This window comes from Myotis yumanensis, unplaced genomic scaffold (genome assembly GCF_028538775.1).
Source record: "Myotis yumanensis isolate MYYU_CA2020_CCGP unplaced genomic scaffold, mMyoYum1.0.hap1 SCAF_5, whole genome shotgun sequence".
Lineage (NCBI taxonomy): Eukaryota > Metazoa > Chordata > Mammalia > Chiroptera > Vespertilionidae > Myotis > Myotis yumanensis.
This window is the reverse complement of record NW_027223756.1, coordinates 31,009,766-31,153,944: the sequence shown is the minus strand read 5'-3', so window position 1 is coordinate 31,153,944 and position 144,179 is coordinate 31,009,766. Positions and strand designations below refer to the sequence as shown.

The following is a 144,179-nucleotide window of genomic DNA, read 5'->3' as shown; positions in this document are numbered from 1 at the left end:
TAGAGCCATAACCTCCCCATCGGCCCTGTCCTGAGTGTGACAGTGGCGGCGCCCCAGCCCCCTGATCAGCCCTGCTCTGTGGGTGATAGAGGGTGGCGTCCCAACACCCCCCCCCCCCCCACGTGCCCTGCTCTGTGTGTGACGGGGTAGAGCCATAACCTCCCCATCAGCCCTGCCCTGAGTGTGACAGGGTGCGGCGCCCCAACTCCCCTATCGGTCCTACTCTGTGAGTGACGGGGGGAGCTCCCCAACCCCCCTGATGGGCCCTGCTCTGTGCGTGACAGGGGGTGGCGCCGCAACCTCCCCATCAACCCTGCCTTGAGTGTGACAGGGGGCGGGGCCCCAACCCCCCAATCGGCCCTACCTTGAGTGTGACTAGGGGTGGCATCGCAACCTCCCGATCCGCCCTGCACTGTACATGACAGGGGGCGGCGCCCTAACTCCCCAATCGGCCCTGCTCTGAGTCCAACCAGGGGCTGTACCTAGGGATTGGGCCTGCCCTCTGCCACCCGGGAGCAGGCCTAAGCCAGCAGGTCGTTATCTCCCAAGGGGTCCCAGACTGCAAGAGGGCACAGGCCAGGCTGAGGGCCTCCCCCTCCCCCCGTGCACAAATTTTTGTGCACCGAGCCTCTAGTAATAAAATGAATAAGCATTTCTTTTGTCCTCCTACTACATGCCAGGTACCACAGGGATGAACACCAGTGGTTTACGGCTTTAGATAATGTAGCATTTCATGTTTATGCTACTCAAGAGTGACCCTGAAGGTCTGTGGTTTGTTGTTTTGCTGAGGCACAAATTTGAATTACTTGCTTGAAGCCTGGTATGTAAGAAAAAGGCACTTCCCTGGTGATTGGGCCCCAGTGACTACTCAGAATACACACCTTGATTCAACTTCATTTTTCTCTCCTTTTCTTTCAAGTGGTATTTTGCAAGGGTGGGATAGGGGTATTAGATATTTCAGGGTCCACAAAGGTCTTCCTCCTGAAAGTCAATAACCTATTGTAAGATGCGGTCTCTACCTTCTTCAGGCTCATAGTCCAGTGCGGAAACACAGAGTATAACAAAATGTGTTATAATAAGGTTAAAATATAGCAGAGAGACAAACAGGATATTTTAACATCTGAAAATCAATGAATGTAATAAACCATATCAACAGAATAAAAAAAAACACATTCTCTCAACATATACCAAAAAAGGCACTTTTATCATGAAAGACAGTCTTTCATGTAAAAGCTTCAACAAACTAGGAATAGAAGGTAATTTCCTCAACATTGTAAAGGACATTTATAAAATATCCACAGTTAACATCATACTTTGGATAGGAACACTGGATGGCTTGGAGACAGGAAAAAGAGAGAGAGACTTACTTGAAATTTTCATAACATTTAAAAAGACAAAACTATAAAAAAATCACTTGACACCTAGCCAGCATGGCTCAGTGGTTGAGCATCCACCTATGAACCAGGAGGTCACTGTTCAATTCCAGGTCAGGGCACATGCCCAGTTTATAGGCTCAATCCCCAGTGAAGGGTGTGCAGGAGGCAGCTGATCAATGATTCTCTCTCATCATTGATGTTTCTATCTCTCTCTCCCACTTCCTTCCTCTCTGAAATCAGTGAACTTATATTTTTTAAAAATCACTTGACAAAATATACAGCCATATTTTTATAATTTTAAAATTTTTATAATCTTAAAGCCAAAAATTATGACATAAAACCCAGATACCATTAAATAACATATTGACAAAGTCAAATATCCAAAAGTTAAATGATCCTGCATGACAATGAAAACATCACATCATCTTCTGCATTTACCACCTATTCAAAATATCAGTAAAATAATCAATAACTGTTTTTTAATCTATGCTATCCCATGGTCCTCATAATACCCCTGTGTCTCTCACTACTTTACCATCCATGCTAGGACGAGTTCCTCTGGGCAGCAAAGCATCTCAGCCTTTGCCCCTCAACAGAGGACCTCCCCTAATCTTGGCTACTTGGAAAAAGGTTCTCCACCCAACTGGATTCCGCCTTACTTCTGGGTGAGGCTCCTGATACTTAGATTATTGCTCTCCTAGCTCCGTGACACTCTGTAAACTACATGGGTTAATGGGAACAATAGAATGGCAGCCAATTTACATGTCATTTGCATATCATTTGATGCTCAGTTCCTATGAGAACAAAATGTATACCAGTTTCCTACCCATTACTACTATAAATGCTCACTTGTCTCCTAGGCAGGCTGACCAAGACCCACAGACAAACCACTGGCTGCTCTCCACTAAGGAATACACGGCCCCAACTCCAGTCTCATAACCTCGGATCAAAGTCAACTCTGGCTTTTTCTTCTTTTTCAATCTCACCAGGCATTACATCCTCCCTCCTTGCTCAAAGCTAGCAATATATTTTGGCTATGGCCAAAATAAGAACGTTATATTTCCCAGGACAACAGGAGACAGAGTAGTCCACTTTTAGCTCTGTGGTTTCTAAATGAATATATATTTTTTTCTACATATTCCAATACTGCCCTAAGATGATACTGTTTTGTTTTGTTTTTGCTTGTTTGGTTGGTTGGTAAGTTGTTGTTGTTTTTTAAAAAAAAGAAAGAAAGAAAGAAAGAAAGAAAGAAAGAAAGAAAGAAAGAGGGAGGGAGGGAGGGAGGGAGGGAGGGAGGGAGGGAGGGAGGGAGGAAGGGAGGAAGGAAGGAAGGAAGGAAGGAAGGAAGGAAGGAAGGAAGGAAGGAAGGAAGGAAGGAAAGAAGGAATTCTGGAGAAGCCTGTGCTGGGCAGGTGCTGTCCATGGTTCTGATCCCACTTGCCAAGATAAAGTGTTTTCACCTAACCTGGGACCGTGGTAGTCACTGAACAATCTCTTCCAAAATTTCTTTTATATATAAGGGAAGGTAAAAGGCAGTGGTGAGAGAGACAGGAAGAGAGGAAGAAAAAGAGAGGGGGAAACAAAGACAATTGTCAAAGCAGACACCACTGTGAAAGATTAATTAACCAATAGAAAAAGGGAGGTTTTGTTTTACAAAGAATTGTAGCTACCAAAAAGCCATGAACAGTCATAACTGAAATATGAATTTCTAAATTATTGAAACAAAGTGGTAAATTTATCAAGTGCCAAGTGATGCTGAGATTTGCTGGTGTAGATGCAAGTAAATAAGATCTTGGGCTGGATGAGATAGAGACAGTGTGATTGAGTTGTGTTGTACCAAAGTTTTCATGGTTTCCTTTGTTTTTATTTTGCATCTTGATGTAAACTAAGACCTCTGTGTCACAATTTACATAGCTTTCTTCAAGTTCTTGTGAAAATCCTTTTGCAAATCCAAAACTAAATTACTTTTCTCTCTGAGAGGCTGGGGGGCACTCCTCACTGGGTCCCTCCCCCCCCCTGCCCGTTCCTCTCTGAGACCAGTGCTGACAGCCCACACCACACAGAGTACATTCAGCCACTCAGCTGCTGAAAGTTGACAAACTGCCAGCTCTTTCTACAGATAATAATTCTTCATAGCTTATTTTCAAAACACTTGAACTCTATAATGTATGCTCACTCTGCAACAAGGAATTACAGAAAACTGATACACTCCTCAATATCAAGAAGCGGAATTAATGTTCTGGGTCTGGTTTTTACATGCCGTCTGGGCTTCAGGATGCATGAGGAGAAACTGAAAAATTGAGGGCAGTGTTTAAGGGGCTTGGGGTGTGAGATGGCTGAGAACTGCTCAGAGCCTGGTAAGGACTTTCCTGCACAGAGGGGTCATGGAGAGAAATCAAGGCCAGTGGGAGCATTCCGCATGAGAGATCCTTCTTTTCAGTCCTTTTTATTTTAAATATAATTTCTCAGTATTCCAGAATGTTAGAGATAAGAGAGGAATTAAGTAATCCATGTTTTCCAAACAAACAACAATAAAACCCTGAAACCCAGAGAGGTTGGATGACTTCCAAGGTCACAGAATTGGTGCATAATCGTGGCTGGCATCCATGGCTCCAAGGCCAATGCAGAGCCTGTCCTATTACGATACGACCACTCTGGCTCACCACTCACTATCCATGTGTCCATGGGTAAGCTAGTTACCCTCTCTGCACCCCAATGTTCTCATCTGCGGAGCAGGGACAGAATTCACACCTCTCTCTTTGAGTTCATATGAGGATCAAATGAGATAATTCATGGGAAATGCTGAGCTCAGACTCTAGTTCATAGTAAATATTTAATAAATGAGAACTCTCATTATAATTACTAATGTTATTATTAACATTTCCATTTTACATGTGAAGAAACTAAGCATTAGAATCTCAAGAAGGCTTGATGAGATAACCAGATTTTTAAATACATAATTGCTTTTGAATTCTAGACCCTAACGTGGACCCTGAGATGATTACTCTCAGAAACATGTATCCTAAGACAAACATGTTTGAAGCCAGCAAAAATGTACCACCAATACCACCGTTGCCCCAGGGGCTGGCCGAGAGCTCCAATAGCCAGCAAGAAAACGGAACTCGAGTTGCCCTTCACTCCCAGCTTCTTCATTTTCAAAACTCAGACTGGGCAATGAAGCCATCAGCAGACTGAAATTCTATAGTTCATGATTCTGACCTGCCTGTAACTCTAATTGCTCAAAATCCCAACTCTTGTTAATTCTCTAACCTGATGAATAAAGCACAATAAATGTTTGAGGATTAATGAACATGTTAATAGGAAAGGAGAGATAGATTTACCAAGGATGTCTAGAAGGCATAAGAACAAAATCCATTACAGGAAAAAATATTAAAAGATGTGATTAACTGTACATGAGAAAGATGCAATTACCATGGCTGTATTTAAAAAGAACCTCCTCACCTGCATCAGATTAAATTCCTCTTTTTTCTGCAAATAAACCAGAGGCTCATCTCCAGTGTGAGGGGATTCAACCCTTGGTTCTCATGAACCAGGATCAGATTCTTACACAATAAGTCTGAAATTATCTCCAGCCAATTCAGAAGCTTCTCACTCTTAGTTATATGGATCATTGCCAGAACTAAAAAATAGGAGAGCAGGACCAGCTTTCACACAAATCAAGGGAGAGGGAAGAGGAGGGGTGAGAAAACCTGCAGCTAGGAATCCATTAGGCCAATGCATGGCCTTTGCATATTGAGATTCCCTCAAAGGACCAGATTGAATTCCAATTCACACTCCCACTCATCACTCATTCCCTAGGAACTCATTCCTCTTGCAGAAAATCCACTGTGGGGCATACTGGAGACAACACAGAGAAGAGGGAGGGATGGTGCCTGCCACTTGTTGGGCATTTTGTACACATTTAGTGTAACGATTCTACTTAAACTTTGTACCAGTCCTAGGAGAACAGAATGTCTAGTCAGAGAACAGACATTCCCGGGTTACAGATGAGGAGGCTGAGTTCCCAAGAAGTCCTGTGACTTGCCTAAGTTTGGGTTTTTATTCCCAATAGTAACGGCAACGATTCAAATTTGGGTTTTCTGTTTCTAGTACTAGAGCTCTTTATTACACATTTACACATGTGCGGGCACACACACACAAGTTATATTAGAAATCCCCCCAGAAGACTCCCTATCACCTCTATTCAGTAAGAGAAATCTAGCAGAAATCTAGCAGGGGGGTGTGCACAGAGTTAAGGGAATTAAATTTGCTGAGCACCTGATTGGCTTGTAAGCAAGTCCTATGCTGGGCCCACTGCATACAGCAAGTCCTCACACCAGCTCTGCAAAGGAGTTGTTACTGTCCCCATTTTACAGATGCGGAAACGGTCACAGAGAAGCAAAATGACTTGCATAAGCTTCTGTTTCCTCATCCGTGAAGTTGTAGGATTGCACCTGACCATCTCTAAGGTCTCTTCCACCTTCAGAACCTGTGATTTCGAGATCAGCAAAGCAGCTGCCTCCACCATGCAGCGGAGGAACACCGAGTCTTGTCCTCCATAATCACCTCCACCACCATTATCACCAGCTCTCTCCTCGGGGTGCAAGTCCAACCCCATCATCTGAAGCCCTCCCATGCCAAGGAGGGAAAAGTGTCCTCTGAGAAGCAAGAAACCAAGCAGAAGTTTCTTCTGTCCCAGGTGAAATATCCCTGCAGTTCTCCGCACAGCCCGGGCCCACTAGCCTGCAGATTCCCATGAAAATGTGGCACCCGGCCAGGAAGCCCCATATGCTGAGTGGGAGGCCCCATACACACAACCAGAAGAAACTTCCCAAGAGTCCCCGGAGTCACCAGCTTTCTGCAGGCCACCTGCCTCGGCTCTCCACGCCTCCCAGCAGGAACCCAGTGTACTGGAGACCAGCCACTCTGTGGAGGGGATTTAGGGAAATGTCGGCCCAACCAAGGTTAACCTCCTGTTCCTGATATTAATGACAGCGGCAGCCACTGCCATCTGCACACCCTCACCTCGTGCCATGCACAGCCCCAGTGCTTTCATGGCCCTCCACATCCAGTCCTTCCCATCTCTGCTGCGGGCCTCGCCGTGACCGCTGTTTTACAGGTGAGAAACCCAAGGCTCAGAGGTGAGGTAACTGGCCTGAAGTCGCAGCGCTGGGAAGTGAGGGACTGTGGAGTCAAGTCTCGCCTCTCTGACCTGACAGCTTGCACTCTCAGTGGCTTCCCACAGGGCCTGGCCTAGAGCCTGTGCTCACCAAGTGCCTGCTGTAAAGTGAGCATGTCCATCTGGTGGAAGGACAGGGAGCCCTTCAGGGAAGAGAGCCTGGGCTCTGAGAGGAAGCTGCGCTCAGTCAGCAGGAGGACCGCATGCAGCTCTGGGAACCAGCGTGGCCCAGACAGAGGCTGGAAGTGAACAGAGACGTAAGGTGAGCAGTACCTGGTTTACATTTATGTTACCTCTTTTCCTGAGTGTCCATTCACTGTACAGTCAAAATACAAGGAGATCATCTCCAGAGACAGTCTTGTGGGGCGAGGGCGGGGGGGCAGGGGAAGGGATGGAGTCAGTCCAATGTAGAGAAATTCCTATTCGTTCGCTCAGCAAATACTTTTGAGTACCTACTGTGCACCACACTATACCCAAGTCTATCCTTGCAGTGCCCACAGTGAGAGAGACTCTGAATAAAGCAGGGGTCCTCAAACTACGGCCCGCGGGCCACATGCAAATACAAATATTGTATTTGTTCCCGTTTTGTTTTTTTACTTCAAAGTAAGATATGTGCAGTGTGCACAGGAATTTGTTCATAGTTTGTTTGTTTTTAAACTATAGTCCGGCCCTCCAATGGTCTGAGGGACAGTGAACTGGCCCCCTGTTTAAAAAGTTTGAGGACCCCTGGAATAGAGCAACTTCAAAAGATACGGGATTAATGGCTGCGATGAGGTACCATGAAGGAAACATGAATTGAGAATATTTAATAGAGCAATTTGATTTGGTTTGACAGGGTTGTGGCATGCTTAACTGAAGACATTTAAGCAGAAGCATGAAAGACAAACAGAAAGTTGTCAAACCAAGGAAGGGTAGGAGTGGGGCAAGCATTATAGGTTGAAAGAAGAGCATATGCAAAACCCTGGAGTCTGAGGAGCTGCAGGGAAGCTAGTGTGGAAAACTGTGAGGAAGTGAGTAAGGAGAGAGGGACCTGAGTAGGGGAAGGGGGTGCGGGGTGGGACGCAGGGCCAGCAGGCCTCACACAGAGCTCTGGGGCTGTGTGCACAGTGTTGTTACACTGCAAGCACCGTGGGACGTCACTAAGTTGGTAAGAGACAGGAGCGATGATAAGGGCTTGGGGAAGCTGGAAGCAGGGAGACTAGTTATGTATAAGACTAAGGTTTCCATCCAGGCAAGAGCGAAATGTGGCTCAGAGAGAGGGCACTGAGGTGCTGAGATGTGTAGTGAGTCAGGTGACATTTTGGCGGGGATTGGGATGGTGGAGTTACAAATAAGACTAGGAAGAGCTGGAACCCAATACCTTCCCACCAAGATCTTGCAGCGGCTCCAAGGGCGGTGGCCCAACAGTGAGTCCTAGGAATGGGGGTACCTGAGGTCCCAGCCTCTCCAAAATCCACTTCCCCACATTTGGAGAAAGCTCTATGTACCTGCTCCCTGAGCTGTCTCCCTTATGTAGGATCCCTCCCCACCGACAGCTAAGTGTCCATCCCTAACCAAGGCTCCTGAGGAAGGGGAAAGAGAAGGGAGAAGAGATGAAAAGCAAGCTCCCCCACCTCTGCAGAAGGGAGGAGAAGCCTGTTTCCAATATGCCTCACCAAAGGGAGAAAACTAAGTTATCAAGAGGCAGGAAATCCAACCCAAACCCAGCCCAAGCTCCACAGAAATACTTTCTAATTCAAGAAAAATCCTGATACTGCTAGAAACATACCCAGTCATTTCAAAATGCCATCCTTTATCTCATCTCAACTTTTCTAGGGAGGATCAGCAGACATATTTGCTTGAATCCAGGAAGAGGAGAGAGGGTGATGACTGCGTCCCGGGAGGCACCATGCCTGGTGGAGACTACAGCAGGGGCCCGGGCACTCCCCTCTTTAGGACCAGCCCCCAGCACCCCACAAGCCCACCCCCACTGATAGCTCACAGAGTAGCTCCCTGTTCTCTCCCTCCTCACCCACCCCAGGGCTGCTGGTTCTGGCATAACCTGCTAGTGATGACAACAGCTATAATCTATGGAGCATCTATTGGGAACCCGGGTACGTAGTGGTACCCCAGTCATATACACACTGGATGTGAGATGCAGAAAGTTTAACAACGCAAAGTGACTTAACTAGAACTCAAACCCCAGGTCTATTGGACTTCTGAGCCAGCCTAACTACCTTGCTAAACCTCCACTGGCCCTCTTGCCCACCCCACCACTGGAGGAACCCTTGCCTGAGTCAGCCAGGGCCAGAGGAATGGAGGAAGGGCTGGCAGTGTCCTCTTCTGCAGTGAGAATGAGCATGAGAGTCCTTACTCTGTCATCTGCCAGACAGCAAGCCCCCTGCTGCCTGCTGGGCTAAAACAAGGAGGCAACCTCTGAGCTGAAAGCCAAGGGCCCGGGCAGTGGGCAGTGAGAGGCCCCGGGAGTTCAGATCTCAGGAAGGAACAGCCCTGCAACCCAAACCCAGGGCTGAGGCTGATGGCGCTCCCTGCCCCCTCTCTACCTGCCTCCTGAGCAGACCCCATTGGGTCTTTGGCAGGGAGGTCTAACCTGGCATCCTCCCACTGCCTTCAAGGCATAGAGGGACAGTGGAGTATGGTGGTTAAGAGTAAGGCCCTGGATTCCAATCTTAGGAACCTTGAGAAAATCACTGACCTCCTGAGCCAGTTTCCCCATCTGCACAATGGAAACGACAATAATACTAGTGGTACTCACTGCACGGGGTTGCTGCCCTAACTGGGTGAGACAACGCGGTAACACCTGGCACACACCTCCTATGCCGGGAAAGGCTCATCCATCTGGCGAGAAGGACGTGACTGTGTCAGCCCTGCCAAGATGCCTTTCTGGATGTGGGTGTGTCCACATCCACCTGGAGGAGGACAGGTCTAAGCGCCAGCCCTCCGCTGACCAGCACAATTATGACCCCGTTGCAGCTCACCAAGCTGTTTGCAATCACCCTTTTTATGCAGCCCCTGTGGGAACGGAGACTCAGAGAGGCAACGTGACTTCCACAAGGCTACACAGCCAGTGAACGCTGCTCCGGGAAGAGCAGAACCCCAGCCCAGTGCCTGCTCCCTCGTTTCACACCCCCTCTGTATCTTTCTGTATACAGAGGGCCAATGAGTATCTCTCGTTCACTTACAGAGACCACATTCTGAGCCAGACACCGTGCTTGGCTCTGCCCGAAAGATGAACATGCAGTGCAAACAGATGATTGCAACTCCAGGTGAGGGTGTCCAGCCAGGCGTCTGCACACAGTCCCTTAGGGACACACAGGAGGTGGCAATCAACCCTGCTTGGAGGGAGGACAGAAAGCACAGGCTGCTGGGAGGAGAGATGCCACAGCCGGGTAGACAAGTAGGGTTGGGGAGGACAATCCGGACCCCGAATTGGAGAGCTACTTCAAGGGCCTGAGCGTGACATGGCTACCTACACTTTGTGTTCCTGCCTCCTGTGTCTGGGTGGTGCCCTGGTACAGTCTCCTACGCTTCCCCAGCAGCTGCCTCAGCTCTCTCCACAGGCCATTAATACTCTCCAACCAGGAGGAATGGCACCCACAAGGTGCTGTCCTCCAGGAGGCCACAGTGGTCCTTGCCTGCTCAGCTCCTAATTCTGGCTGGAGAAGCCATTGAAGCTCAGGCTGCCTTGGTCTCAGGTCCATGTGGAACCCTTGTATCTTCCTCCAGGGCTACTCCTGAGGGGGATCTGGGGCCCAGGGGCCACCTGTGTAGCAAGGCCAGTCTGAGTCCTAACACCTGCCCCTGAGGAGCCCTCTCCTGCCCCAGAGCCTCCCAGCTTCACTGAGCCTGCTTACTCAGCTTTGTTCCCAGCACCAACAGCCACTACTATTTCTAGTGCTTATTACATTCCAGGACAAAAGAGAAAACTTTCTTTTTAATTGAAATGAATACTCTGCCCAGGACCTGCAGCTCGTGCTAATGCGTGCTATGCCAAGAAGACAATTGAGTCTGTCTCCTTTAGTACCTTCCCCGACAGGAACCTGCAGCTCCTTGAGGCTGGTGATATTTTCCTTTGGAGAGAGAAAGGAACCAAGTGCTTCTACTCCAGAAAGCACAGATATTCTAGGATGATTTCAGGGAACAATCATCTCTGTGGTAACGAGCTCCCTTCTCCCTCTCCAAACGTGGGTCTGTGGTGATGATAAAATGATAGGCCGCTACTTCCCAGCAATCTTTAAAGACTGCGGCCATATACCCAAGTATCCCCAGAGATAAAAGAGGAAGATTAAATAATTTGAAGATAATTTCTTCCGTGAAAAGAATAATGTTGCCATCAAAATGAAAACCCATGTAATAAAACCAAATTATGCTGAGACCTTGGGAGCATTCTTCCTATCTCCTGTCATGTAGAGACAGTGTTTCTGGAGGAAGAGAGAAAGAAGGAAAGAAGGAAAGAAGGAAAGAAGGAAAGAAAGAAAGAAAGAAAGAAAGAAAGAAAGAAAGAAAGAAAGAAAGGGAGGGAGGGAGGGAGGAAGGAAGGAAGGAAGGAAGGAAGGAAGGAAGGAAGGAAGGAAGGAAGGAAGGAAGGAAGAAAGAAAGAAAGAAAGAAAGAAAGAAAGAAAGAAAGAAAGAAAGAAAGAAAGAAAGAAAGAAAGAAAGAAAGGAGGGAGGGAGGGAGGGAGGGAGGGAGGGAGGGAGGGAGGGAGGGAGGGAGGGAGGAAGGAAGAACCTGCTGGAATTGTCAGCACAGGTTTACATGGGAGGCGGCGGCTGGGGGAACGCAGACGCCCACACTGCCAGTCCTGCCATCCGTCTTCTCTGCGGGATAACACTGGGACCAGGTCTGTCATTAGTGCCAAGTGAGTGAGCACATGGGGACAGCGAGAGCCTGACCAACACCAAGGGAGTCAAACCAGGCTGTGTCAGCCCTGGAGGAATGCAGAGCAACCAGTGTCACCAGGAATGGCAGCCACTGCTCTCTCCTTTCCAGCCAGTTCTGTTCGATGGGTCGAAGCTTTCCATTTGATTTGAGGTCTGTACATAGAGTGCGCCCAGAGGCAAAGCTTCGTTTGATTGGACCCCAATGGGCTGAAAGCAGAAAAAGGCAGGAGATGGGGAATGGGAAGGCAGCACACAAGGGGCCTCCAGAACTGAATTCCGCTGGGACCAGACATGTGAGTGAACCATTTGCACATCTCCCCCACAAGCTAGAGTCAAAGAAACTGGGCAGAGAATGTCTTTCCGTGTGGACACACGGCCATACCTGCAATGTGGGTTCCGCTCAGACCACAATAGAGCTGTAATCTTTATGCTGGTGGAGGTTCTTGCCTTCAATTTGTAAAAAAAAAAAAAAAAAAAAAAAGTAAAATCTGTGAAGCGCCAATAAAGCAAAGCACAGAAAGAAAGATGAGGTCTGCCTGTAAAGGAAATTCTCTGTCTCAGCTCAGCAAAAGGCTGCAGTTGTTTTCATGGTTGAGGTCTGTGTGAGACAGCATTCCTCTAAACACAGGGACATGCTGGTCACTCTGACAGCACCAAGGGGATATTTTCAGACTCTCTCCTCCTCCCCCAAAGCAGCTGAGACCAAAGTGCAGCTATTGACACACAAGCCCTGGGGTGAACATGTACATGCATGTGAGGACACTGCAGGCCTAGGAAACCAACAGGAGTGTTCAATGTGGGTCCTAAACCAAGTCTCCAGCATGGACTGCCTGGCCTGCAGGATTTGTCTGTGATGGGCAATTTCGTACCAGTCAGTGACTAGCACCAGAAGTCACTTATTTCATGGTGTTTAATGATTCATTTGAGCCTCAAAAGGGAGGCTGGTTGGCCTTCACAACTCACCAGAGAGCAGAGAGGAAAGAGTGAATGAGCCTGAAGCTCGGGCACAGTCTGGTGCCAACAGGCTCTGGCCACAGGAGAGGTTCCTTTCTCCTGTGCCCGGCCTGCCCGGCCTCCCCACACCTGTCCAGCAGCAGGCCTCCGTGTGCACTCTGAATGCAACTTCCTGGAGTCAGGGCTTAGTCACCTGGTGTGTCCAGAGTTCAGCGGGAGGTAGCACACAGTCAGTGCTCTAGGGAGAGCCTAGTGCAGTGATGGCGAACCTTTTGAGCTCGGCGTGTCAGCATTTTGAAAAACCCTAACTTAACTCTGGTGCCGTGTCACATATAGAAATTTTTTGATATTTGCAACCATAGTAAAACAAAGACTTATATTTTTGATATTTATTTTACATATTTAAGTGCCATTTAACAAAGAAAAATCAACCAAAAAAATGAGTTCGCGTGTCACCTCTGACACGTGTGTCATAGGTTCGCCATCACTGGCCTAGTGACTGGATACACAATGAGTGAATCTCTAGTTGAAGGCCTGACGTCCATGAGGTCAGCAGAAAGAGGCAAGCTTGACATTGCCGCTCCACCTCCTCCATTCCCACTCCTCCCCGCCCTCCTGCCTTTCCTCCTGCCTCTCAGTTCTGCTCTCCCCACAGGACCTGATGCCTCACTTACTTAGCTCTCAGCCATTTTCTCGGCCCTGAGACTCCTGCATTTTAAGCTGGGTCCCTGGGATGAAAGGTACTGTCCCTATTTGAGGCAAGTCCAGCCTTTGCAGCCTAACAGGAGAAGGAGGGAGGGAGGGAGGGAGGAAGGGAGGGAAAGAAGGAAGGAGGTTGATTAAGAAACATATGACTTAGCTTGAGCAACAGAAGGTAGGTGAAAAGCAAGAAGAATGGCAGAGGGACCTATACGCCCCCAAAACCAAGAGGCCAATGTTCCCTAAGAGGGAGGCCAGAGAACGTGTTAGTTAAGGCTTTGGTGTCGGACAGACCTGGATTAGAATCCAAATTCTGCCATTTCCTAGAGGTGAATTTTGGACAAATTACGTGGCCACTCTGGGCCATTTCATCACCAGTAAGATGGGGATGCTAATACTAGGCTCTGGGGACGGTCGTGAGGAGTAAAGGAGCTGGTGGAGATAAATCATTCAGGGAGTGCCTGCCACGCAGAAGAAATTCAACAGCTGGTAGCTATTATACTATTTGTATTTCTAAATCAAAGAGGGGCCTCTGGTGTGCAAGCAAGGTATTTTCTTAAGTTATGGGACAGAAGTGACTTTTAAAATCTTTGAAATTCCTTTCACAGGCAAAGGGAAAGCTTCTGGGGTCTAAGATGTGGCAATAGGCTGGAAGACAGCTTTGTACGTGGGAAAAATGCTTTGGGGAAGGCACAGGCAGTTTGATATTGAGTCTCCCCCAATAACACTGCTTATGGTAATTTTAAAAAATTCTTCCAACTTGAGAAACATTGTAAATTGCACACTACTGCGGGGAGGACCCAGGTCTTGTTCTTGTTATGCTCTTTTGACAATTACAGTATCTTTCTAAGACAGGATTTTCTGCCCTGCACCTCTTACCTGGAGTATCAGAACAATATATTGGGGTTGCCCCAGGCAGAGGAACACAGGGCATAGGCTTAGGAGTGTGATGAAAAATCGGGTTCATCACTGGTGCCAACTCAGAGTGATTAGCAGGGGCAAGTGAGCAGCGTCATGATTGATCAGTGCTGCCTGCCTTGGGCTCAGAATAGGATACCTAAGGGCTCTCGTGATATGCTTTTGATATCACTAGATTCTGTGCTCATTTTCCAGCTCCTTAGGAAGACCAAGAATAATGAGCAGATTCTGCTCAACGTTGCTGAAGCAAGAAGGGGTGGCCTGAGAACAGACACCGCTCAGGAGAAGGAGGCCCTGCTCAGGGGGAGGGAGGCCCTGCTCAGGGGGAGGAGGCCCTGCTCAGGGGGAGGAGGCCCTGCTCAGGGGGAGGAGGCCCTGCTCAGGGGAAGGAGGTCCCCATGCGTAGTGCTTGGTGAAAAGGCACAGTTTGGGAGGAAGTGGAGGAACCAAGCTTGGACAATCGGGACATGATGAGAGGCCTCTGTGATGGTTAATTTTGTGCTAACTTGACTGGGCTAAGGGATGCCCAGACAGCTGAACGCAGCAAAGGAGGTCACTCTCAACAATGTGGGTGGGTGGGTGTCATCCAATCCATTGAGGGCCTGAATAGAACAAAAAGGCCGGGGGTGGGGTAGTTCCTTCTCTGTTTGAGCTGAGACATCCATCTTCTCCTGCCTCTGACTTTGGCATTCCAGGTTTTCAACTTTTGGGCTCAGGCTGGGACTTACTAGTATACCATAGGCCCTCCTAATTCTCATACCTCGGGACTAGGACTAAGTAACATCAGCAAATTGTTGGATTTCTCAGCTTCCACAGCCACATAAGCCAATTTCTATGAGATACATATATCCTTTTCATTCTGTTTCTCTGGGGAATGCTAATACAACATCTTAACAAATAGCTGATTTGATCACAGTCATCCTTAGAAATCTGGAGGCAGAAGGGGTCTGCAAATGTACCTGAAGAAAAGTGAAGACAGGCTCCTGTCAGCCTCCTCTAAGCCCCATAAGGACCTTGATTTAATTTCCACATATTTGTTCCCCACCCTCTAGGTATGCTATTGTTATTGATTTCTGACTTACTTCTGTGGCAGTCAGAGAATGTACTCTATGATTTCAATGCTTTTAAATTTATTGAGGCTTGTTTTATGGCCTGCAGAGGGTCTGTCTTGGTGAACATATATATTGAAATACATGGCAAACATGCCCCAACAAAGGGTGGAGTCTATTTCTCTATTCCTTGAGTCACAAAGCATGTGACTTGCGTTGGCCAATGGGACATTAGCAAACGTGATATAAACAAAGAATTGAGAGTGTTTGCCACTTGGGCTTGACCTCTTACTGTGCCTGAAACTCTGAGAATACCATGGGACCAAGGAGGCAGTAACCTGCTGGATATGAGACATCCCCCCAACAACCCGCCAGCCACCAGCAATTTGAGTGATGCCATCCTAGCTCACCCGGCCACCAGCTGGCCTGCCAGGTGACTGAGCATCCCCGCAGAGACCAGCCAAACCCACCAGACTAGAACTGCCAAGGAACCCACAGAATGGTGAAAAAAACCCAAATGCTGATTGTTTTAAGCCACTAAGTTTTGAAGTACTTAGTTATGCAGAAAAAACTAACATATATGTGTGTGTATATGAATATTACATAACATACACTACATATATACATACATATATGCATAAAAGCAAGCACATACACCCCAATTATCCTTTCTCTCTCCTTTTTACCATTTCATATAGCCTTTACTACAAACTGTGGTTAACTGTTTAGGCTTCAGTTTATATGATATCAAGGCAGAACTGTCACTGAACTAGAAGAGGAATACCATCACCTAGAAAGGCAATGACTGATGAAATTTGGGGCTTCCCCTTTAGGGACAAAAGGTAGGCACATTTTCATTTTTGCAGGTTAAAAAAGAGCCCGTTGTTTCTGTAGTTGTTTAAACATTATGGAAAGAAGGGTACATGTGGATGTCGAGTAGACAAATAAAAATAATGCCACAAATAATGAGGACTGGTAACTCAACAGGCATTCTAACACCCCTTCCGTAGTGCAGGAGCTGAAAGGCTAAAAACTACATTTCCCAAACCTATTTGCAATTAGGGATTTTGGCTGTGGTTTAGGTTCTGCTAATGAGATGCACCAAAGCAACACAGGGATTGGGTTCTAAGGGTCTGGGGCGAGAGGTGGTGCCCGTGTTCCTGGTGTGGACATGGCAGAGCGGGCACTGGCCAGGACCTGGGACCGCTATTTCTGATTCTGCAGCTTCCTGCCTGGGGCGGAGACAGCACTGCCCTGGCAGCCGAGCTCCACAGCACAGCTTTGAGAGCCACAGCAGCTTGGAGTCTGTTTCTCTACCTCTCCCCAACAATTGCACAAGCCACTAAACATCCTGTTGTATGTCCCTCTCTCTGCAGCTGAACGCTGGCTGGTCAAGGACCACATCTCCAGTGCCACGGGGACCCTTACATCCTTAGATGCCTTCCTGGGTAGGAGTAAAGGAAACCAGAGGTGAGAGGTTGGGAACTCACTAAAAGAATTGTTTAAATTTTTAGGTAAGACTAAATGTACCAGATTAATTAAAATTGAAGGGTTTTCCCTCCATTTTAGGCAGCAAGTGGGAGACTCGCAAGAAAAATCAGAGCCGTTAGAGATACCGAGGCTGCATTGTCTGTGTTCAAATGACTGTGCTTCCATGTACGCCTGCCATAAAGTACCACCTCGTTTATTCCTCCCAACAATGTGTGATTGAGAATCATTATTCCCCCATTTCAAGGAAGAGGTAACAGACTCGGAGAGATGGTGCCCAGGTCCCATGGCCTACAAGCAGCAGAGCCAGGATTGTTCCCCAGACAGCGTGTCCCTGGAGCCTCACCCTTCAACACTCCGCTATTCAGCCCCTCCCTGAGGTCCCCAGTGCCCTTTGTTCGGTCATTCTCCCTCAGACAGGCACAACCACCGAGGCTGCTGACTCTGACAGGCAGGGGTGCTACCGCTTTAACAGCATCAAAAGCCTCTGAGGATGGAACTTCAGACTGAAGTAAGCAGAGTGACATGTGCACCCAGGGTACTCTTGGGTTCTGGAAAATCACCCACAGCCACCCAGTCTGAAAAGTGCCTTTCAGGGGCTCACTTTGTCTCCCAGCTCGCTGCCCCCACCCATGACCCTCCTCCCAGTCTCCCCATAGGGAGGAAAGTCTACCAAAGGTAACCAGTCACCTATCAACACCCCTTCCACCCCCAGCCAGGGTGCACGCAAGAGGCAGCCACTTGAGGCCTTGAAATAGCACTGACGGGAGGTGTGGGTGGCATACATGTCAAGGATAATGTCCCTGATCCTCCATCAGCCTCGAGGAGGCAGCTTCATGGGGAAGCCTGGGTGGGGGTGCGGGTGGGGTGGGGATGGGGGTGAAACAGCAGTCAAACTGCATCTCCATCAGCTCTGACTTCAATTTTCTTGAAATCCATAACTCCCCATGCGTCAAGGGAATGTGTTTAGTAGGTATGGGAGCATCTGACAGAAAACTGAAATATTAGTGAAGATAAGTCTTCAAATTTTTGGTAAATAAGATGCCTTCTGATACACAATTTTAGTACAAACAAGTTGTCAAATTATAAGCAAAAATTTGTATTAAGAAAAAACAAACAGGTTTAAAAAGGAGGACATTCTGTTCATTCCATTAATTCTTTTCCGTGACTTGGAGAAAAATGCCCTTGCTGAATGTGAGCAGGGGCACGGTGTCTTTGGGAACTAGAAAGGGAACTTGTTAGAAAAAAAGGGAAATTTTTAACAAACATTTCTGAACACCTTCTTTACACCGTGTACTGGGTACTAAGGATCCACTCAGACATGGTCCCTACTTTCAAACCAATTAATTTTTCAGGGGAAACAAATCTGTAAGTGAATGAGCACAAAAGAGCACAGAATCAGCAAAGATCATGGCCGCCCACCTCTGATAGATATGAGCTCATGCTCCTGTTCAAATTTCCACTGGCTACCAAGACCCTGACAAGTTGTTGAACCCCCTCTGAGCTTCAGTTCACTCGTCTGGAAAGGGGGACAATAGTGCCTGCCTCAGGGTTGTCATGAAGGTTGCACTCCAGGGTAAAACTCTGCACCACCTCCACCCTTAAAATCCTCTGTAACGGAGGCTGTGGTATGTCACCCGGATCCCTGGAGGCCCCCCTCCCCCAGCCTCCTGGGGGCCTTCTGCTAACGGCTCACAGCTGAGCGCCTCCCCAGAAATTGCTGTCTACCAAAGGGAGCTATTGCACCCAAGGTTATATGACCCGTAGGGGCGGGGGTGAGGGCGTGATATAAAATGACCTTTTTTCTTGAGTTATAATTCACATTCCATAAAAGCTCACCTTTTGAAGTATAATTCTATGGGGTTTAATATATTCACAAAGATGTACAGCCATCATCACTATCCAATTCCAGAACATTTCATCACCCCAAAATATACTCCAGACACCTCATCCCCTTAGCAGTCACTCCCTGTTCCCCCTCTCCCCCTAGCTCTTACAAACACTAATCTACTGTATGTCCCTATGTATGTTGCCTATAAATGAATTTCATATAAATGAAACCATACATAATGTGGCCTTTGTGCCTAGCTTCTTTCCCTCACCATAATGTTTTCAATGTTCATTCATGTTGTAGCATGTATCAGAACTTCATTTTTTAAATGGTTATCCATTCGTCAGCTAATGAACATTGAGGTTTCTGCTTTGGGGATAGTAGGAATAATGCTGCATCCATGTACAAGTATTTGTTCAGACATATGTTTTCAATTTTGGGGGGTATATACCAAGAAGTGAGATTACTGGAACATATGGTAGCTCTGTGGTTGTTTAACTTTTTGAAGAACTACCAAAGAAGTTATACATTTCACAAACAATGTATGAGGGTCCTAATTTCTCCACACCCTGGCCAATACTTGTTACTGTCTTTTTTAATATAGCCATGCTCATGGGTGTGAAGTGATATCTCATTATGGTTTTTATTTGCATTTCCCTGATGGCTAAGGATGGTGAGCATCTTTTCATGTGCTATTTGTCATTTGTATAACTTTTTGAAGAACTATCTATTCAAATCCTGTGCTCATTTTTAAATTGGGTTATTTATCTTTTTATTGTTCAGTTGTAAAAATTCTTTATATATTCTGAATGCTAGATCTTTATCAGATATATAATTTGCAAATATGTTCTCCTATTCTGTGGGTTGTCTTTCACTTGATGGTATCATTTGAAGCACACAAGTTTTTAATTTTGATGAAGTTCAATTTACCTTTTTTTTTCTTGCAGATACAAAAGTTAGTACTCCTTTGTGTCAACTCAGGACAGTATGAAAAGCCATCCCAGCTCCAGAGCTCCCCAGCAATTGGCCGAGGCCTCTGCTGCAACTGCATTGTAGGTCAACATCTCCCTCTCCTCCCTCTGTTTCCATCTCTCCTCCATGGGTATTATTGCTAAGAGCACTCACCAGTAACGAGCAGCATAGCTTCTCAGAGTTTTTGGGATGTGGGGGGCTGGAGAATCCAACACAAGGCACTTCCAATGCTCTCCCATTGACCTCAAAAAAAAGAGAATGACTATCCCCCATGGTTCCAAGTCCTTTGGTGACATGGCTCCTGCACACCTCTCCAGCCTCATCTCTGTACATTCATTCCCCTTATAGTTTACCACCCAGCCTCCTAAACTTTCTCAAAAAGGCCATACCTGTAGCCTCTGGGCCTCTGCACTTGTTATTCTTCCTCCTCAATACCTCCTTCTACCTCTTCACCCAGCTCACATCCATCATTCATCAAAGTAGGGTCTTAGCTTATCATCACTTCCACCAGGGCACCTTCCCTGACCTTTCTGTGTGCATCCATATGCCCCTTTACTTTCCCATGCTTATGGTGACCATACTATATTAGAATTCCTTCATTACTTTGCACAACTCAGCATGAACCCCATGAGGATTTGATGCAGAGCCTGACATCCAGAAAGAGCTCAATAAATATGTGTGGAATAAGTTGATATGCATTGAATATATGCAAAGTACAGAAGCAGCCCAGAGAAGCCAGCGACTAACTAGGGACTGCCTCAGGAGAGTGAGCTCCTGCACAGGGCTTCCTGTGTATAGGAACCCCCAGGCCAGCAGGGAGGGCTCCACTGATGCCACCCCAGAGTCTGGAGCCCACTTTGGCACCCCATGTTGTGTTGTTGGCACCACAGCAAAGCCCAATCCTCTCATTCACCCCACCATCTCCACCTGGGCTCCCTGAACACACCAGGGCTAATCCTCATGCACTCACATGATCCTGGTGCCCAGCAGTTTCCCAGGTCCCAGCAGAAAATTTCTTCTAGAAGCTTCTGGAAATCAAACCACCCTTTCTGGGACATGCATAAGCCTCCTCTGGCTTCCTGGAGATGGTTTTATGGGCTTCCTTATGAGGGCTCTGCAGAAGTCACAGGCATAAAGTCAAATCATTCCTTAGCTAATCATTCAAATATGAGGTCAGGCTACATTAAAATGATGGATCTGTGGCTGAAAAATACATTTGGAGTGCCCTCTGTAGCCTCGCCTTTCCCCCATGGGTCCCCTCACCTCAGAGCTGGGCTGTAGCAGGAAGGTGGAGGTCAGGCCCAGAGCCAGAGCAGGCCCTCAAGAGGACTGTTAGCTCCCTGGGTGAGCAGATGCCTGTGGAGAGCAGCTACAGTGTTTGGACAGGTTCAAGCCTTGGACTAATGAGAGGTCATGGTCCTCTCGTGGCAAAGCCATGTGCAAGTCCCAGCTTGGAGGGCAAAGCCCGCCCAGCACAATGATAGCCAAAGACTACAGTTGTAAGCTTGACCTTATGGTCCAAACCTGTGGTCCACGTGGCTGAGTGACGTGGGCTTGATAGAGTTCAGGTGCATGTGATTGAGTAGATTTGAAACCCACGAGAACATTGTAAACATCTTGACCACACCCTTACTTTGCCTCGTGGAATCTGGCTATAAAATAAAGACTCCGCTTGCAGGCCGTGGCACTGTCTCTCAATCAGAGAAGCAGCGTCCCACCTAGCCCCAGCTTTATTCTCTTGTCTGTCTTTTCTAAATCTTTCACCACCACCCCCCTCAGGTTCACCCATGGCAGTGCCGGCTTGGCACAGATACCCTCCCTGTGCAGTGCCATGCTGACTGGGGGAGGGCCTGGCTTTATTGCCAGGGTCACACTGGTAGCAACTGATGGGCAGGGCTTTAAACCCACACTGTCCAACTCAGAGCCTGAGTCTTGATCGTTATGCAATATTGTCACACCATACTTTGGGACTAGATCTTCTGGGTGGTTCTCCCCTGACCCTCTCCACGCTGCTGCACTCCTCCTCACCCAGGGCAGGAACACCCAGACCTCCCAGCTCAGACATTCTCCCTCCTGCTCCACGGCCAGGGCTGGAGTCCGAGCTTCACCTAGGACAGCCCTGTGGCAACCAGACTGCCTATATCCCTTTCATGACCTTCTCCAGCTCAGCACAGCACAGATGCTCCTCTGTGGGCCACCATGAAATGTGAGGATGTCCTGGAGGACAAGAGGACAAGGGGGTTGGGGAAATTGCCTTCAAAAGGCCAACACCAAATCTCATCCGCCTCCACCTCCCAGTTTGCAGCTCGGGAAGATTTATGGTGCTGCACACATGGGTCATTCTTGAGATAAGGTTATAGATCTTGCAGCTGACAGGCCTCCTCAATCAGCGCTTCAAGAAAACTTCCACAGCTGATAAATGAGCTGTCCCTAAAGCCTCAAAGACAGGCTCCGAAAGGTCTCCATTGCTTAGGATTTCTCACTTATCCTGCAAGAGGGACAGCCACCCTGGATGCCAATACAGGAAGAAATATGGCTGAGTGAAGCCCTGTCCCACGCCCCCCACTCAGTGTCCCCTCAGCAGATGCCAAGCACACAAGGAGCATCATTAGCCGTCAAGGACAAGGAGCCCTACATACAGTCACTGTCCAGCCAAGATAACTGCAGGGTCATATGCTGGATGATGGACCAAAAGGATGTGGACTTTGGATCCAAGAAGGCAAAGTCCAAGCTGACTGGGAAAGAGGGAGCCACATGGCAATGGAGGTAGGAGGCTAATAGGAGCCGTGATTGGCCAGCATCACTAGTTACCACCCAAAGTCCATTCTCCCCTCCCCTCCCCTCCCCCAGGCCGAACTCCTTCTGGAGCAGCAATGTGCCCAGTAAAAAGTATTCGCCCCTCCCAACTCCCTTGCAGCTGGGGATGCTGTAAGACATGTCAGTGGTATTCTCCTAGGGATTTCTGGGAGGGTTTTACCTTCCTGCTTCAGGCCCTGCCTCTTCTACCTCCCCCTCCTTCTCTTTCATACCTTTTTGAAGATGTGAAGAGCTGTGGAGCATCTATCCTGCAACATGCTAAGGATGGAAGAGGAGCAAGACCGGAGGACCTGGGATCCCAATGACATCAGGGAACTGCTTTGCCAACGTGAAATGTCCACCTCTGGACTCGTGTTTAGGTGGGCAAAATAGCCCACTCTTTGGTTAAAGCCACTACTGTCGTGTTGCCATCATAAGAAGCCAAACACAGCCCTGGGAGATAGAGTCCAAGCTCTTACTGACTCTGGGGATCTAAGTGAGTTGCTTAACCTGTTTCTAGCCTCAGTCTCCCCATCTGTATGAAGGGATGATGAGAGAGTAATACTCACTACCATTAGTAAATCACCCACTATGTGCAGGCACCATGCCAAGTGCTTTGCATGCACTACCCACTGCATTGAGAAAGTGACCATCACACATAATAGGTCTATAGAGACCCACTGCACAAAATAATACGTGCCTTGGCCACCTCACTGGGCTTTTTTGAGAACCAAATAAAGTTGTTTGAGTAAGAGTTACCCAGATGCCTACTGAATCCCACACTCCCTGGAGTCAATGGGGTTGAAGCCAGGAAGATGTCCTCATCCCACACAGAGGGAAGGAGAAAACAAAAGTGATTTGAACACAGTTGTGCCAAATAGAAAGAAGGCAAGTGGCTGCTGGGGAAACCAGGCCCTTCCGCGTTGGTCCGCTTAGGGGCCTCCTTCAGAAATTAAACCCTCGGTGTATCCCCAGTCCAGACAAGATGCTGGGACAGAGGGTTCATCTCCTATCTGTTTCTTTCTTCCCTCACTCACACTCCTGGATCCGGGAGACCTGCATGCAGTCAGGATGTCCTCAGGGCTGACTGTCCCTGCAAGAGACCAGGTCTCTCACTCTAGAGCAGCGGTTCTCAACCTGTGGGTCGCGACCATCGGAAAACACATATAGCATATCAGATATTTACATTACGATTCACAACAGTAGCAAAATTACAGTTATGAAGTAGCAACAAAAATAATTTTATGGTTGGGGGTCACCACAACATGAGGAACTGTATTAAAGGGTCACGGCATTAGGAAGGTTGAGAACCACTGCTCTAGAGGCTGCTCTGCCCCTCCCAGCATCCCTGGGGTCTAGGGTGGCTGCCTTCTTTGTCTGAGGGCCTTCTCATGTCATCTCCACAAGCTCACCAGACTGGTGTTATCATCCAGAGTTTACCGTTGAGGACACTGACCCTGAGAGGTGAAGAGACCGGCTCAAAGCCACACGATCACCTTTCAGGAGCTCAGCCATGAACCTGCCTCTGGACCTGAACCTCTGGCCAGAAGCCCTAGGCTGACCTGTTTCCTGCCACCCTAAGAAATGATTCTGGCTCTGGCTCTCTGGTCTCACCTCTGTATTTCTGCATGAGTGGTATCTCCTCCCTAGCTGTGTGTGTGCACAAGTGTGTATATGTATGTCTTTCTCATTATGTTTATGTCTCCCTCTGTTTCTCTCTGTGTCTCAGTTGCTTTCTCTTGGTCTCTCTCTCTCTTGCTTTGTTTGAAGCTCACTCCCTTTTCCCAGGTCTCTGACAGGTTGTCCTCCTTTCTCTCTGGGTGGGTGTTGCCCTCTCCTCCCCCACCCCAGGCACACTAGCACACCTAGTGCACCCGCTATTTGCCAACTGTGTCCCTTACAACACTCTAACTTCCAGGTCCTCAGGGACCATCTGCTTTGCTGAAAGTTACATCTTGAGTACCTCGCACAATGTACAGTGTAGAAGCAGAATGTGTTCTTGTTGGATGAATAACTTCTTGTTGAACATACTGTGAAGGGAAATGAATGCTCTCCAACACTGGGAGACAGTGGGGTCGCTCTTAGAGGCAGCTGGGAACTGGGAATGGAAAGGGAAGGAAAGCAAGGGACGGAAGAGGCAATTTTCCAATCCTCATAGAGCATACGATTAGAGGATTCATCATATCATCTATATCATGCATGTTTACTGACAGGGCCCAGTGGCCTAAGAGCTTAAACATGTGTGGCATAGTCATCAAAAACTACCTCCAGGGGCGACGTGGGTTCAGACCCTGCTCCCACTGTCGCTTGGCCTCTCTGAGCCTCATCTTCTCACCAGTCAAGTGGAAGCAAGAATAGGTCCTGGAAATACTGGCTTGTAGTTCCCTTTCTTTGACCTGTCTTTATCTGGTTTTGGAATTAGGGTAATGCTGGCCTCATAGAAAGGTTTGGAAGTATTCCTTCCTCTTATATTTTTTTGAATAGTTTGAGAAGAATAGGTGTTAGTTCTTCTTTAAATATTTGGTAAAACTCGCCTGTAAACCCGGCTGGACCAGGGCTTTTGTTTGCTGGGAGTTTTTATTATTACTGCTTCAATTTCATCAATAGTTATTGGCCTAATCAGGTTTTCTGGTTCTTCCTGACTGAGTTTTAGAAGGTTGTATTTTTCTAGGAATATGTCAATTTCATCCAGGTTGTCCTGTTTGTCAGAATAAAGTCATTCATTGTATTTTTTTAAGATTCTTTGTATTTCTGTGGGGTCAGTTGTTACTTCACCTCTTTCATTCCTGATTTGCAACAGCATGGATAGACCTAGAGAGTATTATGCTGAGCGAAATTAGCCAGTCAGAGAAAGATAAGTATCACATGATCTCACTCATATATGGAATCTAATGAACCAAATAAACTGATGATCAAAAATAGACCCAGAGACATAGAAGCATGAACAGACTGTTGAACCTCAGAGGGAAGGCAGGGGAAGGTGGGTGGGAACAGATCAACCAATGAACTTGTATGCACATATGCATAACCTGTGGACACAGACAACAGGGTGGTGAGGACCTGCGGGAGGAGGGCATGGGATTGAGCTGGAAGAGGTTAATGGTGGGGGGCGGGGGGGGGCGGAGGAGGACCTATGTAATACTTTCAACAATAAAATAGTGAGTTAGGGTCAAAAGACTCTATTTGTAAACTGTAGAAAAATAAGTTGGTAGAACAACTGCCAAATATGATTTCACTCTGGAACTTTTCCTGGGTAAAGGGACACCAGGATCAAGGAGAAGGAAAGGTGTGTGTGCTGACGACATTCCCCAGGGCCCTCTGGGAGGCAGTGGCAGAGCCCAGAACGGTGGGCCCACAGCAGAGCATGACTCTAGCCTGGCTCTGGGCTCTGCCTCACTGCTTGCCCCTGAGAGACAGACATGAGCAACCTCCTCCCTCCAGGATGCACCCTCTGGGATGTGAGGGTGGCACACTCAGCCAGCAGCCTCAACAGAGAATGGGGGAGCATCTTTCTCAAGGCTCTACAGGACCTTGGGCCAATTAACCCCTGTGATGCTGTGAAGTGGGCATCCTCTGCCTCGCTGAGGCGCTGTGAGGATTAGCTGGAATGAAAGTGTCCAGCACAGGGCCTGGCACACAGTAAGTGCACAATAAGTGCTCATTAAAACAGTTGCAGCCTGAGCCCTCTTCTCAGGCTGAGTCTCATCTGGGTCTGCTCCACTTTCACTTATAGCACACGCTGAGATAAGTGGATTCATTTTGGGCTTCCCCTCTCCCCAGAGCATGCAAATTCCTACCTGTCTGTCATCTGTGGGGCTGTTGTGGGGCTCAGAGTCCTAAAAGGCTGTGTTCTGCGGATGCAAAGGGTAAGCGGCACTAGGCCTCTCGCTCCCCATTCAGTGCGTGGAGTGAAAGACCAGAGGCTATTGCAGGAGGCTGGCCCAGGGGAGCAGGAAGGAGGTGGAGGAGCTGGGAGGTGAAGGCATCAGCACCTGACCCCTCCTCATAAGCCTTTCTGCCTTCTCTGTGAATATTTTGAGAGGGTCCAAGTGCTGGGCACCATGGATGCAGAGTAGTTCAGGCGGCCCATGCCCTTCAGGAGCTCACAATGTACTTTTCCAAGTGTCGGGAGGGATCTGGCCAAGCAACTCCTTTCTTCCCTTGGGTCTCTCCAGCTTAAAGCTGTGCCTAACCCCTCTGTGCCGTCCACCTGTCACCTGGAACAGGGCAGAGCCACTGACACCTGGACAGGGCCTGGAACTGTCCAGTCTGTTCATCAGAGTGGGAGCCCAGGATCTAAGCAGGCAGATTTGAGAAGCTGCCTCGGAGCCAAGCCTCCTTCACAAGAGGCTCACCTCCCGCGGTGAGGCCCAACCTGACTCCCAGGAACCACAGGTAATGGGGGGGGGGGGGGGGCGGGAGGACGGAGTCTGGAAAGGGGCGAGGCAGGGCAGCCAACAGGGAACATCCAGGCTCCAAAGGGGCCAGGCCACCTCCCCAGGAGGCTGTGGATTAAAGGCCAAGGTACTGCATTAGCAGGATGTCTGGCACAAATAAGTACATCATCAATGTACTGATGATAGTGGCTACTGCTACCATTATCACAGTAACAAACGGCTATTTACCAGCAACAGAAGATGGAGACATTTGGGGTCTGAAAACTTGGGCTTCAGTGGGTTTTTTTCAACCATGTTTGCACTTCCCCGGGGCCCTTCGTGCCTTCCTCTCCTGGGTGCTCCTCAGCACACCCTTCTCCCCTCACCTCAAGGCTGAGTGACAGGATTAGGGACACAGACTCTGGAGTGGCTCCATCCTTTTGCAGCCATTGCTACCTTAGGCAAGTTGATTAACCTCTCCGCATTTCATATCTTCATCTGTAAAAAGATAATAGTAACTCAGTAGACTGTGCTGGGAACTAAATGCATCGATAATAAGTAAAGCACTTGGAAAAATGCCTGGCACATAATAAGTACTCAATAAATGTTAGCTATTATTATTATTTCACATGTTGATATCTTATGAACCAACATAGTTAATAGCTGTATATTTTAATAAAATATATCTGTATATTTAATAATATTTGTATATTTAATAAAACATAATACTTATAAAATCCTCTAGGTCTAATAACAAACTTTTAAAAATCAATGCTTGTAGCTGAATCTCTGTCTCCTCCTCCCTGTGCCTGAGACCAGCACACCACATCACAATGATCAGCGGGCAGTTGCCCACACCACCAAACACCTACTGGAGGGACGGGCCTCACTGGGCCTGATTAAAGAAGGTCTTTGTGGGTCTGGCCCTGTTCTTGGGCCAGAGAACAGAGACCAAGGGAACCCGGACCCTATCCAGGAGATCTTACAGAGAAAACACTTTTAATCTGAAGACATGTAGGAATTAATCTATCTTTCCCACGATTGAGACACAGAGGAGAGTCTGGACTACAGAAATGAAATACCAAGACGGAAAAAGGTTCTCACAGTTCAGCTTTTATTAAAATGAAAGTAACAAAGTGTGGGAAACTAGAACATGATTCCTGTTAAAATAATACATCCGAGGAACTGTTCCTTCAGAGAGCATGTGATGAGTGTTCTTTTACAACATAGACAGCCCCTAATGTCCGAGCAGCAAACACCAGACAAGGGCCTTTCCTATGCAATGTATTGGATGGGTGTCAGTGGTCAAGTCTGCCTGCCTATGGACAATCACAGACAGAGTGTATCCACACAGACATACACATTCAGTGTCTTGAGTCTCCTTTCAAAGGAAGTATTTTACACGTCATATACAAATTAAGTCCAACGAGGGTCCTTTATTGCCGGTGAAAAGGGAGGGAAAGAATTTTAAAGTCATAACCAAAGGCAAGAACATAGCACTAGAGCGATTTGTTTCTCCAAATGCCACAGTCCCGGGTGCTCTTGCCGTGGCTGATCCATGAGTCACTGAGTCCCATGACGAGGCTGCACAGGCTGCGAGGTGTGATCATCTGTCACAGGAGAAGCCTCTCCATCCCCAATGCTGGCAGTGCTGCCAGCTCCCCTGCTTGGTCAGTAGGTACCCAGCACAGCTGGGCATGAGGGCTTAGAACTCTGAATAGTGCAAACACTTAAAGAATATACATTCCAACCGCCTTGCTTCTCCAGGCAAGCACTTGAAAACTCCAGCTGGCTGGAATGAGTTTGTTCAGCCTCCCAACTAGACCCAACAAGGAGCAAATGGGGAGCATGGAGGCAATTCAAATGGCACCTGTCCCAATAGTAATAAAAATAAAGTATTTTTAATGAGGCTAATGGCAGATAAACACACAAAAGAGACCTAGAATGTAGACACAGCCCCAAAACAAGTACTTTATAAGTGTAGTGTGAGCAGCCGGGAAGCACATGCTTGACACATTCTTCCTGGGGTCATGAGAGTGACCCTCCTGTAAAGTTCACAGGCAACAGGCTTCCAAAGGGGCATCACCCGGCAGCAAGGGCCTTAAGCTGCTGGAAGCTTCAGAAGAATAAGGAGATGGAAGAGAATGAGGATGGGTCTACTGGACCTAGGACACTGCTGGGAGCAGGTGCTGGGGGGCAGGCCTGTTTCTGGGGCTTTCCCATACCACAGTGACCAGGCTGTGCCAGGCAGGGAGAGCCCACCAGCCTCACCACTGCAGGAAGCAAACTCCAAAAGAGCAGACGCAGATGGCTGAGTGCTGAGGAGGCTTAACGTTAGTCCCAAGGGTTTCAAGAAACACCGGTGGTGATGGTGTTTTCTACCTGGAGCCACTGAAAATCCGTTTTGGGAACACGAGAAATGAAGGGAAGATAGCTATAGGCATGGACTATGTTTCTTAAACCTAGGGAATGACAGACAGAACATAACATTTCATTATCATGGACAACAAAAAGCAATTCAAATATCCTGAAAAATTATCTTATAAAAATACCTACATTAAATTTTTGCCTGAATGCTATAGCTTCGATTTTATAAAAAGGCAGTCTCTGAAAGGATCTGGCTCAGGAATATATGAACATCACACAACAGATATCAAAAGTAAGACAGCTCAAAAAGCATCTTAAGGGATGTTGCAACTGGTGTGCCATGAAACAAAATGAAGTATTCTTATTGCATAGAGAAAATGAGGTCACTTTCATTTGCATAATACTGCAACTTTTAGATGAAGAGATGCCATTGGGTACGTATGAGAAATTACTTTGGAATTCAGTCTGACTTCTATGTAGTCCAAATCAGTATCCAAGTGGCATCTAAGCTGCTTGTAACCTTGGGCCGCAATTCCATTTCATGACTGTGATCGGATTTCAGACACACCACAGGCAAGGCTGCATTCACAAGTAGTTGTGGCCACCTGAACGGGGGTTGGGGGTTCATCTACCACGTGACCAGCATAGACTTGAAATAAGTCTGCTGTGTCCACAGTGGAGAGAGAATAGTACCTGGTGACAAAGAGGCATCTAGTTTTTATGGCATCTGTGGGCAGTTAGAGCAGTTTGGCTTTTTAGTGATGACACACCAGTGTCCCAGTCCCCAGGAGAAAGGGCACGAGGAGAAAATGAACATGGCTTCAGCGGCACCACCAGTAGGGGCAGTGCTTCCCTGGAAGGGAGGAGGGAGGGGGAACCAATAGCAAAAGCCCAAAAGCAGGAAACATGGCTAGCTTTCAGGGAAGGGACCCTCTGGGAAGATGACACACAAACAGCAGCCTCTCCCACACAGAGTGGAAGTCCAGCTGCTACATGAAGGGGAGGGGATGGGATCTCAAACCAGCTGTGGGAACAGCACACATCAGACCCAACCTCACCCTCATCCCCACCACACACACACACACACACACACACACACACACACACACGAAAACTAAGTCCCAAACCTTCCTCAGAGAGGGAGGAAGAACATTTGGAACAAAAAGCTCATTCCATCAGCTTCCAACCCAGAGCCAGGAAGAGCTCTAGAACTAGCCATCTCCGTGTCTCCGTGCCTCTGTATCCCCGTGTCTCCGTGTCTCCATGTCTCCATGCCTCCGTGCCGGTGAGAGCCGAGCACCGACTCGAAGTGCGCCCCAACTCCCCTGGAGGCATTTCTCCCGGCCCCACCAAAGCTGGTATTTCTGGCCTCTTCCCCAGAAATTCTGGGTGCCTTGGTCCTCTCCAAATGTCTCATTGAAATGACATCTGCTCAACATCAGAAGTTTCATCTTCAAGAGAGTTCAGTGTTTAGTGTACAATATCCTGTAAATACACAAAGTGGCCAACTAGCGGGGAAGATCCTGCATTTCCAATTGTGAGCATGAGGTGGAGGGAATGCTGGTCTCCTACAACATCTGCTTGGAAGGAGCCCAGATATATCAGAAGTCCAGTATCAGGCTCATAAGTCCCTTTGCTCCCTCTGGGCAGACCCTAACATCATGGAAGGTTAAACTCCAGACACAAGACCTCCCCTCCTTATGCCAGAAATCCCAACATAAGCAACTTGCTAATTTAGGAGCAGCACAGCTTTAAGATTATTTTTAATGCAAATGACTCTGTGCCCCCTCAAATACCTCCCTGCAGATTCTTGAAGTTCTGTCTTTAATCACTTTTACCTGTGGACTAGCAAAATTCTCTTTAGCTCCTCTCTTAAAATGCAGGTCCCCCTGAGAGAGATCACATATCCAGAGCCTACCATCTCCTTCCCCACAGGGGAAGCAAGGAGGAGGGGAGTGTTCTGAGGGCTGGAGAGAGGGTACAGAGCACAAGGAAAGGAAGACAAGGACCTGAGACAGACTTGACCACCATCACGAAGTGCCAACGAGCAGCCCAGCTGGTACACTCCTTCCATCCATGACCGTCTGAAGCACATGCGACCCCATCCGATGCAGGACAAACCAGGCTGCGGGTTGGAGGTAGGGTGACCTTTTACTTATCCTCCATATCAGAACACTTTCGATGGTAAAAAGGATGTTGGGAATAATTGCTTCTGGATAATAAATACAATGGGGACTTGCATATCCTGGAAAAATCCAGAAGTAGGATTCTCTCTGAGACCTTTGTGGGCAGGGACTGAAGCCTTCCCACTTTGGTTTTTGTTTTTCGTATATTTTTTTCTAGTGTGTTACTTGGGGCTTCTCTGAAGAGCTAGCTGAAGAGACACAAACTTCCCAAACCTGGAATTCATGACATCAAAAACCAGTGGTCCAAAGACTGAGCAGCTCTTGTGTGCTTCCTGTAGGAGAGACCAAGGGAGAGCCGGCTGAGGGGCAGGGCACCCGCTTGCTCCTAGTTCTAACACAGAGAGGTCACAGTGCAGCTTCGAGAATGCTCATCTCTGCTGCCGACAGTGCCAGAGTCAAGGCCAGCATGTGGGCATGGCCAGAGCACTGTCTCTCCTGCCAGTCATTTCCTGGCATCCCTGCCCTCCAGGAGGCAGAGGCGGCAGTAGTCTCAGGTGCCCACAGGAAGAGAGTGTCTGTGATTTGATTTTTAGCACAGCGCAAGGATCAGTAGTACAGAAATCCAGTAGACTGTCACACCTCGCCCCCAACTTAGTGAGATATCATGTTCTAAACACACATATACACAACACTCTCTCTGACGCACACACACATACATCCACATTCTCAGACACACGTTCTCCCTGTAGCCCAAAGCTATCCGAACCCACTGCTCGGGGCAGAGGCCAAACACCCTTGAGATGCAGGAGGTGGGGCCCCGTCTTCACTCCAGATTCCACTCTGCCAAGTCAGAGGAGGGCGGTTCTCACTGCGCTGCAGACTCTCCCAGCGAGTGGGATCCAGCCGTCATGACCCCTCTCTTTTGAGTCCCAGGCAGCACCCCTCCCTGACCCCACGTCCTGGAAGTGGGAGTTGGGGGTCACAAGGGCTTGTGAATCACAGCAACACCTAAGACAAAAGGGGGAGAACGTTATCAACTCAGTCTCTCCAAAGAGTCCATGAATATAAGACATCCTAAGCCGCAGCAAGGGAAAACTAAATTGCAATCCTACCTCTGTCACCAGGTCAAGCTACACTGTAGCCTCTTGACCCCTTCAGACTCCATTCCAATATTATTCAGTGTCATCTAAGTGAACCCCCCACTCCCCAGTGCTAAGTTCTATCCTCGAATAAACCAGACATGTCTGTATGTGGTGCAGTTTTAGCCAAGTTGAACCACACTCAACAGCCAACTTTGTAAATCCATGTATGACCCTGCACCCCTCTGCAATGGATGAAGCCACATAGCAGATACTGGGGAGGTTGATTCCGTCAACATCCCCCCTAGTTTCTGACCTCCATACAGAGACCAGCAAGTTAGGAGCCCAGCTTCCCAGACTCTCTTTCAGCTGGAAGGGCCATGTGACCCAGTCCTGGCCAACACGATTGTGATGCAAGTCTGCCAGTGCTACAACCTTGGCTTCATCCCTTGTCCTGCCTGGAGTTTTCAGACAAGGCCCAAGGGGCAGCAGAAGCTACTGATGAAGCTGGTGGGACAGAAAAGAGGAAAACCTGGCTCTTCAATCACAGTCTGAGCCTCCAGACCTGCCCTTAACTTCCTTCTGCCCGAGACAAACACAGTCCTTTCATACTTGAACAGGTAACTGTGAACTTTTCTGGTACTTGCAGCTGAATAAAACCCTAACTTATGTGTAGGGTCTACAGGAATGATGGTACCTGGAGCCTTATTTTAATATATTCCCATGACTATAAAACCTCCTGGTTGAAGGTAAAATTAAGAGAGCATTGCTAAAAGAAACCGCAGTGTACCCCAGTAGTGAGATTCTGCTAAGTAATCCATTTCATGGTCACTTCTAGACAAAGGTACAGACATAAAAGCTTAGCTATATAGTCCAGAGACCCGATGTGCTGCCTGACCTTGAGGACATCTCACAGCACCTGAGGCTTCCCATTCATAAGGTAGCTTCTTTTTTTAAAGCAGGTTCCTGTATTGTTTTTTTAATATAAACTTCCCTTTTTATTATAAAAGTAAAATATTCCCATTATTGAAAATTTGGAAAGTAGAGAAGAATACAAAGTAACAGAACTTTAGTCCCTTCATACAAAGAGAATCACCATTACCTTTTTGGAATATTTGGCTTCTTATATAATCACAATAATTTTCTGAGTGGTTTCCATGTGCTAAGCACTTTCCAACTATAATCGCATTTCATTCTCACAACAGCCCTAAGAGGCTTGGTATAATTTCATTCTCATTTTACAAATGAGGAAACAGAGGTTCAGCCAGATGGATTGCCTTGCCCAGAGTCCCAGGGCAAGGTAATTCTAAGCATCACACCTGAGCCTTCCCCTCTGGTTCAGGCATGCATGGAGCCAAGGAGTGTCCCTCGCTGGCCGCACTGCCTCCTACTAGAAAATGCCCAGCCTGTCCCACTACGACTTCGAGAAGAAAATGACAGTCCTGGTTTTAATAATTAACCTTGAGAACAGAATCACTCTAGGACAAAAATACCTCTAACATCTCTTATATTTTTCTCTAAAAATCCTAAATGAGCGGATGAAAGTAAAATAAGTTCACTGCAATTCAAGCCCTGTGTTGACAGAATGTGGGAGGTGAGCCTACAAGGCCCAATCTTCCTTTGCCCTGAAATCCAAACAAGGAGGAGGGACTGACCTTTCTGACACAGAAAGGGAATGGGAATGCCGTCAGCGTCATCCTTACATGGACTAAATGAGATAAGGGTCTTCAAATACTTAGGATAATGCCTGGCACACTGTATGTGCTCAATAAGCACGTTAGCTCTAATTATTCCAGTTTCTGGAGAACCAGATACAAGGCGCGGGGCTACATGATGGAAATATGTTTGCTTGTCTCCCTATTGACCCCTGACCTCAGCAACACCAACTCTGATCCTGCCCCTGCACCAAACCCATCACTCACTCTCCCCAGGAATAAGCCTCACATATTCCTTCCCCAAGTCTCTTGCGTGGAATGCTTTTTGCCCCCAACTCGGAGCTGGGGTCGTACAAAGGGCATGGTTTGAGTCAGGCCTGGTTTGAATTCTGACTTTGCCATTTTTTAGCTGCGTGGTCTTGAGCAGGTTACTCAAACCCTCTAAGTCTTAGTTTCATCAGACCCAACCGTTGTACCTCAACGTCATAACATGGAAGAAAACAGTCCCATTTGACCAGAGGGCTGTTGAAAACATCTACACTGTACTAACACACTGCCCGGGGGCACAGGGAGGAGGCACAGCAAAGGGCAGCTTCCCGTGTGACTGTGATCTGCCCTCAAAGTTTAATCAGCCCCATCTCCTCAGCAGGTATTCCCTGATTCTGCCAGCTCTCACCTGCTGTGTCCTAAAGCCTGTATAGTGCATTCCACTTGGAATTTATGTGTGCATCATCTTGTATGTCCTGTTTTGTGTAGGCAGATCTTAACTTCCAATTTCTGGAAAGCAAGAACTGCACCTTATTCCACCTAGACCAGCACAAAACAAACCAGGAATGGCAATAAAATTCCAAAGCCTCTTATAATGACTTCAATCAATTGGAAGAGGCTCCTTGGAGGGTTATGTAAAGATTTCTGCGCAGCCGTGTGAAATTCAGTGCCTGCCTACTCATGGCAGGTACTGGCCCAGGAGGCTGCCATAGAAACACTGACTCATGGGCCCTGATCACCTCTGCTGGGCCCAGGGATAAGTTTGGTTACAGATACAAAGGGGGGGGGGGGGGGGGGAGAAAGAAAGAAAAAGAAAAGACTTCCGAGGATACATTCAGGTTTGCTGGGGAAACAAGTGCTAACTATGAGTATCTGTAATGAGCACAGAATGATGGATGGCCATCCCTGGAGGAGGCTCTCAGTTCCAAGTCAGCAAGCTTACCCCCTGCCCCCCTGAACCACCATGGGGTGGGGTTGGGTGGGGCGCACTGACCTGCGTAGCTCCGCCCCGTGCTCATGTTGGTTGGCAGCAGCGTCCATTTGTCAGTGGCAGGATTGTAGTACTCCACCGAAGCCAGGTTGCAGGATCCATCATCCCCTCCAACCACATACAGGAGCCCATTCACTGCACAGACCCCTGGGCATCAAACAGAAGCCATGGGAAATATGATAGCAGGAGCACCAAGGAATCGACATGGACAAGCGGCCAATAAATCTGGATTGCCTTCAAGGCTCTTCTTCTTCGCTTCATGGGAGCAAAAAAGAGAGCTGGCTCCACAGGTCTAAGTTTGTTCGACAAAAGTACATACTGAAAACAGCCACTGGCTCTGTCGTCCCCTTTCTGACAGGTCACTTCTCTGACCAGGGAGCTTTCATACTACATGGTCTTGCAATTGCTCCCTGTTCCCAACTCTATAAATAGGTAGAGCCCTAAGGGGACAGGCCCGTCCACTGGAGTGTTGGCCACACACCTCCCATGCCAAGACTGAGCTGCAGGATGAGACAACGGGGGATTTCACGCACCCTGCTCCCACTCTACTTGAAAGCTTTTCCCTGATCAACCCTATTATATTCATATCGTGTGCAGCTAGTGGTGGTGTCTCTGACTCCTTCACATTCCTGGGGTCTAAGTCTGCACACTGCTCCCAGGGATGTGGCACTTCACCCACCCTCCTCTCAGAGGGAGCTGGTCTGGGGGCAGGGTGTCATGAGTGGGAACTCAACACAGGGAAATATAATTCTTGCTCATCAAGTCTGTAAAAGGCCATAGTCTAATATACTGTGTATTTTTGTGTGTATTTTTTAAAAATTATAATAAGAGATTGATAATACTCAAAAAGTAGTAACTATCAGTATTGGTGAAGATCCTCTCAAATACTGCACCTTCTTCCCAGGTGGTGTTGAAAGCACATGTGCCTCCCCTGATTCAAAAATGCACTTCTGGCCTTTTATTCTAAAAAATAATTTTAGATGTATGCATTGATCAACTATAAGGACAATTTATAATAACCAAAGCATTACTTATAGAAAGGGTGAAAATAATCTAAAATGTCCCATCGTAAATTAGTTAAATTATGATATAGGCATTTAAATAATATCATGTAAATCCTATATAATAAAGAGGTAATATGCAAAATGACCATCACTCCAACACATAAGATGGCCACCCCCATGTGGACACAAGATGGCCGGCAGGGGAGGGCAGTTGGGGGCAACCAGGCTGGCAAGGGAGGGCAGTTAGGGGCAAATGGGCCAACAAAGGAGCAGTTAGGCATCGATCAGACTGGCAGGCAGAATCGGTTAGGGGCAATCATGCAGGCAGGCGACTGGTTGGGAGCCAGCAGTCCTGGATTGTGAGAGGGATGTTCATTAAACGGGCATTCGGACATCCCTCGAGGGGTCCCAGATTAGAGTGGGTGCAGGCTGGGCTGAGGGACACCCCCCTTCCCCCATGCATGGATTTCATGCACCGGGCCTCTAGTATATTTATAATAAGATATTCATGAAAGATTGTAAAGTGAATTAAAAAGGCAGGTTATCAAACACTATTACAGAGTGATTTGATTTCTGTTATAAAAAACAGAAATATCTATATGTGAATGTGTGTACATATACACATTTACATCTAAATTTAATTCTCAGACTGCAGATAGACTAGCTGTCTTGCAGGTTCTGTAATTCCTCACTCAGGTGGCTTAAAGGGCAAGTTATATCACAGCAGGCTTAGACAATGAGCAAATTAATAAGCTCTCTGTTTACAGTTTCCACAAGTAAGCTACAAATGGGTTTAACAAACAGGTAATTTGAGTTAAAGGAAATAACCTGCCTGGAAGTCACCTGTTTGTCTTTCTAACCTGGGAAGCTGGGCTAAGCCAACCTTTCATAGAGTAAGGAGGCTTGAAGCAGAATCACCAACACAGGACATGGCCCAAAGGGCAAAGTTCTAAAATAAAACAGTTTAATAGGGCTATTGAGCTCCAGGAAGAAAAACCTAAACACTCTAAGGAAAATCATTTCTGTAAGAAAGGAAAAGGGTAGGGAAGGAAAGACAGGAAATACAAAGAAGGGAGTAAGGGAAGTGGTTCTATTGGAGAATGAATCATAAATCCCTTCACAGGTTCCCCTGAAAGGAAGCAGACTGGTTTCAGGCGGGAAGTGGGAGGTTCTCAGAGCCAGGTCCTGGCAAAGAAAAGATAAAACCAAGTGCCATTGTCCGGTCAGGTCCTCAAAGCATCGATGGCAACCAGAGGGTTGTTCTATGTCCATCTCTGTGCACTGAGAGTCATCACCCTTCCCTCTCAGTGCATCTCAGTGGGGACCCTGTGGCTAGCTTTTGGGGTTCCAAGCTCTCCCTCCCCTAGCCCAGAGCCCACCAGCAAATGGGCACTCCTTGTTCATGAGACAGCTCAGCCCCAGCCTGGGAGTCTTTAGGGCCAGGGTTTACAGGGAGAAAAAGACCACAACTCCCGAGGGAGACAGAGAGAGAGCAGTCACATTACCTGCATTGCGTCGGCACATGTTCATGTCTGCCACCTGCTTCCAGGTGTTTGTTCCAGGATCATAAACCTCAACACTCTTCCTCACCAAGGGCCCATCGTGCCCACCTGTGGCATACAGCTGTCCGCTGAGAACCCCAACCCCTGAAAGGCAGAACACAGTGTCCCCACCTCAGGCTGGCTGCAGTGACCAGAAACCAGGAGGCCTGGCGTCCAGTCCCAGCAGCTGCCACCAGCAGGGTGACATGGGAGTGCTGTTTTGTTCCCTTGTACCTCAGTGTCCTCATCTGGAAAACAAATATGATAACCTGCCGCCTCATATGATTGTCAGCCTTTAAACATCAAAATAAAAAGCAAATATGACCCCATTTCTACTTAAAAAAACAAAAACATATTTTATATGTGCATATACATAATATGTGTATGTAAGTGTAAATAAGTGGGGGTTTATATACAAAAAAGGGGGGGGAGGCACTGAAAGAACTCCACAACATTAAAAGGAGTTATTTCTGAGTGGTAAAATCGTATTTCTTCTCCTTTCGCCTAGTTTTCCTTCACTGCTGTATTACTTTTATTACTCAGCCTTTTATCAGCCGTTGGACAGAAAGAGTTAAAGAGGAACCCAGCCACACAGCGGGTGTGCTGAGGTCTTTATTGCGACCTCCCAGCTAGTCTGGAAGCAGAAGCCCTTCTTCACTCCCCCACCCCCGTTCTCCTCTAGATGGCAGGGAAGGGCATCAAATCACTCAGTGTTGATAGGCCTCAGCTGAGTGCTAGAATTGCATCATTCACAAGTTTTAGTATAACCCTTAAAAATCCTTTAATATAGCCCTGGCAAGTTTGGCTCAGTGGCTAGAGCAGTGGCCTGAAGACTGAAGGGTCCTGGGTTCAGTTCCGGTCAGGGGCACGTACCTTGGTTGCAGACTTAACCCCCAGCCCTGGTCTGGGCACGTGGGCATGTGGCGAGGCAACCAATCCATGTGTCTCTCTCACATTGATGTTTCTGTTTCTCCTCCTTCCACTCTCTCTAAAAACCAATGGGGGAAAAAATCCTCAGGTGAGGATTAACAAATTAAAACAAAAATCCTTTAATACAAGTCAAGAAAATCAAAGCCAGAGCAGAGGAGGGTGGCACAGTACCCTAAGAAGAACAACCTGGTGGCTGGGACACCGGGTCCTGGTTGGGTCTCTAACATCCCATTGTAAGGGGGCTGGACTAGATCAGTGGTCTAGTGCCCCATGGACTCCTCCGGACACGCTGCAGCTGAACCAGTGGACTGCAGGGCTTCACTCCCAGAGACCCTGGTCGGGAATCAGAAAAAGTACCTCACGTGATGGGGAGGTGCAGCCAGGTTTTAAACCCACAGACCCAGGTCTTACCACATGTTTCCCTGTGCCTAAAGGTAGGTTCTTAACAAATATTGTTTGAATGACAAAATACATAAAATCTCCTTCAGCAAGGACTTGTATGCATCTATATAAGCATAACTAATGGACATAAGACACTGGGGGGTAAGGGAGGGCAGGGGTTTGTCAAGGGCGGGGGGGGGGGAAAGGACACTTATGTAATACCCTTTGTAATACTTTTAGCAAAAAATAAAAAAATAAAAAATAAATAAAAATCTCCTTCAGCAATTATGCTGGTTGGCTAGTGGCTCCTTGCAGTTGCCCTAAACCAACAGCAGATGGTACTGTTATATCAGCAATGACTATCTAACGGGCTTAGAACAGGGATTTTCAACCGGTGTGCCACAATAATTTTAAAACAGGAATTATTTGACTATTTAGTCAGGGGTACTGACCTCTTTCCCCATAGATTGTCAAATGAAAAATGACAAGAGTCAACACAACAATAGCCATCTCGTGTGAATGAATCAAAATTATACCTATTTTTTTGCTAATCAGCAAAAAATATATTTTTTGGTGTGCCACAGAATTTTAGTAATTAGTGTGTGGTGAGATGAAACGGGTAAAACTGGCTTAGGATCATAAAACGCAGTGTTCCAGAGCTACCTCACCTTCCCCTCCACACGCAGCAGGAACTGGCACACGTTAGGACCAAAAATGGCCTTTTCCCCACAGCCATCTGCTGGCGTTGCCCGTGCCTGCTGAGGAGGCAGGCACCTTCCAGGCTCAGGGCACACTGCCCTTTTGGCACCGCCTCTGTAAACCTCAGGCAGAGGCTTCCTGGACCTATAGCCACAGGAGCTCCTGGCACCACAAAGGGCCTCAGGCAACCAGAGGGAAGGGCCTCCGGGTCCTCAGCCACCAAAGACTACCCACAACCACATGGTGGGCTCCCAACTCAGAGGTGAAAGCAGTGCCTAAATCAAGGTCACTGCTTCCCCAGAACACAGGCAGCAGTGTTGTAACCATCCAGGGCTCCCAACCAGGTGAGAGGCAGGAGCAGCCCAAGTGATCGCCACTCAGCAACAGCCCTGAGCAGCCTGGCAGACAGAGCAGTGTGGCCTCCAAGGCAGCTCTGTCCACAACTGAGCCTGCACTCCTAAGGCAAGTCTGTGCTCACTGCTCCACACAGGGTGGAGCGACCAGAGGGCAGGGCCTCCAGGTGCTCAGCCACCAAAGACTACCCACAAAGGCTTCTCCACTTTCTGCTTGGGACGTTTCTAAAAGCAGCCACACGTTTCAGTGGGAGCTGCTCACCCCTGCTGAGCTGTCCCTACTTCCTTGGGCTTAAACACTTGCTCTCACCCTCAAATCACTTCGAGGATTTTTAGGAAGAACAAAGAAGACTCTATCAAGACTCTATAAACCAAAATCACTAGAAGAACTCTATAAGGCAGAAGAACCATGGGACTGGTGAACTGAATTGGCCCCAAGGGAACATTTACGACAACCCACTCATTTCACATGTCAGGAACCGGAGGCCAGAAGGGAAAGGACCTGCCCGAGGCCCACAGCAGCGGGAGCAGACCGGGCAGACCCAGCCCAGCCTCCTGACTTGCACCATTGCTGCATGTTCAGGAAGTGCCAGCCCGTGGGGATCAGCAGAGACAAGCTCCCTGAAAACTGCATGCCAACCACAGCACTTCCTGAGTGGAATCATACAGCTTTTCTTTGCTGACCAGCGAACACACAAAGATTCTTTAAAATGTTAGCATGGCATAATTTTTAACAAATGCTGAGGAAGTGGTCATATGTTTAGTACTTTAAAATGAGATCACAAATCAATCTTCTTAAATTCACAAAAGAGAAAGGCTTAACATTGTGGGGGAAATGCCTGATCGTTGCTTGCCTTCCCAGAAGTCACACCACCTTCCCGCCAGGCCCCGGTTGGTCATCGGTCCCCACTCCCCACAGGAACTGGGACAGAAATCCAGTGCCCACGATCCAGGCCTCTCAGGTCCTCTCCTTTGAGCCTCTAAGATGATGAGGTAGACAAAACAGGAAGAAGGGAATGTTGCTCCACTTCCTGAAAAATCCCGAAGGGCCACACAGCTCCTAGTCTTCCCACAGGAAGTGAAAGTGGGAAGTCCTTCTCTTCCCATGTAGGGGAGGCATGAAGAAGGGAATGTGAGCTGGGGCGACCTAAGTTTATCTCCAAGTATGAACTCTAACAGGTTGGCTTTCAACCCTCAAGACAGACACTAGACAGGCAAGCTTTAGCTTTTCCACTGAAGACAGGATCGCTGTGCTTGTCCTACTACTTTGTAAGAATGAGATGTTAATAATTTGGAGGTCAAAAAGCTTAACTTTGAAATAAGATAGGTCTGAGTGGGAATCCTGACTCTGCCAGTTCCTAAGGATATAACCTTGAGCAAATTACTCAGTCCCCGGCTGACTTACTGTTAAGTGAAACTGATCTTGTGTCTACCTCATAGGGCTGTGGTGAGGATTAAATAAACCGAGTCACAGAAAGTCATTAGGACAGAGCCTGGCACATACCAAGCCTTACTTTCATGAGATGCAGGCATCCCAACAGCAATGGAAGGGATGAAGGGATGTTGATGAAGAGAATATTATCTCATCCATTTTCTAGCAAAGTAATCCCCAGGGAAAGGATAACTGGGGTTATGTACACTGAAAGGAAAGAAGAGGGAGATTAAAAGATAGGATGTTAAGTTGCTGGTCTCCAGACCCACCTGTGAGCAGATCAGACAGAGCCTGCGCCCTGAGGCTCCCCCCGTACCTGCGCCACTGCGGCGGGTGCTCATGTCCGCCACGTATGTCCACTCATTGGTCGCTGGGTTGTACTGCTCCACGGTGCTCAGGCACTGGCGGGAAGCCCCATCGTAACCCCCAACAGCATAGAGCTTTCCTGGAACAGACAAAGTAGCTGAGGATGGTGCTTGGGACGCTGGCATGAAACCAGAGGGTGACTGCAACTCCACCCTCACCTGCATCAGAGCTCAGGACCCCTTTCCTCCGTGGGACCAACTTACTCCCCAGCCAGGATAAGCATCCTTCACATCTCAGACTTCTACTTCCCATACATACTGAGCTCCTCACAGCTCAAAGCTATGGCCCAGCACTGCAGAAGCCCAGCATATTCTTACTGGTGAACCATGTTAAGTATTCTCCAGAATGAGGTACTGAGAGATGGAAAACTAGAGGGCCGCAGCTACAGGCGGACAGAACAAATATGGGAAATTATTCTTTGGTGAGAACCCAAACTCTTTCTTAGCCATGGTTTGTGCTCTGTCCACAACTCTCACAGGTGGAGCACGTGAATAGAGGGCTCAGTGTGCATGCTGGGCTGACATGGCTAGAATGAGTCTGCACACTCCCTTGTGATCTCTGAGCCCTGAAGCAAAATCACCTACTGGTAAAATAAAAATATCATAAGCTGTTACCTAAGAACATCATTTCTGCCTGGGTTGGGATTGAGGTTGGGAAAAGTAAATTATTTGACTTCTCCCAGAGCAGGGGTTGAAACATTTTGGGCTGAACATGTAGTCTTAGAATGAAGTAGGAGGGTCGTGTGTGTGTGTGTGTGTGTGTGTGTGAGAGAGAGAGATGGGTTCGGAGTTATAACAAAGATCTTAAACACTAACTAGCCTATCTAATAAAGAGGTAATATGCAGATTGACCATCATGCCCTCACACAAGATGGCCGCCCCATGTGGTCATAAGATGGCTGCACCCATGTGGTCACAAGATGGCCGGCAGGGGAGGGCAGTTGTGGGCAATCAGGCCAGCATGGGAGGGCAGATAAGGATGACCAGGCCAGCAGGGGAGGGCAGTTGGGGGCGACCAAGCTGGCAGAGGAGGGCAGTTGGGGGTGACCAGGCTGGCAGGGGAGGGCAGCTGGGGGTGACCAGGCTGGCAGGGGAGGGCAGTTGGGGGCAACTGGGCTGGCAGGGGAGCAGTTAGGCGTCGATCAGGCTGGCAGGGGAATGGTTAGGGGGTGATCAGGATGGCAGGCAGAAGCGGTTAGGGGCAATCAGGCAGGCAGGCAGGCGAGTGGTTGGGAGCCAGCAGTCCCAGATTGTGAGAGGGATCCCAGATTGGAGAGGGTGCAGGCTGGGCTGAGGGACACCCCCTCCCCTCCAGTGCACGAATTTCATGCATGGGGCCTCTAGTAGACTAAATAAACACCACCAGATGAAAATCTACTTAACAGAGTTACTTAAAATATTTTTGTCAGCATGTGCTTTCTTAATAGAGAAATACCAAAAGTACAACTAGTATGTGAAAATCTGCCATTATTTTATGTTAGAAAGAGATTCTCAGGCTCAAAACGATGCTCTAGCATCAGGACTCTTGCTGTATCAGGATTCTACCACCAACTACCTTGCAGGGACTCAAATATGTTCAATTGTTTTTTTCTTCTATCCTTGAGCCTGGTTTTGTTTCTGCCCTACAGTCCTCTCAACTGGCCCTTCTATAAAAAGGAACACCTCCTCCCCAGTTCTGCCCAAGAGAGAAAACTGACTCAGCAGCTCCTCCAGGGTCCAGGCCACTCTCTCAGTGTGTGCTGGCTCGGACACAACCACCTGCTCACCCAGCTGCCCGCCACTCGTCAAAGCCTAATCTCAGGGAGGAGACAAGGAGCTCTGGAGGGCAACCCCAGGTAAGAGGCAGGAGCAGCCCAAGTGATCTCCTAGAAACCTATTTCTCCAAAACACTCGATCTCCGCTCTGTTGGGAACTTTTGCCTAATCTCCGAGCCTCACTGTCCCTTTTCCCAAGTAGGAATTCTTCTAAGCAGCCAGTAGCAAATGATCCTGATCTCCATTCTTTGTTTTTTTTCTGGTGTCATTCAGCCTGCATAGCCATGATTAGGAGATAATGAGAGGGAGGAGCTACGTGGAGACCATGTGGAGAGCTGCATCGACAAGGCCAGAGTGAAGCCAAGTCCACTATAGATCCTCCCTTTAAGGACTCTGCTGCCCAGAATGACTCACAGCCAAAAGAGCTTCTGACTCAGGATGGACAAGGTGAACAACTGCCCATAGGGCATGCGACAAGACAGCCTTCTTCCACATAATAGAACATGCTCACGAAAGCCTTTGTCAAAGTGAGTATTTGAAATTACAACCATGAAGGTACCTCCTCTCTAATCCCCATCAACCAGTCCAACCCTGTGTCAGCTGAAAAATACCCACTGAAAGTTTCTCCTTGAATCTATTAACAGGGATATGCTATTTAAACCCCTACTTGATTGTTTGATACTCCTGGCTAAGAAACAAGGGGTGAAATGGGAAGGTGGCTAGACAAAGCACTTAGACTTGGCAGACAAATCAATTTCTGTTCTACTAGGAGAATGAGATTGCAAGAAATAATTTACCTTTGCAGAGGATAAAATCCTTGCGCTCACTAAGATGACTTGTCCAGGACTTAGAATAAAATGAAAATTTAAACTACACAATACTGTACAGACTGAGAAATGCAATGAGAAAATAGAATCCTTCCATTGATGTCTAATTCACTGCAAATTACACTCTCCCCAGAGCGCTCTGTGGTCTTGTGTGTGCCCGTGAGAGAGAGAGAAAATGCAGATATCTGAATGCACAGATATTACAGCTCAATCCACCTCGGGACAGCTAATAAACCAGTGTTGTTCTGCAAAGTATAACGTTTTAGCCCAAATAATATGCTAGGCTTTAATTCACACAGATTTGTAAAAACCGCCATTAGCATTTTCTAATGGTCTGCAGGAGTTGCACAGTGGAAAGAGCTCTGGGTTAGGAGTTAGACCTGAGTTCAAGGACTCACTGTGCTATTTACTCACAAGAGGCAAATCACTTACCCCTCTGGGACTCAGTTGGCCAGAATGGAGGAAATCTAAATCTTACCTTCTCCTTCAAAAAGGTTTGGGGTGGGGGTGAGTAATTGGATGTGAAAGCCATTTACAAATTTCAATGTACTGTCTAACTAGGCTCCACACCTCCCCACTCCCTCCCACATCATCCCACATACCTTTCCTGACTAGAGCAGGACTCTACAACCAACCTGCCCTGCAGGGCCTAATCAGACCTGGGAAGAGGTGCCCACCTCACTCAGGCTCTGTTAATGTTCAACTTGAGGACAAAATTAAAGAGTTAACTCTCACCCCCTCTACATATTGACTCTGGATCCCCCACCCTTCTCCCCTTCCCAGCATGTAACAAAGCTATTAACAAGTGGCCAAAGTGATAAGTAGGCATTTCCCTTCTAGGTTCCTCCTAGTTCACTTGCTTATTTTTTTGTGCCAGTAGCTTCACTTCTGAGTTTCACTTTCCTCATCTGTTAAATTAGGATACCAGTACCTGACTCAGAGCAGTAGTGAAAGGAATAGAGCCAGAGAACCAGGAGAAGGTCCAGGCTGGGCCATACCCACTGTTGCTCCTTACCCTCCACGACACCCACACCCACACTGCTCCGCCGGGTATTCATTGGGGCCACGAAGAACCACTCGTTGGTCTTGTAGCTGTAGGCTTCCACCGATGCTAGGCCTGGGAGATAAGAGATTTGTGAGATTTCTATGGCACCAAGCCTCACCCTGCTGTGCTGAGAAACTGATGTGGGAAAGAGTGCAGACCTGGGTGTATGGCTCAGCACCACCTCTGCCGCACTCTGCAGCCCATGGCACCTGCCCGAAACACATCTGCAAGGTCAGGGGTTATAACTGAACTGCTTTGCAAACATAAATTGTTAAATCTACAGAACGGAATAAATACCTGAGGCTGCTTCACTGAACACCTACCTATTCCCACACTCCTATCCCTTTTCATCTACCTTAGAGGCTGAAAAGCTGAACACTTGCCTTCCCAGACTCCCTTGCAACTAGGGGTAACCAAATCAATGTGACCTACCCAGAAGTCTGATGGGGATTTCTGAAATAGCCCTCCTGCTTTCTTGTACCTGGAACACAAACATATTGGCTGGAACTGTAATGGCCATCTTGTGACCATGAGGATGAGGCCAAGAGACTCTTACAGAACTTGGCCCTAATATCTTTGAGCAACTGGACCAAGTCAGCAACTGCCAACCTCTAGACTTCTTGTTTCATGAGTAATACAAAATCTCTTATTTTTTAAGCCACAATTTACTCAGTTTTTCTAAATACGACCAAAAGAAAATCCTAAAAGAATTCTAAAAAAACACACACCACAATGTTCTACACCCGTTTGTTCTCTTTATTCCCAGGTCCTGTTACTACCGGCAGCCCCGGAGGCAAATACTGGAGTTACATGAGTGAGGCAGAGAGAAGGCTGGTAAAGGTCACCAACTTGTAAAGACATACATGAAAATTCAGAGAAGTGAAAAATATTTGTTTTCACATCCCTGGGGGCCAAAGGATATCATTTTATTTTAACAGAGGTATTGCCTACAGAGACTCCACCTGGAGATATGCGGAGAAATGAGATAACTTCTCCAAGTCCGTGTCCACTAATAGTTTCTGATTCTAACTTTGAAGCTATTTAACAACCAGGAGCAAGGGGACGTTCCTGCAGTGGCATAACTTGCAAAGATTCAGTGGGGCTTCAGACTGTGTCCTGAGCCAGGTCTCTTCCTATGGCTGAACCTTAGCTCCCTCATCTGTCCAACACAGGGTTCAGACTACAGAGAGATGCCTTCCAGGTAAGCACACTCTCTTGCTAAGTCTCATCTTCTGAATGAATAGTTCCCAGTCACTGGAAAGGAGAAAGGGCCCTCTTCTGACTATGGAGTCCTTCCTAGAGCCCTAGAAATAACAGCATGTGGGCAGTTACATGTTCTTTGTGTAGGAAAGCCTGCTACTGGCACCCAAGCTGGGAGAAAGGACGGGTATGTTCTTGGGCAAGTAAGTATGGATGGACAGAAGGGTTGGCCCAAGAACTGGCTGAGCAAACCAGGGTTATATGGAGGGTGTGTCCTAGGCTGGGACAGGTGGGGACTGTGTCCAGGACCTACCAGTACTGCCATCAAAGCCTCCCACGGCGTACAGCAGGTCATTGAGCACGGCTGCCCCCAGCGTGCTCCGGCGTTCCTGCATGCTGGCAATGGACGTCCACTGGTCCTTCACACCGTCATACACATCCACTGTCCGCACACGCAGTGAGCCGTTAAACCCACCCACAGCATACACGTGGCCAGCCATGAACACCACACCTGAGGCACAGGAAACCAAGACACACTGAGATCGTCTCAGGCATGTGAATAACTCACCACAGAAGGTGATCTCCAACCTTAGATATTTGGAAGTCATTATGGGACTCATTGGATTTTTTTCATATTTGCTTTTCTAATTTTGTTTGATTCAAGCAAATACTTAAATTTTAGCTGAAGTCCCTAAACACATAAGAACTGACCCCAGGAGGAATAGCTAGAAATTGGGCAGGTGGGAAGGAAAAGAAAGAGAGTCTGTAATGCACAGATGTTTGGGGAAACAAGGAGAAAAGCAGGACTCAGGCACCAGGCAGAGGCACGCGGCGAAGGCAGCTGCGCACGGGGCGGCAGCGCTGCTCACCTGCTCTGCACCTCCTGGAAGGAAGCTCAGCGATCTGGTCCCATCGGTCCTCCTCGAAATCATAGCACTCCACACTGCGGATCGCCTTGGGTGCCTGGCCACCGACCACAATCATGACCTCCAGAAAGACAAGTGAACATTAGCTGGGTCTCCCCAACATTGGATTCATGGGTGATCAATCCCTGGTGCTTCCACATTTGCTAACTGCCTAGGGTCCATGGGTGACCTGAGATGCCAGTTTACAGAGCCACATATATAAAGATGCTGCCTCTAAACACCAACAGGCAGACTATTCAAAAAAAGTCTAATGAGCATCTTCCCACAGAAACACAACCATAAGGTCTATCTATGTTTAGAGTACATGTGGTCAGTGGCATCTTCTGCAGTTTCAGTACCCTCCAGGATTTGGGGCAGGGAGACGAAATTTTATATTAAAACAAAATATTCTAAAATATGTATCAAAATTTGGGTATATTTTAGACTAGAGTGTAGAACTCGGATGCATTTTTAAAATAAAATTATTTTAAAAATATTTCTGAATGCATAGACTACAGGGAGTACTTATTCATTGCAGTATGGAAAATATTTGTGAAACACTGCTTTAGGTGGTTACCACAAAAATGTATGTAACTGATGATGATCTGAAAAAGAGTGCTAACAGTACCATTTCAAAGTAAGGTGGTAGCTACCACTGCCAGCCATTGTATGAAATATGTTGTCATTCCCTTGTCACAACTCTGTGAGGTAGATAGTATCAACTCCATTGACAGGTAAGAAAAGTAAAGCTCAGAAAACTAAACTGTCCAAGGTCACACAGCTCAGAGTGGCAGAACAGGGACTAAAAGTCAAGTCTACCTGATACAGAGGTGAGGCCAGACCATCCCTCTCCTGGTCTAGAGACAGGGTCCATGCAAAGACAGCTCACCACATCCATGTTTTTCCAAATGCTGGTCATGTTTCAATAGTGGGTCATGGGATCAATTTAATGGATTGCAACAAGCATACTTTTAACAAACAGCACATAACATATAGTAAGGGTATTATTGCATGAAATATTTGTCCTGGTCATACACACATATGTGTCTCTTGGAGAGCAATTCAAGCATATTTCTTAGTGTAGGGCAGGGGTGGGGAACCTTTTTTCTGCCAAGGGCCATTTGGATATTTATAACATCATTTGCAGGTCATTCAAAATTATCAACTTAAAAATTAGCCTGCTATATTTGGTCAAACATTTCATTAACACATCCCTAATGCCTTGGCAGGGCCAGACCAAATTATTTCTCTGGCCTTATACAGCCCCTGGGCCAGAGATTCCCCACCTCTGGTATAAGGTATAATATAAATAAATAAAAGCCATTTTTCTGACCACAGTAATAGAACTGCAGTACTTAACTGTGGTATCCCTGTTGTGACTTTTGTTATGTGTTATTAACAAAGAAAAATTAAGGTATCAAAGTTAACAATATGTTAAATATTTTAATAAATTTGTGCAAATTCATGGCTGTCCTCATAATGACATCACTTTCACTCACAAGATACTTTCTTTTTTAAAAAAAAACAAACAAACATTTTTGTTGATTTTACAGAAAGAGGAAGAGAGATAGAAACATCAATTGACTGCCTCCTGCACGCCCCCACTGGGGATCGAGCCCACAATCCAGGCAGTTACCCTGATCTTAACAAACCAATAACCTCCTGGTTCATGGGTCGATGTTCAACCACTGACCCACACCAGCTGGGCTCCAAGATACTTTCTTAAGAGGAGAGAATGGGGTGGTAGTCACAAGCAACTAATCAATATGTCACAGGATTTTCTCATTGCCTGTAGCCTGTCTTATTTATTCCAGTGGTTCTCAAACTTCAACATCCATCAGAATCACCTTGAGGGTTTGCTGAAACACAAATTGCTGGGTCCTGCCCAGAGTTTCTAACGCAGTAGGTCTGGAGTGAGACTGAGAATCTGCATTTCTAACAAGTTCCCCGTTGATGCTGCTGCTGTTCCAAGATTCATACTTTGATAACAATTGTTTTAACCCATAAACCACAGGCATTTCCTGGTGATTTTCCAGTGACAATTTTTGCCATTATGAATTATTGTAGTGCTCTTTACCTCTCCACAATTTATTTTTGGGGAGAGAAGTAATCACAAAATCTGTGTGAGTCCACAGAAGTGCCTCCCTAGGTGAACATTATCTGCACTATGAGGAGAGGACAACCATCGCTCAAAATATCAAGCCTGTTTGCCCCAAGTCTCCAGATTCAGGCTCACCCACTGCCCGTGGAGGCCGTCACTGGTCATCAGAGTTAGTCCACAGCTGTCTGGGGCCAAAGGGGTGACCCATGTTCAACAACTCGGAATTTAGTTCTGACTTCTGGAACATCCCGAAGGAACCCAGGACACAGTTCAGGCTTAGATCTGCGGCTGCTTCTGGAAATAAACATTCTCCACTTGACTTTCCTTTGTGCCTAGGCACAGAGGGCCCATGCTCTGTGTCAAGAGAAGCCCTTTTTCAGAGGGAAGCTGAATTCTACACTGCTTCCCACCTGTAATTATTCTCTTAGAAAGGTATGCATGAACAGTTTAAGGGGGGTGTTAATGAACACAGCCTCTCCATAAACTTCAGACAATGCCCAAGCCACCCAGGGCCAAATGACTTGCCCTGCATTCATAAACATACCTAGAACTTGCATTGTCCTTCTAGTTTTGAGTTGGTAAAGCTAAAATGAAGTCAAATTATTGCAAAGATTTTCTTTGAAATATAATTTGGGGAGCTCAGTGAGAATCAGACCAGTATTAAGATTCCCCCCCCGCCATTCCAGTGACCTCAGGCATCCAACACCCTCACATATGCTGTTCCCTCTCTTTGAAACAGTCCTCCCCCTTCTGATCCCTCTGCTTTCACACGCTTTTTCCAGGTCTCAGTACATGTCACTTCTTCCAAAAGGGTCTCTCTGACCTCCAAATCTGAGTTACATGTTCCTTCTTTGAGATCACACATGCCCTGTGTTCTTCCATTAAAACTGACCATCATTGTACTTCAACTGTCTGGAGGACCCTTTCTCCCCTCCTAGGCAGTGAGTCCTGCCAAGACAGGAAATTTATCTACCTCAGTCACCAAGATAATCCTAGGGTCTTATGGTGCTATGTCAAAGCGAGAACTCAAATATTTATTTAGAATAGAGAATGAATGGATAGCAAATAGCACATTCAAAGAGTTTAATGAAAGGAATACACAGTTAAAGGGGGAAAATACACAGGCCAAAAAGTCATTTTCTTGGGTTAAGACATATTAGACACCAGATTACAATTTTGGGAATGCTGAGGAAAAACAAAATAAAAAGAGAAAGAGAGCTTTTTCCATCTTTTGACTCAATTATCAGAAGAAAGGTTTTATTCTTTATACAAGCTGTAAATTAAAAAGGCAAAGCTTTCAGGAAAGCTGACCATCCCCAGAAACCACCTTCCACCAGGGATACATTCACACTGAAGAAAATCCAGCACCCATCTCTGAGAGTTTTCATAGTACACAGAAACAGAATTATAGAAATACAAAAATTTCAATGTGCCAATCAAACATGAGTAGAAAGACAAAAATAATACAGGACAAGGTTTTCAAAATAAACTTGCCTTTGAACTCATAAAACCACTGGCGAGAGAAGACTTTTAATATCCAAAACTTGTGCAATGAACTGGGAAGAGTAATTATGAGGTTTTGTGGACTAGGCCATCAGTTTCTGAAAATATGGAGGTAGCCCAAAGCAGAGAGAAGTATCTTTCTGCTTGTCTCCTAAGTATAAAAAATCCAGGTTCTATGACAGCTCTTGCAAAAAGCCATCATACAAGGAACACTACACTCATCATCATGTAATTGTGCACAATAAAAAGAAAAAAATTCCTGTCTCGAATATTAATGAATGATTGTTTCCATAGATACCTGATCTTAGCAACCGATTAGACAAAAAGGAGTACTCGCCAAGGTCTATATGCATTACATCTCTGAAACTATAAACCTCTAGTTATTTAAGACCACAAGATAGCAGGGCAAGAAGAGCCCTGAACCATTCTCTAATTGCAAGCCCTCATTTTACATTTTCAGAAAAACTCGGTCCCAAGGAGTTCAATAGACATGTTTGTTTCTTTCCCCAACACCCCTAAATCCCAATTTAATAAATAGTTGTAATGCCTTTAATAGCAATTACTGAATCAAATCAGCCTATTTAATGATCCCTACTTTTAACATTTATCCTTCAAGGTAACCCTGAGTTAAGACATACCAGTGGTCATATGGGAATCACAATACATTAAAGAACCAGTTCCAGGCTAACAATTATGATTTAATCATGCTCAAGAATTGCAATGCACTTGGGCGTCTCTCAGGGCACCCCACCCCAGTCCCCAGGTCTCAGCTGACACTGTGTTGAAGGCTGCAGAAGTTTTGGTGAATGGAGAGTTCTGGTTGACAGAATATGGGTAAGCAGACTCAACTGTGCGTGGGGGGGATGGTTACTGAACAATTCTCAAGGAAAACAAGCTCATTTTGGAAAGTCAAATGGCCATTTACTTTATGGAGATTAGTGAGTGAGACCATGGAAAGACTACCTGATTCCTTAGGAAGGATATTTCACTCCCAGCATAACAATGGTTTTTAAATAAATATAAAATGCTTCCTTTCACATAGATGATTCTGACTTTACCAGTAAGACTCTGGGAGTGAAGGCATGTTGGTCCCTCCTCATGATATGACAGCGGCGCTGTGTCTGAGAGCCATTAGGTACCAGAGACCAGCCAGGGAAAGGAGCAGTAGGTAAACAGCAGAGCTTTCCAGCACATTGTGGACCAAGACCCTAACCCTAATCCCATAGTCATTAAATACTCCACTAAGATGAGCGTAATAACCTGGGCTCTGCACACTTTTTTCATCAGGCAAGAGTAGAGTGTGTGTCCAAACTCTCTTCCATGACCGGTGAGCTGGGCAGAAGGCAGGCCCAGCCAGTCGGTCCCTCGGGCCAGGGCAGGAAATGAGACTCTCTCTTACCCTGGTGCGTGGGGCCGCAGGGCTAACACCAAAAATTCATCCGAAGGAGCATGTCGAGGTGGAGACAGAAGACTTGTCCCAGCAGGTTCCTGAGCAACAGGTGCTCCAGGCAAGGACTGACAGCCAAGGTGCAGAGATAGTGGGGGAGAGAACCAGCAATGGGAAAGAACAAGACTGGGGAAGAGAGGATGGGAAATGGGCTTTGGAGTCAGGCACACCTGGCGTCAAATATCATCGCCAAATAGCTGTGTGACCATGGGCAAGGCACTTACCCTTGCCGTGTCTCACTTTCATTACCTATAATATCAGGATAATAGAATGTCTCTCCTGTGAGTGTCAAAAGGCTTAAATGATATTAAGTACTTAGCACAGTGCTTGCTAAATAGCACATACTAAGTGTGGGCTTTATTACATCAACACCAACAGCATTACTGTTGCCACTACTATTAAAGCAATTGCTAAAAAACAGACTCCCAATAAATGGTAGAAAAGGACACATGATCTATGAATGGGAGAGTGAGCACCACCACTGATTCCAGGGGTGATGATGGGGCTTTTTCAAGACCTCAGTGTGCTTTCCAGGTGTGGCCTGAGTCCATTTAAAGGGTCAATATGGAAGAGGAGCAGGGCCAACCCAGGGGCCGGGCCCAGGTGACACGTCATCCTACCCACCATGCCAACAGCCTTGTTTCCAATACCACTTACTGAAAGCAACACAGCCCACACCCACTTTCAGCCCAAATGGCTTTTTGGTGTCTTTTTGTTTTTTAATCCTCACCAGAAGATGTTTATTGATTTTTTTTCTTTTTTCTTTGTGTGTGTGTGTGTTTTTTGTTTGTTTTTTTTTTTTTTTTGAGAGGGAGGGAGGGAGGGAGAGAGAGAGAGAGAGAGAGAAAGGGGGGGGGGGAAGGGGTAGGAAGGGAGGGAGAGGAAAGAGAGAGACAGGGAGAGGGAGATAGAAACATCAATTGGTTGTCTCTCATACATGCCCCAGTCAGGGACCAAACCCACAACCTAAGTATGTGCCCTGACCAGGAAGTGACCTCACAGCCTTTCGGTGTACCAGACGATGCTCCAACTGAGCCACTGGCCAGGGCATGGTGTCATTTTTAAACAGAGATGTCAGCTGAACTGAAATTACAGTGAAAAGTGCCAGGCGCAGTACATCTCCAAAGGGTACATTTGCATCTTCCTGGAACTTCATTTCTCCACTGCAATCTGAACAAGACAGAGTAGGAGTGTTTCCAGCAGCTGGGAGACAGCCTCTGGTTGTCCATAGCAACCTAGCCTCAGGGAAAGTGCTGGGCAGCGAATGTGTGGGAGCCCAGATGATGCCATTAGCTGTTCCAGCTTGAATGTGTCAGTATGATGGGGCATTTATGGCTCAGAAAAAAACTTCCTTATTAGCCTCTGCAGCTATCTCAAGGCAGAATCCTACTTCTTGAAGGGAGAGGGCTTGGCTGGCGAACAGGTTCACTGCTGAGAATTGCTGAGGACAATGCAATCTCTCTCCACCACCTTGTTTCTCAGTCAGCTCTGTCAGCAAGCCTATCTGGACTAAATTCAGGAAAGCCCAACCTAGGCTGCCCTTGGAATTCCTGTGGTTGCTCTGCCAACTAGCCCAATTATCTCCTAACTCCTCCTCTTTCTCCACTTATTTGGCTACTTATATATTTCTATCTTATTCTCTCAGAGGGACCTCCTAAAATTAAGTCCCCAGAAGGCAGGAATTGGGTTTCTTTCCACACAGCATCCAGCTAAAATGCTTTTGTGAAATTTTGAGATAATATAATAGTACAGTTAAAAAGCACAGGGTCTATAGTCTGTCATCGTTGGCTTAAATCTCAGCTCAGCTATTTACTATCTGTGCTTTAAAGATACATCACAAATTCTTTGATATTCCTCCATTCAAGTCATATAATTTAATTCCCCTCCCTGTGAGTGTGAGCTAGACTTAGTGACTCATATCTAGCAAATAAAATACAGCAGAAGCGATGGGACATCCCTTTGAGAGTAGGTTACAAAAATACTACAGCTGCTGTCTCAGGCGTGCTCTCTCAACCTCTTTCTGTAGTAGAATCACTTCCTATGGGGGAAGCCAGCTGCCATGTCAGGAGGGCATGCAAGCAGCTTATTGAGAGGCCACAGGGTGAGGAACTAAGGCCTACAAGTAACCACAAGGGTGAGCTTGTTCCTCCCCAAGCAAGCCTGGAGGTAACTGCAGAGCTAACCAACAGCTCACTGCATTTATGAGGCCTTTGTCCAGGACAACCCAGCTAAGCCACTCTGGGATTCCTGCCCACAGACACTGTGAGGTAACAAACATTTGCTGTGTTAAGCCACCAAGGTTAGGGTAATTTGTGATGCAGAAATTGGTAACTAAAACATAATGAATAGGTGACATAACCCAAGATCCAATTTCCTCATGTGTAAATGAGGATAATTACAATTTTGAAAATCCTATGAGATAATAAATGTAAATCACTTAGCCCAATGCTTGGCACATGCTAAGTGCTCAGCAACTGGGATCTGCTATTTATTATCATCACTGAGCTCAAAAGCATAAGCTTTGAGTCCGCCAGACCTCAATCCAAGCCCTCATGCTACCACTTAGCTGGGTAAGCCATTCAATCTCACTGAATCTCACTTTTCTCCAACATTAGAACTTCCAGAGTTGTTATCAAGATAAGATAATATAGCCCTAGCTGGTTTGGCTCAGTGGATAGAGCATCGGGCCTGTGGACTGAAGGGTCCTGGGTTCAATTCCAGTCAAGGGCACATGCCCAGGTTGTGGGCTTGATCCCCAGTAGATGTGTAGGAGGCAGCTAATCAATGATTCTTTCTCATCGTTGATGTTTCTCTCTCCCTATCCCTTCCTCTCTGAAATCAATAAAAATATATTAAAATTTTTTAAAAATTTAAAAAGACAAGACAATGTATATAAAGTGCTTTGTCTAAAACACAAGGAAGCTGGATTTAGACAATCCTGCTTATATCATCGTTAATGCCTTTGGTGATGACCCAGGGAAGCACAGTACAAATTACTCTAAGGGCCATCAGATGGTGTGAGCCAGTTCTCTCCTGCAGTCATCTAAACCAGTTTCTGGATGTTCACTCCCATGGACAACTTGCGTTTGACCTTGGAGATAGCTCAGGCCTCAGCTCCTGCAAAAAAGCTTTCCGCAGCCCCTTGCCCCTTTCCGTGTTCATAAAGTGTCTTGCCCATACCTCCATGCTCCGCCTAGTCTGGAGCACCTTGGGGAAGAGACCGGCTCATATTAGTCTTTGTGGCTCTAACACCTAACCTAGTGGCTGGCAATTAGTAACTCAATGGAAGTGTGTTGGATGAGTAGATTAATAAATTAATGAGTTAATGCATGCATGATAGTTTATGGTTTAATACCAGGGTTGTTTTTTTAATCTAAGTGGTTTACCACCCGTCTAACTCCCTAGAATGACAACGGGATTCATTCAATATTGGACTTGTGGGCTAAACTAAATGTTCTAGGGTCGATCTACATTAGTGATCAAAACAGGATATGATGTAAGACATATCCTCACAACAACCATGCAAAACCACATGTATGAATGCTGAAAGCATTGGAAAACAACTATGGATAATAGAAATGGTCAGTATTAAATCTCCACAAGGTTATTTCTTCTTTAAAAATATCTCTCATTCATGAAAACTTTTACTCTCACCTACTCTGTGTCACATACAGGCTCTGTGCCAAGGACACAGATGGATAATGCCTGAGATCATGGAGCCAGTTTAGTGGAGGAGATAACACCCTAGAAGGGAACCCTAAATACCTCCCTGAAGTGTCAGCCTGGGGCCTTGAGTCATCTTCTGCACATGTTTTCCAGAAAAGAATGAAGCCATCATTAACCTGACCTCTCTTTCTCCATTAAATAAGGTTTCTCACCAATTATATTTTACATATTAACAGTAAACAATCAGAAATTTGAATTTTAAAAGAAAACATTTACAACAGCATCAAAAAGCTATGAAATACCTAGGGTTAAACCTAGCAAACGACATGCAAGACCTATACACTGAAAACTATAAAACACTGCTAAGAAATTAAAGAAGGCCTAAATAAATGGAGCTATATAGTGTGTTCATGAATCAGAAGATTTAGTATTGCTAATGTATCAATTCCCCCTAATTGATCTAAAAATTCAACACAATCCCTACCAGTCCCCATAAGCTTTTCTGTAGAAATAGGCAAGCTGATTCTAAAACTTATATGGGCATGCAAATAACTTACAACAGCCAAAACAACATTGAAGAACAAAATTGGAGGACTCACACTACCTGATTTCAAGACTTACAGTAAAGTTAGTAATTCAGGCAACATGGTATTACTATAAAGATAGACAAATAGATACAAGGAACAGAATAGAGTACATAAATAGACCAACACATAGATTGTCAATTATTTACAACAAAGGTGTCAATGTAATTCAGTGGAGAAAAAAGAATGTTTCCAGTAAATGCTGTGGGGAGAAAATGGACATTCAAATGCAAAATAAATGAACCTTGACCCCTTCACAAACCATTTTTTTTATCTCAAAATAGATCATAGACCTAAATGTAAAACTTAAAACTTTGAAATTTCTAGGATAAAGTATAGAAGAAAATCATGTGATCTTAGATTATGCAACGATTTTTTAGATAGAACACAAAATACATAAATTGTAACATAAAAAAACTTCATAAAATTCAAAACTTCAGCTCTCCCAAAGATACAGCTAAGAAAATGAAAAGACAAGACATATATTTGCAATATATATATATATACATATATATATATACACACATATATATATACATATATATAAAAGACTTGTATCTATAATATATAAAGAATTCTTACAAATCAATAAGGATAACCCAATTTTTTAAATGGGGAGAGATCTGAACAGAGACTTTACCAAAGAAGATATACAGATGGCAAATAAGCACATGAAAAGATGCTCAACCTCATTAGTCATTAAAGAAATGCAAATTAAAACCACAGTGTGATATCACTACATATCTACTAGAATGTTTAAAAATAGATAATACAAGTAGTGGGGAAACTGTAAAGTAACTGGAACTCTTGTCCATTGCTGATGGAAATACATAATAGTACAGCCATCTTTTAAAAAATGTTTAGCAATTTCTTATAAAGCTAAGCATATACTTACCATACAACCTGGGCAATCCTACTCCTGGGTATTTTCCCAAGAGAAATTAAAATATATGTCCATACAAAGATCTATAAATGAATCTGGAAGTATGAGTTCAAAGCAGCTTTATTTGTAATAGCCAAAAACTGACCACCCAAATGTCCATCAACTGGTGAATGGATAAATAAATTATAGTACATCCATATAATGGAATATTACTTGCAATAAAAAGGAATGAACTCCTGATAAATGCAACAACACGGATGCATCTCAAAGCATTATGCTAAGAGAAAGAAGGCAAGCTCAAGAGGCTACCTACAGCATAATTCCATTTATATGACATTCTAGAAAAGACAAAAGTACAAGGATAGAAATCAGAAATAGTTGCCAGGGGTTGGGAGTGGAAGAAAGGGCTTGACTACAAAATAGCACAAGGGAACTTTTTGGAGTGATTAAAATACTCTATATTTTTATTAGAATGGTGATTACATGACACTATGCATTTGTCAAAATTCATCAAATTGCACCCTTAAAAAGAGTGACTTTAAACATGTATAAAATTATTATTCCTCATAAGTCTGAATTTAAGAGAATAATCTGGGATGTTGAGAATAAGGGTAAGATATGCATGTATCAGGGCAGAGGTACATGGGAAATCTCTGTACCTTCCCCTTAACCTTGCAGTGAACCTAAAACTGCTCAAAAAATAGTCTTAATTTTTAAAAAGAAGCATATGTATTGGCAATGCATCTATTAATTAGATGAATGAAATGTTTTAATTAAAGGAGATTTTTATAACTAAAGAGAAAGAATAGAAAGAATCCTTTTCATCTGCCACCAAAACCTGAAAACTTGTCCCTATTAGGCAGTTTGGTACAAGGAAAAGCACACAGACTTTGGAGTGGAACAGACATTGGTTCAGCCCCCAGTACTGCAATTACGAGTACGTAACTGGGCAAATAACTTCACCTGGATATGCACAGTACTGACCTATTATTGTGATGATTTAATGACAATCTGAGAGTTTCCCTCGCATACTCCATTCCTCAAACGCACAGTGGGGATCCCCCTCATTAATTTAAGAGCTCAAACAATGGTGACAGGAATAGAGTTTGAGAAGCAGGTTGAACAGTCTAACCTTAAATCATTCACGGATTAAAGTCAGGGAACAATGGGGCAAAGAGCAGCAATGCTTTTTTTTTAAATTCCTTCAACAGATTCAAAGGAAGTCCTGGTTCCAGTTGCTTGCAGAAGGCTGTGCGCCCAGGAACCTAAACATTTTCATTCTGAAAATAAATGGTTCCTAAGGAGCACAGGCCACAGGGGGGAACGTTGGCCTCATGAAACAAGGGCAGACTCTTCTCAACTACAGACTCAATGTCTGTCTGGGAAGGTGGGGAGTTGGGGAGGTGGGGGCTCAACTCACTTAGTCCAGGTTCAGACACAAAACTGGCTTTGATTTTTTTTTTTAATACATCTTCTTATGGGTATTGTGGCCAAAGTTAGAAGTTGGGTCTAGGAAAGGAGAGGTCACTGGGTATGGCCTCCACAAAAACAAACTGGGCCAGCTCTGCAGCATTTCCTTGGCTCCAGAATACACTACCCAGGAAAAGATGCCGTTACCCTGATAACATAGTATGAGAACCTAAGTTTTCAAAGAGAAACATCACAAACAAGATATATCGCAACAAGACCTGCTGAAAACTCAGGATGGAAAAACCCTCCTCCATGTAAAACAACAGTGCACCTTTGAATCAATAATCTCAAAACACAAAGCTTGTGGAAATTTAGATCAAAATGAAGGTGGTATTCAAATCAATGGGAGGGAGGGAAATTGGTTAATTAAAATAACTTGGAGCATCTGGCTCATTATTTGCAATATAAAGAAAGCTGTATTCCTACCCTCACTCCTTAACACAAATAAACTATAAGTGCATTAAAGATTCAAATATAAAACAAAAATCATAAAAGTACTTAAAGAAAACATGGGACTATTCATGTTAATCTCAGAGGAGGGAAAACATTCGTAAGCATGATACAAAACCCTAGCTATAAAGTAAAGATCAGATCAATTTGACTACTTAAAAACTGTTTTGGCCCTAGCTGGTTTGGCTCAATGGATAGAGCATCAGCCTGTGGACTGAAGGGTCCCAGGTTCGATTCTGGTCAAGGGCACATGCCTGGGTTGCGGGCTTGGTCCAACATGCAGGAGGCAGCCAATCAATGATTGCCTCTCATCACTGATGTTTCTCTCTCTCTCTCTCTTCCTCTCACTTCCCCTCTGAAATCAATAAAAATATATTTATTTTTTAAAAACTGTTTTGGAGGATTCAAAAATATTATAAATAAGTTTAGAGGCAAACTCTATACTAAGAAAATATGTTTTAAATATATACAAAGGCCTAACCTCTTTAACAAAAAAAGAGCCCTTAAATCCCTTGATAAAAAACATACAGTCTAATAGGAATATGGGCAAAGGACATGAATAGAGGACTTAAAAAAAGAAAAGAAATACAAATGCCAATAATCATATGAAACCAAGATTAATCTTACAATTAAAGAAATGCAAACCAAAACAAGATGCCAGCTTTTAAAAGATGTTTGATACAGAAATGTTTATAATATTTAATAACAGAAATATCTGCAAATCCATCAATACAGGACAGTTAAACAAATAATGGTACATAAATATAATTAAATACCATATACCTATCACAATTTATATGCTGATTTTACCTCTACTGATGACACATTTAAAGTAGTCTGTAGAATATGGTTGAGTCGGAGGAAAAAAAGATTTTAATCTATGTAGCAAGATTCCATTTATCTGAAAGTGTACATTTTTATCTATTTGTGAATAAGTGCACAGAGATATGTCTGAAAGAAAATTCACCAAAATGATCACAGTGATTGCCTCTGAGTGGAGGGATTTCAGGAGATTTTAAAATTTTATTTCAAAATTGCAGTATCCTTTTAATAATCTAAAATGAGCACATATTCCTATCATTAAAGAAAACTAAGTTATTTTCCTTTTGAAAAATATGTAGAAGCCTGAGTGAGATATTTCAACAAAATAAAACAAAAGATGGTCAATATGCAGTCAGGCAAGCGGCCACTCAGACCAAGGCCCTTGCCCTGTGGCTGCCCCTTGTAACCAGCAGTAGACAGCAGGAGGTAGACAGGTACATACATAATCTCAGGTTTACAATGGTGAACCAAGGTGCAGGTTGTCATGGGTTCAGAGAACAGGTTTGGAGGGTGAGAAAGACTCAAGTCAAACACTGGTTCCACCATATTAGCTGGTTTGCGACAGGCCAGTGGGCCAGACAAGTGGAATAGGGAAGCTGAGACAGAGCTGAACAAGCTGGCAGAGCACTTTACAGCAGATACAGGTCACCTCCCTAGAGATAACATCTAGGCCTCAGTTGTAGTTCAGTTCCAGACCCAGAAAAGCTGCAAAACCTGGTGGGCGACACCAGGACCAGCTGCAATGACTAAAGACCCCTGTCCTGACTCTGACCAATCAGTGGAGACCATGGCCATAAGGGAGCACACCTAAAAAACTGGTGAATATTCTGCTGAAGCCCTCCCCTGAGACCTCCCCTAATATTCCTGCCTACAGGAGAGAGAGAAAAGCCTCAAGACAAAGGACCCAGCTCCTGCTCTCCCTCTGGGGAGTAGCCCACACCATTCTCCTTCCCCTCTTCTTCCCCCACAGCACACATCTCCTAAGCTCTAAGGGACCTCCTGGGCTGGCTGGAACCTTCCCACACTCAGCCGTACGTTAGGATCCTAGGAAGGCTACTCGATGCCAAGCCTGAAGGGATGTTAGAGACCATCTAGTGCAGCATCTTTCATTTGGCAAATGAGGAACCTGAGGACCAGAGAAAGGAGAAGACTTGCAGGGAGGCAAAGCATTCAGTACCTTGCACAGACTCTTGATCATGGGGTCCCCTCCTATGCTCACCCTTTCCTTCCCCTGGCTGCCCCCTCCTACCCACACAAGGTCTCATTTCTATTCCCTGCTTCATTACCTATCAGACTTCTTAAGTCCCTTCTCCCCTCTGGCAACCCTAACTGTCCTTTATGACTCTGTAGGAACCAGACTAGAATTGTTCTGACTCAAGGAAGGGCCTAGAAAGAGGATTGTTGTGGCCATCACTAAGTCAAAATCCATACAGCCATTCTTCTGCTTTCAAAAGCAATGCAGCCCAAACCATGGTGTGAAACAAGAGAAGGGGAGAGGGAAGGGCTTTGAGGTATTCTCAATCTGCCCTGGTGACATTGGAGATTACCTTGAAACTCTTAAGAAAGGAAGAGCCCAGAAGAGAGAGGTACCAGCAGATTCAAGAGGAACCAGCAGACTCCATCTCTTTGATCCTAATGCAACCAAGGTGCAGGGCAGCCATGGATGAGGAAAGACTTGGAGGCAGGAACAGAAGGCCACTTTCCCTGGACGCAGTCCCAACTCTTGGCAGTGACTGGGCTGGGGCTTACCTTGGGTAAACTGACTGGAGTCCTGGGCTTGGTCCTGGGGTTCTTAATCAAGAGTCTCTGATCCAGAGGGAGCAGATGATATTTCATGGCTTCAATGAGGAAGTCCTTACAGGTATTATTATTCTTTATCAAAGCTTCTTCTTCAACTGTCTAGAGGTAATAAACCACAGGTGATCCAGGAGCAGAGCCTGGCCAAATCTGCCATGCTGTCACCCCAGGCTGAGTCATTCCGTACTCCCACACTCATTCATTCTCACAGCACCTCATCTCAGACCTCAAGAGAAAGGTCTACAGAGTTACAACTTGGTGGTCACCTCCTGCATTTTAAGAGTACTGTGGAATAAGTGATTAAACTCAGGCATCAAACCAACAAGGATAAAAATTCCAGCTCTACCACTTAATTCTTCTTATCCTCAGTTTTCTCATCTGTAAAATTGGCATATTAAAATGACCCACAACCTAATTGTGTCTTCATTTGTTTGTTTTGAAGCTTAAAATGAGATTATGTAAAACAAAGACAATTAGTTGTCCTAAAAGCCTTTTCCCACATTCTACCTGATTTGAATGTATCACAATGTTTATGGCAAATGGTCAAACATTTGAGAGGAGGAAAGTGAGGTAGAGGAAGAGGGTGGGATCCACCAGCCAATCTTTGGAAGCATGAAATAAAACAACATGACTATCAAGAAGAAGAATTCATATCCATATTCTTAAGTGAAATCCTCAGGATAAAACTGGCCAGTGAGGCACCCTCTAATGGAGCAGAGATATAAGAGTAGAAAAAAATGTCCTGCACAAAAGTCCCACCTACTGATCTCACCTTGGACCCCAATAGCTTCCTCGCCTCTTATTCCAGAGTTACGGGCCTAAGCAGGTACTCAGCAAAAATTAGCCTAAATGTTTCCTGAGGAAAGCCAAGGATGAAATCAGTCTGGTGCTCTCTCAAATCTCTACCGTTAGGTCCAGATCAGACTGCTATGTGGCATGTCTAAAAGGGGCAGTGTGGTCTCCAGAGGCCACTTCATGTTTCCTTTGCTTGGAATCTGTTGGGAAAGGTCAATTCCATTCAACAGCTAACTGACTGAGAATGATTCTAGTTGGGCAGCCTAGCACTAGACCCCAGGATGAACAACATAAGGGTTCTAACCCTGAGGTGCTCAAGTCCAGTTGGAGAATGAGAAGGGCCTCCCCACCTCAGTTATCTCCACCTCAAGCTGATCATGCCCAAGGCCTGACTGAGCCTCTCCTAGGTCCCCACCTGTAACGAGGAGTGGAAATGTGGCCAGCGCCATCAACTGCTGGGCAGCATTGGATCTGGCAGGGAAAGAAGGATTGGTAAGACAGGGCCTCTGTCACCTCTGGGAACTTCCTTCCCCACAGATGAATCCCAAGAATACTTTCAAAAACACTCTGTCTTCTGGGAAGGTTTTTTCACCCTCCCACTGAGGGACTGAACCAGGTTGAGACAGATCATAAACTTTTAGGGTCAGTTAAAAAAAGTAAAAGGTTGCGAGAGGAGCTCTAAAAAAACCTTGGGAGGAAAGAGAAATGCATAAATAGCATTTCTCCCAAAGAACTCTTTCAGCTTGCATGAAAAACTCCCCTAGAGGATTCGTGCTTCATGGGTACAGACTTTCAATTTTGGATGATGAAAAAGTTGTAGAAATGGATATGGTGATGGTTGTACGGCATGGTGAACGAAATTTATACCACTAAATTATCTACTTAAAATGGTTAAAATGATGAATTTTATGTCATATATTTTATCACAATAAAAGCTTATTTTAGAGATATAGCATGTTACATACTTAGGACAATATTTTTAGAGGTTTAATGAAAGCCTAATAAATGTTACCTATTAAAAACAAACAAATAAGGAAACACCTCCCCGAGAAGTCAGGCTGTGGGGGTGCAGGTCTTCCCAGGGCTTTCCCTTTCTCCTCCTCCTCCTTAACCATCAGCCATCCCCAGTGGGAAACACCAGTTTGAAGTTTCAAGGTCAAATGAGTGTTCCTGAAATGTCCTCTTCCTCCAGAGGTGTTCTGAAAAGAGCCCTTTTAAAAGGAGGTCTTACACAACAGTTCTCATGCCCATTGCCTCTGACCCTTTCTTCTCCAGATCTGAACCCTACTCTGCCATACTAACCCGGGAACTATGTCCTAATGTCTTTGTTAAGTTTAGGTTGTGGACACCTGCTGGAGGATGTGACTAGGGGTCTCTAAGGCCCCTTGAGCTTCCTCTGGAACTCAGGGCCACAGGCTGTCCTTCCTCCCTGTGGAAGCAAGACTGTGCTGGAGGCCAAACGTCCACTTCTACCTTTGATAAGTTTCCCACAGGACAGTGGGAGGTTTGATTGACACTGGGAGCTCTGGCAGGTTCAGTCCCTCTGCTTAGGGGACCTTTCCTCAGGAAGGATATGCTGCCACCAGGTGGCAGTGGTACCATTCAAAGTGCAAAATGCAGGGCTCAGTACCTGAGAAGAGGGCTGAGGTTAAGAGTTCAGATGGCATTTCCCTGACATGAGGCCTATGGACTACAGTGTCATGAGCTGAGGACTTTACAAGTGTTTGTGAGGACATATTTCAGCTGGATTCACTGAGAATGGCCGCAGGCTTCACACGGATGGTCTCATTCTATCCCCAAATAATCCTGTGCAGGCAGGTGCCATTTTTACCAGAGGAGAACAATGACTGAGGTTGAGAAAGGTTGAGTATTTATCCGGTGTGAAACTGCTGAGAAGTGACAGAGCTAGGTTCCTGGGCTGCTGAGCATCCTCTTATCTTTCCTTCACTCTTTCCATTCCTTCCAGAGACTTGTCAGGGATAGCTGAGGGCTGGCTTACTGCCGTGGAGTTTCGTTTCATTCATATATTTAAGTTCTAAACTCTCCTACTTGTAAGAGTATGTAATGTCATTTGCTGTACAAAATAAGTCATGTAATAGATAAACAGAATAGAGAGCATTAAAGGTGGTGGCCTGCTTAGTGCAAGGTGTGTGAGGTAGAGCCAGACAGGCTTGGATTTGAATCCTACCCTGTCTCCCACCAGCTGGTGACTCCAGATAAATCCAACCTCTTAAGCCTCAAGGTCAAAATTTGTAACAAAGGGGGTTATAATCTCTGCTCAGGGGTTATTATAAGGATTAAATGAGAAATCATATGGCACCCTGTTTTCAGAGGAGGTAGATGCAATATGCATTCCAGGCATCTGTGAGAGTTGGTTTATCAATCCCAAATATGGCCCCAAGTGGCCTAAAGCTAAGGCAAAAGGGAACAAAGCAACATTATGGAAATGACCCTTCTGATTGGTCCTCTACAATATTGAACTAACTTATTGAACATTTGTTTGACCCTGATCCATGCTAAACTCCTAACTTACATATTTACAACTCCTTTGGTCCCCCAACAACCCTGTTGGGCTCTGTTATAATTTCCCTTCTATGGAAGAAGAAATCAAGACTTTAAGAGGTTAAATAAATACTCCTAGCTAACAAATAGTAGAGCAGGGACTGAAACCTAAATGTCTTATTTTCAAACCAATGCTCTTATGCTACCACACCTCACACTTAACTCAATGGGTTGATGCCCTCAATCTGTACAGAAGACCCAGAAAACTCCTCAACCACTCCAGACAACCAGCGTAACCCATACTAACCCTAGAGGCTTGTTCTTCACACAGGACTCACCTGGACTAGGTAATCCCTAGGTAGAAGAGGGAGACGGACATGTTCCATCAGCTTTGCCATGTGCTCTAAACGAGTTTCTTTCTCATAATTGATCCACGAAATCACAGCTTCAAATACCTATAAAGAAAGTCAACATAGATAACTTTACCAAAGAGACAATAGCTTTCAAACAACTTCCTCAACCTGAAAAAAGAAAAAAAAGTTAAAAGTCATCCACAAATGTATTTAACTTAAAGTTCAACATAAAACAAAAATATAAAGTCTTTGTTTACTAGCTGATGTAAGGGAGTGATCTCTCACACACACATAAATTACGATAAGCCTGTTATCTCAAATGTAGAATCATCAAATTCACTGCAAAATAAAAATCAGTTCCAATCATTATTTAAGAGTAGGCATACAGAGCAGTCACTCTGAACCAAGTTTTATAAAGACTGCTCAAGAGGACTGGAAGCCCTGGAGGCAATGTCATCCATCATCCCATTCACACACACCCTCCCCTCATTAATCTCTCCTGTCCGTTAAAACAGAATAAAAACAATAAGAAGACCCTCTGCCAAAAGGTGGTGGTAATGGTGAATGTGACATTGAATGACAGCGAATTTCTGACACTGAATAGCAAACACTTCTCCTTTGGTTTAACCTCTCCTTTGAAGAGAGATTTCATTTCTACACAAATCAAACTGCTCTTGGAACCAAAAAAGGAGACTCTATGGTTTGGGTGTTTGCCTTACTCAAGGAGAAGTCCAAATCCAAACTCTGCACCACCATAAACACACAGACAGATAAAAATCAATGTTGGTAAGGCTGTGGGGAAAACCAGAACTGTTTGTGGAAACTTAATTAACATGGCTTTTTAAGGGAAGGGAAGAATTTGGCAATATCAACAAAAAATTTAAATGTTCATACTCTTTGCCCCCAAAAAAGAAAGCTCTAGCCTACAAAAACACAAAAGTGGTGCAAGAATGTGTCCCAAGATGTTTGCTGCACATTTTCTTAACAGGATAAAGAAGGGAATAACCCAAAGTTTACTAGTGGAGAAATGATTAAACTAGTAACCATGCCATGGGGTATTTTCAGCTGTTAGAAAGAATAAAACAAAACACCGTGTTGAAAGTGCCTGAAGGTTAAGGGGGACATGATAGATGGACACAGACAACACCTACTAGATGTGGTTTTCATTGCCAACATTTGGGGCAATTTAAACATAAAAGAGAATAATGAAGAAATCAGATCAGTGCTACTTGGGCAAGAAGGGGGTGAAGGTGATGACTGGGAAGAGGCCAAAGGAAACTTTTTGTAGTGATAGATATGTTCTAAACTTGACAGGGTGGCAGTTACATGAGCATGTGCATTTGTGAAAACTAATCAATTGTACACTTAATAGCTACACATTTCACTATGTGTAAATCATGCCTCAATTTAAAATATTCTTAGTTCAAATGATAGTAATGGATGATAATGAATAAAGAAAGAATTCATGAGTCCATAAGAATGCTAAAACAAAAAAATGTGGGAAGGGCTCTTCTTCACCGAAAAATGCCAGCTAATAAAAGTAGACGGAATGATAGAATTAGAAAAATATCATCTTGCAACCACCAATGTCATATTTGATTCAGCAAAGATCATCCATGGATGCTGAAATCATTGGGTGAAGAGTTGTTGGGGAACAAGACATATTCACAGTTCTCAAAGTAGCACCTTGAAGATTATTTATCAGTTACATGGGGTGGAGGAGGAGAGCCTCAGATGAGAAGATCTGACCAATACCACCTTTAACAAGAGATCAAAGTTACCATACCAATAGTAGGACAAACAAATTCTATTCCTGATTGTGATTTAATGGGAAGGACACAGTATCCCGTAAGTTGTATTCTCCCTAAAATGTTTAACCTGAATCTTATAGCAATGAAACAATTGGACAACTCTGTATTTGGAACATTCTACAAGACATCTGGCCTGGATTCTTCAAAACTGTTAATATTATGAAAGGGGGGAGAAAAAGAGTTCTAGGCTAAGGGGTTTAGAGACAGGAGAACTAAATGCAGTGCATGATCCTTGAATGGATTTAAAAGAAACAGTCATAAAGGACTTTTTTGAGACTATTAGGAAATTCAAATACTTACTACATATTAGATATTATTATTGTATCAGTGTTAAGTTTCTTTAGTATGGTAATGGTTTTATGGCTAGAAAAGAAAGCTTCTATTTAGCATATTCTAGGAGGTGCATGCTAAAATATTTAGGGGTGAAGTGTCATGATGTCGGCAATTTATTGTCAAATGGTTCAGCAAAATAAAAAATTAAATATGTAGAGAGAGAAAAAGAAAGCAAATGAAACAATGTTAACAACTGGTGAATCCAGGTAAAGAGCATATGAATGTTCATTCTTTCAAACTTTACAAGAGATTTTAAATGCTTTTTTTAAAGTGGATGGAAGAAGAAAAGAAATCCTAAGGGAAAGGGAAAAATACTGCAACAAAATTTACAATGTGACATGAAGTTGAAATGAAAACTATATTTCCCTGGGTTGGTCGGGGGGAGCAGGAGGGAACTCTAGTTTTTCTTAACCTAACTGTATTTTTTATGTATACTGATATGTTGATATTTCCCACATAATTACTTAAGTCATAATTACTTGAACTGATGAAGGAATCAGAATGGACAGGGAAGAGAATGGAACAGAAGGAGCAGTATGTATGTACATTTTGCTCCCAGATATGTATAAAATAACCCATATATGCACAAACATACACAGATATGCCCATTGAAATCCTCCTTGTCTGGTTCTTTTTTAAAAAATTATTAACCGTCATAGAGCAATATTGCTCACTCCCATAGCATTATTTTATGAAAAATTGTATTTCTTTAACTAGCCCTTAAGATCTGTGAGAACAGGGACCTTGTCTTATTTGCTGGCACATAATACACACACAAATACTTTGTTAATGAATGAATGGACAAATGAGTTCAGAATGTAAAGAGGCCGTGGAACCTGCCCAGGCCGGAGCAAAGGGCAGGACTGGGAGGTGGGGGCGGGAACCTTGGTGGAGAGGGCAGAGCCAGGACACAGACCAGAGAAAGCTGGAGAAATCTGGCGTTGCTGGGTTAGGTAGTGAGCAGCCACAGTCCCCCTCTGCCTGTGTTGGGATTATCCTTCTACTCCCTTTTACTAGACTGTATGCTCTTGCGGGATGAGAGTGAGCCTAGCACCCTGCCAGGCACAGAGCAGGTGGCTGTTTGGGAAAGCTTTGCTAAAGAATGAACTGCAAGTCCTTGCGTAGGTGGCATTTACTGGTCACGCCCTTCCCCATCAACCAGCTTAGTCTTTGTTATAAAAGCTGAAAAGCAAGCTGAGTCTAATGAAGTCGATATTTAACCTTATCTTTATTTTTGGCTTGACTTGTCCAACTGGTTCCACTTAGCTGCACTGTTTACCTACTCAGCTGTGAAAGCTACAGCACTGGGCAACACCAATGACCTTCTCAGCAGCTAGAGAAGGCCACATATTTTTTTTTTTCATTTAGACCTCATGCTAGAAAAATAAACAAGCAAATAAACTTCCAAGTAGCATTAGCCTTCAATGTGCCTAAAATCATTCCCAACAGTCCCCCCCCCCCACATACACACACACCCCAAATCAGGGGACTAGCCAAGTCAAGGGGGAACAAGTAATAGCAGCTGATATTCACCAAGTGCCAGCCCTGCGCCCCATTCTTCAGAGATTCCGTCTCCCTGGATTCTCATGAAAGCCCAATGAGCCGATACTCCTGCCCCTTATTAAGGGACTCACCCGAGTGCAAAGCCGAAATTAGCAGGGCTGGGGTCCGCACGTACCCGGCTCCACTGCGCATGCTCTCGCCATTGTTCTTGCTGCCTCTCTAACGTCTGCAACAGTGGTTGGCAGACAAAAGCCAACAGGCCCATTGAGCCTGCCAGCCTGCCACCTGTTTGCGTAAATAAGATTTTGCTGGAGCACAGCCACACGCATTCGTTTGTGTTCTGTCTGTGGCTGCTTTCGCACTACCACAGCAGAGCTAAATTGAGACTCTATGGCCCACAAAGACTAAAATATTTACTCTCTGGCTCTTTATATAAAAATCTGTGGCTTCAGTCATGGAACAGGGTGATGTGTGCTCAGATGAAAATACTTTCCATGGTCCCATGATGAAATAATCAGCTGCCACAAGGCAAGCTTAGGGTTTCACTTTTAAACAAAGAATAGCATCATTTCCTCCCTGCTTCGTATTCAAAACCAATTAAGTGTTACAAGACTGCATTGTGGGAGGAGATGGAGAAAATCGGATTTTATCATCCCCTGCTCACTACACCTCTGAGTAAGCACCAGCTTGGCCAGAGAGCACCAGACAGACTGATCTTCCTACAACCCCTCCTCCAGGCACACCGGACAGGACCTGCACCCCACAAGTACTGCAGGGAGCCTGGGGCACTTACCCCTGCTTTCAAAATGGTTCTGAGGATCAAGAAAGGCAACTCAAGTTAAAACAGGCAGGGGAGTGACTTGGCAAAACACAAAACAGGGGAAAAGAAGCTAATTTTGACAACATCAGAGAAAAAACTTGGTTCCACACATGCACCTAATTTGTTACTCAAGATTTGAGAAGGACTAACTTGATCATTAACAGGCACAGTGCTAGGCATTTTCCATGCGTGATCACATTTAATCCACCAAAACCCAGTGATGTAGGTATCATCGTTCACTTTTTATTGATGAAAAAATAGCCTCACAGAGGTTGGCAACTCGTCCAAGGTCACACTGCCAGGAAGCAGTGAATCTGGGATATGAATTCACCTTTAGCTCCAAAATCCAAATTCTAACATTATGCAGTATTGCATCTCAAAGGCACAATTCATTGAAAAACCTAGGCAGGCTGTTTGTTGAGTTGGGAAACTACATTCTTAAACCCATAATCCTAACTAATCACACCCTCTACGCCCTCCCGGGACACCCCCTCTAGGTAATCTTTCTTTCCTAGGCATTGAGCCAGTAGCATCTGCCACACCCACTGACATGATTTTCAATCAAGAAGACAGCACTTCTAGACACAAGAATGGTTCTGTCAGATTTCTGTTGTTGTTTCTTTTTTTTAATTTTTATTAAATCTTTATTGTTCAGATTATTACTGTTGTTCCTCTTTTTTCCCCCCATAGCTTCCCTCCACTCGGTTCCCACCCCACCCTCTGTCCTTACCCCCCTGCCCACTGTCCTCATCCATAGGTGTACGATTTTTGTCCAGTCTCTTCCCACACCCCCACACCCCTTTCCCCACCGAGAATAGTCAGTCCACTCCCTTTCTATGCCCCTGATTCTATTATATTCACAAGTTTATTCTGTTCATTCGCTTATTTATTCACTTGATTTTTAGATTCTCTTGTTGACAGATATGTATTTGTTGTTCATAATTTGTATCTTTACCTTTTTCTTCTTCTTCCTCTTCTTAAAGGATACCTTTCAGCATTTCATATAATACTGGTTTGGTGATGATAAACTCCTTTAGCCTTTTTTTTTATCTGTGAAGCTCTTTATCTGACCTTCAATTCTGAATGATAGCTTTGCTGGGTAAAGTAATCTTGGTTGTAGGTTCTTGCTATTCATCACTTTGAATATTTCTTGCCACTCCCTTCTGGCCTGCATAGGTTCTGTTGAGAAATCAGCTGACAGTCATATGAGTATTCCCTTGTAGGTAACTGACTGTTTTTCTCTTGCTGCTTTTAAGATTCTCTCTTTGTCTTTTGCTCTTGGCATTTTAATTATGATGTGTCTTGGTGTGGTCCTCTTTGGATTCCTTTTGTTTGGGGTTCTCTGCGCTTCCTGGACTTGTAAGTCTATTTCTTTCACCAGGTAGGGGAAGTTTTCTGTCATTATTTCTTCAAATAGATTTTCAATCTCTTGCTCTCTCTCTTCTTCTGGCACCCCTATAATTCGGATGTTGGTACGCTTGAAGTTGTCCCAGAGGCTCCTTGCACTATCTTCATATTTTTGTACTCTTTTTTCCTTTTGTTTTTCTGGTTGGGTGTTTTTCACTTCTTCATATTTCAAATCTTTGACTTGATTCTTGTGATCCTCTAGTCTGCTGTTGGAACTCTGTATAATATTCTTTATTTCAGTCAGTGTATGCTTAATTTCTAGTTGGTCCTTTTTCATAACCTCGAGGGTCTCACTAGATTTATTGAGGGTCTCACTAAATTTATCGGCAGTTTCTAGAAATTCTTGAAAAACCTTATAACCGTGGTTTTAAACTCTATATCCAGTAGTTTGCTTTCCTCCATTTCTGTCATTTGTGACCTGTTTCTTTGTCTCTGCATTTTTTATGCTTCCCTGTGTTGATAGAGTGGCTTTCTGTGCTAGGTGTCCTATAGGGCCCAGTGGCTCAGTCTTCCCAATTACCTGAGGTGGACACTTTTGGTGCACCCCTTTGTGGGCTTTGTGCACAGTCTTATTGTAGTTAAGCCTTGATTGTTGTAAGTATCACTGGGAGGAATTTACCTCTAGGCCAATTGGCTGTGAGAATCAGCTGTGTCTACAGTGGGAGAAATTCTGTGCTGGAGACACCCCTCTGGGGCAAGACTTGCTTCAGTGGGGCTTTGGTGCTCACTGAGTCTGCCCCCTGAATGTCTCCCTTATGGATCTGAGGAGTTGTAATCTGGATGGTCCCACTCTGACCACTGGGTACACTGGCTCTTGGATCTCTAAGGAAGTGCTAATTTAGCCTCTGCCTGAGGCTACCCAGCAAGAGCTATGGAGAGATCTGAAGATTCCTCTTCTTTGTTTGGGGTTTGAATGTGCCCAGATGAGGCCCAGCTGTGAAGCAATGCAAGCTGCTGTGAGGCCTTGGGCCTTCTTTTGGATGTTCTGGGTCTCTTTGACCCAGCTGCAGTTTGTTAGGTAATTTTAGATTGCAAAGGGCCAGGCCATTCATATGCAAAAGCCTCTGCTCACAGCTTGGGTGGGGCGGGGTCTCAGGGAATCAACAGGGTGGAGCAAACAGCTATGGCTGATCCTCAGCCCAGCCCTAAGAGGCCCTGGGTCTCAGTGTCCCTTGGTAATCGCTGCAAGCACCTCTGAGAGAAAGCTGCCCTCGAGTTCCAACCGATGCCAGACAGTCCAGTTTCTCCCTGTATGTCTCCAGAGACTCGCCCGGAACTGGAGTTCAGAGCAGTCGGGAGCTTGTGCCTCCCTCCAGATTGAAAAAGACAACTGTGTCCTCAGTTGCCAGCCCTTTCCACGTGCACTTCCGTACCTCTGCACTTTACTTCCACACCTCCTCTGAGTCTCAGTGTGCTTTTCTCTTTCCTTCTAGTTGTAGAATTTCCACTAAGCCAGCCTTCCTGTGGTTCTGGGTGATGTCCATTTTGTCTTTTAGTTGTATTTTTGAAGTGATTGTGCGAGGCAGCAATTTCCGGTGTTTACCTCTGCCGCCATCTTGGTTCTCTGTTGTTGTTTCTTAAACTAAAGCTTAACAAGAATTATGTTAACTACACTCCCACCCCATCACACACAACACAGGGACAGCTGGCAGCAAGGATGTGCTGCGGCTGGAGCTCGTCCTGTCTGTGTCTTTCCAGCCCAGCATTTAGTGGCATCACACTCGTCGTTTGGAACCAGTCTTGGTGGAAATATTTACAACATGGAAATTAGCAAATGAATCCGCAAACAAATCAGTGCTTTTAGAATTTTTCTGCAGAGGCAGTTGCTAAATATTTACCAGCCCACCATTGGCTAGATTTCCTGATCTGAAGGCTCCCGGATTCTAGAAAACCTAGCTAGTTGCACTCTTGGTTCTGACAGCATCAGCATCTTGAGGTTTTATAGGGCACTGAAGAGCTCTTTCTTATAGTTGCTTCATTTCAGGCTCACAAGGACCCAGTGAAGCAGCCAGAGGCACTCACAAAGGGGCAAAGTGAGGTGGAGAGTGAGAAAGTGGTCTGCCCAGTGTTACCCAGCAAATGGGTGACAGGGCAGCAATTAGAACCACTGGCTTTCAGTCCACATTTTCACAGCACCCTGTACGCTTCCTCCATAGTGCAATTCCCAGTTTGTAGCTATTATTTATTTGTGTACATAGTTGATGAAATCTGTCTCCCTCATGAGATTATGAGTTCCACAAAGACAGGGACCTCGTGTTTATCTGTGTACCAATGTCTCTCCTCTGACTAACACACTATCTGCCACATAGAAAGCACTCAATAAATATTTACTGAGAGAATGAGTAAGTTAACCAAAGCAGGAATGTGCACGGTTCTCTTCCTACAATAGCGCGCTGCCAAATATCTGACTTCACAGAAACAACAAAAATGATGACAAAACAAAAACAGCAGCATTGCCTTGCCTGGAGATTGCCCTTCAGGTTTCCACTGCTGCCTATATCCAGCACATGACCCTGAAGCGCATGGTTTGACAGAAATGCCCACAAGCTGAGAGATTACTTCAGGGCCACTAATCCAATAATGGCTGGAGCATGACACAGGGATGGAGAATGCCTTCCAGTCAATCTGACAGAGTGAGCTGATTTGGAAGGAATCTTCCCCAAAGCTCCAAACACATGAAACTGGACTTCTTACCAAAAAAATGAAGATTTGAGCCACACTCAAAAGCAAAAGAGAAATGCCCAAGTGTTTTAAATAAAAAGGAATTCAAGTCTGGGAGCTGAGTGGAAGCTGAGACCAAAATGGCTCACAGGCCCGTACAATGCAGATATGGCTTTGATGTCTGGAACTGGTGTGCCGTCAGATTGCGAGTTGCCCCAGCTGTACCACTGGAACTGAATTTCCATCCATCTGCTATGGGAAGGGCCATCTCCTGTGGCCTTGGAGGTAAGAAATTTCATCTTCAAGAGATCAGAATCCCAGGCTCAAGCCACATACAGATGTGGGATTTGAACTAACATTATCTGGTGGAAAAGGGGATACTCAAGATGAAAAATAGTACCAAAAATACCCCCTATTTCTAAACCAGTAAACACGCCCTATAGGTGCACTTCCACAGCCCATAGCAACCCAGACTCCCGTGGTTATAACTGAAAGTGGCCTCGCAATAAAAAATTATGAATCAGTTAATGAAACAAACTGTCAAAAGGAAAATCAACAGATGCAGTACATTGTGGAGTGTTTGGACAACCAAAGAAAGGCGACCTCAAGACTGTTCTTCATAACGTGCTCCTGGGATACTAGGGACAGGAGACATTCTGCAGTAAAGAGGTCCTTAGACCAAAAGAGTCTGGGGAACACTTCATATACATACATACACACTCCCAAATCCTCTCTAGAGATTACAAAGTTTGTTAACATATAAAAGTTCTGACAAGTCCTGCAGTTTCTTAACCTGGTTCCTTTGTTTAGCCACTGTCTGATGTATCTAACTGAGAACTTTTTTTAGCCTCAACACCTGTAAACATCTCACAGCAGTGTAGTTTTGCAGCACACAGTTCAGTAAACATTTACCTAGAGAATAAAGTCCTCACTCCTAACCCTCTCCACAGACCCCTACTTCATTCTCAGCTTCATCTTCCAACAGCCTCCCTCTAAGACCCTTGATTCTCATCACACAGGTTACTTTACCCAAAAGTACAATGTTCTTCCAAACTTCCTACAATCCTTCAACCTGAATAGCTTTCCAAAATCCTACTCTCATTCTCCAAGGTTTAGCTCAAAACAAACAAAGTTTAGGACTTTTTTATAAGTCCTTCCCCACACAATCATCTGGAATAACATACTCCAGGTGCTTTCCTAGAACCCTGATTACAGGCAAGTACTTCTCTTAGCCACATATTATGGATATATGTCTTGGGTCTGTCTGACCACCAGACTCTTAAATAGTAATGACTAAGTGTCACTCACCTCTGCCTCCCCATCGGGGTTGGTGTGCATTAATAAAGAGCTGGTACCTGGGAAGCAGACACAATCAGCTTTAATCCATGAAGTTATCTATTATTAACATGCCTTAGTTTCCTCCTCTGCCTTGTGAGTTCTTGTAAGAATTAGAAATGATGTGTGAAACAGTATGCTGGGCAAAAGAAGTCAGCACAAAAACATATACTAATAATATACACCAGTGTTCCATTTGTATAAAGTTAAAAACTGCAAAACTAACCTATGAGAAGTCAAAATAGTAGTTATGCTTCTTGGGGTGGGCAGTGACTGGAAGTTCTGAGGTTCTGTTTCTTGATCTGGGTGCTAGTTATGTAGTTTTGTAAAAGTTGAGCTGTGCACTTTTTATGTGCTCATGTATATGTACTTACTTCAATACAAACACCACATTTTTTTAATGATGTGTGAAATGTACCTGGAGAACAGTGAGCAGTGAAGGTAGCTTTTCGATCATAATGTTGTGGTATTCTACTCTTCAGTGCTTATTGAATTTCTCTCCCGAAAGGAGAAAAGGAAAGAGTATTGCTGAGCCAGGCCGGTGTCGCTCAGTGGTTGAGCATTGACCCATGAACCAGGAGGCCACTGCTTGATTCCCAGTCAGGGCAAACACATATTTTTGTGTGTGTATACTATGAACCTAATACCACTCTAGCAGTGACCTTAAGACAGACCAAATCCATGACTATATTTGGTGCATACATTCTGGTGGGAGATAAAAAGTTTGCCCAAGGTCACTCAGCTTGTCAAAGCAGTGGAGCCAGGACTCCAATCCAGCCACTGTGACTGTAGAACCTATACTTCCAAAATCCCAAACTGCCTGGGCCCAGCGATTATCATCAATAACACTAAAATACCACATTTCCTCTATTTTAAGATATACAGTTTCTTCACATTTTAATATCTGAAATCTGGCTGTATTTTATAATATATGTTGAAAGAAATCTGTCTGCTGTAGACAAAAAGGAAAGTCATGGTACAGCTAATATTGCTGTTCGAGTGTGGATTTCGCTGAATACTGGTTATTTGATTAATGACTCAGCTGGGTTTTGCACAAACGTTAACATTAAATGCAGTTGAATTTTAGCTTAAATTAAGATCCCTGATATTACTTCAAATGCATTCCAATAGGTTCCCTATAATGCAATATTGGAAGAAAAAGCTACTGTGCATGCCAGAGATTGCCTATTGTATGTAATATAATGAAAGGGAGTAGAAATCATCAAATCTCCTGGAACAGATGACAGAATTTTCAAAGCCTAAAAGGCTAGCATCCAAATGACGAACATCTAATTGTTAAAGGCTTCCAGTCTTTTAACTTCCAGCAACATGTGCTCAATTCAGGAGAAATAAAACTATGGGTTTACCAAAGAGAAAATGCAAGCCAAATCCCATTATACTTTCATAAGCCTCAAAATTATACTGCCAGCCTTAAAGGTATCAATGGAATAAAGATCAGAGTAACCTACTTTCTGAAAAGCAGCACATAACTCTCGAGTTACACAAAACTTCAGAGAACCCAGTAATGATACACAACATCATTAATATGAACAATTCCTACTCTCCAAACTCTGATTCTACAGAATGAGAAACTCATATGTAAGCATATGAATCAGTAAGAGCTGCTACTGACAATTTTTAAGTGTGTAGATTAGATGTCATTCTTCTTTGTTTCTGGAAATATGCAATTAACTTCATGGCTTATTTTACCATTCTCAATGGTGCCTCAAAATTATGGTAATCACAATGACAAATGCCACTTTTTGAGCACCTGCCAAACACTGTATTTGCTATTTTATACCCATTATATCTAATCCTCATGACAACTTTATAAGGGAGGTACTCTTACAGTCCCATTTTACATGTAAGGAGACTAAGGTTCAAAGAGACCAGTGACTTCTCAAGGTCAAAACCAGTGAGCATCAAGCTGAGCACGGAACCAGTTGCCTTTCCCTGCTAGCAACCCTGCTCCACCCCTGCCCTGGCACAGCAAGCAGATAAGTCCTCACCTGAAAAAAATTTACTATGATCCCAGGGCAGGAGGAGCCAGCTTGAATTCAAAGTAGCAGGGTCACCCCTCTCAGCCCAAACAACCCCCAAGTTGATCCAAATCCTGCTGTTTTATGACTGCTTCCATTTTTTTCAAACTACGCTTGAGAACATGCTCAAGCAGGCCACAAACTGACCAACTGCCCCAACATTCACATAGCAAATCAATTAAGTAGTTCATTCCTTTGAATTATGACAATTTGGTAGCACAATCCAGAGAAGACATTAAACAGGCAAGAAGAGAGGGAGTCAACTCTGTAGCTGAGGCCTGGGCAAGAAGGAGCCTTTGGCCTAGCAGGAGGCATTCTTTTTCTCCAAAGGTGCTATTTCACACCAGTTAATGGAAGCAGAGGGCTCCTTGAACCTAAGGAAGAGTCTAGATTGCTGTGCCAGCCATCTTCTCTGAAGTCCTGAACTCCTTTTCTTCTTGATCAAACTTCTGCAAGATGACAGGCAGGAGCTTGTGGACTTCACCCCATTCTCTGGACATATGCTTTTGGACTCATTCTAATCTCCAATGTAAAATCCATTTCGGGGGCTTTTCCTGAAATATTCCCTCGGGAAAGGACCTCAAGTTTGGACACTAAGAGTGGACTAGGACAATTCGAGAAACATGTATTGCATATCTCTGAGGATACAGAGATGAATAAAATGTGACCCCTACCATCAAAAAACTCACAGTTGAGGGAAGGAGGAAAGACTAGATCAGAACTAAGTACAATGAAAAGCAGAACAAGGTGAATGTTATCTTGGAACATAGAATAGAAAGGACTTAATTCCAGATACAAGATCAGTAATCAACTCAGCTAACACTGATGGGACACCTACTAGGTACCAGATATGATACCTGGCATTTTACAAACCTTATCCCATTTCTACACCCACCCTATGGAATACATTTTATTAGTATCTTCACTTTATAAATGAGAAAACAGATATAGAAACAACATATTTTACCCAAAGGTAACACAAGTAATTTGTAAATACTAGAGATGAGATTTGAACCCAGCTGGCCAACACCAAAGCTTATGTTCCTTTCAGTGCAAAAGATTACATCTCCTGGAATAAAGAAATTCTTCCTGGTAATAGCAGAATCTGAACTGGTTTGAAATTTAACCAGGTGAAGATGGATGGGGAGAATACTTTAATCAGAGGGTCAGTGAGGGGCAAGGCCTGGAAGTAGGAAAGATGAGCAGTCACAGGTGAGCTAGAGCAGTGGGCAGAAGTCAAGCTTCCAGCACAAAGGAAGTATGTGGTCAATGAATTAGGGGATGGGGTGTCAAGAGCCCTGGGTTCTAGTCATTGCATGGCCACTGACTAACTGTGTGACCTTCAGCAGTTCCTATCCCTTATCTGGGCTTCAGTTTCATCATCAGAGAGAATTCCAAACCCCTATTGGAATAGATATTCCCAAAAGGTCTGCTCTGGTATAAATGCTCAATGATACTCCCAAGAGGCCATGTGGAACAGTGATTAAGACCAGGTGACAGGTAGATGCTAGCTCTGCAGTGACCTTGGATAAGCTAATTAATTCCAGAGTCTCACTCTTCCTCATCTGTAATGTGGGGACAACAGCAAAGCCTGCTTCACAGGGCTGTGATGAAGGATGAGTGGAAAGAAGAACATAAAGCACTTAGCAAAGTGCTTGGCAAACTGAAAATGTTTGGCTAATGAAGGCAGCTTTGTCACCACCATCACCACCACCACTTTCTTCTTCAAAGAGTCCAGAAAGTGACGTTAGTGGTCAATGATCAGAAGGCCTTTTTTTAAAAAGAGACAAAAAATAAACTCTCAGAAAAGGTCTCACTAAACCATAAGTCCCTCCCATGACTACCTCACACATGAAACTCCTATTTCACCAAGGGGCCACATCATACCTTCTCTTCTGAAGAAACAGTCAGCTTGTCACTGGATATCAAGCTGCACACCTGGTCCAGACTTAGGCTAAGAAATTCTTCCCCCAGCATCACCTCTGGAAAGTGCTGCTCTGTTCCAAAATAAAAAAAAAAAAGAAGAAGAAGAAAAAGAAGAGAAGAAGAAGAAAGATAGCAGAAGTTCAAAAAACAAAGTTATAAAATGCTCCTGCCCATCCATGAACCAAGGCCATAACAATATGTAGGATTCAGAGTGGAGTCCTAGGGGCTCTAAGGGGAGGGTGGAAGCAGAGGGTGAGACAGAGAGGCAGAGAGAAACACAGCACATCCTGGCTGGAGGGAAACTAGCCTTTTAACTCAGCAGCAAAAGCGTCCCCCTGTGTGATCCTCTGTCCAGAACACCGACAGAGATGAAAATGGGGCAGAGAGATATGAGGCTATATTTTTTCCATGCTCCATGAGATTAATCCTGGTGTTGCGAAAAGCCTCAATGGGACCTGCCTACTTAACTGAGCTCATTTCCCCTCAAGGCTCATGCTGGCAGAGTTGCAGACAGTGCCCCCTGCAGCTCAGCCAAACAAAAGTGGGTCAGAACTGCTGTGTGGCTGGAAGTCTCGGGGGTTCTGGTACAAAGTCAACATTAGAAGGCTAGCTGGAGGAGTCATCCTTTGCTGCCCAAAGTCAAGTCTATTATAGTGAGCCTCTGGTTCACAGGGAGGCCCAACTAAGAATCCATTCCAGGGTGGTGGCAACACAGTTGGTCCCACTGCCATTGAGAACAATCCAAAATCCAGGACAGCCAGTCGGTGGAGGCCATTAAAATGGAGGGAAATTTGGGGACAGCTAGAACAAGTCAGGCCTAAGGTCCACACAAAGGAAATGCCAAATGCAACTCCTACCCTGACACTTGCTGGGCCACCATCCTATTACAGAGACGGTGAAATGTCAGTGAAAGAGCATGTATTTCAGAAAGAAGGAAGCTAGACTCAAATCCTGGCCTTGCCATTTACAAACTATTTTCTTGAGCCAATGGCATCACCTCCCTGGGCCTCACTATCCTCATCTGTGAAATGGGGATAAGACCACTTGTCTTACCTCCCTCCCATGCTCTGGTGGGAAAGGAACTATGAAAGTGGTTTTGCAATCTATGACAAGGTGAACCAGCCTAAGGGTTGACAGTTTCTGGTGCAGCAGGTCCTGGAGGTGGCAGGATCCTTTGTCATTTGGCTCAGTCTTTGCTCCTTTTTCAGTTCTCTCACCACCCTGCACCATCACCTTAAGGAGCATCTATGCCCCTTAACCTCCAGGCTTCCCTATTTCCTTCTTTGGTGGTCTCTTTCTGGCCTGATAGCCTCTGGAGGGCTACATCTCCCAGTTCCCACTCAGGCCTACCCACACTTGGTCTGGCCAGCCCCTCAAGTCAGATTCAGAGACCCTCTACCCTTGAGAGATGCTGAAATATCAAGACTGCTGTAGCTGCATAATGAAAAGGAACATCAGACCATGTTAAGACCCTTTCTCACATTCATTGGCCTCTTAAAAACCAAATATTTAAATCATTTCTTGCAAAAATCTTCTAAATTTTATGTTGGAAATAATTCAGACCCAAAGAACTCCCATATAGCCTTTCTTCGGATTCCCTACATCTTAATATTGTACTCTCAAAGATCAGGTTATAAACAACCTTTTCCATCTTTCACTGGACAAAAGGGTTCCCCACTTGCTCCCCACCAGCCTAATGATATCACTGAGCCCACAGTTAAAGCTTGTCCATCCTGAGGTTGAAAAGTCAGATCCTTTATGAAGGGAAGCAACTGTCATAAAGGAAGAAGCTGGTCTTGCTTCTCTATATGTCAACAGGAAAAGGCCTTTAGTGTAAAGCTTAGATTTTAGGTGAGACATGCAAAAGACCTCCCTAACTATGGGAATTTTTAAGACTACAGAGTATTACTTTTAAAGTGCCCATTCCTAAAGATTTTAAAACAAAAGCAAATGAACAATCTTCTTTGGGTGATAGGAATCCATTCTTGGCCTGGAGGCTTGGAAAGGTACAAGATTCTCCCACATGCCTTTCTGGTCCAAGTCTTTAAGTAGAGTCCTTCATTTGTCAACAACACCCAAGAAATAGCAAAGAGAAAAGGCCCTCAGCACACCACAGCAAAGTGCAGGGCATCAAGGCTCAGCTCAGCAGGAGTGTCAGGTGAACCAGCACCAACACCTCTGTGGCCCAGAGCCGTACCCAACCTCTCCACCATTATCTTTGGTTGACCCAAATCCTAACATTTGGAAGAGAGAAGAGGAAAGAGAACAGGAGGTGAGAGTAAAATTCTGGGTTGTGAAAAATTCTTCCTTACAACTCATAAAGCTGAAACTAGATGGGCTGGATTATGAAAAGAAAAAAAATGGAAGTGCAGTGATGCATAGTCCAGGTGGCATAGTGAACAAACCAAAAATTCTCAAAGATAAGTCAAGGCAGAAAGCAGTCAGCCCCCACACCTTCCCATCTCTCGCCCTCAGACACTGCAGGATTTGAATCCAGGTCCCTCTTTCTGACTCAGGCTGCTGCTTTGCCCATCTGGACCCTTCCACTGAAAACCCTACAGAAAGCCTCCCAGGAAGCAGTTTTCAGTGGGTAGGGGCAACAGGGGAGTTAATAAGCAGCAGCTGCTGGCTCCCAGAACCCAAGAGATTTGCAGGGCATGAGCAGGAAGAGAGGGAGCAAGGAGGGAATCTTCCTCCCCCACCCCTCAGTCTGAGGAGACAGGGCTAAGCCCCCAGAGTTGGGGAACTAGAGTCCTCTTTCTGTTAGCAACACTCAAGAAATAACAAAATATAAAAAAACAACAATAACAACAACAACAACAAAAAACAGGACAAGGATGCTCTGACCAACTCCCTCTCCTGGGAAACAGGAACTCCCCAGAAGACTTGGCACTCAAGTCAGCCCTCTTCCCAGCTGCTTCCCAGAAAGAACCCCCTCTGCTCCCAGAATATACACCTCCCTGAGAATCAGCTTCTACCTTTCACACTGGTTCGTTGGGTGGTTTGTTGGTTTGTTGGTTTGGGGATTTTTATTTGTTTGTTTTGCTTTGTTGTTAATGTATTAAAGGAGGATGTAGTGAAGAGCTTTGGCTAAGAGTCAGAAGACCTGAGCTCAAGTCCTAGCTCCACCTCTTACAGTCACGTCTTTCCAGGCTTTGGCTTCATCGTCGATAAAATGGGACCATACACCTGACCTAGGTCTCATGGTTGTTTTGAAGTCCAAAGGCATTAGTCCATTTTAAAATCTTTAAGAAACTCTTAGAAATTAAGGATGAGTATGATCAACCCTGTCCCTGCTTCACACAGTCAGTCCTTGGGCAGCACTGCTAACAGAGAAGCAGTTCCTTTGGATCCTGTGGACAAGTCTGTGGACTTCAAAGGTCTTAGAAACTCACTTTAATTCCACTGAGTTCAGAAAACTCTCTAGGGATATAAGTTATGTAATTTCTTAAGGCTGCAGTTTTCTCATCTATTAAGTGAAGCTAACAATAGTACCTATCTCATAAAGGTGTGTGGTCATTAAGTAAGCAAATACAGGAAAGTCACATTTACTGAGACCACTGCAAGTGCTCCTTAACTGTTAGTGTATGATGTGCCAAATGCAGTGTTTCTTCAAAAATGAAGAAATCAGAGCTGATGCCTACATGAACCTTATAAGAGGGGTAAGACAAGGTCCTAATAATTCCACCTCAAGTCCACAGGGCTGGGACTGAAAGAGGCACTCCAAATACAAATAACAGCATGGAAGCAGGAAAATTCAGGGCATGTCTAGAGAATAGCAATAGCACAGTCCAGCTATAGCCTAGGCCAGGGGTGGGCAATCCCCGGCACGCGTGCCAAACATGGCACACCAGTAACTTCTGCTGGCACTCGAAACCCTCTCTTATAATCTTCCATTTACAATTTTTTTCTTAATATCGACTTTTTTATTTTTCAGATAAATTCAGTGTAGGTGCATCTTAGATAAATAAATAGTTTTACATAACAAGTTATCTTAAAGACCATAGACATGGATTGACGAGAGAGGGGAAGAGCAATTTCTATGCCTCTGCCTTAGCTCTCCCTGCCTTCCTAGATCTGACCAGTGTTTTGGTTTCATCCACATACATTTGTGAATCTTTGTTCTCAGTGATGAATTTTGTTAAGTCTTGTAATAGGAGTAGCCTGACGGATGAAAGTAGTAGCTCGTGCATATCTCTGAAGGTCACGAAATATAAACCTGATGTAAAATCTCTGTCATCAGTGATGCAGCAGCAAAAGTCCCACTGATAATATCAAACGGAGTCACAAAGTTTTCTGTCGGACTATCAGTGTACATGTATACATTAAAAAATAAATGTATTTTTCATCATCACATACTGTTTTTGTCGCTCGAATGAATTTTATTATTTCTTCAAGGTTCTTCACATATGTACACCTTAAGAGATATCAAGTAGGTGTAACATGTTCTCAAAAAATTAGGGTTGGCACGCAGAAGAATTTTGAGTCAGAGATTTTGCTGGTTTTGGCACGCACTCACAAAATGTTGCCCACCCCTGGCCTAGGCAATGTCTTTATTCATTTAACAAATGTTTACTGAACATCCACTAAGTATGGGGAGCTATGCCAGGCTTCCAGGAGATGCAATAGAGAGGCAGATGTGGCTAGATCTTGGCGGATAGGTGGGGTGTGTAGGGGGCATAGTATCTTCTAACCATGGGCCAGCCCCTTGAAGGGGAACTCTCCAGTAATAACTCTAACTTTTCTGGTCTTTTTGCTTCTTTTTCCTTAAAGAGAAATGGAAACAGAGGAAAAAAAACAAGGGTTCTGGTTAAGAGTCCTAATTAACCAGGCTTTACTATAAATAACAAATACTGTTTAAGTTTCAAGTTTTGATTAATGAAACACAATGTGTCTGTTCCTGTCCATTTGGATGAGAAATTACAGAGAAGCGGAGAGGCACCAGATAACTTCAAGCAATACACATCTTGCTAATGTTGAAAGGATGACAAAACTTGGATGGTGCGTTCCCATGAAAGGACTTGCTCTAGGAGCAGAGTTGGGTCTTTTCAGGAAAGCAAGCCTGGAAAAAGTTGAGAGCTTTACCTAATACGGCGTAGCTAATGTTGTGCTATGCATCTCACATGTACTATATCACTTCTCCCAAAAGCCCTGGTGAAGTGAAATCACTACCCCCATTTTACAGATGGAGAAATGGAAGCTCAAAAAGTTATTTAGTCATGTGCTTAGAATCACACAGTATAAATGGTCAATCCAGGTTTTGAAACCAAGGCTATCTGATTACAATAACAAACATTTAATGACTATCTGAGGCCCCAAGATAATATGAGCTTGTCCTAAGCAGGCCATTGGGGTAAAATTCAATATACATATCCGAATACCCTAAGAATCCCTCTTAGGGGGGTGTGTCAGAGAGACAAAAAGAATAAATCTAATAACTATCTTTAAAAAAAAAAAACTTAGAATAGTGGTGTTCTAAACGTTTAGCATTGGTCCTACATTCAAATCTCCAACATACCCCTGAATTGAGATCTTTCCCTAATCTCTCTGTCTACCAGGCTAGGTGAAGTGATACAGTTCTATGTTCTCAAAGCCCCTGAAACAGGAAATAAAAATTATCATAGCCCTAATCCACCTGTTTTATCTTCTGAGGTCTTTCTCTCACACTGGGACGGTAGCCCCAGGAGGGCGGGGTCTGCCTTGTTTGAACCTCAATCCTCAGTGTCCAGCACATCTACAAATACTGAGCTCTCAGATTTTTACTGTGCTTCCTTTCATTCTTCAGGACTGCCTAGGGCTCAGGCAACCTCCTAAATTAATCCCAAGTTTCTCCTGATGGGAGGAAATAAGCCTAAGCTTTTGATCAGGTTCATCTAAACTACAAGTCTTAAACAAATGGAACTGAAAACCCACCTATGACTTCCTTGACCTTCAGAAATAAAACAAACCTCATTATCCCTGTGGCCCCAGGGAACAGGTCCGAGGGCTCTGAATTAAACCACTGGTTATATGTCTAAGGAAAGATTGGCTGACACAGGTGAACACACAAACATAATCAAAACATTTTAGCAAGGTAAAAAATAAAACAGAAATGCTTTAAATCTCTCTCTCCTGCCCCCTATTGCCCTATTTGTGGAGAACAGAGGTAAGCTTTCGTAAGTCAGTATTTGGCTCTCAGGGCCCACAGTTTCCCTGCCCCAGGGAGAAGGCTCAGCTCCCACAGGGAAGTAACAGAGACCTACCTTGACGTCTTCCCACATGGGTCATGACCACCGACCCTCAGACTCTAAATGTTACTACCTCCACCTTCCCTGGGGATGATGGGATATGAGCTCTTTACCATACTGACTTAATTCCAGAAAGATATATATATGGTCCCTCCTCCTTTCTCTATAACTGTGGCGGGGCAGGGGCGGGGGGGGGGGGGGGGGGCAGTGGAGTGGAGGGAGCAACAGGCTGTATCAAAACTGCCTAGTCATCATTGTTATTGATTCAACATCAGAGTTCCCTGTTACCCAGAGAATGGGAGGACTAAGGGAAGCTTCCTAAAATCCCAATAAGGAGACCATCTAACAACACAGACTGCCTGTGTTTGCTCTAAGGCTTCATTTGCCACCTTCAAGTTAGAAGCAGAAAATCAGGCGGAGCAGGAATGAGGCGACCACCATGCAGAGAGAGGCTGAACTGGCCTGGTGGGTGTGAAAATAACTAGTGGGCTCGGAGCACAGGCCCTGGTTCAGACAGCCTCATCATGAATCTTGCCATTGCCACTTACAAACTAGGTGATCTTGGACAAGTTACTAAACATTCTGAAGTTCCTGTTTCTTCATCTATAAATTGGGAAAAGAATAACTACCTCTCATAGTTACGTGCCTATTAACTGCACAGCACCCGGCCTGGAACCTAGCCAAGTGTTCAGAAATGGCAGAAACTCCTACCATCATCATCATATCATCATCATCATCTTATGATGCCAAGTTGAAGGCAGCAATTTCATTAAGACAACCCTCACTGAGTCAGAGGTTGGTGTTTTTTAAATGATTTGTCAAAGTTTTTTGCTGCCCTTAGTTTAATCACTTCATTCCATGATCTCAAAAGACTCAATCAATCAAAAAAAGGCCATTTCTCTCCACAAACGCATTCAATCCCATGGCTTTTCCATCCCATGGCTGGAGGGTTTCAGCTCAGCTTTGGCAGACTGATGTAAACAACATGCCCAAGGAATTTTTATTGCCATTTCATTAATGGGGTCTCATTAACATCCCTCCCAACCAGCTCTGCTGATGGCCCAGTGCATGGCCGTCCAATTACCAAACAACAAAATCCCCATAAACCTGTCCTGGCCTCTGAGGTTAAAGATTAAACTGTCCCTAGAAACAATAATGAGTTATAAGAAACAAGCTGTGCAAAATACGCAGGTCCCTTTCCCAGCTACTAGCTACCCAGGAGAACTCTGATACCATCAACTGGGGACAAGAGTATGGGCGGTCAGTTTCTAAATACAGGATACCCTCCCCACCCCAGAATAATGTATCACAGCAAACACCTGGGGGCATAACCTTGAGGGGAAAACCAGACCCAGGAAAAGACAAGGCCATTCTAAACAGGAAAGCAAACAGGCAACTGGGTGGAGAGGTGGTGCTCCCGCCCTCAGAGTCCCACTGTTGTCTGCCTCTCGGTGCCTTCATCAAGGAACTAAGGACTAACATCAGAAGGCAAGAGCTGGCTTTAAAAATGGTTACATTTTTTTAGAGTGCAATTTGTCAATATCTATAAAAAATTTTTAATGCATACTCCCGTTTAGCTACTTAATGCCACTAAGATGGCAAACTACAGGTATAATCTTAACTTACATATTAGCAAGTGTACTCCAGAATATTACGTAGAAAATTTCTCACTCAACATTTTATATAAAAGAAAAAACAGTGAACATTAGTACCCATTAATTAAGGACTGGGGTTAAAAAATTATAGTGCATCCATATGATACAACAGATAAAAAAGACAGAAAGCTCTATGCTAGGTGCCGCCCATGGTTCTCTCTGGGTAGGATTGTGGTGTTTTTCCTGCTCTTTCTGCCTGTCTGCTTTTTCTGTAATAAGTATGGGTGATTTTTTATTAGATAGCAATAACAATAGCAATAATAATTATAACAGCAAAAGAAAATTTGTCTTGGATAAGGACTAGGAACAGAATTCACAGGCAAAGCTGGGACCATGAACAAGTGAGAGCAGAGGCCAGCTAACCAGAGACTAGGCAAGGTGGGAAAGCAGGATATACCTGTGCACCTGATACAGAGAAACCAAAATCAGAAGCTCTGGAAATGGTCCTCTCCCCAAAGTGCATGATGTCCGCAGCAACAGCAGCGGTGATGTCCCAGGGAGTCCCTCTCTCTGCCAGGACCCAGCTCTGAGGCTCTCTCACTGCGGATGGTGAGGCTGGAAGGGACGCTCCAAAGCATGGCCATGGGTGGTGACTACTTCTGCAGGAGGCTCTCCTCCCTGTCCTGCCCAATCCCCAAACCATCCTGAAAATGGGGCAGGATATATTTCCCCCATCATAGAGAGGAGAAAACAGGCCTAGGGGTTGCTCCAGTGTTGGCTGGTCTGACCCCTACTTCTGATCTGGAGGGTCTCCTTGTAGTGGGTTGGCTTAAACCCCCACTAATGTGAGGCAGGGAGCCAGAGAAGCTGGTGAATACAAGGGCCGGCACTGCCCCTTTTATGTGACCCTAGTGGGTGCCCACACCTCCACACTTACAGTGGGCGAGGCGGCAGCTCTCAAGAGGCAGTGAGGGCAGAGAGTGCCAGATTCCACCTCAAGTGAGGAAGTGCAAGACCAAAGAAACACAGCAGCCCACATCAGTGGGTGGATGCAAACCACTGAGGGAGTAAGCAAAGATAATCCTTATACACTTCCTTCGCTAACACTGTACAATTTACCTTCACACTGCTGCTTCTAACGTCTTTTCATCATGGTCTTACCACCTCTGCATTTCCGTGACTTCCCTGTGGGCTGCAAAGAAACCTGTACCGGGACATGGTCGCAGGCTCCAGGGAAGGCCTGTACAACAGGGAGAGGCTCTCAGCCTGAAGTCACACCGACAGAGCAGGGAAAACAGGAGGGCTCACACGTGCAGTGAGGGGGCCGGCCGCCTCCCAACATGGAAGAGAAGACATCCACGTCTCACTTCCCCACACGAAGATGACTAAACAGCCTGTGTCTAGCAGAGACAGCTGGTCGTCTGTCTACACTGTCTGGTTGTTGGCATCTGACTATGTGGCACACAGGCTTCCAGGCTCACACTTCTAATGGAAAATGCCAGCTCTAGCCACCAACACTCCTCAATTAGCAATCCACAGGGCTGCCTTATGTGCAAATAGGGCCTGCAAGCATAGTATGCAGTAGTTATAATCACTGGCTCTGGACTCAAACTGTCTGGGTTTGAAACCTGCCTCTGTCCTTACCAGCTGCGTGACTCCAACAAATACCTTCACCTGCCCATGCCTTAGTCTCCTTAACTGTTGTACACATTAAATGAGATGACACATAAAATGGTGAGCATGGGTGTGACCCAAAGTGAGAGCTCAATAAACACTAGCTAGAAATAATTCATCAGGATTTCTGCATTCACACGTGTGTGCACACCCTCCACACACACACTCACACAATGCTGGCAGGTCCCAATCACTGTGACATGAGGACCAGGGAGCACCACCACAACGTTGTGCTCCCAAACGCATCCTCCCCACTCTCCTACAGGTGAGTCTCACCATCAGACAATGAAAGGGGCGAGGGGAGAAAACACAGATTTTGGAAGTGGGGAAAAGCCAGGCCAGAAGAGCCTGGGAGCCTTTGGTAAAGGTGAGGGTTCAGCACACTCCCCAAACCTGAGATGATCTTCTCGGCCAACTACAATAGGCTGGGATATGTGCTGTGTGTGCAGGCATGCATGCACACACAGTGTGGAAGGAGAGGGCTGGGGAGGGACACCAGGAAGGGACTCAGGGAATTCCTGGCATCTAAGCGCTCTTCCTTTGTCACAGCACCAGCAGATGTTCATGAGCTGGCCTGGGTCTTGGCCAAGTTCTTGGCTCCTGCTGAAGCAAAGCCTCAAGAAAGTGGTCTCTTCAAAGACTGGGCTAGGGAGCCCTCTCCACAGAGAGGAAAGGCTCCCTGAGAAAAAGCAGCAAGGCATGGGGAATGTGCAGGGGAAGGGGCGCAGGAAGCACGGCAGAGAGACAGGAGAGCCAAGGTTCAGAGCCAGGAAGAGTCAGGAGAATTCAGAATTGGGGCATCTGGAGAATGTCCTTCACAAAAATCATCATCATCAGGATCATCTTAACAACTGGTCCCATTTGTATCTCAGAAATAGTAACATAATTATTACTGCCTTTCTGATTAAAAAAAGTTTTTAGATTTAAAAAACTATAATTATAATACATAACTTAGTTCAGTTGTAGAAATAAGATTGTAGGAAATAAAGAGAGGGGAAGGATGTATGTATATGAGGGGAAAGTCTATGAAAGTTCAATCTTATTCTTCTGTGAGAAGTCAGCAGATAATATCTAAAACTATTCCAAAAACAGTGATGTAAACATATTGTTTCGATAAGTGGAGATAAAGAGTAGATGAAACAGCTTTTAGCTGAATCAGAGCCTGCATTTTCATTCTTTTTAGAATTGAAGTGAGTGCCTCTAGAGAGCAAGACTTGCTGTGGAAAGGCAGAGCCAGGGACTCTTCCTTATCATCACAGGCCTTACAGTAGTATTTGCCTGTTAAGCTCCTGTTTAAAGAACACTTTGATCAAAATAGAAATCTTCTTAAACAGAAAATTATTTATTTCAAACCTAGCTCAAGTTATTCTTCCCCCAGGAAGTCTTCTCAGATCTCTTTCCTCTTCTCTCATGAAAATTACTGTCTGTGTTATCCATCTGACAATTAATCATATTATACTTGGCAATGAGCTGGACTCTTCTATTGCTAACGATCCTCCCACCTGTGTCTTGTGACCCTGACTGAATTATAGCTGCTTCGCAGCAGAGTGCACTTCTCACAATCTTTGAGGTGTCCACAGCCGGCCAGGTTATTCAATCCACAAGGTTGGAGGAGGTGTGGCAGCCCAGTCCCCATTACCTGCATAAGCATTGGCCTGCTGCAGAAGGTCGGTGCAGGTGTGCACATCTGCAAACGCGCGGATGCCGAGGCAATTGGTGGGATGCAACTGAGACTGAAGGAAGTCACAGCAGTTCTGCCGAACATCCATGAGCTGCAGCAAGCTGGCTGCTGGGAGCAGCACCTGCAAGAGAAGGGGACATTCTGAGACACTGGATCCCTCCAGCAGGGCCTCACCTCCCCACCACACTGTTCTAATCACACCACTCCCATGCTCGAGGTCCTGGCATGGCTCTCCACTGCCTGCCACTGGATGGTCAGTCCAAACCATCTGGTCCGGCTGTCAGGGCAGCCCAAGCCTCATTTCCCCCTACTCTACACCTCATGGAGTCTAAGCATTAGCCTATTCTCTGTTTCCCTCAGCCTACAGCAGTGCTTTCCAATCGCTAATGTCTGTATGAATTCCCTGGGGATCTTATTAAAATGCAGATTCTGATACAAGAGTTCTAGGGTGGGACCTGAGAGCCTGCATTTCTAACTGGCTGCACTTTGAGTTTCAAGACCCTTAAGAGCCCTAGCTGGATTGGCTCGGTGGATAGAGCTTCGCCCTGCTGACTAAAGGGTCCCGGGTTCGATTCCCGTCAAAGGCATATACCCGGTTGCAGGATCAATCCCCAGTGGGGGCATGCAGGAGGCAGCCAATCAATAATTCTCTCTCATCATTGATGTTTCTCTCCCCCCAATTCCTCCATGAAATCAATAAAAAAATATATATATATATAGCTGAACCGGTTTGGCTCAGTGGATAGAGCGTTGGCCTGCGGACTCAGGGGTCCCGAGTTCGATTCCGGTCGGGGGCATGTGCCTTGGTTGCGGGCACGTCCCCACTGGGGGGCGAGCAGGAGGCAGCTGATCTATCTCATCGATGTTTCTGGCTCTCTATCCCTCTCCCTTCTTCTCTGTAGAAAATCAATAAAATATATTTAAAAAAAAAAATATATATATATATATATATATTTTTTTTTTTTTTTAAAGACTCTTAAGAACTGAATGTCTGTGCCCCACCCCCACAATTTACATGTCAAAATCCCAACCCCCCAATGTGACTTATTTGGAGACAGGGCCTATGAAGAAGTAACAATGGTTAAATGAGGTCATAAGAGTGGGGCCCTAAGGTGTCCTTACAAGAAGAGGAAGAGCCCTAACCGGTTTGGCTCAGTGGATAGAGCGTTGGCCTGAGGACTCAAGGGTCCCAGGTTTGATTCCAGTCAAGGGCATGTACCTTGGTTGCGGGCACATCCCCAGTAGGGGGTATGCAGGAGGCAACTGATCGATGTTTCTCTCTCATTGATGTTTCTAACTCTCTATCCCTCTCCCTTCCTCTCTGTAAAAAATCAATAAAATATTTTTTTTTAAAGAAGAGAAAGAGATATCAGTGTGCGCTCTCTCTCTCTTTCTCTCTTTCTCTCTCTCTCTCTCTCTCTCCCTGTGAGGACACAGGGAGAAGGAGGCCTTCTGCAAGCCAGGAACTGAATCAGCTGGAATCTCGATCTTGAAGTCCTAACTTCCAAAACTTTGACTCCATAAATTTAAGCCACCTGATCAGTGGTGTTTTGTTATGGCATCCCAAGCAGACTAAGATAGATTGATTCTTGGCTACACATTAACATCACCTGGAGGATTTTTAAAATATTGATGCCTGAGTCTCACCCCCAAAGATTCTAACTTAAGAGGAATGAGGTGTGGCCTGGACAGTGAGGTGTTTCTACAGGTCCCCAGTTACCTCTGATGTACAGTCAAGTTTGATAATCACTGCCCTACAGGCTTTAGCACACTGTCTTCACACAGAAAGGTACTTATTGAATTGTTCACTAGCTGATTCACCACTTAATTACTGAATGTCTGTGTGCCAGGCTCTGGTCTAGGCTCTAAGATTCAGTGGTAAGCATGATAAGCCAGACCCCTGCTCTAATGGAGAATATAATCTACTGGAACAAGGGACTCACCCCCAAGTCCCTTGGGGCTCAGATAAACACACTTTATTCTCCCATCTAACAGATAAAGAGACATCTTTAGGTACATTCTCAGAGAAAGAAGAGCTGAGTTCCCTTTTAAAAGGTCACAGGACACATGAGTATTCATACTACTTCCTGGAAGACAGAAAAATTTCCTGCTCAGGTGTGTCTGCATGTGTTTTTCCTAAAAGCCAGGGAAAACTGGCTTAAGCAGGCCAGATGGGTACTCAGATTGCCAACCCCTCTCAAGTTCCCTAGGCCTTTCCCACACTGCCCAGCCTGCCCTCTGGATCAAGAGTCCTGAACCCATGGCCAGAGTCCTACCTGACCCCAGCTCTGCTTCTCTTTCCCCTCTGCCCTGTGGAGGAGGTCAACAGTGTGAGCATGTCCTTCAAAAAAGAAATTTAAAAAACAACAACAAAAAAACAGAACAGTTTGATTTGAGGCTGCTTAGCTCAGGGCCCACGACATCCATTTCACCCCCAAACAACTGCCACATCCTGGGCTTGCTCTCAGCTGCTCTCCCGGCTCGCAGGGAATGTCTGGACCAGCCAGATTCCAGCTGTTCCCATCCACGAGGGTGTGCCGAGGAAGACAGGGCTGCAGATACATTTCTTTTCTTGACTCGGGCCACTACAAAAGTCTTTTTCTTTCCCTCAGAGATTTAAATTCTGGGCCCTGACCATCTTCCAAAACAGTTCCGAGTCTTAGCTTCATCTCTCCTCACCAGCCTGTGCTCAGGCCCCACTCTGCCCATTGCCTCTTGCCTTGTCCCTCCACTAGGGCACCCAGTCATCCAGGTTTGCCGAGGACCAAGGGGTTTCCAGGACACAAGGCTTTCGATGTTTATACTGGGACAGTGGGTGGCCCTTTCTCATCCCTGTCCACATGCAGAAACCACCAAGAGCCTCCACCATCAGGGGCCCTACTCCCAAGCTACCTGTTTGCTCTCAACAAGGAAAGCCCTTCCGACTACAAGCTTATTAACCTCCTCCTTCACGAGGCTGAGTTCTAGAAAACATGCTCCTCTTCCCTTCCTCTCTCTTCCCCTCTCCTGTCCCCAGCAGGACAGCAGCAAATTAGCATTATGTCCTTGGTATTTTCTAAGCCCTGATTCATTCCAGAGAAGGAAAAAAGATAAAAATCACCCACTCCCAAGGGGGGAAAAAAATCACCCATTCTTGAGTTTTAGATCATAAGTGGACACAGCCAGGCTCCAAATCTGACCTCTTAAGCTCCATTCTCACTAGGCAGACACTGTCCCCACTAAGCAGCCATAAACTGAGAAACTCAATTAAGCTGTGAGCTTGCTCAGCCTAGCCAACAGATTCCAAACCAGATTAGTCTCTGCCTGCTAGTTAAGGAGAGAACCATTAACCATTCTTGTTGAATACATACCAGGAATGGAAGGCTCTGCTCCAAACTCCTAAATGACCTCCATGACACCCCTACCAGCACCAGCTGCAAACCCTACAGTTAGGGCCACAGGTTGACCAATCATCCTGGTTTGCTGTGAATGTGTCAGCTTTAGCACTGAAAGTCCTATGTCCCAGGGTCAGGTGATCACCTGTGCAGAGGAACTTCTAACCAGTTACCCTAAGCAGCCCTGGTGGAGAGGAGCAATCAAATGCTGTCCAGCACACACCCGACTCAGTGGTGTGGCAAGCCTCAGAAGAGTCAGGGGTGACCAGAGGGAGGAATGGGATAGCAGCCTTTTAGCTCCAAAGACAAGGATTTCTGAGAGTGCTATCTGCCCCCAAGATTGCATTCCCAGCCAAACCAAAATGAGATCATGCCAGGGACACTCACCCCCTCCCCGCATGCCCTCTTCTTCACCACGAGGGCAGCAGCACAAGTTGGTGCTTAAATTCTCAAGGTCATGACAACCAGCCAAAAAAATAAGATAACATTTCCTGAACACACTCCTTAGGTTATGAATTTCAGTTTTTAAAACCTCCCTGGACAGAGCTACCCACATAGCTTTCAACTTCCCTACTGTTCACAAAACCCACTTAGTAAGCAAAAATTAGAAGGCTTTTCACCTCTCCATGTGCCCCCCCCCCAGCCCCCCCAAACCCCCCCCCCCCCCCCCATCCTGTTTGGGTCCTCTCCTGCTGAAAAGCATTCCCAAACTGACTTCCTAAAATAAATGGGGCTGGTGGTTTCTCTAATTGCTCCTTCCCTCTCTTTGATGTTACACTGAGATTAGCTATGAGTCAAAGGCCCTTTTCTTCCCACTATTTGCTTTATACAGGAAGGCGTGAATGAAAGGAAAGGAAGTCAGAATGCTGAGGGGGCTTGGAGACTGGGAGATGTATCACTGCTTGCCTCTGAGTCTCAGGGATAAACTAGGCCCCAGTCCAGTGGGGTTCTGGAGGTACACATGAGAACAAACATCCCCAGTGGCTGTGAAAGAAAAGAGAGCATACGTCCAGGAGGGGCTGTCTTCACCTCCCTCACCACATCAACAAGAGCTTTCAGAGGATTTCCTCTTCTCTTATCTTGCCTGCAACTCAACTCCCTCAAGTGGCAGCAGTAACAAGATTGTGAACAAGAGGCCAAGCCTGGGTCCTCAGCTTTGAAGCAAGACTGTCCTGATGGAATCACTAGGGCAGTCCTCGTGGCCCCTGGACGGAGGAGGCCAAGACAGGAGGAGTGGCTGGCTGGAACCACCACAGGGATGGAAGATGACCCCAAGTCGAAAGCCTTAGCTTGTCTCTCTCCACCTGACCTTCAGCAAAGAGTTTACAGGCTCCCCTCCAGCTTGCAAACGGCCTCCCTCCATTCTTCATCTGCAGGCCTGTTTTGTTTTTTCTCGCCCTCGGATAACATGAAAACACAGCAGAGGATATCCCGTCACAGAGTTTACTTCCTTTAACAAAAACAAAAGGAAGTGCCCTGCCTCAGAAAGCACCTACTCCTGGAATTTCAGGGAGACAGGGCCATGGGCAAAGGGAGGGCACCAGCCAGAGGGCCAGGTGACAGGGCTGCCCGAGGCCTCTGCCCTGACCACACCGTGGGTCTGTCCCTCCCAGCACCTGGCATGAAACCTGGCACAGAAACAGTGTCAAATTAAAAATCTGTTGAGAAAAAGAAGAAATGGGATGGGGGGAAAGAGGAAAAGAAAAGGGAGGTAGGAGGAGGGAAGGGAAGTGGCTATAGGTGAACAAGAGAGCTAACAGAATAGCACTGTGATTAAAAATCTCGCTTGGATTTTGACTTCACTTACCAGCTATGTGGCTTAAGGCAAATTACTTTACCTTTCTGTGTCTCTGTCTCAACAGTAAAAGGAGATAATAATGGTACTGTCTTAAGACTTGTTATAAGGGTCAAATGAGATAGTAATTTTAAAGCAGTTAACAGTGCTCAGTTAAATTAGTTTTTATAATTATTAATTCCAAGCTAAAATCAAGATTCTGAACATTTAACAATGTTCTGAACATTTAACTCAAGTTCACCACATCAACAAAGCACAATGAGTTGTAGAGAGCTGGTTTCAAATCCCAACTCTATCCCTCACTACCTAATTGACCGTGGGTATGACTCATGTAAGCCCTTTGGGCATCAGTTTCTTCAACTATAAAAGAAGGATCATAGATGAACGTCCCATTGGTGTTTACAAGAACTAAATGAAATAATGCATGTAAAATGATCAACACATGCTTGGCTTACTGTAAGCATTACTGTGCAAGTTATGACAATTGTTACCTCTACCACAGGAGGGCAACTCAGTAACTTCAAGGTATGTGTGGCCGGGAAGAGATTAGGGGCATAGCTCTCCCAGCCATTTAACCAAGCCCCAAATCTCTGACCCTTGTTTCTAAGACTTTCGGGAGAGCCCCAATGCCTCCATGCTCACCTTCTCAGTGCACCAAATCTTCAAATACTGACGTCATAGACAGCTGTGAGCAATGGCCTCAGAAGATACATAACAGCATGATGAAGCAGCCACATTTTGATCCAAACTTTCTCTTTTCAACCTTTTTTGTTTTGTTTTTCCCAAGGTCAAACCACAATTTAAAGTGGAGAGGAAAAGGGAAAACAGTATATCTCATTGATTCCAAACAATGAAGTTCCCTGAAGGTTCCACATTGTGCTTCCCAGGGGAGCCCTTGCACAGGCTGGCCCCTCCTACCCTACACACAAGAGATGAATAGCAGGCCCATCTAGGGCACACACACCAGTGAGGATGCAGACTGGTGGGCTGAGACAGGCCTGACCTCCCAGTCTTCCTTCAAGATCTGGCCCAAACAATGCTTCTTCAGTGAAGCCTACTCTGACCATCCTCATCAAGGTGGTGATAACCATTTCCTGCTTCCTGGGTACCTCCACCCTCACCCCTACCAGTCTATAGGACACCCATGCTTAGCCATGGTCTGGCTTCAGACCATGTGCTCCTTGGTAAAAGGGCTTCTATGCTCACAGTGCTCTCTGTGCCCATATTGTCTCCTGGCACACAGGGTAGCACTCTTCTAAGTTAATTCATTTAATCCTCACACCCACCCTATGTGGTAAGTACTACTATCTTGCACATATTACAGATGAAAACACTAAGGCACAGAGAGGTTAAATAATTTGCTTTAGGTCACACAGCTAGGGAATAGCAGAGCCTGGATTTGAAGGTAGACAGTCTAACTCATGATTCCTGCTTTACAGATGAGGAACCCTGGTAGGAGGGAGAGAACACAAATCAGAGGCTGGCTGAGTAAGTGTCTTCTCCAGCCAGAGGTCACTGAGTCTCATGCCCTCACTTTACAGATGGGAAACGAACTCCCTGCAGTGGGAAAGGGCTAGAATAAGAGTACTCCGAGAATTAATGGCAAAGCCGAGGCTCGACCCAGCTTTTTCCATTCATATGTAACTCCTACTTCATCTCTAGTTCTGCATATCCTCTGAACCTGCACATCTTCACTCTGGCACCCTGCTCCCACCCTTACAAAGTAGTTTTTTAAGAAGCAATGGAGAAGTCATTTTCTCCAGAGTCCTCTAATTAGTCTATCTGCTGCTACCTGCCTTCAGATAACTGGTAACATAGAGACCACACTGGGTTAGACCAAATTTGCAAAGATATATACCTAGCCAGGTGAAAAGAATTCAGAGTGAAACAAATTTTAATTATCTAGTCTGTATATACTTTGTACTTTACAAAAAAAAAAACAACAACCCAAAAATCTAATAATAGAGGAATATGCAAATTAGCCAGGACACCATAATATCACTACCGATCTACAAGTGGCAGAGAGCTACAGGAGGGTGGGGTAGTGGGTGGAGTGTTACAGGAGGGAGGGGCAGTGGGCGGAGAGCTACAGGAAGGCAGGGCAGTGAGCTACAAGTGGTGGAGAGCTACCAGTGGTGGTGGGCAGGGTGGCCAACTGAGGCAAGCGACGAGCTACTTGCGCACGGATTCGTGCGCAGGGCTACTAGTCCTATCTAATAATAGACAAAGACTGAAATTAACCATACCTCCGCTATGCTTCCCATTGGCTAATCAGTGAGATATGCAAATTAACCGCCAACAAAGATGGCGGCCGGCAGCCACGCAGCTGAAGCGAGCAGGAGGCTTGCTTGCTCCAGTGATGGAGGAAGCCAAGCTTCCTCCCTGCTGCGGCCCGGCTCTGAACTCCACTCTAAGCAACAAAGTTGCAATTATAGAAGCTAAACAAACCCCAGATACCTGCTTTCAGCAGGCCGTGGCCTCGGAGCTGGAGCGGCAACAAAGTTTCAATTATAGAAGGTAAATAAATCCCAGAATAAAAAAAAAGAAAAAAAGGAGAGGCAGGGAGCTTCAGTCGCCAGCGGGCTTGGCCAGCCTGAAAACCCTCAGCCCCTCATCCAGACTGGCCAGGCACCCCAGTGGGGACCCCCACCCTGAAGGGGGTGTGGGCAGCCTGAAAACAGCCATCAGCCCCTCATCCAGGCTGGCCAGGCACCCCAGTGGGGACCCCCACCCTGAAGGGGGTGTGACCAGCTGCAAACAGCCATCAGCCCCTCACCCAGACTGGCCAGGCACCCAAGCGGGACCCCCACCCTGATCCGGGACACCCTTCAGGGCAAACCAGCTGGCCCCCACCCATGCACCAGGCCTCTATCCTATATAGTAAAAGGGTAATATGCAAACTGACCCTAACAGCAGAAAGACTGGGAATGACTGGTCACTATGACACACACTGACCACCAGGGGGCAGACACTCAATGCAGGAGCTGCCCTCTGGTGGTCAGTGAGCTCCCACATGGGGGAGCTCTGCTCAGCCACAAGCCAGGCTCACGGCTGCCAGTACAGCGGTGGTGGTGGGAGCCTCTCCTGCCTCCTCAGCAGCGCTAAGGATGTCCGACTGCAACTTAGGTCTGCTCCCCGCTAGCAAGTGGACATCCCCTGAGGGCTGCCGGGCTGCCAGAGGGATGTCTGATTGCCAGCTTAGGCCCAATCTCCCGGGGAGCAGGCCTAAGCTAGCAGGTGGTCCCAGGCTGTGAGAGGGCACAGGCCGGGCTGAGGGAACTCCCCCCCGCCCCTCCCCGTTCCCGAGTGCACAAATTTTTGTGCACCAGGCCTCTAGTTATTAAATAAATACATGATGAAAAGGGAGGAAAAAAGCTGATTTCAATCATAAATTCCACAACCTCCCCTACAAGTACTGTTTTAGGGGTTTGTTTTTGTGGCTTAAAACAACATAAATTTATTTTCTTACAGTTCTAGAAGTCAGAAGTCCCAAATGGACCTCCCTAGGCTAAAATCAAGGTGTCAGCAGGGCTGAGTTCCTTCTGAAAGCTCTGCGGGAGAATGTTTCCTTGCTTTTTAAGTTTCTAGAGGCCACCCACATTCCTTGGCTCATGGTCCCCTATTTTCAAAGGCAGGAACATGCAAACTCACATCTCTCTGATTCTTCTTATTCTGTCTCCTTCTTCCACTTTAAAGAGCCCTTGCTATGACATTGGGCCCACCTAGATAATTCAAGGTAATCTCCCCATAACATTTTCAGCTGACTAACAACATTAATTCTATCTGCAACGTTAAGTTCTCTTTGACATTTCACCTAACAGATTCCAGGGATCAGGACATGGACATCTGTAGAAACCATTCTTCTGCCTAGCATGTTATATGATTAGTTAGTTACTGAGATACCCTAATGTGTTTTAAAAATTATTTACCCCCTACACATTTTTAGGTAGACATCTAGCTAGCATTTCTCATTAGAGTTTCAAAGAATGTAATTCTGTGCATTTTGTAAATCTCAATGTTTACATCAAGTACCTAAAAGAATTTTTGCTCAGTAGTTAAAGCATCAGCCTATGGACTGAAGGGTCATGGGTTTGATTCTGGTCAAGGGCACATACCTCAGTTGCAGGCTTGATCCCCAGCCCCAGTCTGTGGCCCCGGTCTGAATGTGGGAGGCAACCAATAAATGTGTCTCTCTAACATCAATGTTTCTCTCTCTCTCTTTCTCTCTTCTCTCTCTCTTCCTCTCTCTCTATCTTTCTCTCCCCCCCGCTTCCACTCTCTCTAAAAATCAATGGAAAAAATATCCTCAGGTGAGGATTAACAAACAAACAAAAAAAGTGATGATAATTTTACATAACTATCTTTCATTTAAAAACTTTTTCAATACATGCCCTATACTCATTTTATACTAAATTATTTGCACTTACTGTTACTACCCAAAATTTATTCAGCTGTTCAAATTCTGCTTCTAGGCCTAGGATGTAACCATTGAATTGTCTGCTCCATTCTGAATGGGAAAGATCAGAAACAAAATGGAAAAGCTGTGCATTTTACTGCATACAAAATATACCTCATTTTTTAAAGTGGGGGGAGGAGGATTAGAGCAGATCACTATACAAACCAAGTCTGTCCAGGGCCCAGAGGCAAAGGCAGAGCCTGCCCAAATGCAGTGTGCTTAGACCCTCGGCTTGCCTGCACCCTGACCCGGTCCCCCACTTATGAGTACCCTTCCCCACCAAGCTTATTCCCACTCATTTCCAGACTCAGGTTAAATCTCATCTCCTGAAAGAGCCCTTCCATGTCCCCTCCTCCATCTAAACTGAGTCCCCTTAACATAATCTCTCATTGTATACCATGTTCTTTTCCTTCAAAGGATTTAACCACAATTTGTGCATAAATACTACTGTGAGCTTATTTGATGAATGTGTCTTCATCCATAGACCACAAACTCCATGAGAGCAGGCAATGGAATGGCCATTGCTCACTGTCACAACCGCACTGTCCAACAAAGTGTGTGGCATATAAAAGTCACTCAAGCACTTGGGCTGAATTGAATGAATAAATGGTTATCAATTCGGCCTCTCAAATACCTCAATCCTAGAAAAGGAGGTATGTTCTGGATAAGAGTAGTAGGTATTCTGGTCACTAGAGAGGTATCTGCCTCACAAAAATAAGGTGGAATTATGCTTTTTAAAAAGGAAAAGAAAAAAACCTTTATATCACATAAAATTTCCAGTGCTTTAAATAAACAGTAAGATCCTTAATGATAAGAAATAGTGTAACCTGTGTCTCTGTGTAGCGGGTGACTTGGAGGTTACAGAGTGGGCCACACCCTCAGCCCTCTCCCCAATAGGCCTCACATCCTCGCAGTAAAGACAACTGCCTTTAGGTGCAGCAGCATGTTCATTGACTCCTCTTTTCCAACTCCAGATGCTGAGGATGAGGGCAGGGCCGTGAAAGGAGGAAAAGGCACAGGCAACACATATCACAGCCAATGCCCCTGCTGAGACTCGGGCCTGGTGCTTGACACCCCTACGTGTGCAGAGGCATTCAATTGACTAACGTTGAAACAGGAAAACATTTTTAACAACCTTCCAACCCAATACTCAAAATCCCTGCGATGAGATGGTGACTGGGAAGAAGCAGAGTCACCCAGGCTTTTAATTCTTCCTTCACCAAGAGTTTGATCCAACAGGACTTAAAGACTTTCTGCTCTGAGGTTTTATGGCCTCATGGTGAAGAATGTGGGTGCTGTGGTCAGGCAGGCATGAGTTTGAGGGTCGTTCATCCACCTACTGGCCTTGTGACTCAGGCAAATCGCCTAACCTCTTTGGAACTTTGGTTTCCTCTCCAGTTACCAAATAAGTTGTTGTGAGGGTTAAATGAAAGGATGCTATAAAACGGTGGGCCTGGAGTGTACAATACACTGAGCTAGTTGCTGGGTCTGAGTTTACCTGGACGTTCTCTTCAGTCACCTCAATTTCAGCCGTATAGATATAGTCAATCAGCTTACTCAGTGTCTGCCCATCCACGTCCTTGATTTCAATTTTCTTGGCTTTACTCTCAGACATGTCACCTACAGTTCAAAACAAAACAAAATGAACATGAACTTGGCACCTAGAGTATGCTAACTTTCACATGCCTCCTGCCCCATCTGGGTAACATAAAGCACTTGCCTGCGCTCTGAAAGGTCATCCAGCTGACATCAGGTCACATCAACTTTGGGTCTGTGGTCATCCACAAACCCGACTTTATGCATCCCCCATTCTATCTGTTGCCCATTTCCATTTTGAAGGCAAATCTGTGCGCAATAATTCATTCAACCAACATTTACTGTAAACTGACCAGAAGTTAAAAAAGTATGCACCTGTCCTCAAAGAGCACATGTTCTAGTCTAGTAGAGCAGACTTGTAAAAATATATCTAAACAGAGGTGGTAAGAGCAAGCAGAGGTTTAGCAAAGTAACCATGATAACAACAATTTAAAAAAAAAGTAACATATACTGCTAACTATGGCCAAGCACTGTCTTAGGCACTTTTCCTATGATGTTTATTAATATTACCCCCATTTTACAGATGAAGAAACTGAGGCAAATCTAGAAAGGGGCCAGGCTGGGATTGAAACCAAGGATTCTGACTCTAGAGCTTATTCTTGTAATCAATATAGTATACTACATCCCAAGAATGCAGAAGATAGAACAAGAAACCCTGCCCAGGAAATCCAGGAAGGCATCCAAGTAGGTCACTTTTGAGCTGGGTATTAGAGAATAGAGTGCTCCACAGGCACCAAAGGTGAGGAAAGATGAGCTGGATGCAGCAACCATGAGTGTAAAGACAGGAAAATGCCAAAGGAAAATATTGGGAGCAGTAAGAGGCTGGTATGGCTTGTACCTAGGGTAACAGTGAGGAAGGAAGCTGAAGAAATAGGTAGGAGCCAAGAGTTGTAACTTACAGAGCCCTGTAAGCAATGCAAATGAATTTTGACTTTATGCTAAGAGTAGTGCCACTAGAAGGTTTTAAGGAGGGGAATGACATCCAATAGAAGGATGTTTTTGAATGAAACTTGGGATGCATTGTTGAAGCTGGATTAGAGGCAGGGAGAACAGTTGGAAGACCCTCATAATAATCCACAAGAGAGGACCTAGGCCTGTGAACTAGGGCAGCAGCAGCAGCACATTTGCACAGTCCTGAGGCCCTTTACTTCAGCCTGCCCTTTCCATACAGCACAGAGGTCTGTCCAGAGCCAGGGTCATCCCACAAGGGCTTTTGGTTTCAGAAAGAAAAGGCAGGCAAGACATGTGTCTTTGTAGAATGAAATAAAGGGGAGCCTAAATGCAAGAAACAGGAATTCAGAAGTCCTCGTGTGAATGTGAAAACAGAGCTGGGAGGTTGTTTTTTTCTCTGTGGAATTTGTACACTGGAGCAAGACAGTAAGTACAGTACAGCAAGTGGGTGCCGACACCTACCTCCATGCTGCATAGGCTGCACAGGATTCCTCCCCCAGCGCAGTTGCCACCCTGACAGAGTTCTAGATATGAATGACTCTGGAACAGGGAAGGAAGGGGGAAACCATTCCAAAGCCTGACTGCTCCCTTCACTGCCAGATCAGGCAGACCAGAGACCCTCCACGTTGTTCTCTCTTCTCTCTGACTGCTTGTGGAAGCCAGTCAAAAGGCCTCAACACCAAGAGCCCTGAGGCAGGGCAAAGAGGCAAAGAGGAAACGGAAAAGATTATGGCTTTCTCCTTACCCATAAGATAGGCGCTCACAATCTCTCTGGAGTTTACTTCTGCACAAGACTTGACTGGGGCGGGGATGAACCTGCAACCAAGATATGTGCCCTTGACTGGGAACCAAACCCGCAACCCTTCAGTCCATGGGCTGATGCTCTAACCACTGAGCAAAACAAGCCAGAGCAAGAGTAACCTATTTTTAGACAAGATTACTGTACCCCTCATCCTCAAATCTGGGTCTCCTAAGCCAGAAGAGGATACCTGGCTTTGATGTGATTTGTTAGGGACAGGAAAAAGAAACCTTATGTCACTGTAAGCTTCAGCCCAGAGGAACTGACTAAAAGACAGGTCACATGGAAGATAAGGCCATTCCTCCTTAATCCCGAACAGTCTCTGATGCCTCCAATCTTTTTTTTTTCTGAGCTTATCTACCTAATCCCTGACTTCACAGGGGCAAAACCCTCAGGAACCAGACCCTATCTACTACTACTACTACTACTACTACTACTACTCCTCCTCTACAACTTCACTCTAGTCTTCTTTGTCCAAGGGAAGGATTCAGTTTCCTAGTGCTCCCTCCCTCCTAGCCTCACTGCCTTGGATTAAGTCTTGTTGAGCTGCATGTTACCATGAAGATCTTCAAAGACATCAATACATCATGCAAACAAAACACAGACAAGGGTCGGGGCTGGCAGAGTCTGGCATGAAGAAAGGGTGGAAACAGAGGTTCTGTGGAATGTGTGCATGCCTGGGAGGTGAGTATGGGCCGTCATTGTTCTGCTTTGTGATGGTCTGTGTCCGCTCAAATTCTAAGCCCTTGCCTCTTACCCCAGCACATTCCTGCCTCTCCTCCCTATTTCTACTCACCATATATTCAAAGACACCAGCTAAACATCAGCCTACACCTAATAATAACTGGATGGCAACTCTTCTTTAAAAAACAAAATCAGCCCGCTGGCGTGGCTCAGTGGTTGAGCATGGACCTATAAACCAGGAGGTCACAGTTTGATTCCCGGTCAGGGCACATGCCCAGATTGGGGGCTCAATCCTCAGTGTGGGGAGGGCAGGAGGCACCCAATCAATGATTCTCTCTCATAATTGATGTTTCTATCTCTTTCTCCCTCTCCCTTCCTCTCTAAAATCAATTAGAAATATATATATATATAACAAAAAATAATCTATAATCAGCCTCTGCATATAGAACCAGGACGGGACAGCTCACTCCAGGGGCTTCGTTTGGGATTGGAGCCCAAATGTCTTGCAGCTGTGGTGATGGGTGTAAGACCCTGAGCCCAAGGTCTTCAGATCTCAGTTCCTTTAACACAGTAAAATGGAGCTGTTTTTAAAATATTTAGATGATTATATGGAGTACAAATACCCATAGTCAACACAACCCATAGTAAAGGGCATGATAAAAAGAGAGAAAAAAAAACTAACTAGGCTATTTTGGGGAAATGAGCTTCCCCTGGGATAGAGGTCCTAGATGGGAAGGAGGATGGAAAGGCGCAGATCTTAAAGATTCTGTACTCACAGGGAAAATGGGCAGAACACAGCACTACTGGCCTCTCCAATCACACACTATTCGAAAGGAGTAGAGGACCATTAAGCTGACTGCCCATCCCAGATCTTCCCACAGGCTGGCTGCCTTTGGACATTCCTGTGGGCATTCAGACCTCAGTTTCACATTTGTACAAAATTATTGTGAGCAGGACATAGTCAAGGAGTAGGGTTGGTATTAGGACAACCACAGGACAGTTGGGCAATATAAATTCTGAGGACAAAAAAATAAAAAAAAAACTTTAAGCCTGAGTAAAAGATTATAATCACATCAATCAAGTCAGAAGAAAGTCACATGTATTTTGTCTTCTTTTTGGCCTTAAACATGCTGACAGAAATGGACTCTGCATGAGTCAGCTGGGCCTTTTCATTACTAATTACTAATTTTATGCATTTTAAAGCTGAACCTGATCATTAGAACAAAATTTTGCCATGTTACTTTTTTTGTACCAGTTTACCAAGCTTTAAGCAAAGCCAGTCTCAAAAAAATACACAAATCTCATATATTGCTGATGAAGCATAATCTGGTTCAACTGTCCTAGAGTTGTAGAGTTGCAGCATGCCTCACAAGTCTTCCAAATGTGGATACCCTTCAACCAAATATTTCTTATTCTTGGGATCTATTCTTGGGAATTCAAATAAAGATTAAGATGCAAGGATACCCATTATGGTATTTACAGCAGCAAAACATTAGAAAGAACTATAATTTCCAACCAGTAAGGAAATGCATTTTCAATTAGGATACTTATGATGGAATCTCAAGATGCCATTACAATTATGAGGTAGATGTGATTTAACTAACATGAAAAGATATTCACAAAATTCTGTTAAATTTAATTAAGCAATTTTTCCTTGAGCACTTGCTATATAGAAGAATGTGATAGGCAGTGAAGACTTAGCAGTAAATTTAAAAGGTACGGTTCTTACCCTCATACAGCTTATAACTGAACTGGGAAGTCAAATATTGAAGAAATAATGAGATAAGTAGTAATACTAAAGAGAAGGATAGGGTACCATGAGTAAACCAAAGGGATGTAACCTAAACCAAGGGGATCATAGAAGGCCTTCCTTAGGAAATGATGCTTAAGTGGTAATGAAGGATGAGTAGGAGTTAGGCAGGCAAAGAGGCGGGGAAGAAGAACATTTCAGGAAGGTGAACACACATCAAGGAAGGCTATTCAACTCTCTATATAAAATGAACTCATAATGTTAAAAATATATTTCGTATCTATGTATTCATAAGTACACATAAATACATGTATATATTTATAAATACAAAATTTGAAAGAATATAAATTACAATCTTATCTAGATGTGGTATTACATATAATTTTTAATTTTTTTACTTGCTCACATTTTCTAATTTTTTTCTGCAATGAACATATGTGATTATTGGGTGGATAGATAAATGGATAGATGGATGGCAACCAGATTCAATGAAAGGCTTTGACTGGCATCACATTAGATTACTTTCTTCTCTTTGCTATTATTTTTAATCCTCACCCAAGGACATGCTTCCATTGATTTGAAAGAGAGAGGAAAAAAGAGGGAGGGAGGGAAGAAAGGAAAGAGGGAGAGAAAGAGGGAGGGAGAAGAGAGAGAGAGAGAGAGAGAGAGAGAGAGAGAGAGAGAGAGAGAGATGTGAGAGTGCAACATCGATTGATTGGTTGCCTCCTGCACACACTGACCTGGAATTGAACCCGCAGTCCTTCAGTGTATGGGACAACTCTCCAACCGAGTCATACCAGCCAGGGCAATTGCTTTCTTCATTGATTCTTTCCTCCCATTCAATTATTAGAATCCAATACCTACCCCCAAAGTACCTTTTCTGTCCATTTCTAAAATCATTTTCATTTTGCTTAGGCACTTCCACTACCCGAGAGGCAAGTTCATTAGCAAAAAGTGGAGCCAACTCTAAAGTTATGCAATTCCCAAAAGATTCTTATCACAACACTGGACTTTCCAAACCACACATTTCCAAAGAATGACTGACAGATATTTATTGAAATTTCGCTAAATATTTATTGCAGACAAAATGAATTATATTTTAAAAAAGAGATTGATGAAAGAGAAGGGAAAAGATTAAAACATTACTACTAGGGTTTAAGATTACTCCAAAAGGAATGTGGCTCAAAATGTCCAAGTAATGAAATTATCTGGTTTTCCAGGCTACACTGTGAAATTCCTAGCCTAAGGTTCAAAGTGAGGTAAGAGTGGCTTGGTCCACTTAGCAGAGACATAGCTCTGAGCTGAGACCAGCTCCTTCACATGATGGGCCATGGGGGACACATATGTGAGGAACTCTCAAAATATAAGTGCCAAGTTTTCCCCAACAGGAACCACTCTAGGCCAGCAGAGGCTGTGTACTGTATTAGGGAAAGGTCAGAGCCCATTCAAGCAAAAATGTGCCTGCACTCACCCATTCTTAGCAAGTCTTCCATTCTTTTGACCATTACTTATGAACTGTGTCAGGCTCTATGGTGGGCACTAGGATTAAACAGTGACAAGACATGGTCCCCAAGTGTACAAAGCTCACAATCAAATGTGAGAAACATTTCATTCATTCCTTTAAAAAACATGAGCCCTACTGTGTACCAGGTACTCACGATATAGTAACAAACAAGTCCGACAAAATCCCTAACTTCAGGGAGCTTATAGTCTAATGAGGAGAGAGAGGTAAAAAACTATAAACAACTAACCAACATGATTTTCAGATAGTGATAAATGTTATGAAAAATACAGAGTCAGGTTATGGGATAGAAAAGAGACTTAATGGGGAACCATAGCTAGGGTGGTCAGAGGAGACCTCTAGGAAGCGGAGACCTTTGAGCTGTAAACTGGAGGATGAGGAGCAGCCAACATACAAGATGCCAGAGCACAGGCACTGCAGACACCAGGAAACAGACATGCTGAGCTGAGACCAGCTCCTTCACATGATGGGCCATGGGGGACACATATGTGAGGAACTCTCAAAATATAAGGTCTCACCCAGCCAATGGGCCTTCAGTCAGCAGTGATCTATAGAGCACTGCACATACCTAGTTCAGGGAAGGTGCTGTGTGGCACTACAGACCAGAAAATCGACATATGGGTTTCAAGAAATTCTATTTCAGAAGCAACATATGTGAAATAGTTGGGCAAGGCTATTTGGCATGCTCAGGGAAGAGGCACTCCCTGGAAAGTTGGCGAAGATGCTGACAATGAATGACCGGTAGTAAATATTCCTGTCTTACTCTCCCCCATCCCAGGTCCCACTATCACCTCTCCCACATTCCTATAAAGGCCAGAAGAGGCCCATGACCCTGCCTCCCTATAAGGAAGGGCTAGGAAAGGACAAGATGTGGGCCAGCCAGTAGAGCACTGGGCCAGCCATCAAGAAGCCAAGTTGTACTCATTCTCTGGGGAACCTTGGGCAAGTCCCTTCCCTTCTTTCCACGTCAGTGTTCCCCATCTGCAAAATGAGAGATCAGAAGGCCTAGAGATGAGCCCAAAAGTTTATTTTTTTTACAAGCTTCCCACATGATTATGATTCATGCCAAAGTTTGAGAACTAATGGACTACAGGAATTCTACTCTCTTTGCCTCATGGTGGACAAGGGGCTGCATGCTCAACTGGCCTGGTTGAGATTATATTTTCAACAAGTCCTCCATGGTGCAAAGCACAGTATCTGGCACACTGGTGGGTGTCACAGCCTACTCTTTCCTCCCTCCCCTCATGCCATCACCCTCAATTTTGTCCCAATTACTGTGGGTTATTGTTTCCCTTCACCATACCTGTGAACATTGCACAGAAGTAGGGGCTGCAGGCTGCCAGGACCACACGGTGAGCTTCTATCTCGACATCTTCTGCCACAATCATCACATCACACAACAGCTTCTTACTGTAAGACACCAGTGAGGGGACAAGATGAATCACAGCACCAACACCCACCCCTGTCATACAAGGATATTTTTTCTCCCACCCAGATTCCATGCTTTCACCATATAAGGCTGTCATAGAGACCTGCCCTATCTTGAGGTAAGCAGGGGAATGGACTCATCAGCTTTTCCAAGTCCCTGATAAGCCTGACATTCATGCTTCCCGAAGGCACACAGAGTGATCCAGTTAGTCTGGGGCTGCAAATTCAGAGTTCCTTCATGTGTCTTCACTTCTCTGCTCCACACTCCATCAGCCTGGACTGAGACAGGAGTACGGCAGCTCAGGGAGCAGTGGGAAAAGCCTAGGGCTGTCAGTCAAGTGACTGAATAAATGTGGAGGGGCCACCAGCAAGAACAAGGATTGACAATTCCCCCAAGAAATCCACTGCCTGCGTAATACTGTTAAGAGGCCAGCCAGATCTGGAGGACTCACATATTTCTCCTCCCACTCAGATTCAACACTATCACCAAGAAGACTCTGCCTGCATGCTATGCTCCCCAAAGACCCTGCGCAAACACTAATCATTGCAATTATTCAGAATACTGTAACTACCTTTTTACTTGTCACTCCTACTACACTGTGGACTCTGAAAGGGATGTGTCTTAGTAACTCTTAGACACCTGGCTGCATGCCCAGCCCACAGTAGGCCCTACATTTTTACCAAATAAATAAATGAATTTTGAAATGGGTTCAACCCACATTCATAGATAGAATAGATGTTTGGCTACTTTGGAGGCTAAAAGGGTACCACAAAACCCTGTCAACTGAGGAATTTTTCCTCTACCAGCCTTCCAATTTCTTACCATGCCTATTATTAATACAATGGTTAACAACAATGGAGTTATATGTGCCAGACACTGTTCTAAGCACTTTTTTAGATGTATTGCCTTATTTAGTCATCTACAACCATATGAGGTAAGGCTATTTTAAACACATTATAAACAACAAAACTGAGGCACAGAGAAGTAAGTAACTTTCCCAGATTCACACAGAAAGAGAGCAGTGGAGATAGGCTTTGAATGCAGGCAGCTGAGCCCCAGAATCCATGCTCCTAACGTCTATGGCATCCTGTCACCACTAGTCCCTTTTTTACACTGAAGCACTATAGGTGGAAGGAAGGACAGGCAGGACAAACATATTTCAACTGTGATCCATTGGTCACAGTTAATTAGAACACTGTAGTGGATTGAGAAATCTGTCATGACTGGGTTTCATGTGAGAGTGATGAATGTAGTGAATTTGCCATGGTTGATAAATGGAAGAGATGACACATACTTGTCATCCCTGATGTATCATATTAAACCATTGCCAACTACTAGGACATTAGTCCAGGTTCACTTATCAGAGAAATAGAATCATAAAGCCTGAAAAGGTTGCTGCTGCATATGGGCTTAGAGAAGTGGCCCAAAGCTACAAAAGCCCAAATCTTAAATCCAGATAGAGTACCACAATGCCTCATCGCTGGGCGACACTTGTATGGCAAAAGATAGAAATAGGTTAACTCCAATAAGGAAAAGTGGTCAGGAAAGGTTTAACATATGAAATAATGTATCAGTGAGGGGGCTTCTGGAAAGGGTAACAACTCTGAGCACCAGGAGGCAAAACCTGGGGGTGGGATCTCACCCTGAAATGGCCAGCAGACCCCTACCTCACACCACATGTAGAAATTAACTCATAATAGATCAAAGATCTAAATTTAAGAGCTGAAACTATAAAACTCTTAGAAAACACAGGGGTATTCATGACTTTGGATAAGAGACCAAAAGCGGACGAAAAACAAACAGATAAATTAGACATCAAAATATACAACTTTTGTGCTTCAAAGGACACAAGTAAGACATCAAGAAAGTGAAAAGACAACCCATAGAATAAAAGAAAAGCTTTTCAAATCATATATCTGATAAGAGGCTTATATATAAAATATATAAAGAACTTGAACACTATAACTCAATAACAAGTAAACATAATTTTAAATGGGCAATGGATCTAAAGAGACATTTCTCCAAATAAGATATAAAAATGCCAATGATCACATGAAAAGATGCTCAACATTAGTCATCAGAGAAATGCAAATCAAAACCACAATGAGATACTACCTCACACATACTAGGATGGCTATAATAAAAATAACAAGTATTAGTGAGGATATAGAGAAATTGAAACTTTCCTACACCACTGATAGAATTGTAAAATGGTGCAACTGCTTTGGAAAATAGTCTGACAGTTCCTCAAAAGGTTATACATAGAGTTATATGATCCAGAAATCTCACTCCTAAGTATATACCCAAGAGAAATGAAAACATACATCCACACAAAAACTTGTACATAAGCTTCCACAGCAGTATTATTCATAATTGCCAAAAGCCAAATGTGGTCTATCCATATAATCAAATCTTATGCAGCAATAAAAAGGAATGAAATACTAAGACATATGATAACATGATAAACCTTGAAAAGATTATGCTAAGTGAAAGAAACCAGTCACCAAAACCCACATATTGTATGATTCCAAAATGGGCAAATCTATAGAGACAGAAAGTATGTTAGCAATTGCCTAAGGTGGGGGGAGAGGGGAAGGAGAAAATGGGGGTATTACACAGGATTTGAGGGGGGTGATAAAAATGTTCTAAAAATGATTGTTAGATGCATGACTGTGAATATACTAAAATCCATTAAATTTTGCACTTTAAATGTGTGAATTATATGGCACACAAATTATATCTTATTAAAGCTGGTACCAAAAAAGAGAAAGAAATCAATGTACTAAGATGGTTATTACAAGTTCTAAAGGCATTGTGGCAGACCACCAAAAAAAAAAAAAAGATGAGGACAGAGAACTGTTTGTAATGGTGAAATGAGAGGTTAGAATTGTCAAGATGACCTAGATCTCCTTTTCAGATCTGGTCAGGGTGTGCTATTCCAAAAAAGACTACATCCCCTCTTGCTAGCTGGATGGTCAAAACCCAAAGAGCCATTAATGCTCTACTGCCCAGAAGCAGCTGCCGGTCTGACCAGAACAGAGCTACAAAGGAGGAAGACTGGGGTGTTACTATGCCAACAGTCCATTTTCCACTATGGAAGTAAAAAGAATAGGAAACTCATGAACTGTGTGATTCATAAATGGCAAAGAACATGTGTGCATGAACTAAAATAACTTACTAGTAAAATTGAGGGAGGGGAATGTGAAAACGATGCAAGAAATAATCCTAGACCCCTGGAATATCGTGTAACATTTCCTTAGCTTAATCCTGTATGGTGAGATGCTTTACCCAGGTTTTCATCAAAATAAAGTATGCCTCTCTCCAGTTCCCATTAAACTCACACAGATCAATAAAGTCTATCCAGGCCCTTCTGTCAGCCTCATCCATTACACTCTAGTTTTTAAAATGAGCCATTTTTTTAAAATTTTGTTTTATTGCTTAAAGTATTACAAAGAGTAATACATATGTCTCCTCCCCCCCACCCCCTTGACATTCCCCTGGCCTCCCCTACCCCCCAGTGTCTTATGTCCATTGGTTATGCTTATATGCCTGCATACAAGTCCTTTGGTTGATCTCTTACCGCCCGCCCTCCCCGCCCCCCCCCCCCTGCCGCCGCCAACCCTCCCCAGCCTTCCCGCTGTAGTTTGAAAGTCTGTTCGAGGCTGCTCTGCCTTAAAATGAGCCATTTAAATACAAAGATCATTCACTTAAATCTCAGTAAAGCACTGGTGTTTTCCGAAACAAATTTCACAAAACAGTCAGTCTACATAATAACAATCACCAAAGTGGGTTCTGTAGTCAAACACATGTGGGAAACCCTCACTTAGACAAATTTGAATCTCAGAGTGGGGCACAGCAGTTTTATATATCATTTTTCAAACTTATTTGAGTTCCGAGCTCTTTTTTTCCCCACACAGCATCTCGAGAAAATGTTCACTGGAAAATGCTAATTTACACAAGAGGAGAGGAAGCAGGACTGTGGGAGGATATTAAATCCAAGTAGATGCTTTTGGGGAAAGATGCAAAAATGTGGCAACTTGCAAAAGAAGTAATAAGAACATAGCATGATGACTTTCTTAAGTTATTTAAGAAAAAATTTTAAATAATAGTAATGGAAAGTGAAGGGGGTGTCTATGTACATATCTATTCCCTGAGCTCTCCCTTTTAGCAGTGACTAGAGTTGGCTACACCTGGCAAAATAAGGTCTGATGAGAGACCTGGAATTTCTATTTTTTCAGTTTTATTGAGATATAATTGAAATATAACACTGTATAAGTTTAAGATATACAATGTAATGATTTAATATACATATATATTATAAAATGATTACCACAGTCAGGTTGCTAATACATATATACCTCACAAAGCACCTATTTTTTATGGTAAGAAGACTTAAAATCTACTCTCTAAGCAACTTTCAAGCATACAATACAGTATTGCTAACTATAGTCACCATGTTGTACATTAGATCCCCAGAACTTATTCATTTTATAACTGGAAGTTTGTACCTGTTGACCAACATCTCTCCATTTCCTCCCCCAGCACCCCTCCCCAGGACCCTGACAAACAAACACCAATCTACTCTCTGTTCTATGAGTTCAGCTTGTTTAGATTCCACATACAAGTGAGATCATACAGTATTTGTCTTTCTCTGACTTATTTCACTTAGCATAGTGCCCTCAAGGTTCATCCATTTTGTTGCAAATGGCAGTTTCCTTCTTTTTTTCCCTTCAGATACATAACCAGAAGTGGGATTACTAGATCATATGGTAGTTAAATTTTTAATTTTTTAAAAAAATATTTTTTATTGATTTCAGAGAGGAAGGGAAAGGGAAAGAAAGATAGAAACATCAATGATGAGAGAATCATTGATGGGCTGCCTCCTGTACACCCGCAATGGGGATTGAGCCCACAACCCTGGCATATGCCCTTGACTGGAATCGGACCTGAGACCCTTCTGTCTGCAGGCCAATGTTCTATCCACTGCGCCAAACCAGCCAGGGCTAAATTTTTAATTTTTTGAGGAACCAATACTGTTTTCATTAGTAGCTGTACAATTTACATCCTTAACAACAGTGCACAAGGGTTCTCTTTCTCCACATCCTTGCCATCACTTATCTCCTTATTTTTTTTATAATATCCATTCTAATAGATATAAAATGCTATCTCATTATGGTTTTCATTTGCATTTCTCTGCTAATTAGTGATGTTGGGCCCCTTTCATGTAACTGTTGGTCACCTGGATGTCTTCTTTAGACAAATGTCTATTCAGGTCTTTTGACTAGTTTATAATAGAATATTTCGTTTTTTGCTATTGAATTGTATGAGTTCCTTATATATTTTGGATATTAGTCAAATATATGATTTCCCAATATTTTCTCCCATTCTGTAGTTTGCCTTTTCATTTGTTGACGGTTTCCTTTGCTATGCAGCAGCTTTTCATTTTGATGTAGTCCCACTTGTTTATTTTGCTTTTGTTGCTTATGCTTTTGGTGATAAAAAGTCAGTGCCAAAACTAATGACAAGGAGCTTCTTCCCTGCTTCTCTCTAGGAGTTTTATGGTGTCAGGTCTTAACACTTAAGTATTTAATTCATTTTGAGTTAATTTTTGTGAATGGGGTCCAATATCATTCTTTTTCATGTCCAGTTTTCCTAACACCATTTGTTGAAGAGACTATCCTTTACCCATTGAGTAGTCTTAGCTCCTTTGTCAAAAATGAGTTGACCATATATACATGGGTTTATTTCTGGGCTCTCAATTCCATTCCATTGATCTATGTGTCTCTACCATACTGTTCTGATTACTGCAGCATTGCAATACAGTTTAAAATCAGGAAGTGCGATGTCTCCAGCTTTGCTCTTCTTTTACAAGATTGCTTTAGCTATTCAGGATCTTTTGTGGTTCCATACAAGTTTTAGGATTGTTTTTTCTATTTCTGTGAAAAATGCCATTGGAATTTTGATAGAGATTACACTGAATCTATAGATGGTTTTGGATAAAGGCATTATAACAATATTAATTCTTCCAATACACGAACACAGAATATATTTTCATTTATGTGTCTTCCTCAATCTCTCTCATCAGTGTCATATAGTTTTCAGTATACAGATCACTTACCTCCTTGGTTAAATTTATTCCTAAGTATTTATTGGAGATTTTTATGTTGTTGTAAATAGGATTGTTTTCTTTCTTTCTTAGTTTGTTGTTAGTGTACAGAAATACAACTGACTTTGTTTGTTGATTTTATATCCTGCAACTTGACCAAATTTATTTATTAGTTCTAACACTTTTTTGGGGAGTCTTTGGGTTTTTCTATATTCAGACATGTCATCTGCAAACAGAGACAATTTTATTACTTTGGTTTTTATTTCTTTTTCTTGCCTAATTGCTCTGTCTAGCACTTCTAGTACTATGTTCAATAGGATGGTGAAAGTAGTTACCCTTATCTTGTTCTTGACCTCAAAGGAAAAGCTTTCAACCATCCTATATAATAAAATCCTACTATGCAAATCGACCAAACGGCAGAATGACCAACAGAACGACCGGTTGCTATGACGCGCACTGACCACCAGGGGGCAAGATGCTCAATGCAAGAGCTGTCCCCTGGTGGTCAGTGCTCTCCCACAGGGGGAGTGCCACTCAGCCAGAAGCCGGGCTCATGGCTGGCAAGCGCAGTGGCGGTGGCAGAAGCCTCTTCCACCTCTGCGGCAGCACTAAGGAGCAGCGAGCCAAGCAGTAAGGAGCAGTGAGCAGGTGGGCGGTAAGGAGCGAGGGGTCCCGGACTGTGAGAGGGATTCTGGACTATGAGAGGGATGTCCGACTGCTGGCTTAGGCCTGATTCCTATAGGGAGTGGGCCTAAGCCAGCAGGCAGGCATCCCCCGAGGGGTCCCGGACTGTGAGAGGGTGCAAGCTAGGCTGAGGGACTCCCCCACCCAGTGCACAAATTTCGTGCACCAGGCCTCTAGTCGAGTATAATGTTAGCTATGGGTTTGTCATATATGGCTTTTATTATATTAAGGGATGTTCCTTCTATACCAATTTGTTGGGGGTTTTTAAATCATGAACAGGCATTGAGACATTTTTTCTGCATCTAGTGAAAGAATCATATGATTTTTCTATTAATTTGGTTTCTCACATTTACTGATTTACATATCTTGAACCATCCTTGTATCCTAAGGATAAACCCCTCTTGATCATGGTATATAATCTTTTTAATGTGCTGTTGAAATCAGTTTGCTAGTAATTTTTTTTATTCCTCACCTAAGGATGTTTTTTTTCCATTGATTTTTTTAGAGTGTGGGAGGGAGGGAGGGAGGGAGGGAGGGAGAGAAACATCAATGTGAGAGAGACACATTGATTTGTTGCCTCCCGCGTGCACCCGAACTGGGGCCAGGGATCAAAACTGCAATTCAGGTACATGCCCATGACCCTTGGGTGCCTGGGTTGAGACTCTAACCACTTAGCTCACCAACCAGGGCCAGTTTGCTAGCATTTTGTTGAGAATTTTTGCATCACTATTCATCGGGGATATTGACATGTACTTTTATTTTCTTGTACTGTACTTATCTGGCTTTGGTATCAGGATAATTCTGGTCTTGTTAAAAGAAATTTGAGGGTGTTCCCTCCAAGTTTTTGGAAAAGTTTGAGAAGGATTGGCATTAATACTTTGACCGTTTGGTAAAATGCACCAGTGAAATTATCTGGTCATGGGCTTTTCTTTGTTGGGAGATTTTTGGTTACTGATTCAATTTCCTTAATCATGAATGGTCTGTTCAGATTTTCTATTTCTTTTTTATTCAGTCTTAGAAGGCAGTATGTTTCAAACATTTATCCATTTATTCTAGGTTATCCAATTTGTTGGTACATAATTGTTCATTGTGGCCTCTTATGATCAAGTGTTTTTTTGTAGTATCAGTTGTAATGTCTCTTATTTATAACTAGAGGCCTGGTACACAAATTCGTGCATGGGTGGGGTCTCTCAGCCTGGCTAGCAATCGGGGCCAATGGGGGCGTCTCACCCAGTCCTGATCAGGGCCAATTGGGGCCGATTGGGGCCAGCCAACCTGGGGGAGGGACCGTGGGGAGTTGGCCGGCCGATGGAGGTTGGCTGTGGGAGCACACTGAACACCAGGAGGCAGCTCCTGCGTTGAGCGTCTTCCCCTGGTGGTCAGTGCGTGTCATAGCAACCAGTCAACTGGTCGTTTTGTCATTCGGTTGCTTAGGCTTTTATATATATAGATTTTGAGTCCTCATTCTATTGCCTTGGTTAGTTTAGCTGGGTTTGTGAATTTTGTTGATCTTTTTAAAAAACCAACTCTTAGTTTTATTGATTTTTTTTCTATTATCTTTCTAGTCTCTATTTCATTTATCTCTGCTTTAATCTTTATTATTTCCTTTCTTCTGCTAACTTGAGGCTTAGTTTTTTCTTCTTTTTCTAATTCCATAGGGTGTAAAGTTAGGTTGTTTATTTGGAAACCTGGAGTCTTAAATTAGACAAAGGGAAAAAGGCAACTCAAGGGAACAACATGAAGAACTTCAATAGAGTCTAGGGAACACAACACAAATTCTTCAGTGACAAGAGAACCATACACATAGGCACAAACATCAGCACTGCCTACTGCCAAAGACAAATATGAACACAGCTTCCAGGAAATTTGGCAGGGTGCCTAATAAAAATTGAGCAATAGGGCATAAGATAAATTTAATTTAACTTGGTTTTTATGCCAAAGACTGGGCCCTGCAAAAGGGAAAAATGAGGACACAAATATAGAATCAGATAGAACTTTTTTAAAAAAGTAGTTCAACCCCTTACTCAACAAACATATCTTCAGCTATATATGCTTATGCTCATGTCATTTTCTCTGCTTGGAAGACTTCTTATCCATTTATCATTCTTTAACTCTTACTTGTCCTTCAAAATTTACCTCAAGCATCATCCCCTTTAAGAAGTATTCTCCAAATTTGCAGTTTGGCATACTTGCTTCCATAGCACCCTTTAAGAAACAAATAATTATTGCACACCTACCACCTGGCAGGTACCTGGTGCATTCTTCCTTCACAAAACACCTATTTGTACTACAGAATATAATTTTCATTGACCTATTTATTTATTCAACTTTTTACCCCCACTCACCCATCGCAGAGCCTAGCTACTGCCTCAGTTCCTATGAAGTACTAGGTGCTAGACATCACAAAGATTCAGAAGTTGCCGCTGCCTGAGGAAACTCATGAGCTACATAGAAAAGGGGAAATAAACAATTACAGTTCACAACAGGATGAATAATGGCATGGGCAAAAGAAGCTTCTGAGTTCTCTAGAAAGGAAGAGATTGTGTGCACAAGCTTTGTACAAAAAAGCATGTTCATTGTCCTGAACCTGTCTTGCAACAAGCTCATCAAACATGCACACTGGCTTTTAGCTCGGTGAGGATGAGTGCATTTGCATTTCATTTATTTCTTTATAGAGTTAAATTGCATTTTAGAAGCTAGGTATTTTTCCATTCAAGTGGCTAACAAGCTAAGTTCAGACCAAGGAATAAGAGGGAGGCCAAAAGAAAATGCATGGCATCCACAATCTTTAATCTGCAATTGTGTGTAGGTGTTATAATCATTCTGTTATTGGACTTCAAGTAGCTGGTTCAGTTGGAAACCAAGTCCAGGAACAGAATTTCTGTAACCATAAAGGATTTCTCCCCTGTGATTAAGTACTAAAATGATAGGTGTTAAATTCAAAGGAAAGAGAGAGATTTCTGAAAGACATCTGCCATGTGACTGAGAGTGGGTGGGGAAGAGTCAGAATTCACTAGGAGGTGGTGTCCTAACTTAATAGAACCTGATAACGCTCACCAGGCAAGTTGCTTCCAAAAGGGCACAGGCAAAATAGGAAATGTACCTCCTCAGTTCATTCATAACCTTGAACGCCTTCCCCATGTGGGCAGGATTGACAGTGATAGTCCTCTGGTTCTTCTCATCATCCCCAGCCTGTATCGGGGACAGGGAGCTCAGCTTGATGCTGTGAACAGGAAGGGAGTGGGAGGGGGAAAAAAGAGGATCACATGTTGATAAACCCATTCACCCAACTGCCACAAGTGCATGCATTTGCCCACCCACCAGGGGCATCCCTGTCAGCCTGTTCTCTTAACCATAGACCCAACAGGGAAGGAATGCATTGGGTCAGGCATTTCTGCAGGATCTTCCAATGCAAAGTGCATCCCTCTGGTGGAAGATGGGTCCTAGCTCAGCTTATTCCACCAAGCACTTTTGTGACTTTGTGGGAGTGCTTAACTTCCAACTCTCCAGATGGGGAAATTGAGGGGAAATTAAGCACTATACCATTCAATTCATAGGAATGTTTGTTCATTCAACAAACATCTAATGAAGCCTACTGTGTGCCAGGCACTGTATTGAAATTTAAGGGAAACACAATAAACAAGGAACAGACCCTGCTCTCACAAAATTTTGAGTTCAGTAGAGGAGAAAGCCAAGTAAACATTTAACCATTGTATCTTAAGTATTATAATTTGACTAGAGGCCTGGTGCATGAAATTCATGCACTTGGGGGGTCCCTCAGCCCAGCCTGCGCCCTCTCATAGTCTGGGAGCCCTCCGGGGATGTCTGACTGACAGACATCTTTAGCGCTGCTGCATCGCCATTGTGCTCACCAGCCATGAGCCCAGCTCAGGGCTTCTGGCTGAGTGGCACTCCTCCTGTAGAAGCACACTGACCACCAGGGGGCAGCTCCTACGTTGAGCATTTGCCCCCTGGTGGTCAGTGCACATCAAAGCGACCGGTCGTTCTGTCATTTGGTCAATTTGCATATTAGCCTTTTATTATACAGAATAAGAGTTACAGAAACACACAATTGGGGGAAAGGAAGATATACGTAATACTTTAAACAATAAAAAAGGGTTACAGAAACACAAAGGATGGGCAACTATCCCAATGCTGGTATGTTGAGGGGAAAACTTTGTAGAAGCTGAGCAAGAGCATACATTAACCAGGTAAAAAGGAAGATGAAAGTATTTGGACAGAGAAAGCAGTATGCACAGAGACCTGGAGAAAAACTCAAGTGTGTTCAGTAAAACTAGAGGAGAGTATCAAGGAAAAAAAGGCTATTAGACTGAACAGTCTTGTGCCATATAAGCAAAGCTAAGGAGTTTATATTTCATTCTGAAACCATGAGAAGCCATCAAAAGGTTTTAAGCAGAGAAGTGGGGCAGGAAGCAGGTGAACATATTTGTGCTTCAGAAAGATCACATTGGCTACAGTATAGAGCAGTGATGGCGAACCTATGACACGCATGTCAGAGGTGACACACAAACTCATTTTTTTGGTTGATTTTTCTTTGTTAAATGGCATTTAAATATATAAAATAAATATCAAAAATATGTCTTTGTTTTACTATGGTTGCAAATATCAAAAAAATTCTATATGTGACACGGCACCAGAGTTAAGTTAGGGTTTTTCTAACTGCTGACACGCCGAGCTCAAAAGGTTCGCCATCACTGTCCTAAGGCTTAGGAAGAGCCACACTCAAGGGGCCAAAGAGCCGCATGTGGCTCACGAGCCGCAGTTTGCCGACCATGGGTCTAAGCCATCATAATCTCTTGTTTTATTACTATGATAACCTCCTCCCAGGCTCCAGAGTGATCTTCACAGAATGTCAGTGTAAGCATGGCATGTTCTATCTAGAACAAATCTCAGAGACCTAGGCTGGCCCTTCATAATCTCATCATTTTCCTGAAGACTTCTTGTTACTGTAGTACTAAAAATACTTACAACTGCCTAAATATACCAGGCTCTTTTGCCCTATCCCCATTCTCCCTGATGTCTAGTTCATTCCTTTCAGCCCTTCAAGCCTCTTGCTGGGATCTTCCTATCATCCTCCACTACCCACTATCAGTGGTTCCCAACCTTCTGGCCCTTTAAATACAGTTCCTCATGTTGTGACCCAACAATAAAATTATTTTCGTTGCTACTTCATAACAGTACTGTTGCTCCTGTTATGAATCATAATGTAAATATCTGATATGCAGGGTGGTCTTAGGCAACCCCTGTGAAAGGGTCGTTCGACCGCCAAAGGGGTTGCAACCCACAGGTTGAGAACCGCTGCACTAGATTAATTTTCCTTCCTATGTGTTCCCATGGTACTCTGTGCCTTCCTCTATATAATAATGTAATTATCTCTTACTTCTCTGTCTCCCCCACACAGTATGTGCTGGAAATGTTTAATGTTTCAAGGAAGGGAGCCCTGATTTTTAACATTTGCCAATTTCCATGGTGTAAATATTCCCACCACAACATATTTCAATCTACCAACACACTGTCACTGAGTATATGGAGGTGGGAAGAAATGTGCAGCAAACACATCATTATATCGCCATATAGTATTTCCACTATACAGATATAAGAGACATAGTCCAAGACAGTGGTTGCCAATCTTTCGGACCTTGTGGACCACCAGTTGGTGACTGCTGGTCAAGAGACAAAGATCATAGTAAAATAAATGGGAAGTGATGAGTTTTGAGTGCTTATTACACTTGTTTTTAATATAATTAAGTTACATAATTTAATTTTTAATAAAAGTTGTATTTAAAAACTGACTCATAAAATTCCTAAAAATTTAATAAGCAGCTCTTGCAAGTGGATGATTGTTGGCTCAAGCACAACACTGCTCACCCAACTTTGAACTCCGTGAAAAACAGGATGGTGTCTTATTTCCCTCTCTATTCTTAGCTTCTGGCACATGACAGGTGCTCAATAAATGATTATTTGAGTAAATGAAGGAATGGGTAAGTAAATGAGGTATAACTACCAACTATTCCGTCTTTCTTCACTTCCCCTTATAAAAATAATTATGGCTTTATCCTTCTCAACTTCCCCTCCCCTTTCCCCATGGGGGATTTGAGGAATTATTTCTTAGCTGTCTGGTTCCCTGTATTGGTGATACAGAATCAGGAGGATGGGGGGCAGAAAAAGCCAGCATCAACTAAAGAAAAGGGAAGCAGCAAGAATAGTTTCTATTGCTGCTTACTGTGTCAGTTCTTAGTCTCTTTCCATCGCTGAGGAAAATTCAGCCAATGAATGGAAAGGAAAAGACACTAGATAGCAAGTCAGCAAAGTGGGAAACAGAAAAGCCTCTGGGTAGGCTGATTGTGCAGAGGTATTTGGGGGATCTGTCAGATGAGGAGCTCCAGCGCATGAAGGGTGTGAAAGAGGAGAGGAAAGGGTAGCCTTAGAAATGCTGCTGAAGCTAGGAACTACATAGCCTGTAAAAGGCTTCAAGAGATGCAAATAAAGTTTAGGCAGAGTGGGTTGATACTGGGCAACATACACAGAGCCCAGGCACATTATATTCAAGCTACAGATGAGACAGAAGAAAGGCAAAGTCTCTTAAAGAAGGGGAAAAAATAGCCTGGCTGGTGTCGCTAGTAGTTGAAAGTCGACCCATGAACCAGGAGGTCATGATTCAATTCCCAGTCAGCGTACATGCCTGGGTTATGGGCTCAATCCCCAGTAGGGGGCGAGCAGGAAGCAGCCAATCAATGATTTTCTCTCATTATTGATGCTTCTTCCTCCCTATAAAATCAATAAAAACATATTTTTTTAAAAAATAAGAAAAAAATAAAACTATCCCAAATCATTAAAATCCCTCATTTTAAAAAAAATGCACCCTTTAGAAACGGAAACTAAAAAACAAGAATCAGAGAGAGAAAGCCTTTGGTCCCACTCACCCCACACTATCCAGGAAAGAAAATGATTTAATTACCAGACATAGTCATTTGGTTCAGCCTCAGGTCAGATCCATGTGTAAAGCTTAAGTGCCATAACTTAGCTCCTAGTTTACTATGCAGCCTTTTGATCAAATTAGCCTCCCCCATGGTTCTCCTTCAGGAAGCAAGAAAAGTGGTGGCAGGCCCTCAGGAACATCTTGCCAGTAATAGTTTTCACGGCAAATTAACAAACTGTTGTACTCCAGGTTCTTGTGAGTTCATCAGCTTGACTCTGCTTCTCCAAGTCTGGGCAGCAATAGAATGCTGACAAGTTAGGATTTTGGAACCTACAGGGATCTGGGCAAACTGCAGATCTAGCATGTTTCCCAACCCTAAAGCGCAAGGAATGACCATTGACTTGCGATAATGTGCACAGCCTATCAGGCCAAGGGGGCTCATTTCTTATGTCCCACTCTCTGAGGTTCTTCACTGTGCGGCCAAACCAGGCTGAATGAAAAGACTGGATCCTCTAGGACCTGTGACACAGCACTACCTCACCCCACTGACTGTGGGAAACTGTAGCGCTTACTGGAGTCAACATTATTCATTGTATTGAATTTGGAATTTTCCCACAAGCCCACCATAATTCATCAAAGCCAACCAGCAGCTGTTGCCATTCTTATAATCAAGCTCAAGAACAGGTATGTTACTAATCACATTCCTAAGGGTCCAATTCACAGACTGCTTCCTTCAAAACCCAGGGGTAAAAATCTCTTAAGTGGGCTGTGTAAAAATGTGAAGCACAAAAGAACCGTTTGAGTTCAGACAGAATTAGACAAGGAGCAAGAAAGACTAAAAGAAAGCACACCCTTTGTTATGTGGTATTTTGGAAGCCAAACTTCTGTTTGGTTTGAATAGGAAAACTGAACTTTTCCATGTGTGTAGTTTTGATAAAGGCTACAATAGACATTCATAAATTAAAAAGAAAAGTCCAGGAAAATTGTGCTGAGACTCTAAAAGTCCTTATAAATTATAAAAAGTTACAGATACCTAGCTTGAGAACCACAGAACTTATTTAATGGGGGAGGTGGGAATCTGAGAACAAAGCATGTTCAATTTATTTTTTATATCGTTTATTAATGTTCTTTTCAGGCTAACCTAGTTCTAGGGTTCATCTAGCAACTGAAAAAAATTAGGTCAGTTCTACAATGGCAAATTTCATCAAATAAAGAACTTGCTTTAGAAAAGTTATCCAAAAATGTTTCTGTCTGGATCTGGAATAATCTAAAACCTAGCAAGCAAGATCCTAAAAAATCCAAACCTGAGTATGGGGAAACTCCGTGGTTTCTGTCACTGATTGTTTTGTTGTTGTTTTGTTTTGTTTTGTTTTGAGGGTTTTTTTGCAGTTGAAAACCTTATTTCACCAAAAAGTTTTTCCAAAATGGAAAATTTTATTTCAATTATCATGGGTAAAATGCACATCTGCTTCAGGCAAAATTTCTTCAAAAGTTCCTACCCATGACTTCTGAGGCAGGAGAGGACTCAGCAAAGTGCTGTGGGAAGAAAGAAAAAGCTTAAGTGCTGCACTCAACACTTGTTCTTCCCTGGATCTTGACTGCATTTTTTACTTAGCATGGCAAAACCCAGTCTTTAGAGAGCATCAGTTCTCTAAATTGTGTCTTCTCAGAAAATATGATCTATCTGCTCCTGGATCAAGGGCAAAGAGATACGCTCCGTCCTGTTCCAAAGCTCCCCCAGGTCCATGAGCAGGCCCCGCTCAGTAAAGATGAGCCGTTCTCCCTCTGAGGACTGTTCACACAAATTCATGGCATAATCTTGGGCGCCTGGGGCCCACCTCAAGCAGGGGCATCCTGATGCCTCTGATGAAGGAAACCACAATTTTAAGAAAAACAACCAACTTCCCCTTTTTATGATGTTTCTTCCAGAAGTTGTGGTTCTCTGCAACTCTTACAGATATGCCAGAGACTGGGCCTGAAAATAATTTTTTAAATTATGGCAAAGTATATATAACATGAAATTTATATTTTAACCATCTTTAACTGTACATTTCAGCAGCATTAAGTACATTTATGTTGTTGTGCAACCATCACCACCATCCATCTCCAGAACATTTTCATTTTCCCAAACTGAAACTCTACCCATTAAACAATAATAATTCCCCATTCCTCCCTCTCCCCAACCATTAGCAACCACCATTATATTTTCTGTCTCTATTAATTTGACTACTCTAGGTATCTCATATAAGTCAGAAATTTATTTTAATTCATCCATAAGTATGATTTCCAGAACTGAAATAAAATCCCAATAGCAAAAGCAACTGCCATTTTCAATGTCTATCTGCTCTACGCACGCACAAATACATACACACACATGCTATCACTGTAGTAACTGAGAGCCTTTTTCTTTGCAAAACAGAAGACAGAATTATCTTCCTCTGACAAACCAAGCCACAGCAATTCTTCAGACAGAGAGATGGGAAACAGCTTCAGAAGGACCCATCGAGCTGGAGAGCTTGCAGGATACAACAAAAATGAGTATAAATTCACAGGTTCTTCTTAAGATTTTGGCCTGAACAAAGGTGTATTCGGTGGTTCCAAACCTCAGGGAATCTATAAAAAAGAGGACTGAGGTAGGTCTTATTGAAACCTAGAAGAAGAAATGCCACCCCTATATCTGACTACAAGAAGATAGTTTAGGTAAAAAAAAAAATCCTGGCCTGAAAAACTCTCCCTAATTTTCTCATAGGAATGGTCCCACATAATCTGCTTTGGATGACAAATATAGGAAGGCCCTAATGTTAGTATCCCAGTAGAGTCATGGGATTCAGCAGGTCAATAAATGAATACCAATGATAACAGCAACTAGCATTTCCTTAGTACTTCCTCTGTTCCAGAAAAACTTGACTAGGTGCTTTATACATTTTTTCTCATTTGATCTTCACAACAACCCCATGAGGTATAAATACTATTACTCCTTTTGCACCAAAAAGAAAAATTATTTCTGAAGAAATGTGACACACTCAAGGTCACACAGTTTATGAAGTAGATTCACTGCAAGATCTGTTACTCCAAAGCCCATGCTTTCAATTAATAGCCTTTAAAGGTAGAAGTTATTTTCATACCCTTATGGCAAAGAAAGAAAATTGTTCATTAAAAATCTCTTGGCTGAAAATGTTTAATGCTTAAACACAGCCCCAATTAAGCTTCATCAGGTTAAGTGTGGAACAAGCCCCCGATTCAGGATTCCTCCAGTCTCTGGAGGTTTGACATGTGATCCTAGGCCAGTCACTCAGCTTCTCTGACCCTGGGTTTCTCAGGGAACTTGTAAAACAAGACTAATTCCCCAGTTCTCTCCTACCTCAAAGCATTCCATAGGGTCAATTACCCGTACTGAGATAAAAAGGCCGATATCTAAAGATGAACCTATTGGCCAAACGTTTTCAATCTCCTCTCTAACCAGGTTGCTTTTCAATTATCAGAGCTTCCCACAGAGGTTATCAACTAATCAGCAAATTATTATCCAGGACCTGCTATGCACGCAGTCACAGAGCAGTGACAGAGCAGTCACTGAGGACTATTCAGAGGTATAGGTACCATCCTTGTCCTTGAGGACCTGTCTCCAAGTTTGGGGACTTATAAGATATAAAAAACAAAAGCACAAAAATTCTGGTGTCTTCATCTATTATTCGGTTCCCAACTATGAGATACTGAGAGATACTGGAATTCAGAAGAGCATCAGCTGGGACTAGAAAAGCTGAGATGTCAGAAGACAAATGCTTGGCATGGTAAGTTGGTCCTGGAGTAGAAACAAAATATAGTGAGCTGAGTGACCTGATGAATGTTGGAAGATGCTCAGTTTGTATTTCTCGCTACTCTCTGTCTCCAATACAGGAAAAGCATAAGAACATATGCAAAATACAGGTGTTATAAAGCAAACTACATCAGCCATGCCAGCTGAAAGGCACTGAATATTGAAATACAAGAGAGTTCCTTGAGGGCATGGACCCATTACATTTCTTAATACAGTCCTGGGAACACATTAGGTGCCCAAAAATGCTTGGGAAGCAGTACTGTGATCTGCTGCTGCTAGTCTCACATGGACCTTTCAGCCCATTATACCATGAGTCAAGAAAATAGGCCTGGTCCAGAACCTCTAACCTCCATTCACATCACCCGACCCTACTGCTAGATGCCACACAACAGAAAGGTGAAGACACTGCCCACCTCTGCCCCAAGTCTAGGAAACAGGCTACATGGAGTCCAACACTATGCTTTTACTGCAAAGAGCATCCAGGGACAGACTGCACCAGCAGCATACTCTGTCCCAAAAGCCCCAGACTCTTGAAGTCACATCAAGAAACACAGTCCTGCCCTGGCAGATGTGGCTCAGTGGTTGGAGCATCGACCATGTACTGAAGGGTCGTGGGTTCAATTCCCAGTCAAGGGCATGTACCTGGGTTGGACGTTCAAATCCCAGCCCTGGTGCAAGAGGCAACCAACCAATGTGTCTTCCTCACATTAATGTTTCTCTCTCCCTCCCTCCCTCTTCTTTCTTCCCTCTTTCTCCCTTCCCTCCCTCCCTCCCTCCCTTCAACTTTCTCCAAAAATCAATGGAAAAAATATCCTCAGGTGAGGATTAACAAAAAGAAAAAAAGAAAGACAGCCCCTGAGGCCTGTTCAGAAAAGAGAACACCCAGAAATCACGTCAGGCCTCATGAGGTCTAGAGATGTTTAATGACATCACTCTGCACCACGAGGTGCAAGAGTTGGGGCAATCTGTGCAAAGGAAGTGTTTATTGCGGTACTCTCCAGACAGTGTGGATTTAATTAAACCTGTTATTTAACCAGCGGGTTACCATCTGCATCAAACCGACAACTCAAAGCAGCAGCCCTCCCCTCCATGTGCACTTGCATGACCTGACCCCTCCCTGCTGCCATCTCACCTAGAGGAAAATGACAAGCCTTGTTCTCTATCAGCTGCAGATGCAGAATGAAGAGGCTGGCACAACATGAGATGTTTTGGCACACAGAGGAATGACTCGCCATGCATTGCACTGGGCACCTTCACAGTAAAAGAATCAGATCCCCAGATAATAGTTTAAAATTTATAAACATGTGCTTGCCAGGAAATAAACCCTTACTAGTTAGATCCTGCTCAACAGATTGCTGATTCCTATTTCATAAGAAACCCCTGGTAAAGAAGCAAGAGTTCCTCTTAAGAACACACCTCCCAGTATCATTTATAAACTTTTCAATGCCAATGAAAGTCAGATCAGAGTGAGTGTCATCTGATAGGTTTCTCTCCTTCTTACCTGAATTTGTGTGCATATAAAGGCACACAGGCACGCACACAGGCACGCACGCAGGCACGCACGCTCACACACACACACAACACTTTTAGGAACGACATTACCATAACATGGTTCCTGAAGATTTGAGCACTTCAGTGTGAAAATGCAATCACTCTATGCCTGGCCAGCCCTGCTATAACATCAAAACACACACACACACACACACACACACCACCAAAGAAAAAACACCCCGGGAAAGTAGCCAGGAAAGGGAAATGCCTTGAGAAAGGCAATCCTGATTCAGCCCATGCTGAAACTATTCCCAAACACCAGCCAGGAAGTCCTCTCGCAGGGTGCTCCGCTGCCCAGCAAATCCAGACCTGCCTTTATGGAAGCTAATCTCTGGAGAAAGGGGCTTCCCTGCTCTATTCGGCCTCCCGCTGGGATCCATCAGTGGCTAGGTCTTCCTTCCGACCCTGCCTAGCTAATGCAAACACAAAAGCTGGTGGCTGCCGCACGAGCACACATTCACTTACACACACACACAACACACTTGCACATACATACCTTTCAGCCTCCATTGTGCAAGGCCCAGCGGGAGTGGCAGCTGCTGAATTGTGCATGCACCCGGAGATCCTAGCTCTGTTCTCGGTTCTCGCAGCCAACCAGCAGGAGATCTGATCAGCAACAGTGATTCAGCATGGCTGCAAATGAAGCCTCCTCCCTCTCGGTCCTCCTTCCTCTGACTTACTAGCGGCAGCTTCTACCGCAGAAGCAGCAGCAACAGAAAATGTCTTACCCAGAGCTCCCTGCAGTCCTTTCAGCAGCTAAAAGCAGCAACCCACTTGCTCCCCCTCCCCCGCAGGTTTGCTGCTCCTCCGTCTCCTAGGAACAGCGCAGCTCCAGCAACCCAACTGCGGTGCCACCTTTCCAACTGCCTCCACATCTGCCCAGGCATCCCCAGCCCAGGCGACTTGCCTACCCCAAGGACTTTCGTCTTCTCTGCCTAGACTGCAAAGACTCAGGCAGTTATTCACTAGCCCAAGAAATACTGGCCCCCACCTCCTCCCCTGCCCCCATCAGCTATGAGTCTGTCAGCCCGGCCAGATTGCTGGAATGAGGAGGCCCCTCCCTCTGAGGCTTGCAGTGGAGTTTATCCACCTGGGGAAATTGACTTGTAGGTCAGCTCATGTTCCAATTCCTTCTCCCAAAATCTACAGTAGCTCTGACAGTCTGATAGATAGGGAATAGTTAGGGGGAAAGAGCCTGATACAACTGAGAAGAATGCACAGAGAAATTAGAAAAGAAAACTGGCAGATACAGGTGAAAATGAAACAAACCCCATTTTACTGCAAGAGGCCAAATTTCATAGCACAAACCTAAGATAGCTTCCTAAAGTCTGTCGTATTGAAATTTGACTAAGCTGTGCTCTATCTACTAAGTCTCCCACTGACTCTCCATCTCCAGCCTAAGTATCTCACACCCTGTTAACTCCAGCTGTTGAGACTCAATTTAGACTAACAACTCTAAAACATAATCTTGGGGAGGCAGGAAGCCAGTCTGTGTCCTAGCCACAGCCAAGAGGCTTAGCGGTAACCAAGGCAATCAGCCACTGATGATTGACTCTGCACAAAGATGGGTTTAGATTCACAGGGGTGGGCAAACTTTTTGACTCGAGGGCCACAATGGGTTCTTAAACTGGACCGGAGGGCCGGAACAAAAGCATGGATGGAGTGTTTGTGTGAACTAATATAAATTCAAAGTAAACATCATTACATAAAAGGGTATGGTCTTTTTTTTTTTAGTTTTATTCATTTCAAACGGGCCGGATCCAGCCCTCGGGCCGTGGTTTGCCCACGGCTGGTTTAGAAGCTTCCCTGATGCCTCAGGAAATCACACCTGGGCATGCCTATTCTGGGACCCTCCATGTCACACCTGTGCTTCTCCGGATCCGCACTACCACTAGCTATCTGAGTGACTTTCAGCAAGTCTTTTCTTCACTGTGGACCTCAGCCCCTCATCTCAGGATGAGACCAGACAATTTCAAGAGTCCCTTTCACCTCTAAAATCACAATGAGTGTTAAAAAATGTCTTAATTTTCCATTTTTCTTCTCATTAGAGTAACCCGTGAGATTGTTTAAGGAGAAAATCTATTGGACTCTAATTTTTTGTAGAATGCTTCAGGGAAAGTATGAGAGATGCTCTATAAATCTATTATTGTTATAATTTAGGCCTTTTATCACTGCTACAAAGCCCTGGAACCAAGGTGGGAAGGAGGGGCACTGAGGTAATACAAACTAAGAGTAATTTAAACTTAATTTAGTCTGTTGAACTCAAACTGGCTAGGATGTTATTCTCAAAGATTATCTCTGATACGTCAGGGCCTTCTTAGATTAGGCCATTACCCAAATTCATTCTTTCTCAAATGAGAAGAAACCTAGGTGGTCTTATTTACACCCATCAGCCCTGTATCACCACTTCTTCTCACAATACTCCTCTCATCTTTTACCTGCTCTGTCTCTTCCTCCTCTAGTCAGTCTTATGGCTCTACTCCAGATATTTCCTCTTGAAGTAAAGCACACAGACCAGGAGTAGCTAACATCACAAATAAGGAAACAGAATCCCAGAATCCGTGCCAAAGTGCAGATATCCACCAGGAAGACAACTGGGTGATTCATAAAAAGGACATAAAAATAAGAGGAGTCTCTCTTTTACAACTTCATACCCTCATTCACAACTTCACCATTCAGGAAATGAGGGAAATGTCACATCTAACAAACCAGAGAGAAAGAAAAATAAAAGGCCAGGAAAGGAAATATACAAGGGCTGAACAAATTCAGGTTTCAATATTACAACTACTGAGGGCCAGTTTAAAACTTTACAGACTTTTCTTTGCAATCTACTTTTGCCATGCTAACTATCACTACAATGTATGTGTTGAAACCATACTACTACCATCTACACCGCTCACTTTATCCATAAGAAGTACACAGGACAGAGACGATTCAGAGAAGGTAATCAAGAAAATACTATCTAGTAAAACCATGGCCAGAGCTAGGCCAAGAATTAGTCTCCAGACTGCTGGCACAAAGTTCCTGCCCTAATCGTCTCTAGTTTGGGCTACGGTTTACATTTTCTACCTCATTATCCAAATGTTTTCTGGGCCACAACCTAATCTGTTTGCTCTAGGGTAACCTTCCTGAATGGACTTCAGATTAAGAAAAGTTGCTAATGAATTCTTGCAATGGAGGAAAGTTAAAAGAACCAAAATAGTGTCTGCCTAAGGAAGAGGTCCCACCCTTGGAAGCCTAGCAGTAGTGCCTTACCCTCTTCTTAGCTCTCCTTCTCATCCTCAAGCCTCCTCCCACAGCTTACCAATAGTGGCCTCACCTTTCCATCCAAAGCAATTTTGTTCAGGATCCTTCAGCTCTATGCAGCTCAGGAAGAACCATGTTAGAAGAAATTTTGTGGTTGTGGATTTGGTCTAGAAAGTTCTCTGCTACACACTCTATCTCGCCACAAGTAGTCAGTACAGCATAGTTTATCTGGAGAGAATTAGAAGACCAATCATTCATAAATTTTTTTAATTGAATTTACTGGGGTGACATTGGTTAATAAAATTATATAGGTTTTGTGGGTACAATTCTATAACACATCATCTGCATATTGTATTGTGTGTTCACCACCCCAAGTCAAATCTTTCCATCATCATTTGTCCCCCCTTTACCCTCTTCTACCTCCCCACCCTGTTCCCTCTGACAATCACTATACTGTTGTTGTTTTTGAGGGTTTTTGTTTGTTTTTTGCTTAATCCCTTCACCTTTTCTACCCAGTCCTCCAACCCCTCCCCTCTGACAGCTGTCGGTTTGTTATCTATGAGTCTGTTTCTATTTTGTTTGTTAGTTTATTTTACTCATTAGATTCTACATATAAGTGAAATCATATGGTTATTTGTCTTTTTCTGACTGGCTTATTTCACTTAGCATAGTACTCTCCTGGTCTCATTCTTCCTTTTAAGTATCTTTTCTCAAGCATTCGACAAAATCCAACACCCATTTTTGATAAAAACTCTCAGAAAGGTGGGAATAGAAGGATCATACCTCAACATAATAAAAGCCATATATGACAAGCCCACAGCCAACATCATACTCAATGGTCAAAAACTAACACCATTTCCCCTAAGAACAGGAACAAGACAGGGATGCCCACTCTCACCACTCCTGTTCAACATAGTACTGGAAGTATTAGCCATTGCAATTAGGCAAGAAGAAGAAATAAAAGGCATCCAAATTGGAAAAGAGGAAGTAAAACTGTCCTTATTTGCAGATGACATGATATTATACATACAAAACCCTAGAGACTCCATCAAAAAGCTACTAGACTTAATACATGAATTTGGCAATGTAGCAGGATACAAAATTAACCCCAAGAAATCTGAGGCATTTCTATACACCAATAGTGAACTTTCAGAAAGAGAGATTAGAAAAACAATCCCATTTACCATCGCACCAAAAAAATTAAGATACCTAGGAATAAACTTAACTAAAGAGGTTAAAGACCTCTACTCAGAAAACTACAGGACGTTGAAAAAAGAGATAGAGGAAGACATAAACAGATGGAAGAACATACCATGTTCTTGGATTGGTAGAATCAACATCATTAAAATGTCCATACTACCCAAAGCAATCTATAAATTCAATGCACTTCCCATTAAAATACCAATGGCTTTCTTCAAAGATCTAGAACGAACTCTCCAAAAATTCATCTGGAATAAAAAAAGACCCCGAATAGCTGCAGCGATCCTGAGAAAGAACAAAATAGGTGGGATCTCAATGCCAGATATCAAACTGTATTACAAAGCCACTGTTCTCAAAACTGCCTGGTACTGGCACAAGAACAGACATATAGACCAGTGGAATAGAATAGAGAGTCCAGAAATTAGCCCGAACCAATATGCTCAATTAACACTACGGTGTCGGGTGAATTTCCCGCCAAAATATAAGATGGCGCGGGCAATTATTTAGGTTTCCCGCGCAAAATCAGAGTTAGTTTAAACACGTAATAATATTCACAAAACTCAAAACTAAAGACGTCCGGACACAAGAAGTATTTCTCAATAACTATTCTCTTTGCATGGTGAGATATCCAGGGATATCGGTTATAAAATGAGAAAACAATACATTGGTACCCTAACGGTATTGTACTCGACCAGCGCCATAAAGTGTTCTCTACTTACAAGGGATTTTTATGATACCTATTACCCCAATGGGTATGAAACGGTTCGCATACGCAGGTAGGTATCTTTGTGAACGGCAAACAAACAAATATTTGGTAATACGCAGTTACAATCGGCCCGAGTTTACACGTTTCCCGCACTCCACCGCAAATCTATATGAACCGAGTTAAGACGGCTCCCGCGGAGTACGCGCAATTCACGCGAGCCGACTTAACTCGTTTCCCCCACTCCAAGTGTTAATTTTTGACAAAGGAGGCATGAACATACAATGGAGCCAAGATAGTCTCTTCAATAAATGGTGTTGGGAAAACTGGACAGATATATGCAAGAAAATGAAACTAGACCACCAACTTACACCATACACAAGAATAAACTCAAAATGGATAAAGGACTTAAATGTACGACAGGAAACCATAAAAATTCTAGAAGAATACAAAGGCAACAAAATCTCAGACTTATGCCAAAACAATTTCTTCACTGATACAGCTCCTAGGGCAGTTGAAACTAAAGAGAAACTGAACAAATGGGACTACATCAAAATAAAAAGCTTCTGCACAGCAAAAGAAACCATCAACAATACAACAAGAAAACCCACCTCTTGGGAAAACATATTTGCCAACGTCATAACTGATAAGGGCTTAATCTCCAAAATTTATAGGGAACTCATACAACTTAACAAAAAGAAGATAAACAATCCAATCAAAAAATGGGCAAAGGATCTAAATAGACACCTTTCAAAAGAGGACATTCAGAAAGCCAAGAGGCATATGAAAACATGCTCAAAGTCACTAATCATCCGAGAGATGCAAATCAAAACAACAATGAGGTACCATCTCACACCTGTCAGAATGGCCATCATCAACAAATCAACAAACGACAAGTGCTGGAGAGGATGTGGAGAAAAAGGAACACTTGTGCACTGCTGGTGGGAATGCAGACTGGTGCAGCCACTATGGAAGGCAGTATGGAGGTTCCTCAAAAAATTGGAAATGGAACTCCCATTTGACCCTGTGATCCCACTACTAGGAATATATCCCAAGAAACCAGAAACACCTATCAGAAAGGATATATGTAACCAGTTGTTCATAGCAGCACAATTCACCATAGCTAAGATCTGGAAACAGCCTAAGTGCCCATCAGTAGATGAATGGATTAGAAAGCTGTGGTACATCTACACGATGGAATACTATGCTGCTGTTAAAAAGAAGGAACTCCTACCATTTGCAACATCATGGATGGAACTGGAGAGCATTATGCTAAGTGAAACAAGCCAGTCAATGAAGGAAAAATACCACATGATCTCACTCATTCATGGATAATAAAGACCATTACAAACTTTTGAACAATAATAGATACAGAGGCAGAGCTGCCTCAAACTGATTGTCAAACTGCAGTGGGAAGGCCAGAGAGAGTTGGGGGGCAGGAGGGAGGGGAGTAAGAGATCAACCGAAGGACTTATATGCATGCATATAAGCATAACTAATGGACATAAGACACTGGGGGGTAAGGGAGGGTAGGGGTTTGTCAAGGGCCGGGGGGAAAAAAGGACACTTATGTAATACCCTTTGTAATACTTTAAGCGAAAAAAAAAAAAAAATTAAGTATCTTTTCTCTTCTTTTCTTGCTTTTACCCTCCTTCTCCAGGACTTCAGTTCCCCACATGTGCAGGCACCTTAACACAGTACAGTGGTCCCACACCTAACTGTGCAGCAGAACCATCTGCCTAGCTGATAAATACTGTAGGCATCAGAGAATCAAAAGGTACAAAAAACTCTTTAGGGATACGGAAATGTTTCATATCTTGACTGTGCTGATGCTTACATAATTGTATACAACTATTACATTTCATCAAACCAGATGAAATGGGTGAATTTTATTTTATATAAATGATACTTCAATAAACCTGAGAAAATGAAAACACTACAGGGGCCAGGCACCACCTCACACCTATAGAGTTAGGGCCCAAGGAACAAGAGTGTTAATGAACTTCATAGGGGACAGCTAAATTCAAAATCTACTTAGAACAATGAAAAGAGCTCACATCGTTAAAATCAGACAGATTAGGGTCCAAATATATTTACCAGAAACATAACCCTCAGCAAGTTACTTTGCAAGTCTCAATTTTCTCATCTGTAACAGATAATAATTGTGCCTACCTCCAGGGTTGTTAGGTTTCAATGTAAAAGTATATAAAGCACTTAGCGGAGAGCTGGCCTATACTAAGCATTCAGTAACCACTGACAGCTATTATTTGCATTGCCTGTGCCATTGTTACCAAACTATTCCTCTGTGAGTCCTTGGTTCAGAGGTTAAGAAGTCAGCCAGATACCTTATGCCAGGAAGGACAGCCATGGGCCTCTCTTGAAGCCATTTCCACATTTCCAATAATGACTATTACCAACAGGTCACCAATGACCAGCAGAACCAGAGCTAAATTAAGGCCCACCCACATCTATATTGCCAAAACTTCCCTTCAGATCCTGGACCACGTGATGAGTAGACTCTACCTATAGGTGCTTATAGTGCCCTAGCCCAGGAAGCCAGGCAGAAACTGAAAATGAACTGAAGCCCAAAAATGTCAGAAGGTAAACAGAACAGGACCTTATCCAGAGTAAAGCTTGGCTTCCCTCAGGACTCTTCCTCTGAGGGTAGAAGAAACCATGCCCTGAGTGGATACAAGAGACTCACCCATGACATTTGTGTTGCACTTTAATGCTTACAAAGTGTTTCATGTCCCTCATCTCCTTTGGTTTAAGATAACAACCCCTGAATAGTAATAACAGCTCCCATTCCTTGTTTATTTACTCTGAGCCAGATTCAGTACCCAAGACTTCAGTACCCCTCCCATTAAATCCTCACCAGAGAAGGGACTATTATCCTTGTTTTAAATGTGAGGTGTAGAGAAACACAACAAATTTGTATGTATTAATTTTGTATTGTGCAACTTTACTGAATTCTAACAGTTTTTTATGGAGTCTTTAGGATTTTCTATATATAATACCACGTTATCTGCAAATAGTGATAGCTTTATATCTTCCTTTCCAATTTGGATGACTTTTAATTCTTTTTCTTGCCTAATTGCTCTGGCTAGGAATTCCAATATTATGTTGAATAAAAGTGGTGAAAGTGGGCATCCTTGTCTTGTTCCTGAGATCTTGGAGAAAAGGCTATCAACTTTTCACCATTTGGTATGATGTTAGTTGTGGCATATGTGGGTTTTATTATGTTGAGGTACATTCCTTCTATACCCACTTTAATAAGGGTTTTTATCATAAATAAATGTTGAATTTTTTCAGATGCTTTTTTTTGCATTTATTGATATGATCCTATTATTTTTACCCTTCCTTTTGTTAATGTGGTGTATCACATTAACTGATTTGCATTTGTTGAATTATCCTTGCACCCAAGGGATAAATCCCATTTAATCATGGTGAATGACCTTTTTAATGTGCTGCTCAATTTGGTTTGCTAGTATTTAGTTGAGTATTTTTGCATCTATATTCATCAGGGATATTAGCCTGTAATTTTATCTTCTTGTGGTGTCCTTGTCTGGTTTTGGTATCAAGATAATACTGGCCTCATAAAAATGAGTTTGAAAGACTTCCCTCCTCTGTTAGAACTAATAAGTTCAGTAAAGTTGCAGGATACAAAATCAATATGCAAAAATCTGTTGTGTTTATATACACTAATAACAAAGAATCATAAAGAGAAATAAAGAGACCTAGCCAGTTTGGCTCAGGGAATAGAGCGTTGGCCTGCGGACTGAAAGGTCCTGGGCTTGATTCCAGTCAAGGGCACATGCCTGGGTTGCGGGCTCGATCCCCACCCAGTAGGGGACGTACAGGAGGCAGCCGATCAATGATTCTCTTTCATCATTGATGTTTCTATCTCTCTCTCCCTCTCCTTTCCTCTCTGAAACCAATACAAAAATATTTTTTACAAAAGAGAAATAAAGAAAACTATCCCATTTACAATTACATAAAAAAATACCTAGGAGTGCTTGCTTTGGCAGCACATATACTAAAAACAATAATTAGGAATAAATTTAACCAAGGAGGTGAAAGACCTGTATATTATAACTGCAAGACATTAGTGAAAAATAACTGAAAACACAAATAAATGTAAAGATATTACCTGCTCATGGATTGATAATCAATATTGTTAAAATGCCTATACTAATCAAAGCAATCTACATATTCAATGCAACCCCTATCAAAATATCAATGGCATTTTTCAAAGAAATAAAACAAATAATCCTAAAATTTGTAGGAACTACAAAAAAACATCAAAGAGCCAAGGCAATTTTGAGAAAGAAGAACAAAGCTGAAAGTACCATGCTCCCTGATTTCAAACTATATTGCTAAGCCATAGTAATCAAAACAGTGTGGTATTGGCATAAAAGCAGATATAGAGCCTGGCCGGTGTTGCTCACTGGTTGAGCATTGACCCTTGAACCAGGAGATTGTGGTTCGATTCCCATTCAGTGCAGATGCCCAGGTTTTGGGCTGGATCCCCAGTAGGGGGCATGCAGGAAGCAGCCAATCAGTTATTCTCTCTCATCATTGATGTTTCTGTCTCTCTCTCTCCTCTGAAATCAATAAAAACATTAAAAAACAGATATATAGATCAATGGAACAGAACATAGAGTCAAGAAATAAACCCACACATATATGGTCAGTTACTTTATGATGGAGACAAGCACATACAATAGGGAAAGGACAGTCTCTTCAATAAATGGTGTTTGGAAAACTGGACAGTCACATGCAAAAGAATGAAGCTGGACCACTATCATATATACCTTACACAAAAATTAACTCAAAATGGATTAAAAACTTGAACATTAAATCTGAAACCATAAACCTCCTAGAAGAAAATACAGGTTGTAAATGCCTTGGCATAGGCCAGTGATGGCGAACCTTTTGAGCTCGGCATGTCAGCATTTTGAAAAACCCTAACTTAACTCTGGTACCGTGTCACATATAGAAATTTTTTATATTTGCAACCATAGTAAAACAAAGATTTATATTTTTGATATTTATTTTATATATTTAAATGCCATTTAACAAAGAAAAATCAACCAAAAAAATGAGTTCGCGTGTCACCTCTGACACGCCTGTCATAGGTTTGCCATCACTGGCCTAGGTCTTGGCAATGACTTTTTGAATCTGACAATAAAAGCAAAAGCAACAAAAGCAAAAATAAATAACTAGGACTACATCTATAATAAAAAGCTCCTGCACAGCAAAGAAAAACCATCAACAAAATGAAAAGGCAATATACTAAATGGAAGAAAAGTATCTGTAAATCATATATCTGATAAGGGGCTAATAACTAAAATACATAAAGAACGCCTACAACTCAACAGCAGGAATACTAATAACACATTTAAGAAATGGGCAAAGACCTGAATAGACATTTTTCCAAAAAAGATATTCAAATGGCCAACAGGTACATAAAAAGATGCTCAACATCATTAATCATCAGGAAAATGCAAGTCAAAACCAGGAGATATCACCTAGCACCTGTCAGAATCGCTATTAGCAAAAGATAAGTAACAGGTGTTAACGAGGATGCAGATTGTTGTTGGGAATGTAAATTGATGTAGCCACTATCGAAACAGTATGGAGGTTCCTCAAAATATTACAAAATAGAACTACAAGTTATCCAGCAATTCCACTTCTGGGTATTTAGCCGAAGAAAATGAAAACACTAACTTGAAAAGATATATGCACCCCCATGTTCATTGCAGCATTATTTACAATAGCCAAGATATGGAAACAACTTAAATGTCTGCCGATGGATGAATGAATAAAGAAATTAACACACACACACACACACACACACACACACACACAATGTAATATTATTCAGGCATAAAAAAATGAAATCTTGCTATTTGCAACAACATGAATGGAACTTGAGGGCATTATGCTCAGACAGAGAAAAGGCAAATACCATATGATCTCTCTTATATGTGGAATCTAAAAAAAAATAAAAAATTTTAAATTAAGTATAATTTTTTTATTGATTTCAGAGAGGAAGGGAAAGGGAGAGAAAGAGAAACATCAATGATGAGAGCAAATCATTGATCGGCTGCCTCCTGCCCGCCCCACACTGGGGATCGAGCCCAGCCTGGGCATGTGCCCTAACCAGGAATCAAACTGTGACCTCCTGGTTCATAGGTCAACGTTCATCCGTGGAGCCACACTGGCTGGGCTAAAAAAAAAATTAATTAAAAAATAACACAAGGTTGGTGAAGCTCCATCTGAATAAAAATAAATGTGAGAAAACTGAGGTTCTTCGAGTTAGATGACTTAACCATGGCCCCATAGGTTTGAAAACAGGTCCACCTGACCTCAGTGCCCACCATTAACTACCCCTATATTACTACCTTCATTTTAGAGATAAGCCAATGAGGTTGAAAGCGATGCCTAACCTAATGCCCTTCCCACCTTACCTGTAGAACCTTTAAAGATGTTTATACAGACTGTCACCCAAGGCTTCCAAATACCTACTATAAAGTCCTTCTCCATGGTTTCCTCTGGTCCCTTAGCTTACCAACCAGGCCTAGGCACAGATTGGTCTTAGAAAAAGCTGGCTACACCACTGAACCCCAAGTGAGTCAAAGAAAAGCCAGACCAACTATAGCAGCAAGCAGGATGCTTTACAGAGGCCAATACATTGTAAAGATTCCTCTTCAAGGGTCTTCATAAGAATTCCTGCCTCTGCCCTGGCCAGTGTGTTCAGTGGTTAGAGCCTCAGCCTGTGCATCCAGTGGGTCTTGGGTTCATCCTGGTCAAGAGCACATGCCTGGATTGTGGGTTCAGTCCCCACACCCCCACATCCCCCTTCCACCTCCTGTCCAGTGTGCGCCAAAGGCAACCAACCCATGTGCCTTTCTCACATCAATGTTTCTCTCTCTCCCTTCCACTCTCTCTGAAAATCAATGGAAAAAAACATTTTCACTCCTTGAGTGAGAATTAAAAAAAAAAAAAATTCCTTCCACTATCAAATCTTCAACCTGCAACTGGTGCCCTCTGCTGGCAAATATGTGCATCTCTTCATAACAAAAACAAAATCTAGTTTCACCTGTGGCTTAGGAAGGGGGAAAAATCTGCTTTCCCCATGAACAGAACATTCAAGAAGGAGCATTAATTCCTACTTACAACTTTTCATAGGCACTTTCAACTTTAAATTGATCCTCTACCTGCTAGCCCTGTCTTACCTCTCTAGTTCTTTCCTTTCTGGATACAAAGAAAACTGGACTATCCTATATAATAAAAGGCTAATACGCAAATGGACCAAACTGCAGAATGACCAGTCACTATGATGCGCACTGACAACCAGGGGGCAGATGCTCAATGCAGAAGCTGCCCCCTGGTGGTCAGTGCACTCCCACCAGTGCACTCCCACCAGAAGCCGGGCTCACGGCAGGTGAGCACAGCGGCGGTGGTGGGAGCCTCTCTCGCCTCCGCAGCAGCACTAAGGATGTCTGACTGCTGGCAGTCAGACATCCCCTAAGGGTTCCCTGACTGCAAGAGGGCCAGGCTGAGGGCCCCCCCCGCTCCAGTGCACAAATTTCATGCACTTGGCCTCTAGTCCTATCTAATAAAAGAGAAACATGGTAATTAGCTGTACGGCCGCTACCCTTCCCACAGGCTAATCAGGGAGATATGCAAATTAACTGCCAACCAAGATGGCGGCCGGCAGCCAGGCAGCTTGAAGCGGAACAAGAGGCTTGCTTGCTTCAGTGACGGAGGAAGCCAAGCTTCCCCGCCTGCCTTGCTGGCCTCTGAGCTGCAACTCTAAGAAACATTGTAACAAATATAGAAGCTAAACAAACCCCCAGAAACCTGCTTTAGTCAGCCAGGCTTCAGCCAGCCGGACCACAACATTGTTTCAAATACAGAAGGTAAACAAAGGCCAGAAACCAGCAGTGGAGGTCTCATAGCTGCTTACCCAGACTGGCCAGGCACCCCAGTGGGGACCCCCACCCTGAAGGGGGTGTGACCAGCTGCAAACAGCCATCATCCCCTCACCCAGGCTGGCCAGGCACCCCAGTGGGGACCCCCACCCTGATCCAGGACACCCTTCAGGGCAAACCAGCCAGCCCCCACCCGTGCACCAGGCCTCTATCCTATATAGTAAAAGGGTAATATACCTCCCGGTGCCGGGATCAGCATGACAGGGGGCAGCGACCAAACCCCCTGATTGCCCTGCGGTTCTGTGTGTGACAGGGGGTGGGGCCACAACCTCCCTATCCTCCCTGCTCTGTTCGTGACAGGGGAAGGCACCCCAACCCCCTGATCGCCCTGCGGCTTTGTGTGTGACAGGGTGCGGCGCCCCAACCCCCTGATCAGCCCTGTTCTGTGTGTGACAAAGTGCGGCGTCCCAACCCCTCTCCCCCCCACGGGCCCTGCTCTGTGTGTGACGGGGTAGAGTCATAACCTCCCCATCAGCCCTGCCCTGAGTGTGACAGTGGCGGCGCCCCAACCCCCTGATCCGCCCTGCTCTGTGGGTGATAGAGGGTGGTGCCCCAACTCCCCTATCGGCCCTGCTCTGTGAGTGACAGGGGGGAGCTCCTCAACCTCCTGATCGGCCCTGCTCTGTGCGTGACAGGGGGAGCTCCCCAACCCCCTGATCGCCCTGCAGCTCTGTGTATGACGGGGCAGCGCCCCAGCCCCCTGATCGGCCCTGCTCTGTGCGTGACAGGGGGTGGTGCCGCAACCTCCCTATCAACCCTGCCTTGAGTGTGACAGGGGGCGGTGCCCCAACCCCCCAATCAGCCCCACCCTGAGCATGACTAGGGGTGGCATCGCAACCTCCCGATCCACCCTGCTCTGTGCACGACAGGGGGCGGCGCCCCAACTCCCCAATCAGCCCTGCTCTGAGCCTGACCAGGGGCTGCACCTAGGGATTGGGCCTGCCCTCTGCCACCCGGGAGCAGGCCTAAGCCAGCAGGTCGTTATCTCCCGAGGGGTCCCAGACTGCGAGAGGGCACAGGCCGGGCTGAGGGACCCCCTCTCCCCCCCAGTGCACAAATTTTTGTGCACCGGGCCTCTAGTTTTATATAAAAAGTAAAAAACAGATGAGACAGAGCCCCAAAGTTAAGAATACAATGATGTGTGTGTGGGTGAGCTCAGGTCTGCACATATAGCAAGTACAAAGAATTCAGGCAGGCACATGATTAATGTAAAACTCATGAACAAGAATTCCCAAACATTCTGGTCACTCTCTACCTTCAAATAACTAACTGCATGCTTATAATTCAGTCTCACTGAATATCATACTCTACGTCAGCGGTTCTCAACCTGTGGTTTGCAACCCCTTTGGGGGTCAAACGACCCTTTCACAGGGGTCACCTAAATACATCCTGCATATCAGATATTTACATTATGATTCATAACAGTAGCAAAATTACAGTTATAAAGTAGCAATGAAAATAATTTTATGGTTGGGGGTCACCACAACATGAGGAACTGTATTAAAGTGTCGCGGCATTAGGAAGATTGAGAACCACTGCTCTATATAAAGGGCTATTCCAGGGAGCTACAACAAACATCCTACGTGAATAAAATGTCAAGGAGCTTACAAACTTAGTTGGAGAAATTACACAGGGACCCATATAAATAGTGGTAAAAACAAACAAAAACAAAAAATAAGAGTCTCAGAAGAAGTGCAGAAAAGCTACTATGGAAACTCAGTGGAGGAAGAGATACCTTTCAGTTTGGAGAACAAGGGAGTAGGACACAAGAAATAAAAATAAAGTTGCAAATTGGGTAAATAATTCTGTTAAGCTTTAAAAAGGGTATTCATAATTATAAGTAGTGGCAACTAGGTAATTTCAATGTCTCATGACTTCATTTACATAGAGGAGATAAATGGTGAAAAAATGGTTAAAAATCTATATCATAAAAGGCCTGTGGTCATGATGCCGTAACAGCGGAACGACCAAACAGCCGATCACCAGGAAGTACATGGACCACCTCTCTCGGGCTGGGACTCGTGGCGAGGCGGGGCTTGCGCAGGGCTGGCGAGGCTGGCACGGGGGAGGCGGGGCCCGCAGCGAGATACTCAGGCACAATTTCGTGCACACTGGGCCTCTAGTAATAAAATAAAAATAATTTAAAAGGCTTAATTATTTACCCCCTCTACTTTAATACACTTACATATTGTATTACATTAAATAATATATATTACATATTTTATTATATATATAATTTTATCGTGGTAGGATATACATAAAATTTACTATTTTAACTATTTTTAAGTGCACAAAGAAGTGGCATTAAGTACATTAACAATGTTGTCTAACATCACCATATCCATCTCCAGAACGTTTTCATCATCCCCAAAGAAACTCTTTATTCATTAAGTAGTAACTTTTCATTCTGCTGTCCTCCAAACCCCTGATAACCTCTAATTTTACTTTCTGCCTCTATGAACTTGCCTAGATACCTCATGTAAGTACCATCATACAATATTTGTCATTTTTTGGTGTCAGGCCTATTTCACTTAGCATAATGTTTTGTTTTTGTTTTATTTTTATTGATTTCAGAGAGGAAAGGAGAGGGAGAGATTGAAACATCAATGATGAGAATCATTAATTGGCTGCCTCCTGCACGCCCCCTAATGGGGATCGAGCCTGCCAAGTGCCCGTGATCGGAATTGAACCCGGGACCCTTCAGTCCACAGGCCAATGATCTATCCCCTGAGGCAAACTGGCTAGGGCATAGCC

At 44.3% G+C, this 144,179-nt stretch overlaps 1 protein-coding gene and 1 non-coding gene across 4 annotated transcripts; one reads left to right on the top strand and one right to left on the bottom strand.

The window, feature by feature from the left end:
- Positions 1 to 27,624: 27,624 nt before the first annotated feature.
- On the bottom strand, positions 27,625 to 129,268 carry KLHL3 (kelch like family member 3). Of its 3 annotated transcripts, XM_070414943.1 has the most exons (16): positions 129,005 to 129,268; positions 128,773 to 128,882; positions 119,075 to 119,194; positions 109,056 to 109,162; positions 101,949 to 102,070; positions 90,784 to 90,946; positions 79,610 to 79,719; positions 65,799 to 65,915; positions 62,116 to 62,265; positions 47,405 to 47,522; positions 46,849 to 47,046; positions 45,306 to 45,407; positions 41,661 to 41,789; positions 37,514 to 37,654; positions 35,008 to 35,151; positions 27,625 to 32,020 (listed from the first exon to the last, which is right to left on the bottom strand). In XM_070414943.1, exons 2-16 carry the CDS (start codon positions 128,826 to 128,828, stop codon positions 31,992 to 31,994), a joined length of 1,806 nt encoding a protein of 601 aa, XP_070271044.1. In that variant the 5' UTR covers positions 128,829 to 128,882; positions 129,005 to 129,268; the 3' UTR covers positions 27,625 to 31,991. The 3 variants fall into 3 exon arrangements, with proteins under 3 accessions (XP_070271044.1, XP_070271046.1, XP_070271045.1); XM_070414945.1 differs by lacking the exons at positions 119,075 to 119,194; positions 128,773 to 128,882; positions 129,005 to 129,268 and adding an exon at positions 119,029 to 119,068; XM_070414944.1 differs by lacking the exons at positions 27,625 to 32,020; positions 35,008 to 35,151 and adding an exon at positions 36,014 to 37,193 and having other exon boundaries at positions 128,773 to 129,268.
- Positions 34,662 to 34,792, top strand: LOC139011898 (small nucleolar RNA SNORA5). The gene has a single exon (XR_011471711.1). It is a non-coding gene; the product is annotated as a small nucleolar RNA SNORA5 (small nucleolar RNA).
- Positions 129,269 to 144,179: the final 14,911 nt, after the last annotated feature.

Bases quoted from the DNA above. Each gene is read 5' to 3' on its own strand.
- KLHL3 (XM_070414943.1), bottom strand. From the start codon at position 128,828: ATGCACAATTCAGCAGCTGCCACTCCCGCTGGGCCTTGCACAATGGAG. The intron at 119,195-128,772 runs GTATGTATGTGC...TCCTGTTCACAG, and splicing joins TGCACAATGGAGGCTGAAAG to CATCAAGCTGAGCTCCCTGT. The intron at 62,266-65,798 runs GTGAGTCCTGTG...TATTACCTCTAG, and splicing joins CTAGGGATTACCTAGTCCAG to ACAGTTGAAGAAGAAGCTTT.